The sequence below is a fragment of the Amborella trichopoda genome, chromosome 6, assembly GCF_054954075.1.
Source record: "Amborella trichopoda isolate Santa Cruz 75 chromosome 6, AtrichopodaSantaCruz75HAP2 v2.0, whole genome shotgun sequence".
Taxonomy (NCBI): Eukaryota; Viridiplantae; Streptophyta; class Magnoliopsida; order Amborellales; family Amborellaceae; genus Amborella; species Amborella trichopoda.
In genome coordinates, this window is record NC_142341.1 from 50,374,371 (window position 1) to 50,518,549 (window position 144,179).

The window sequence follows — 144,179 nt, forward strand, 5'->3', positions numbered from 1 at the left end:
GTTAGGTACTTGCCGTATACGTAATTAGTCTCATGCCAAAAAGATGTGCATGGTCATTTACTAGCTCCTCATTTCATCGAATTCTGTGATGTATAATTTCCTAGGCCTAATAACCATCCTCAAGGAAAAAATTTGAAACCTCTTTATGGTATCATATACTTGTATCATAATTGTAATTACCAATAGACTCAATTCTTAGATCACCTAAGCCTAGAACCCCGCTAAGGCCATAGGGTCTTTCGCTAAAAACATTCTCTTAGCTCTGTTTTCCTTTTTTAGGAAATCGGTAGGTGGAGAACGCCCCGTACCCGTTTTTTCATAAAAGGGTATTATTTTCATAAAAGAATAGTTCAAATTCTACGTGTATTATTTTCATAAATAGTTCAAATTCTACGTGTATTATTTTCATAAATAGTTCAAATTCTACGTGTATTATTTTCATAAAATAGTTCAAATTCTACGTGTATTATTTTCATAAAATAGGTCAAAACTATGGATGAAATGTTAAATAGTTCAAATTCTACTTGTATTATTTTCATAAAAATGAAGGAAAATTATCGTTAATATACTTTAATTTCAAGAAAATCACAAAAAAAAATCCCTAACTTTTTAAAACCTCGCCCACATTTTTTTCTTCAATTTTCTACATTTTTTGGATGAAAATACCATTTACGGTAGTGTTTTTACTATAATGCTTTGCGACCATTACGATAATTAAAATACCGTTATAAATAGATAAGGAATTACGGTACTTCTAGTACCGTAATAATGTGAACATCGATCACGGTACTTTAATTACCGTTATAACATAAAGTATTATGGTAATTAAAATAGCTTAATACGGTAAAAAAGTATTACAGTAATTTAATTACCGTAATATTGCCCAAGCCTCATAACAAAAGATTTTCTATTCTCTCGAATCTATTATCTATTTACTCCCTCGACAAAAATCCATGCTAGCTGTATTTTTCAAATCTCAAATTTTTAGGATACAATATCTACTTAATTTTTATACGGTTCTTAAAATTTTAGAACAAAAATACTGTTAAATAGACATTTTTGAGCAAGGGAGTAGATCCACATCGTGCTCCCATGAAAACATGATTTTTTGAAAAGAGAGATGGATAGCTGTAATATTAGCTTTGGTTTGAAGCTTTTAAAGTATTACGGTAATAAGAATACCGTAAAATAAAAAATATTACGATAATAAGAATACCGTAAAATCAAAAGTATTAGTATAATAAGAATATTGTAAAGTCTTTACGGTACTGTAAAAGCTTCAAACCAATGCTAATATCAGGACTACCCTTCTCTCTTTTCAAAAAATCCATGTTCCCATGTGAGCAAGATGTGGATTTACTCCCTCACTCAAAAACACCTATTTAAGAGTGTTTTTGTTCTAAAATTTTGACAACCATATAAAAACTAAATAGAGATTGCATCCTAAAAATTTGAAATTTAAAAATTACAACTAGCATGGATTTTTATCGAGGGAGTAAATAGATAGTAGACTCGAGAGAGTATAAAATCTTTTGTTTTGAGTTAGACAATATTACTATAATAAAATTACCGTAATACTACTTTTAAGGGATTATGGTATTTACGTAATACTCTATGTTATTACAGTAAAGTACCCTAATAGATGTTCACATTATTACGATACTAAAAGTACCGTAATTCTATCTCTATTTACAATGGTATTTAAATTACCTTAATGATAGCAATGCATTACTACATAAAGACTACGTAAAGGGTATTTTCATCCAGAAAATGCCAAAAATTGAGAAAACAAGAATGGACGCGATTTTGGGAAGTTAGGGCTTTCTTTTGTGATTTTCTTAAAATTAAGGTATATTAACAATAATTTCCCAAAAGAAAAAGATGCTATAAAGTTGAACCTGTAAAATTAAAATGCACCTCAAAAATCCATCATAAAATGTTGTTTTGATGTTAGAAAACCCTCTAATTGATCATCTCAATATCGAGATGTATGAATATGAAAAAAAAAAAAGATTTCGAATCCCAAAAATAGTATATCTCGCATAACATTATCTGGACCGTCTATTTTCAAGATTTTCATGTATTTATAGATCTACTTGATTTGAACCATTTTTTAAGTTTAAAGTTTTGTAATTAGATATCAAAATAAATTCTCAAGCCATCCTTAGAATTTTTAACGCCAAATTAAATTTATGATAAAATTTGAAAGCACGCCTTAATTTTGATTGCTTAAAGTTGTAACCTTATGCATACCGCACCCTTTCATAGAGTTCCCTAAAAGAAAAGAAAAAGTATACAATGAAACCATTTACTTTTTGTACAAGATGATCACAATTAATCTTGACCTTTGGATGTGAAAATGGGTCGTTGCATTATTCCATTGACCAAGCACAAAGTTAAAAATAAATTTTCTCAAATTTTATGACACTCAAACTATCAAATTCCACATCGAATGGTTATAAACAATTGTGACCTCCTTGTACAATAGATAAATGATCTCATTGTATACAATCCCATGAGAAAATACAAGCACACAGAATGCTAATAACCTGAAATTCTCAGTAATTTACAATCACAAAAAAGCAAAGCATTATACATCAATTAAATCTAATGTACAACATGCATTACCCCCTTTGTCATCGCTCATTAAGGTGCCTTTTTTTTTTGCGATTATAAAGACCACTTCGACTAAATTATGCAGCCAGTACACTGGTGGTACAATATGTAACTAACAGATCATTAAAAAAACAAAACTAAAAAAGGACAAAAAGAATAAAAAGTACTGTTAATATGGTTCAAAAAATCTAGAACTCCTTTGCCTTTCTCCTAAGCTCATTGAGCTCCTTCTCAATCTCCACGTCTCGAAAAGGAAAAGCTACACTTGAGCTGCTAACAGGTGTTCTACCGGCCGGGAGCTCCCCTTTCTGTTTCGATACAAAATAATACCAAAGGATGTAATTATTTTAAAATTATGAGACCTAGATGAAATGGTGAGCAGGAAAATATTTGACTTAAATGAAGTTTCTAGGAATAATTTAATTTTTTTTTTTCCTTTAATGAAATAGTGCAAGATTATGCTTCAGTTAAATTGGTTCTGAACATAAAAGTACTAACACAAAAAAAGAATAAAGAACGCTAAAAACATGGGTATAATGGAATTTAAACCATCATGGGGATCTCCCACCAAAGCACCAAGCCCAGAGGCAAATCCCCATAAGTGTTTTATACATTTCAAAGAAAAAAAAAATGAAATTATGCAATGTCATTTGAAAGAATAAAACAGTGAGAATTTCAAGATGACCGTTCCAACCAAAACATGGAACTAAAACAGAAGAGAAAGAACAGAAAAGAACGTAAATGGCTGCCTTAGGAAAGAACTGTGTAAAGTCTTACTGGGCTGCTCCCTGCCAATTCCTTTTTCAAGTTTGCAAGATCATCGTCGACAGATGAAGTCTCCAGCATTGCAAACTAACAAGAACGAAAACAAATAATGATTACCAAAAGATAACAGTAAAAATTAAAGAAAGAATCACTTGAATCATCATATTTTTAAATTTTAATGTAATATCCGAGATGGAATTAGAGAAATGACACCAAGGACAAGGGGCCCACCTTCCCTTCGAGATCATCAGTTGTCAACTGGTTAAGGGCTTCAGCTTGGGATTCCATGGCCATCACTGTACAGCAATGCTCAAGAGTATAGCAAAATCAGAGCAATAGAATCGAGTCATTTTGATTAATCACATGTTCTAATACAGGAAAAATATCAAAATTCTATAAATATTGCAGAAATTTACTGCCACACAATACCCGAAATTCTTGACCATAGTTACCAAAATGAACTGAAAAAGCTGATATTCTAGAGGGAATCAAAGAGCACATACCCTTTTCCTCCATCTTCTCAAATGCTGAAAGAGCACTGCTTGTGTTCACATTCCCTAACATCTCACTCACCTTTGTTGCAGTCCTAAGCAACACCAAGATGAGAATCCTCAGTATTTCCTTCCTTCCATTTTGATCTCTCTCTCTCTCTCTCTCTCTCTCTCTCTCTCTCTCTCACACACACACACACACACATCCCAATGTTACACCACATGGAACATGAAAATGGTAACGAGGACAAACTTTGCAGACTGTGCCCGCGCTTTGAGAGTGTCTTTTTTCGACCTGGCTTCCTGGATCTTGCTCTCCAAGAGCTGAAACACAAAGTTGCGTTCATACAGTAACAAGAAATTATGAATGAAGATGAAGTAGCCAACCTCATATATACGACATGAAGGAAACAATCAGGGAATGGTACTCCTGGAATCTGTTGTGACATAATTTTTATCATAATCCAGTAAAACAAACCCAGAAGTTCCAATAGTTTACAAAAATTAGCATTTAAAAGAAACAAGAGAAATTTAATTGAAGGCGAGGTAAGATGTGTGGGACCTTGGTATCTTCTCTACAAAAAACAAGACAAGAAGGTTTGCATGTTTGTTTTTGTGTGTGTGTGTGTGTGTGTGTGTGTGGGTGTGGGTGTGGGTGTGGGTGTGGGTGTGGGTGTGGGTGAGAGAGAGAGAGAGAGAGAGAATATGTCATGTTATTCCCTAGGTATGAGAATTGTTTTTCCTTTCCTGTATTTCCGGCAACATGAGGAAGAGTAGGATTCTATTCCTCAGCTAAGATAAGTGACTTTACTTTTTTTGTATTTGGAACTTGAGGAGGTTAATGACTAAGGCGGTGAAAGTCATCCATCTGCCACTGCATTTGCCACCATGGGCAGAACAGGGTATCAATTTCAAACCTTGGAGGTTAGCAGGTCTGGAACCTTTGCACACACCATAGTTAGCCTCAATGGAATTGTTCAGAGAGCAGGCAACATCCTCTTTTTTGTAAGGCTAACGGAAACTGTCCAAACATACAAATCTTCACACCCAAGATGCCATGCATTCCTCTCCAATATCGAAAGCAGTGTTTGAAAATGCTGATCCGAATCAGGAACCAGCACTTACCGTGCTGATCCATGGTCGGTACCAGCGACTCAATTTGTTTATAATATATTTTATAACGGAAAGTTTGAATGGCCCAGTTGGCTAGACTGCATGGCTATTCAGACATGGTCGGAGATTCGAGCCCCTCCCCGGCATCCCAGTTTTCTTTTATGTAATTCAAATTTCTTTTAGTAATTCTGTCCCTCTTAAAAATCCTTTTTTGAAAGGAAAATGTGTAGATAGGGCTGCAGTTCTATCCAAAAAAAGAAAACACTCACTTCAAAACTCACCGAAAACTGTAGTTTATGGCGCCAAAAACCTTCAAATCAATCATCTAAACCTTGACCATTATGGTTGTAAAAAAAATCAATTGAATTTCAAGCCCTAATAATAGTGTATATTGTAACACATTATCTAGACCGTGCAATTTGCCCTAAAAATAAGTGTTCACAGATCCGCAAGATCCATACCATTTTCTCAGCTTCAAATTTCATAGTCGGTTTTACAAATTGATTTTAGAGCCATCATGGAGATTTCCAATACCCAAAGTGCTCTCCGGACGAGGATTTGACATGAGGCTTTGCTTTGTTGTCATAAGGGCTAGGCCTTATAGAGACTGCATCCTTTTTGAAATGGGTTTGGGCCCTAATTTTTAAGGAGTGAATGTTCTCTAATATGGAGATTATTAATATGTAAACATAAATAAACTTTAAAAACTGAAAATAACAATTTCTTGAAGGAAATATTTGAACCATTGGTTTTAATCTTTTTTGGAGGGACCGCCATTTACATCCGTCTTTGGGATGGATGGTTTATGCCTCGGGGGACGCAAATGTAGAAATGTGTCCCTGACGCATATAAAATTTTACCTATGCTAAAACACCAGGAGATAATTAATCATGCTATTGTGCCAATTGGTTTGATCATTTAGATGGACCATCATTCTGGCATGTTTTTAATGGTCATTTGGAATAATGCTTCTAAATCCTAATTCTAACTCTACTACGGCTGGTCGTGCCGGTCCTAAACCCGGATAAAGGAGGAGGGTTGTGTTAGGTACGCAACCAGTATAAAACTTTGCCGCACCTTTTCATGAATCCTAAACCAATGTTATTTTCTAAATCCTATTTCTTAATTGTGACAATCTGTTCAGGAAAGCAATGCTGCTATCCCATGAGTGTGCCAAAACACGCATATGACGTTGCTAGAGCTTCCTACCCTCAAGAAGCATTTGGCACATTCAACTCCTTACTACCAAGAGAGAGAATAGATGCACGTTAAAATATACACGTTCATTGTCCATGCACATTAAAACATATCTTTTCAAGGAATATGAAGCATACAAATATATAAGATTACATAAATGAGCATCATTTACCTTTTAGAAAGACTGTAACATTTGAACTCATCATCATCATAGCCTTTTCCAATTAATTGGGGTCGGCTACACGAATCCTGGTATGTCATCTGCTCTATTTAAGGTTATACCCTCAATGAGGCCATAAGCCTCCATATATATTCGGACTACTTTCGACAACGTGCTTTTGGGCCCACCCCTTGCCTTTTCAATTCTTTGACTTGAACTAACTCGCATCTCCTAACAAATGTTGTACTGGGTCTGCACCACACATGACCATCCCACCTAAAATCTACTCTCTCCCATCTTATCACCTATTGGTGACACACCTAAATTTTCCTGAATGGTTCCATTATGAATTCTATCCCTTCTTGTCTTGCCACTCATTCATCTCAACATCCTCATCTCTGCTACACTCATACTATAGGTATATTGTTTTCTATCCACCCAACCATAGAGCAAAGCTGGCCTCCACAGTTGTCCTATAAAACTTACCCTTCAGCTTCATTGGTATACAACAATCACATAAATTTTCAGTTGCACACCTCCACATCGCCCACCCAACTCTAAGTCCGTGTACGACATCTTCCTCAATTTCTCCATTTTCTTGGATTATCGACCCAAGATATCGAAAGTGCGGTCTTTTTAGTACTTCTTAGCAGTCAATCATAATTACTTCCTCATCTCTACTCCTATTATTACTAAACTTGCATTCCACATACTCTGTCTTAGTCCGACAAATTTTAAAGCCTTTGGATTTGAGAGCATCCCTCCAAAGTTCTAACTTTGTGTTGACGTTGTTTCAAGTTTCATCGATCAAAACTATGTCATCTGCTAAAAACACCACGGTACCTCATCTTGTAGGTTCCTAATTAAGTCGTCCATAACTAAGACAACGAGGTACAAGCTCAATGCTGACCCTTGATGTAGACCTATTGTCACTGACAACTCACTCGTCTCTCCACTAGTTGTTCGTACACTAGTTAGCGCTCCATTGTACATATCTCTCACCAAATCGATGTAGTGTCTGGAGACTCCTTTCTTTTCTACAACCAGCTAAATCAAATCTCAAGGTACTCTATTATAAGCTTTCTCGAGATCAATAAAGACCATGTGGAGGTTTTTTTCCTTCGCCCTAAACTTCTCAATCAATTGCCTAAGTAGGAAAATAGCCTCGGTTGTTAACCTTCTTGGCAAAAACCAAATTGATTCAGATACTCTTGTTTCATGCCTGTGTCGTTGCTCAATCACGCTCTCCCATAGCTTCATAGTATGGCTCATGAGCTTGATCCCTTGATAGTTCGCATAACTCTGTATGTCTCATTTTTTCTTGTAAATAGGTACCACAGTACTTTTCCTCCATCCGTTTAGCATTTTCTTTGTCCTCAACACCTTGTTGAAGAGCTTCATCAGCCGGTCAATGCCAATCTCCCTCATGCACTTCCAAACCTCTATTAGGATACCATCTGGTCCTAAAGCCTTTCCTATCTTCATCCTTTGCGAAGCTTCTTTCACTTCCGATATCCTAATTTTACTAGTGTATCTATGACCTCTGCCCTCATTTATACCAACAATTCCTTCTATCACAAAAACTGAGAAGCAAAGCAATCCGCAAGGCAAAAACAAGAATGCAACTACATGATAAAGCCATGACTCAAGTTTATTTTGTTTAGACAAATACCCAATGAAGCATAATCACTATAAATAATGAAGAAAAAGAATTTGTTAACTGAAATATATGTAGCCAATGCTCTACCATGTTACAAATAATATAAAAAACTTCAAAAGCAACTCACCCGAGTATTTGAGACAAGATTTTCAACAACATTCTTTTGCTGATCAAGTTGACTCTTCAAAGTAGCTGCATTATCCTGGAAACAAGATAAAACTGTCATTTTCTAACAATAGCATTGTACCTTTCTGAAACCTAAAGGCAATATATTCCAAAACTAAAACATCAAGTTTGTGTAACAAATTGCAACAAATTTTTGTAATAGAGAAATCTATTCCTCTGATATTAAAAAAGGCTGCCAATTCATGTACAAGTCCAAAATTAGATAATGGCATCAAAATAAAAAGCTGTAAGGCGGTCAACATATAAACAACATTACATGTTGCATTAGAAATTCCAACGTTCTACACGATCAGCATTTACTTTTTAGGGCCTATTATTTCTAAACAATCATTTCATTTCATTTAATAGGTTCGATCATTTTCCCTTGGTTAAGATAACAACTCATTACAGCATAAGATTTACGCCTCTTTAGAGCTTCACGAGCAAGGTCCTCATCTCCTTTTGAAAGAGCAAGTTGTGCACGACGGTACCTGATTAGTTACACATTTATCACTTGCAAGCAAACTACTGATGCTAGCCATATGAAAGAAAAAACAAAAAAAAAAAATTGCAAAATCAACCTTTATGATGAATACCCACCAATCCTCAGAAGATTGTTGTGCAGCTTTATATTTGTTTTTCAATCGTTTTTGAGAGGCTAGAACCTTAACAGGAGAAACAAAAAAAATGGACAAGGAAACGAATGACAAAAGGAGAGTCAATTATGAGATAAACAAGACCAAAGAAAAATAACAACACAAGAGAAAACCACTACGGTAAGGAAAATGTTCACTTTATCTTAATCAATCGAATATGAAAATACAAAAGCTACCTGTGCTGTGGCCTGGCGCATTTTTGTCAAATCATCGTTCATTTCAAGAACAGCTTGGTCCAATATCTTTTCAGGGTCTTCTACAGTGCTTAGGATTGCATTGGCATATGACTACAATTAGAAACAGAACATTATTTGCAGGAAATGAATACATTGGCAACTAACCCAACAAAAAGAGGACCCTGTTTCATACCCTCCCAATAACGCACCTTTATAACTCGTGCAAGCCGATCGAATAAATTCATCTTTGCCCCAAGAGCGCCTCCACCAAATCTGGCTCCATTGGAGCTAACTAACTGTGTTGTTGCCAATTCCAGACCTCCCACTGCAATGAGAAAAAATGAAAAAAGAAAAACAAATCATCTAAACCTCACGCATTCCAATGAACCACATAAGTCAAGTAGGTGGTGTCATGTATCTCCGAAGAACAATAAACAATAATTGATATAATGCAAGACAAACAGCAGGGCCCAGATGGAATACTATGAATAGAGCAATGCCTAACCATCACATTTAAATTTCTCAACCACTGAGACATTTGGTGCACAATTTTAATGAACTTGCTACCCCCACATTATGAAGATCAAAGTAGAGTTATTTAATTGTTAAGCATTGGTTACCGCAGAGACTCATGCTACCAAAGAGGGTTGGAAGCTACACCTCTCCTTAGCACACTCATCTCTTGCGAAGAATAGGGTTTTTTATTCACTTACACATTAAATTGCATGAAATACAAAAACCAAATAGAAGTCGCATTAATCTGCTTTTGTGAGGACAAAAGCAACGCTTAAAATTTCAATTATGGCACCTGACACCCAAAACTTAAGTGGGGGAATCGACCAAATTGGGGGTGGGGACACCCTTTTCTGGCTTTCCTCCTAATACACTATAAGCATCTTTTTGGAGCATTGATAACAAATATGTGTGTGCATAGGCGAGTGATTTCATGTCACCATTTCATTATAAGACACTAAAACCCCTCCCTTGGAAAAACCAAGCTTGCAGCATTTGTATGATCCCAATTTTGCACTTGAATTCTCTTCATCCCAACAATCAATGCCAAAAAGAAAAAATTGGATATGCACCCCAAAAAGGGTCAAAACTACAATAATGCCATCTACAAATTTGAGATAGAAAAGTATCATTCATAGGGCATTGGTATAATCATCCCATCAAATGGATGGCCCATGTTCATTGAGTTAGAAAAAGCAACTTTTAGGATTTGTTTTCAACTATTCTTTTATTGAGATTGTTTATCATAGCGAATCGAATGTATGTTTCAATATTAGGGTCAAACAAGCGCTCTTAACATGGTATTTGTAAGTGCGTTTCATTACATTACTACAAAACATTTAGATATATATATATAAATATGATGTTCACTCCGCATATTTAATATATAGGCTAATATTGTACAAGTTCACCTCCCTCCCCAATACCCCTAGTATTAGGTGTATTCTTTTAGGGCCATTTTTTAGGGATAGTCTTGAAAACACTAGATGAACAATAAAAAAAAGAAAATGATTTTGAGCACATCTAGGAGTAGATCTAACATGCACAAAAGCGGACAACAGACAATACACCATATTCACTCTCTTCAAAAAACCATTTCAGGGGTTTTTTTTCCAATTTTTTCATTGGGACATTCACTACGTAAAGAGCATGTATGTGTAAGAATGGTCACAAAAATATGTATATATAGGAAAAATGATTTGGTCTGCCTAAGAAAAGACCACTACATTGTCCACCCTAGCTCAAAACATAGCTAGGGGGAACCTTTGGACCTCAAATTTTATGGATAAGCACCACTCATCCTAGTGCAAGCCCAAAAAAAACAGGCAGCTTAAAGGTTCCTTAATAAATCCACCCTAATAGTAAACATAGACCGTCCAATTTTTTTTTCCTTTAATTGTTTATCTGGTGATGAATGGGAATCTACAAAATTTGGGCGATCCAACACCCATTTTAGATCACATAAAATGGATAACCCATAGGGTGGCAATGGACACTTTTTACCTTCCTTTTTTTTTGTTTTCTTTTTTTTGCTTTGGGTCTATTAGGGCCCAGTTCGGCCCAGATAGGACCTACGCCTTTTCAGCTCAGTCCAGGATGGGCCAAGCTCAAGCTATCCTCATATGGCCCAAGTCCGTGCTAGTACCCGGGCTAGCCTGACATGTCCCCAACCCTAGAAATCATACTAAATGTATTCTCTTTCCTCTAAAAAACCATTTTCTAGTATTTTTTACCAAAATCTTTTTGCAATCTTATCATCAGATCCAAGAGAGTGTGTGCACAAAATTAAGGCCCAAACAAATGTCCCTAAGGGTGCCCCAAAATAATTTAGGTCAGACCAAATTCTCTCTCTCTCTCTCTCTCTCTCTCTCTCTCTCTCTCTCTCTCTCTCTCTCTCTCTCTCTCTCTCTCTCTCTCTCTCTCTCTCTCTTTATATATATATATATATCCCCACTTTTTTGTCGATAGCAATAAAATTCGCCTAGAGTTCCGCCTAGGTGGGCAGCCACTCCAAATGCCCAGACATGCCCTAGGTGGTCTTGCTCCTAGGAGCCCGCCTAGGCAGCACCTCAAGATGGGCGCCTGGATGCAACTTGGCCAAGGGTGGAAAAAGGCCCTCAGCCAAGGGCAAGAAAGTATTCCCTGCCCCCCCCCCCCAGAAAAGCGGGGAACAAGGTTTGGGGGGGGACATTCTAGCCTCCCAAACCCCTGTGTGCCTAGTGCTGCCAAAAAAAAGGAAAAAAAAAAAGGGCGTACATGGTCAGATTTACAATTTCACCCTTTGCTTATCTCATCCCCCAAAATCTCAGCTTCCCCTCACCTAAAATCTCCACATAGTTCAGCTCCCTTTGTCCAAAATCTCACCCCCACCTCCCACTCCTCTCCCCAAAATCTCTCTCTATAGCTCTCTACTCTCTCTAAAACTCATGGATCCACCCTCTATAGATCTTCAAATTCTCTCTAAAACTCCCTAAGTCTTGGCATAGTTCGATTCTTTTCTCTGCCATTAACGAGAGCAGAGACAATGGGTTTCTCTGATTTTTGCAGTCTTTCTGCTTTTCAATTATTGGGTTCTTCCCTATTAACCAAAGGAGCAAAATCCATATTGGAACCAGGTGTTTTTCGCTATAAAAGGATGGACCGGAGGCTCCTTCAACCAACATATCGAAGGTCACTGTGGACTGGACAGGATGCCCCTCCCAGTTTTAAGTCGAGATATTTTGTCACAATTGACCAACATATCAAACTTGGATCAATCTTATATGAGATCTCTTTGGAAATTGATTAACCTGGAATGTATACCCTCTTTTGTCTTTTCTTCATTGGCTGACCGAAACGCATAAAATTTTGATTTTCATCTCTTTAGGCAAGCCCTTTTACCACTCAGATATTTCAGATACGAATTTCAGGTCCAAAATTTTGGAACTTTGATTATTGTGCATGCTGGTTGTATTGGTCTTGGATGACGGACACCATAGCCATTCAAAGCACATAGAAAAGGGTTTCTCCTGATCTACACCCCCAAATTTTTGGCTCAATGAGTCAGAAAATAAGCTTAAGGTAAATCCATTTTCCTTGATTCTAAGACCATGCTCTAAAATAAATGTTTCTTTGCTAATCATGATTGAATATTTCATTCAATCATCCATTGCTTTCAGCTCCTTCTAAATTCCCAGTTTCCTATTTTATAATTCTTGTAGGGAAATGGTAATTTTCATCAATTTGATTTCATTTGAATTCCATGTTTTCTACACTGTAAATTTCTGTAGAATCTCGGGCTTTTGTTATGATTACTTCCAGCAAAACCCACTTTTTGTGTTCTACTGTTCTGTAATTACAGAAGGTAGAGAAGAGAGGGTGGGGACACAGAGAGAAAAAGGGATAGAGAGAGAGAAGACAGGGCCACAACCATCCTAAATATGTTAATCCCCCAATTTGGCTGTATAGCGGGGGGGTCTTTGGTCCCAAAGTAAAAAGGTCGGGTTTGAGGTGCTGGTTTCTGGTGCTTAAGTATGGAGGAGGGGGTATGGTGTCCACCCTACATTTTGAGGGCCTTAGATACATTCATTCAAACCCAAATTTTTACACGCAATCTATTGGGGTAAATGAGATTGTGAAAAGGATTTCCACAAAGAACTATAAAATAACTTTCCTTGGAGAAAAAGAATGCAGTTAATGTGGGTCTTCCATGTCAAGCATTCTATAATTGTGTCGGATCGAGGCCTTGTGAGGAATCTCTTGACCTCGATCTGATAGTCAGAAAAATGGGCAGTCAGTGTTCTTTGTTGAGGTAGAATACTTTTGAGGCACTTCTATGGTGTGCATCAAATTTTATTTTTGGGGCTGGGGCCCTAGGATGATTAGGGCTTATCCCCAAAATTTGGGGTCCAAAGGATCCCTCTCGCTATGCTTTTGAGCTACAGTGGACACTATAACTGTCTACCCTTGACAGACCACAAGTTTTTTCATATATACATGCATGGCACTAGCTATTAATACAGGTAATGAGGTACATAAGTATGCAACCGCTATAAAGTCATCAACAAAACTAAATTTCATAAACGATACTCTGAAACTTGTTCACACACAGTTCTAATACACTGACTTTGATGTAAGGATGAGGCTTCTATGAGTAGGCCAACTCGTATGTACATATGAGGACCCCCACAAAAATTCATTTTAGATCATTTTTTTTTTCAATTTTTTTTTTTTGTAGATTTATCATCTAGGCCAAGATGATCATAAATATGAAAAGAAAATAAACTTTAAAAATTAAAAATATAATTTTTAGTAATTTTTTATGCACCGTCCATACCTTATTTATGGACGATACACTTCAGATAATGCCCACCTTTAGGATGGACGTTTGTAAGTCAGCGGGCTCTTGCCCCCGCTGACTCATGAAACAATCTTCCTTGATGCAATCATGTTATTGACCAGTAATATTGACATGCAAACTAATCTCTAGCTCCATAAGTCTGTAGTTGCCACAATGCATCCTAACAACTTATTTCAAAAGAACAATTTGGTACATATCAATTGTGTTTTAATTAATGGGAAAATACCACTTTTCCATCCTTATTGCCTTCACCAGACAAGGTTGCCAAAGCTTTTGTGTAGTTTCTGAGAAAGATGACAAAGCCCAAGTACTTCCCATTGACATTCATGATAAATATAAACAGGATATGATCCCTTCACAGCGAAGCATCAGATATATATGTTAATCAGTAAAGCAATTGAGAAAGTTTTAGAGTTAAAACATGCAACTACCACTAACACAAATGCTATCCTGTAATCAAATAATATTAAGATATACTTAAGAGATATGAACTGCCATAGCAGAGCTCAGGTTACTGCAAATTGTTTTGAATATATGAGATAGTGATATTAGTTGAACTGCCATAGCAGAGCTCAGGTTCCTGCAAATTGTTTTGAATATATGAGACAGTAACATTAGTTATGACACTGGACCATCCTCAAATTTGAAAAGATAAAAGTTTCACTTATTTTCAAGTTCGAATTAGAGTCTCCCTTCAATAGCAATTGGCTGGCACTCTATCCTGGCACTCTATCCTAAAAAATTGCCATATCCAAAAGAAACTTCCATCACTATGAATCAGTACGACTTAGTCGAGACTAACTGGGACTCCCAGTAGAACTGAAACTCATTTACTTCAGCAAATTTTCAACAATTCGAAGATGAAAAATTGAAAAGATGATAACATGACGAAGTAGAAAACACTCTATGCTCTATGAATTGTTTGACAAAACAATAAAAGAACCAAGCATGCTGAAACCTTCAAACACTATTGCTCATTGCATATGAAATAAAGAAAGAAACCAGATAATGTACAAAAGAAGAAGGGGAGAACAAACTATAGACGTTCGCCCATTCACCCAAATTTCGGTAATTTTCAGACTGTCATTGCCAAAGAAAACAGTAATTAAATGGAACCAGTGAATTTGGAAGGAACAATAACAAATTTGAATATAGGATTGAGACAAAAATGAAGCAATAATTAGCACACCTCCTCCATTAAAGAAATTAGTCTTGATGGGTCTCTTCAAAACATGGCTAGAGAGAGAAACCCCCTTCTTTGAGAGAGAAAGGGCATTGACAACGGGATGTAGAAGCCTATGTGAAGAAGCATGCAATGATGGCGATGGTGACGATGTGAAGACCATTCCTTTGACGGAAGCTGCTCCAGCCATGGTGTTTCTCAATCCCAAACCTCGCTAAACCAGCAGTAAGAATTCCCAGAGAGAAAATTAGGGTTTTGTTATTGAATTATCAGATTGAATGGATTTCGTGACTTGGATGGGAGAGGTTTCTGTCTCCTGTATCCCTCCCCCTCTCTCTCTCTTCTCCCCTTTCTCTCTCTACCCGTTCTCCCCACTCTCAGTCTCACTCTCGGTCCTCTCTCTCTCTCTCTCTAAATCGTGTGGTTCAAAACTTCGTGCGTTGAGCTTTGTGGGTCATTTTGCGGGAGGATCATGAACGCTCCAAACAAGAAAGAGTGCGTATAGCATGATCCAGCGGGATTACAATGTAATTAACTCCCTCGGCTTCGTATTCTTCTTTTGGATCAGAATTATTATATGATTATTTTTGGATAAAAACTAATTTTCATGTTCTCCGAACTTGGCCCCTGAAATTGGATTTTTTTTTTAAAAAAAAATATCTTGTTATCTTTTATTTTTAATTTTTATATCTTATTAAGTTTATGAATTAAAAATATTATTTATAAGCAAAATGACATCTATCTTTTCTATCTTCCAACCCCTTGAATTCTTTTGACCATGTAGTATTTACTTCAACAACCTATAAAATGACTTTATATATCTCTCTCTAAAACTCCATCTCTCTCTTTGGCAAAACTCTATTTCTCTCTAAAACCCAAACTTTATCTCTCTCTCAACACTCTATTTTTCTCTTTAAAACTCAAACTCCATCTCTATCTAAAACTCAAACTCCATCTCTCTCTAAAACCCAATCTTCACCTCTCTCATGTATATAAGAAGGTGTACTCGTGTTCGAGCTCAAGCTAAACTATTTGGCTAGTAAACTCACTGAGAAACGAAGAGAGAAATAGAGTTTTAAAGAGAGAGAGATAGAGTTTGAATATGATGTTATTTTAGTGTTTGTTTTGATCAAAAAGATCAGGTCTTGTAAGATAGAAGAATTAGAGACTTTTACTTACAAATAATATGTTTAATTATTGACTCTCATAAGATATGGAAATATGTTTAATTATTGAGTCTCATGAGGTATGGAAGTTAAAAATAAAGTATAAAGAGATATTTTCCTTTTTCTTTTTTTTTTCAAGCCAATTTAACTGTATTTCCTTTTTTTCATTTGAAGTCGATTGCTGCACTCAATAGGTTACATTTGATGCTCCGTAAATACTTTTTACTTGAGACTTACCCAAGGGAGCAAATGAACAGCATGCTCCTACAGGACTTGCATATCTTTTTGCAATAACACACAAACATTATGGCAATGATTCTATAGTATTATCATTTAAATTAAGATTTAAATGAGAGGAAAATTTATCAAAATGTACTGAGAACTATTTAATGCCTTTATTTTTAATTAGTTACAAATAGTCGGTCGAAATCCGCATTATTCTCAAAATTAAATAACTAAGCTTCCCTATATGGATAATTTGTTCATGGATGAGCTTTTTACAATGTTGGGGCTTTACGAATGTAGAGGATAAAAACCAATGTTTAAAATAAATAAAGAAAAAAATAGTGTAAAAAATTTAAAAAATAATAATATCAAGATTTATGTTGCTCCACAGATGGCCTACGTTTATGAGACAACAAAACTCTCTTCCACTAATCATAAAACTACTATGCAAGCATAAAACATACAAAGGTTTTCAAGTTCTATAATGGGTTCAGCTACTAATCATCAGGTAACCACATGCACCTCGAAGACAAACCACTAAAAAATGAATGAAGGACATGCCCCTCTTGTTTGTCCATCCATCACAAATGATTGTTCACCCTGTGCAGGCTTGGATAGCACTTTTCGCACTCTAGCCAAGTATTGTCAAAGCCCAGCCAATAGTTAGACCTTGCTAGAGTGCTTTGCTTATTGGCTACACATGTAAACACTATTGGGATTGGGCAGCAGCAAAAAACCAGCAAGCATAGGCTTGAAAGCCAAGAAGTAAGGGCTAGTACGGCGCGTTAGCACATTCATTTTCTTGTTTGTCTTCGTTGACTCAAAAGCAAGAAGCAAGGTCTAGCACGGCGCTAACGCGTATCTATTTTCTTGCAAGAAACAGGGGCTAGCACAGTGCTAATGCGCACCTGTTTTTTTGCTTGTATTTGCGCCTATAAGCGCGTTAGCGCACTATGTTTTCTTCTCAGCTAGCGCACACTACGTTTCCTTTGCAGCTCCCAAGAAAGTCCTACACCAAGTGAACTTCTCATTCCCAATACGTTTAGTCAACAATTCCACTTGATTGCCATCCCTATGAGTTTTTTACAATAAATTTTTTCCATCTTCTATCACATTACAAATAAAGTGATACTAATACTAATAGGTCATGTCATGAAAACTAGACAAGGCATTGATTATCATAATAAATTGGTATCCCTTACACAACTCAGAAACTCATAAAGTGACATGTTAATCTAAATTGCTTCGTTAGATGCATAAATAAGTGATATACAATTTAACCTCCGTAGAAGACAAAGCTATCATAGACTGCAACCTAGATAACCAACTAACTACATCACCTCATAATAAAAAAAACAAATCCAGTAGTCGACATTCTTTAATCCAAATCACATGCAAAATCTGTATAATAGTGACAAGTGACTTTCAAGTCCATCCTATTGCAACAAGTACCAACATTACAAGTTCCTTTCAAATATCCAAGGATCTACTTCACAGCAGTCCAGTGATCACGACAATAAATTTGCAATATATTCGTTCACAACTTCTATTGTTTGTACTATATTAAGTCTTGTACTAACTATAGCATACCTGAGGCTCCCTGCTGCTGATGAATACATTACTCGAGACATTTGTGTCTTGTCTACTTCAATACTAGAACATTGTGTTGAAGATAACTTAATATTCACAAAAAATAGGGTGCAAATTGGTTTGACATTCTATAGATTGAAGCGCCGCAAAACCCTATCCACATAATTCTTCTAAGTTAACTAGATTTTTATGTTCTTCTTATCTTCAAGTATACTTATCCCAAGATATCAATTTTATAAAAAAAATTTACTATATTTGAATTTCAAAAACAAAGATCATCCTCTACCATTCTAGTAGTTTTTCATACTTTATTTGTCATTCGTTGTGCAAAACAAGCACAGTTTGTTCAAAACCCAATTGACAATTCATTTAGGAGGAGGAAGCAATAGCATGCTTCATTACTAAACGTATCATGGAAATGCCATCGTGCTATTGATTCAGATATCAACTGTTACTCATAAGTCATAACAAACCAAATTTGTAAGCAGATTTTCAAGTGTTTATATTTACTGACAATTTGCTTAAATCAAATATAGATTTGAGGGTAGATTTATATTCAGTCTCTTGGGCTTCAGCTTAGTTGTAGATATGTTAATTTATGCATTGGAGGTAAAAAGGTTTGGTTTTTGGAGTTTGTCTCCAAAAAGTATAAATAACCTATAATTTATTTTTTTTAAGAAAATTTTTTGTTTGGCTAATCCCAACCTCAACCATCATGGATACGTGCTAAAAAAATTAAGCCTAAAAATAGTCTATATTGTAAGGAAAAAGTTTATATAAGGATGCAACCTTATGGTGTACCTAAAAAATCCATTGGAAAAGGTAGTTTTAATGTTGAAAAACCATTTGATTGATGATCTCGACATCCAAATGTACGATCATAAAAAATAAAAAGATTTTCAGTCTCAGAAATAATGCATTTTACAACATATTATCTACACCCGTCCATTTTCAAGATTTTCATATGGTTATAGATCTACTTGATTTTAACTATTTTTAAAATTTAAAATTTTATAATTAGATATAAAAATAGATTTTGAGAAAATCTTTAGAACATTTTACATCAAAATTATATACCATGATAAAATTTGAAGGTGCAACTTACCTCTACTGCTACATATGCATCCGTATGCCAACTGCACTCCATCTTGTAATATGTATTATGCCCATCAAAGTCAATTTGCACCATTTCAGGAGCTTTAAATTTCATTCAGGGGCGAGAATTGGTTTTCAAGTCATCGCAACGAGTTTTGGTGTTGGAAGTGCATTTTCAAATGAATCCATAATGATAATTCCCCAAATGTTAAGTAGCTCGTCCCTTATTTTGATAATTTTCTCAAAAAAATAAAAAAGAAAAAGTATGTTTGCATCATAAAATGTCTATGGTATTACAGAATGCTCTATTTTTTAAAAAATTTACAAAAAGGTCCCACGTTTTTCCAGTTTTTATTTTTTCTACCGGATGTTGAAACGTCATACATATTTCTCATTTATTTTATTTTATTGAATTTAGGGCTGTCCTAGAGTTTAGAGGTTAATTAGGGGTTGGTGAATTTAGGGTTGTCCAATAGCTTAGAAGTCAATCAGGAGTTGGTGTCAAGTTTGATTGTTTGATATCCTAAACATTAGAAAGCGGCCTCTTGCTCTGTTTTGGTTCAGTTGATATTTCAATCATCGGACCAGCACATTGTTCTCGTTATGCCATTTATTTTGGTTGTACAAAAATGCAACAAGTGCATTTTGATGTAATGTTAGCTATTGGCTTCCAATTACTTTGGTCCGTAATCCATCGTTCCCTTTAGTTGGTGCCCAATTCCATTACCGAATCGTGCATATGATATCTCAAAAGCCTAAAAGCCACTTCAATATCTCAAATATCGGACAAACAACGCTAAAAAAAAGATAAAGTAGTCCGATATTTCAAAGAACAGATCACTACTAAATTGAATAACAAGAACAATGCATCCGTTTGATGTTTAGAACATCAGATCGGCTCAAAATAGGGGAAAGGCCTATAACGGGGTTGTCTAATGTTCGGGACATCGATCAACCCCAACTGTAAGGTTGTTCAATGTTTCAAATATTATATTGACCCCTAATTGACCTATAAGCTCTCAAATAAACTTATAATTTAAGAAAGCAAAAATAAACTATAAAATTAGTTTGATGTTGAAAACATCCAACTCGAGGCAAAACTAAAAAAATAAAAAAGAGGGATCTCCATGTCAATTTTGAGAAAAATTGGAGCATCTCATAATACCGAAAATAGTTCCAATAGAGACATAACATTTCTCAAAAGAGTACAATTGGCATGCGGATGCATCCGTAGCTATAGAGGTAAGGTGCACCGTCAAATTTTATCATGGTATATAATTTTGATGTAAAATATTATTAGGATTATCTCAAAATCGATTTTTATATCTAATTATAAAATTTTAAATTTAAAGAATGGTTAAAATCAAGTAGATCTATAAACATATCAAAATCTTGAAAATGAACAGTGTAGATAATATGTTGTAGAATGTACTATTTTTCAAACTTAAAATTTTTTTATTTTTTATGGCTATACAGGTCGATGTCGAGATGATCGATCAAAAGGTTTTTCAACATATAACCGATGGATTTTTTAGGTGCATCCGTAGTTGTACATTATACGGTTCCATCCCAATATAAACTTTTCCCATCTCAAAAACTAAGCATGAGAATGTTTTTGGCATTTACTTGAAAAACTTCCAATTTTATACTCGCCAAATTCCAGTATATAGCAATCCATTTCCAGTCTCTCTCTCGCAGCACAGCAGAAATGATCTCACTCGTCCGCTTCAATCCCCTCCCCTCAAAGCCCTACCTCCCTTCTCTCTCTCATCCCACTCCCTCAAGAAACTCTTCCCTTCTCTCTCTAAAAACCCCTCCATTTTCCCTCTCATGGCGTTCAAAACCAAGAAAGAACCCTAAAACCACTATATCCATGTCCTATGGTACGGTTCCTGCAATCGAGAGGCTCATCTCAGCAACCAGTTACCTCCTTCCCTTCTTCAATGGTTTGCATTACGGCCGCTACATCTTCATGAGATTTCCAAAGCTCGAATTGGTTTTCGAGCCGCTGTTTCCATTGATCTCAGCTTACAGATCAGTGCCCTATGCAAGTTTCGTGGCCTTCTTCGCTCTGTATCTCGCAGTGGTCAGAAACCCTAATTTTAGCAGGTATGTGAGGTTCAATGCCATGCAGGCTTTGTTCTTGGATGTCCTTCTGGTTGTTCCTTTGCTCTTGGAGAGAATTTTCAGCCCTAGCTCTGGATTAGGGTTCCGACTTGTGATTTTAGGTCACAATTTCATCTTCATGCTCCTCGTGTCTTGCTTTGCTTATTGTGTTGGGTACTGTGTTATTGGGAGGACGCCTGCTTTGCCCTTTGTTGCTAAAGCAGCAGGGGCTCAGATTTGATGGGGATTTGGTGGTGGTTTCTTGTAAGTTTAATGGCGATATAGGGTTTGGTTTAAGGGGATATAATGGGTTTTAGCTTTTGTAACTTTTTTGGGACTGTATGTGATAGTTGATGAATGCATACTTCTTTAGTGTTTATGTATGTTTCTTTGCGGTTTGTTAAAATCTTTGAAGCTCAAAAATTTTCTCTTTAATCATCTCTGTTTTTCTGTGTTTGTTTTAGAATGAACTCCTTCCATCTTTGCCTTTTATCTTACAAAATCCACTCCCAACCTCCTTTTTCTCTCTTAAAACCAGGCCTCCAATTCTGTTTTTCTCCCCCGATTAACTCTAGCAATACATCACCACCGCATCACTCGGTCCGTGAATGGACCCGAACCCGAAAATATAGTGTGGGACGGGACCGAAAAATTAAAATATCCATGTAGTTAACAATATTTAAATATATTTCATAAATTGGGACTTGAAAAATATTACCAAAACTTGATCGCGCCTGAACCTAGACCCAAATAGTATTCGGATCCAAAATTTGGATCCATGCCCTATCCGAAAGGTGAAATTTTAAGACCCAGACCGGGATTGGGTGAGCTTTCGTTCTCTGAACTTGGTACCAAGAGACTCAAATTGTGGGCATAGAGCTTTCTTTCTCTAAACTTAGCACTAAGAGACTCAAATTGTGCATGTAAGAGCTTTCTCCATCTGAAGTCTAAACTTGGCACTAGGGTTATGTTTGATTTTTGAAAGTCGCGGGTCTGGAAATCACATCTTCTAGTACTATAGTGTTTCTCTGTTTGATAACAGAGTCGAGGACATTTTAGTGTTTTTACATTAAAGTGGATATGGAGGTGGATATCGGAAGTTCCATGGGAGATCATGAAATTTGGGGTATCGACTTCCATGAGAAATGCAATTTCTAAAACGACATCAGAAATTAAACACGCCACGCCCCAGAGACTCAAATTGTGCACAAAGAGCTTTCTCTCTCTGAACTTCGTATTAAAGATACTCAAATTGTTGGAAGAGCTTTCTATCTCTCAAACAATTACGGGGTACTTTCATCATTAGGTTAGGGCTTCTTGGGGGACCAAACTATTGAATTGCCTATGATTATTTTTCATTCTTTTCAATTTTTTTTGAGAAATTATCTGAGTGAAATAAAATAAAAAAAAGTAACCCCTAAAATATCATTTGGGATCATTATGGGTCATAACGTACAAAGAAAAATGGTAGTGCTTGAGTGTCAATTAGAGGAACATGCACCAACTTTTTAAACAAAATAAAAAGAGAAATTTATCTCTCTCTCTCTCTCTCTCTCTCTCTCTATATATATATATATATATATATATATATTATTAATTACTTAAATTTTTATTAATTTTCAACTGTTACAACTCATGATGTGTTGAAATTAAATGAGAAAAAGAAGAAGTAAAAAGTCAAATAGATTATCTGTTTAGTAAAATTTGATAAATTTCCCAACTTTTAGTATTAATCATCTCATAATAAAGTTAATAAGAGATGTTTTTAGCAAACCCAGTTCGTGTAATTTCTATTTAAACACTCGTCGTATCCTGAAATCTCTATTTAAATGCTCTTGGTGTCCTCAATACTATTGAAGATGATTAGAACTCTGTTATAAGGAATCCTCTAAGAGAAAGAAAGAGATATGAATGTTTTAAAACTCCATAGTATCTTCTTTCAACTCCAAACATTGTAATCCATGTGGCTAATACTCTATGACGAATTTTGGCAATGAGTTTGTTCCTCTTGCCGAAAAATAGTTGATCATTGCTATCCATTTAGTTATTACTCTATCACGAGTTTTGGCCATGAGTTTGTTCCTTATTAGCAATGAGTTTCTTAGTCTTGCAGAAAAATGCTTTGAGGATTTTGATGGATGAAACTTGGTAGAGGGAAAAAGCAGTAGCTACTCAAATATTGGCAATGAGTTTGTTCATTTTGTTGAAAAATACTTAAGGATTTTGATGGATGAAATTTGATGGAGAAAAAAGAAGTAAGAGCTACTCCATAATCCTTAGTGCAAGAAATAAGCCCATCCTTAGTGCAGCAAAGAACGTGAGAAGAAAATATCATTTAAAAAATGGATAAGAAGCCATGACATTATTGAACTTGATAAGAACAATAGAATGATATGAGAGAATAGTAAAGAACAATAGAGTGATATGAGAAAATAGTAAAGATGTTACGAAATTCGACTTAAATGTGCAGAAAATAAGGTGAGAAGGAACTATCATTTTAGATATGGATAAGAAACCATGACATTATTGACCTTGATAAGAACAATAGAGTGATATGAAAGAATAGTAAAGAACATGATATGAGATAATAGTAAAGAAGTTAAGAAATTCGGCTTGAATAAGAACAATAGAGAGATATGAGAGAATAGTAAAGAACAATAGAGTGATATGAGACAATAGTAAAGAATTTACGAAATTTGGCTTGAATAGTAAAGAAGTTATGAAATTCGGTTTGAATAGTAAGGAAGTAATGAAATTCGGTAAGACAAGCCGAATTGCCAAACACTAACCGTAATTACTTTTTGCCATTTTTTATTATAGCTAGAGTGAAAGGTTTAAATTTGAGGTCTTGTTTGATATCTCAACTATATTTTGTCACATAGCATGAAATGATATATTTAGTTAAACAAAAGCTAAGTTCGATGGGTATTTATGCGCAACAAATATAGTGGTTCTTATCACATATCACACTAGAATCACCTGCCTGTCCAACCAAAAACAATATTCCAAAACCACTTTGACATGTTACAAGCCACTTTAGTCATCAATTTGAAACAATTCGCGTCCTCAAGCATAGTACAGTTTACATTGGTATGCTTAGATACCAACAATGGTAAAAGTTATCATAAATAGAAAAATTAAGCTGTCTAGGGAAACGTCTGATAATAGATGCGGAAAATGTTTTGACAGGGCTGAATGCCTGTTAAAATAAGTAAAGGTCTTTGGAAAACCTTGAAATCGATCATCTCCTCCTTAACTGTCATGGTTGTAAAAAAAAAAAAAAAACAAATTATCTGGACCATCCATTTCACCCTAAAAAAGAAGTGCTCACTGATGGACAAGATATATACCATATTTCAAGCTTCAAAATTTTTTGTCGGTGTTGGAAACTGATTTTAGAGTCATCATGGATATTTATTTATGCCCCAACTGCTTCTCAAATGTGGATTCGAAGAGAGGCTTTACTTTGTTTTCATAAAGCCTAGGCCTTATAAAAACTGCATCCATTTGAAATATCATCATAACTAGAAGATTAACCTAATTTGCCCATCCAGCATTAAAGCATATGTATGGTGCACAATCTAATGAGAATATTTCATATGTATATCTCATTGAAAGTAAATACATATTGCATTGGAGAGATTATGGCATCTTTTAAATCTCACTTTAAATTGCATATAGGAATTGAAATTTTGAAAAAGGGAAATTAACAAAAACTAAACCCATTTTATTTTTGAAATTTTAAAAATAGTCCCATATATGTGTTATGTTTTATACTTAAGTCCTACTTTTTATAGTGAATAGTATATTTGAACTTTTATTCTTTCCTTATATATCCGATTTAGTTCAAATTTGAGCAACTAATTCTCAACATAATACATGTTTAAAAGATATTTAAATATATAATTAAATTTAATAAATATAACCAAAATACCCCCATAAATTTCAAAACTTTTAAAGGGTATTTTGACTATATTTTAAAAGGGAAAGTATATAATGAGATGATTTACCTTTGGTTTAAAGTGGTTACAATTAATCTTGGCCATTGCATGTGAAATTGTGAGGCTACATTTATTTCATTGACCAAGCTCAAAGTTCAAAATAAATTTTCTTGAACTTTGTGGTATACCCAATACAATCCCATTTTAAAATGGGATTATATACAATGAGACCATTTACCTTTGGTACAAGGAGGTCACGATTATTTATAACCATCAGATGTGAAATTTGATAGTTTGGGTATGCCACAAAGTTCAAAAAAATTTCTTTTGAACTTTGAGCTTGATCAATTGAATAAATGCAGCCATCTAATTTCACATCCAATGGTCAAGAACAAATTTTAGTTTAATCCAATGTGTAGAAAATAAAATAAAATTAAAACACATGACACACTCTCAAAATGTAAGACTTCACGAAATTGGTGTTTTTTTCTTGCCTTTTTGCTTGAAAAAAAAAGAAAAGAAAAAAGCAGAGCTTATCATGGCCTATAGTAGATTATAAAAGCGAGGTGTATGTATACATGTCGCACCATTTAATCCAAGTCTTTGATCACTCTCTGTGTCTCTCAAATCCATCAAACTACCTAGAGTCTCCCATCAAAGTCACCTATGGATTGGATTACGCTTGTATTGCAGGAAGAAATGTGAGAGATATCAAAAAAAAAGAGTGTGGTTTGCTTAAGGTTGCAACCTTAAACAATCAAATTAAGGTGCACCTCCAAAATTTGTCATGAGATGCAATTTTGATTTCGAAAATTCTCAGGATGGTGCAAGAATCTATGTTTATCTTTAATTATAAAATTTTAAACTTCAAAAATAATTCAAATCAAGTAGATCTATAAACGTGTGAAAATCTTGAGAGTAGATGGTCTAAATTATGTGTTGCAAGATGTATTATTTTTAAGACTTGAAATCTCCATTTTTTTCCCATATCTGTACATCTTAATATCAATATGATCAATGAGATACCTTTCTAACATCAAAACAAGCTTTTTCAAAGGATTTTAGAGGTGTACCTTAGTTCTACATTTTAAGTTATCAACCTTATATATTTTTTTTTCCTATCAAAGAATAAATAATTTGATAATATGTTAGAGACTCCACTTATTTAACATTTGATTGGACCTAAATTCATTCCGAAGTCCTAGAAAATAATGTCAAAAAATTCAAGGTTTTTTTTGTTTTGTTTTGGGTAAGTCAATGGGGGAGAAGGTCCCCCTACCTATTTTTCATTAACTAAAAATAGAGAAGATGCATATCATAGTGTTACTGTTCTATTACAAGGTACTTGAGCCAAATCATGAGTTAAAGATAAAGAAATGAAATCCGGTAGTCTAGCACGCCAAATTGTAACAGCACGAAGAGCTATCTCCTTCTTGAAAAGTGTATTTGCAACTATGTTGGCCTCAGAGTAAATATGGAAAACACTCTCACCTACGGTCTGAAAGTTTGTGAAGGCAGTTGGCTGCTACCCTGTGAAGTACCATGGAATCCTACAGCACCATTGAATAGCATTTACGAACAATGAGAAATCACTTTCAATTTGAAAAGAAAAACATTGAAGTTTAAGGCCAGATCAATGCCTACTTCGACAACATAAAATTTCGTATAATTGAAACAGAGTATTAGAGTTGATATTATTTCTATAAATAAAAAGCGAAAAAAAATAGTTAAATTATAACAAAGAAATGAAATGAAAACAAAATTAGGATTAAAGGGACTAAACTATATAATTACATGTCTTGTAGATTACTTTGGAGGATTATAAGTTATTAGATCATTTTTTTTTTTTTAGGTAATTCAGTAGGGATGACGAGCCTCTACCTGTTTTTGAAATCGTTAGTGGTTTTTAAGGTTTTAGGTGAGAATGGAAGCCTAGACCTTAGCTGGGGCACATGTGATGTTACCACCACAACCCCAACCCCAACCCCATTATCAAAGATCATTTATCTACCGTACAAGAAAGTCACAATCACTTCTAACCATTAGAAGTAGAATCCGACAACTTGGGACTTGGAGCTTAAGAAAATTTCCTTTGGACTTGGAGCTTAGTCAATGAAAACCTTCAGCCACTCAAATTTACATTTAAAGACCAGAGGTGGATGTGACCTCCAAGTGCCAAAAATAAATGGTCTTATCGTATACTTTCTTTTTAAGTATTATATTTTTATTGAATTATATTAATTTTATATTTAGTGCGTGAAATTCAAAAGTACGTACGCTAAAAATTTGAGCTTAATCCAATGAAGTTTATAGAGAAATTTGGAAATGACAAAAAATAGGAAGTATTGTTCATGTAGAGATTTTTAGGGGGTATATGATAATACTCTAAAACATTTTCTGCCGACGATTGTTAAAAAGCGACATAGCCCTATCTGATTTTAAATCTCATAGAGTGGGGTGCTCATGACATTTGTTTATTAAAAGTATTGGTCTCACTATATATCATCATTGTCTTCCGAACTTTATCCCAATTATTTGAATTCACCTGTATGAATCATGTTCCGCCATTCTGCTCTATTAAGAGCTATATCTTCAGTTATGACAAATTTGATAATCAATTTCAACACGAATTTGAGAATGGGGCTGGGGTCATGATGGTAGAACTACTTATGCCCCAGCTAAAGTCTAGGTTTTCATTATCACCTAACGCCTTTAAAACCACTAATGATTTAAAAAACATGTAGGGACTCATCAACTCTATTGAAATACCCAAAAAAAAAAAGCATACCATACACCAATTCTGTATGGTACATGGTACGCCACTAGGGCAACCACCATCCACTATCATTATTATAACATTTTCTCACATATTTGGGGTCATCTGCATGTATCGTGGTCCATCATTTTGCTCTATTAAAGATCATATCTTCAATAAGGTTTTAGGTCCTCATATCTTTATTACTACTTCCAACTATATCCCTTAGGGCCTATTACTCGTGCTTTCGAATCATTTACTTGAACTAACTTGCATCCCCTAACAAGTGTTGTACTTGGTCTACACTACATATAATCAACCTACCTAAGTCTATTTCTCTCATTTGTAGTCCCTCACGACTAAGGTTATCTCCATTGTCCATCATCTCAAGGGAAGGGTGGATGTGTTGCTGGTGCCCCATACACCACTGGGCGATGTTTATGGCAGATAATAAAGGGTGTAGTTGGCATACGGATGCATCCGTAGTTGTAGAGGTAAGGTGCACCTTTAAATTTTATCATGGTATATAATTTTGATGTAAAATGTTCTTAGGATTATCTTAAAATCTATTTTTATATCTAATTATAAAATTTTAAAATTCAAAAATGGTTAAAATCAAGTAGATCTATAAACATTTGAAAATTTTGAAAATAGATGGTGTAGATAATATGTTGTAAAATGCACTATTTTTTAGACTTAAAATCTTTTTTATTTTTTATACTCATACATCTCGATGTCTAGATGATTAATCAAAGGGGTTTTCAACACTAAAACTACTATTTCCGGTGGATTTTTGAGAAGCATCCGTAGTTCTACATTAAAAGGTTGTATCCTTATATAAACTTTTTCCAATAATAAATTATTACCAAAATACCCCTCGCCAAGTCACCATTATCCAAATCTATTGCTATCGATCACAAACGTTTATCCGAGACACACACAAACACAGTTTCTCAGTTTAGAGAAAACAAAGCAGCACGTAGAGAGTGAAGCAATGGCTGCATCTCTTCTTTTTCCATTAGGTGAATACTCTCTCTCTCTAAGCTATTCTCGAATTGTGTCACCCCCAACTCTCTCTCTCTCTCTCTCTCTCTCTCTCCTGATTCTATAGAAATTTCCATGTGGGGTTTGAGCAACGAAAGATTGGGCCTGGGAAATTTTGAGGTTTTGTGAAATTAATACATGTTGGAAATTGTGATTTGGGCCAAAGCAAAAAGTGGGTCATTGTAATAATGTATTGTTTAATTGTTAAAATTTGCTGGCATAGATTTTTCTGGAATATTGCATTGTTCTAGGAGATTGGGTTAACAAATGCAAGAATCCTCATTTAAGTTTATCAAGAAAGGTTCTGGGTTAATGCATTGCAAAAGAACTTATATTCAATAAGTTTGTATTCTCTCTCTTGCTATCTGAGTTTAAGCCATTTAGTTGTTGTAAAATCTTTGAATTCTAGTTTCTCCCATAAAGATATTTTGCTTTTTAGTTATAAACTTATTTTACCCCTGTAAAGAGAAAATGTACAGCTTCTGCTTATTGTTATGGAAATCTGAAAATAAAATGACAATGTTTTTCTAGTATTCTTCTTTTTTTTGTCCTTTTGATTATTATTTTTTAATTGGTTTTCTGGTGTTATTCATTGTCTAGATGAACTTGCCGTTGACATTATCAATATAACTGACTTTTTCTCTAGGTCATTGCTGTACAAAAAGACCATCAATTGATCACCCTATGCAATCTAGAAACATTGCTAACCAAACAATGGAAATGCAATGCTCAACCATAGAGCCTGCACATAAAACCATAAGAATTGATGAGGATAGAAAGAACTCCATTTTGGTCAACCGAAGAAGTGCAATCAAGTTGTTTGTCGCAATGTCCGGTCTTCCACTTGAGCCCTTAGACACACTTGGCGCCAATGCTGCTTTGCCTCCAGAACAAAAGCCCAGACTTTGCGACGAAGCGTGTGAAAAGGAGCTTGAAAATGTATGGTGAGATGCCATAACTTTTTTCCTGTAATTCTGTCTCAAATATTAAAAGGATTCATTATATCTTATTATTAGATGGTTTCTTCTGATATATGCGAGGGGTGTGAGACTCTTTTACATGCTTACTAATAAACAACTAAAAAAATGGCATGGCGCTCAAAGCAATGCATAGAAACTTGGCTCGGGCTCGGGACTCGGCCCCTGCCCGAGCTAAGTAACTTGACTGAGTTGTATGCGTGCCCTATAAGGGCTCAAAATTGCCAAAAAGAAAGAAAAAAAAAAAAAAAAAAAAAAAAAAAGAAAGTAAAAAGCTAAAGAAGTAAATATAGCACATTAAAAGTATACAAAGAATAGAAAATTATATATGGAAGAGGGATTATTGAAAAAATTGATTTATAGCTTGAAACAATTCAGAAAAATCCAAAAAAGGGAAAATTAGAAAAATAGAGCATATTATAAGAAAAATTCACAAATAATCATTAGAAACATAAACAGTATTAGAAACCTATTTTTGCATCATTTATTAGTCATTTAGTAAAACAAAATTATTTTTTTAAGACCTTTATAGTAATTCTAAGTTTGCCAGTACAACTCGTCTCAATGGGTGTTGAAGCCGAGTTACTCGGTCGATTCCGAGTTGACTCGCCTGGGTTTTTTAACAATTGTTCAAAGAAATGTCATCGATTATCTTGAATACTGACAAGAGACACTTCAAATGCCCTATTATGGTGCTCAATGTAATTGTATATATAGCTTGGCTCATGCTACGATACCATATGCGTATCTCCCCAGAGCTCAAAAACTCACTCTAAGCATTATTTAGAAACTTAATGAAATGAGAAAAATTGTCAAAAACAACACCTTTTTTAATTAACTTGACATGTTATTAAATTTATCTTAGAAACACTGAGGCTAAATGTTGGTCTAAGAAGGGTGAGGACCTTAAACTTTCCATTGACCCGTTCCAAGCTTGGGTAAAAGGAGGTGGGTTGTCTTAAGTAGGCAGCTAATGTAAAACTTTGCCAAAACTTTTCATCAACAATGTGCTGTGTTAGAACCCGGGTATAGTGAGGGTTAGAAATATGGGGACTTATGGCCTAACTGACGGTATGGCCCTTGATAGAGCGAAATAGTTCGTGTAGCCAACCCCAAATACTTGGGAAAAGGTTCTAATGATGATGATGATAAACACTAAGGGTGTGTCTGAATTTTTATCTCATTTTTTATGCAATTTATTTAACACGTGGAAAAGAGCAGTTACATGGGTTTCATACCGTTCACGAGAAGTGCAACAGTTCAAAATCTTTCCTCCCTTGCATAGTATATGTGTCAAGGAAAAACAAAAAAGCAGAACTTCTAAGAGTCACTATAAGTTAGTAAGGCTAACTTATGAAGTTACCTTTACAAAAGCCCAACCAAAATGCCCCAATAAACATGATAGGTTCTACAATTGGAGGGTGAAAATCCATTACTTAACTTACTCTAGAATAATTATGTTATATTGTGATTGAGGTTTAGTTGTATCCCTAAGATATAGCATTTGCTGCGTGTTGGAATTTGAGTTGAGCCTAAGGTCTTCATTTCTGTCTTTAGTTGTAGTTTCATTTCCATATTTGCATGCACATTTCAAATGTCTCTTAGACAACCTCTTTTTTGCTATTTTGTTTTAAATTTTTCTATGCTTTTCTATAATAAGTTTCTGATTTGTCTTTTTTTGTCCAAAAAGGTGCCCATGGTAACTACCGAGTCTGGATTGCAGTATAAGGATATTAAGATTGGGAATGGGCCAAATCCACCTGTTGGTTTTCAGGTAAGTTATACTTATTTCATAATTAAATAAAATGATAGGTACTCCCAGAAGATTAAATAACGGTTGAAGTCTCTCTCATGGATCTTTGTATCTACATGTTACTCTTCAATAACTTTGTCGAAAGCTATAATAAGTGACTTCTACTAGCGCAGTATTCATTAATTTAGATGAACCTTCTAGCATCAGAGATGGCACTGTCTATTCTAACCGACAATAAGCAATCAAGCATCAGGCCTTCATCACTCTTTAGGTACAATTTTTGTACATATCAATTCCATCGTGATATATTTTGGACATCAGTTAGTGGACAATAGTGGGATTTCTTATGTAAGCATCATAACATGTAAATGGTAGTCTGTATAAAAAATATTGCCCTTCTACTTGTATCTTTTATTCTCTTGAGTTTCTTATTATGGCCTGATTCTTTTAAGTCCTCATTTCTGTTTCATGTACCGCTTATCAATATAATTTTTACTGGTGTTTCATATTTGCCAGGCGCAGACACTGATATTTGTAACCTTTATTCTTGATCATGTCTCCCATTTATCTGGTATTTCTTACCATATTTTTTTAATAGGCACAAAACTAGGAGTATCGTACTTCTGAATATTCTGACATGGTGAAAAATATTTTAACCTATAAAGGAAGCAATGAGTTTCCATCAAAATTTACATGTTATCTTAACTGACCTTGTTATATCTAGTGTGATAGTAATTGATACTGATGAATTTATGCTTATTTATGAGACACTAACATGTAAATAAATTTTCATTTTGAAATTTTATTCCTTTTGAAATTACTTGTAAAGATATGATGTTTTTATTCTTTTTTTTTTGTGCTTTATCGAAGCGAAAATATTGATGGATTTTTCTGTCAAAGTTATGATCTTGTTCTGTTTAATGCTTTTGTTAATATTCATATGAATATCTATTGATGGGACTGGATTTTTTTTTAATACATTTTTTCTTGTTTCAGGTGGCAGCAAATTATGTTGCAATGGTTTCCTCGGGACAGATATTTGATAGGTACGTGGCATCTCATAACATGTATTCATATGCTTAAATTTAAAATGTACCATGAATTTCATGGTCAATTAATGATTACAGTAAGAGGCCAACAAGAAAACAATCATTGACCTCTGAACACTCCAAAGACTTGTAGCTTATACATAGGGCCTTCTCTCTCGGGACCTATAGTTGCTATCTTGTCACATGGTTTGTTTGCCCCTCACAAAGCTGATGAACAATAAATTTACTTACATTCAGTGGATGCCTTGTAAACCACAATTGCTACCCCATGTGTGATTCTGTTTCAATGCTTACATTTGTCTTTTTTTTATTTTTTATTGTTGTTCTTTGCTCAACACTCCAAAGATCAGGACTTCTATTTTCTTGCATGTTTTTCTTTTCTTTCCTATAGTCATATTTCAAAGCTTCCTTATATGATAAATGTTTTTCTTAATCGATATAACAGAGGCTAGAAGAAAGACGACAACTAAAGAAATGGAAATTAATATATGTATATTGGGTGTATAGATTCCCTATGTATAGTTGATGGCAGTAGTGTTTTTTTTTTTTTATGAAGTGCATTTTGTATTAAAAAAGAGACAGAATACATCCAATGAGAGTGCCCACAAGCCGGGCCTCTCGGCAAAAAATGAGGTATCCTCAATGAAGAGGTCCTGTACAAAAATGAGGGTCTTATAACGCCCTTTACAACGATGTACAAAAAAGACAAAAACAGGGGTTGTAGAAAGATGTAAAACCAGAAGAGGGTGAACAGCCAAAAACAACCCTGATAGACAAAAAGAAAGTTTTGTCCTCTACTGATTTCTTTGTCATTGATAGGGGGTTTTCCTTTTAAGTTATTGATAGGACTTATACTTGCACAATTCAAATCTTTCCGTACAGTTAGGAATTTGCTTATGGTATACCTCTTGCCCAAAATTTTAAGAGCGACATTACTTTCTCACTATTTATTAGGAATTTATTTGGAATGCATTCAGTTTTGCAAGATTGAGGATGACTAGGATTCTGGAATGTAATTGAATATCTCATTTAAAATTTCAGTTCTTTGGAGAAAGGTCAGCCTTACATCTTTCGAGTTGGCTCTGGTCAGGTGATCCTCAACTTTAGCGTCATTTTTAAATAAACTGAAACACCTTTTGTGATCATATCATTGTTTTTTTGCCTTTATCATGAAAATGTATACATGTAATTCTCTTGGGAATTCGTCGAAACTGAAACAGAAGGGGGAAGAGGATTCTGTGTCAATTGGGAAACTAGACGGTGCATCCCAGTTGCTGTTCTTGATGTCCTTGCAAAATGATCTTCACTTGTACTTGTTGGTGTCTCATTTATGTTGGTTGTTTCTTTAGTAACAAATTTCTATCCATTCAGGTGTAATTAAGAGGCCGACAAATTCTCACTTCAGAATCTGTTGCAATTTTGAAAGAAAACATCTGTGAGTGTGTGTGTGAGAGAGAGAGAGAGAGAGGAAGAGAGAGAGTGTGTGTGTGTGTGAGAGAGAGAGAGTGTATGTGTGAGAGAGAGAGAAAGAGAGGATGATGATGATGATTATTATGATGACACGGACCAGAGACTGCCATGTCTAGATAGCCTAAATTAAGGGCTCTTGGTGAGTGAGCTGAAGGATTTGGAATTTTATTTAGGCAGTCTTCTAGAGGGCGCAGCCTCTATGAAGCAGGAGGGAGAGAGGGAAGTAAGGAAGTGGAACGGCCTTTGTCAATCTATCTTCTAGGAAAATAAACTCATTTCGGACAAGCCAAAAACTAGGAAATCAGATACAAAAGCCTATAGGATATGGATTTTGAGCTCTCTAGAACATCTTTAAAATGTAGTGATGCATTCCTATCATAGGAATTAATCTGGCAACCTATCTTATCTAGACTAGCTGATTGCTGCATTTGTTTGTCAGTGCCCAATCCATTAAGCAGTTTCTCGTAGTAATGATAATACTCACCAATCCATGAAGCCTCCAGCCTTGCCATTAGGAAAATGTGGTATAATTTGCATAAAAGACCATGTGGATATATTCTTGTTTTTCTCATGTAACATAGTGCAACTTACATTAACTTGTTTAATGACTATTTTTTTTATGCAATGCACTTCCGGTGATTTTTCCCCATCAATTGCTTATTTCAATGCATGTATAGGTGATAAAAGGACTTGATGAAGGCATTTTAGGCATGAAAACTGGAGGAAAGCGCCGTCTATATATTCCAGGATCCGTAAGATATCATTTCCTTCTTATATAGCACTAACACAAAAAAAAAGATCTTTCTGATATTATTCTATAAACTAAGATCCATACATGTACTTAGACAGGCAAACTTGATCTCTGAATGTACATATGAGCCTGGATGAGATATGCTTAATGGGTTTCTGGTTGCTTATGGAGTTTGATTCTCATTTTCTTTCTTTACTTCAAATCTTATGACCATCTTTATTTTATTGATTACCTTAGAACCTTGCTGAAGGTCTCAACTAAAGTAAAAGCTTATCTTTTTTCTTGATGTTGATGGGTAAAATGAAACTGTACCATGTCATGGTACCTCTTAACCATTGGTCAAATGGCAAAATTTGGTTGATTTCATTTGGGATTTAGAATTGCAGAATTATTGTATAACCGTAAAAAAGGTGGTATGTATACTAAGTTTCTATTGTTCTTTTTTTTTTCCTTTTTTCTTCTTTTTAAAGATTTAAGAAAATGCTCCTCACGTGATTTGAGCCCAATAATTTATAAAATGTTTAATATAATTGTTCTTATATTATTAAGCTTCCTTTTTCTGTTATTTACTAATTTATCTTTTTGGTAGTTGGCATTTCCAAAGGGCCTCAACTCAGCTCCAGGAAGGCCAAGAGTAGCTCCAAGTAGTCCAGTAATTTTTGATGTGAGCTTGGAATATATACCGGGGCTGGAGGTTGATGAAGAATAATGAAAATTATGTGACTCATTGTTTTATAGTTTTACATGTGATTTTTAATTTGTGCGCCTTGAAAACTGTTATTTGATTTATTATTGAATAATATTCTGGAATTTCTTTCTTTATAACTTTACATAAGGAGTTACTTTCTACAGGGTAGGTCTTTTGAATTGAGCATGAGTATTTCTTTTTCATTTTGTATTTTTTTTCAAATAGTAGTAGATATGTGCTTACTTATGAAAGAATATTCAAGGAATACTTAAAATACGCATGTCTTGTACTCCCGAGGGAGCAAAATTTACGTTTATTCCCTCAGGCAAAATAACCTACTCAAAGGGGATTTTCTTGATCTGAAAATTTTTAGATCATCTTTAATTTCACTTGACGAATATTTTCGAAAGAGAAAAAAAATTAGAGGATTTTGATTACTTATCTGTGAACTGATATAATGAAACATAACCCTTTTTGCATGCTAAACAAATTAGACCCTCTCATGAGCATCAAGTTCCCCAGATTCGGGGCTAATTTCATCATCTTCCTATCTTTCTTTTGCTTTTCCAATGGGGGATCATTTTCTTTGATGACCAAGAATGCCCCCCATAACCTCAAATTATTTAGATTAGTAAAAATAATTTTTAGAAATCAATAATTATGTTTTTGAACTTCGAAATAAATAAATCTAGAAAATCAAATTCCCTTTTTCACTAAAATAAAGTATCCAGAAATATCTAAAATTTCATTTTGATAATCTACAATACAAATAAAATATAATTAAACATATTAAAATAAATTTGATGGGAATTAGACCCGAAGAATTATGAATAACACAAATATATTGAGGACTCCATCTATTGTTAAATTGCATCTCACTGCCACCTTCTCAAACTAATAGAACAGTTCCCACGATCCATGCTTGAACTATCACAATCAAACAATAAATAAAGGGGACGCTTATAGATGCCTCCTTGAAGACAAGGTCCCATTTTAGCATAATACCTAATGAGTCCTTCCAATACAATCTAGTGTTGCAGGAAGATATCTCGTCGTCACATGTACATGAAACACTCTCTCCAAGAGGGCCACTCCCCAAATGATTGTCTAGTGTTCATACAGTACGATGGTAAGGATGTGGATTTGGCCCTTGTTCTCTCCAATAAACCATCACACATAGGGGTCATACCCTAACTCCTGGCTAACCACCCTGGGCATAACCCCAACCTCATCAAAGGATGACCCCGCAATGAAACTCTTATCAGTTATGAAAAAATTCCTAAGGCTATGGTATTTGGACATCATCCCAAGCCTAGCCAGTCAAAAATCAGGTGAGGCATGGCATCAATGATGCCACACAGCCCATCCGAACTATGCCACACAGTCTATGTGAACCATGTCATACAGTCCATCCGGACCATGCTCGCACTTGAGCTATCAAATAACTATATGTAGCTTTCCGTATATGCTCTCATAAGGCCTTTAAATGACAACATAACCTGAACATCTCCCCATTTGCCATGGAAGCTGATTCAATAAATCATCATTATCAAAGCCTTTTAGCAACTTATTTGAATAAATACTTTTCCAAATTTTGATTGAATCTAGAGCAATCAACTATTTATAAGAACTAGAAACCAACAGCAACATTCTGAGAGGGTACATAGAAATACGAAATTCAAATACGATATCTTTAGTTCAAGTCAATATAGAAGAATAACATCTTTGAGATGGACATACCCTACTGATCTTTATATCACGACTTATCAAAAGACATCTGACCTGAAATTTGTATTGCGCTAGTACATAAGTCTAGAAATTATCAGGGAAATTTTGAGAACACAAGAGTTTTGAAGTTAAGTTTTTCGGGCAATTACATATAAAATTCATACGATTGTGGGGATTTTTGCCAAATTTTCAAGACAATGTACCCCTCAAGAGTACTAAAGGGGTGACACCTTATATGAACTTGTTCTAATACAAATTTGTTCCCCAAAGATGATAAGTTCATGCGCATTGGTTATTGTAGACAACCGAAAAGTGGGGGCTCAAAATAAAGCATAAAAAAACTAATCAATACTTATACTGCAGAAGCAAATATTATATGTCACAAGTTCATGCACATTCCTTATTGTACACAACCCAAAAGAGGGGGCTCAAAATAAAACTAAGGAAAAAGTTTATATAAGGTGTCAAACTTGTACTATCCGAGGAACGTGCACCTAAAAAGCCCACTAGAAAAAAGTTATTCCTATGTCGCAAATCGATCATCTCAAGCTCTTTATAGATATGAAAAAATAATAATTTTTAATCCTAAAAATAGTTCATCTTCTAATACATTATCTGGACCATCCATTTTTAAGATTTTCAAGTGTATAAATCTGCTTGATAATCACCATTTTTGAATTTTTAAATTTTATAATTAGGGGCTATAATAAATTTTAATATCATCTCTAGGCTTTACAGCATCGAAACTGCATTTTCAGCATAATTTTGAGGCACCTTACTTCAACAGTATAAAATTATATTGTTGACACCTTATACAAAACCTCACCCAAAAACTATTCACCTGCATGTTGCGTAAACAAATAATAATAGATGTGGAAGAGCACAAACATGTATACTATTGCAATAGCATCATAAATACTATTATATTAGCATCATAAATCAAAGTTTTTAGTCCTATCCCGAGCTTTCGACGAAACTTTCACTCGACATGTACTATTTATAAAAAAATATAAAAAAGAATTTATTTTAAATAAATAAAAAATTTAATATCTTTATTCAATATATTGAATGATTTCATTTGATTACATCAAATCATCATAAAAAAAAAAATTCAATTAATTTAGATCAACTACATGAATTCACATCTGTCATTTTACTAAATTAAAAGTCATTCTCAATAAGGGCACAAATCATCTTATATTTTTTCTCTACTTTAAATTATATATTTTTTTATTTTTTTTAAATTTTTTATTTAAATTAATTTACATTTTTTAGTAAATTTTGTTTCAAATTAACTCGCACCTCCTAATAAATATCTTCCTAATCGATATAACCCACCCATCGTCAGCCCACCTTAATTGGAATCTCTTCCAACTCATCACCCGATCTCTTTCGATTTATGTGTAAGTCGCTGGTACAATCAAACCATTAATTTTCATTCGCGAGTGACAAAGGGTACGAGCCGTTTGATGTAAACTTCAACGGCTGGAACCCGATATTCCTTCGCGCGAAGTTCCAACCATGCCGGGAGGAATAGCGAGAAAATGGTCACAGAGAGAAACCAAACTTTTCATTCTCTGTAGAGAGAGATACACACCCTTTCATGCTCTGTAGAGAGAGGAACCCTTAATTCTCTACTATCTCATCTTCCTCGACAGAGAAGCTCTAATTCTCTACTATCTCATCCTCGTCCTTTAGAGAGAGAAACAGAGAAACTCTGTCGTTTTTCTAGAGAGAGAGGCTTTAACTCTCTCCTCTCTCATCCTCTAGTCATGGGGATATGGGCCTCAAAACATGTGGAAGAAACCCTAACCCACTCTCATGAATTCCACATGGCCTGCAACTCCATCTACGAAGACTCAGTGTCTCTCTGTCAACACTTGTTTCCAGGGATCCTCCCTTACCAGCTCTCCGATGCTTCAAACCGACTTCACCAGAAGCTCAAATCCTCTCTCTCTCTCATCCAAAAATGGGTTCCATTGCCACCATCTCAGGTCCAAATAGACAGGGCCCTGAAAAAAATCGAAATTGAGAAAGGAAATGGCTGTGAAACCCTGACCCTAACCCTAGATGAGTTCAAGGCCTTGGAGGTCGAGCTTTTCAGAGATGCTGTGGTTTTCAATGCTGGGAAAATGGTTTTGCAGAGAGTTCCTATTGGAATTGGGATAATTTGGGGTTTGGGAATAGGGACTGGAGTGAAAGGGGGTTTAATGAGGAAGGCCATGGCCGTTTATTCCGTAGGAGTTGCAGGGTCTGTGTATTTGAGCTTATCTGGTTAGGGTTTTGGGGGTTGTGAGGATGGATTTTGGGGTTTCTTTTTGTTTGGTAAGGTTTCTGTGGGAATTGTAAGCAAGGACTTTAGGGTTTTTCTGTATATGAACTGGTTGGGACTCTGAACTACAGGGTACAAAGGGCATCTGTTCTCGCTCTGGTCTTTCTCGTATTGTAAGAGGGAATTAAGGGCTTCCGTTCTCTCTCCCTGGTCTTTCTCAATGCAATGGTCTGAATCTAATTGTTTATGCTTTCTCTCTCTAGGCCTTCTCAATTCAATGGCCTCTCTCTCTAGGCTTTCTCAGTCCAATGATTGATTTCTCTCTCAAGTTAATGGCCACTCCCTCTCAAGTTTTTCTGTTCCCTCTCAAGGCTCTCTCAATTCAGTGATCTCTCTTCTCAAGGATTTGTAGGATCTCACTCTCCAGTCTCTCTCTCCTTGGATAAATGACCAGGGCAACTCCCTCTCTAAAAATGGACAGGAACAGGACAAGTGATAACCCTATCTCTCTCTCTCTCTCTCTCTCTCTTAAATGTAACACAACAAGCGCATTACATATAGGGGCAAAATGGTCATATGAAATTATAAATAGGGCTGAAGTCTCTGACCCACTTCTCTAAAACTAACCCCATGTCTCTTCTGCAACATGCTTCTTTCCAAAGCCTGTCAATCAAAAACCGCTCTTTGAATTTGAGCTTCCCAAACCCTAAGCCGTATTCACCAGACCCCATTGATTTCAGGACCCCGAAAACCCTGACCTTAATGGGTCTTCTCCAAAATGAGTCTTTCACCAGCCTGGTGATCAAAAACCACTCTTTGAGCTTCCAAAACCCTAGAAAACCCAGAATCCCTATACCAGAAACCAATTATTTCAGAACCCAATTAACAATTTCTTGCAGTTTGCGAGGGGGACCAAGAAAACCGTTATGGAGAGGAAAGGTCATGAGCACCGAAGCCATACAAGCAGTGCAGTCTCTAAAGTTGGCTAAGTCTACCTCCAATTTAGAGGCAGTTTTTGCCACTAAACTTGGCAGGCTAATAAAGGCTGATTTGCTAGCTACTTTGACTGAGCTCCAAAGGCAGAATGAATGGGAAATTGCCTTAAAGGTATTAGCAATACTCCCAAGTCCCTCTAATTCTCACTGTTCCATTTGTTTGATGGATTTGGGTTAAAGCTGAGTTCAAGTGAAATGACACTAGGACTTTCTGGATAGCAAAAAAGGGATTGGAGTTTATAGATTCAGAAACTCCTAATTCCTTCTTTATGGATTTGATTTGGATTGGATTTCGTCGACTTCTTATTCATGAATAAATGATTAGAATTTTCTTGGCTACATGTTTCCCAGTAATTTGGTTTTTCAAATACAATTAGGGTTTTAATTTACTTTCTCTTATTAGGTATGGTGGATTTTGTTAATTGTCCACTGCCTTAACTGAATCACAGGTTTCATTTGTTTCTTATCTATTTCTCAGAATTAGGTGTTTGAGTTTTGTACTTCTAGCTCTTTGCCCGATCTAGAATATGGTTTCTGATTCGGTCCATTATTTGGCTTTGAGCATGCGTCCCTATGGTCTACCTTTTGAGGTTACTTCTGTGAAAAAAAAAAAATTAACAGTCCAAAAAAAAATAAAGCTTTCAGTGATCATTCATTACATTTCCATTTAAAGTGGGTTTTGGGTTCTGCTTCTTCTCCATGTAATTAGTTCAACATGAGATTCTAAGGTCGTTTTTTACTTTTCACTGTGATTTAGATCACAATTACGTTCTCTATTATGTTAATCTTTTCATATATAAGAAAATATTACAACGAGACCACTTACTTTTAGCGCAAGGAGGTCAAAGTCATTCTTGTCCTTCATATTTTCGGGTGGTGGTATATTGACTAGACTCCAAGTTCCCAAAAAACATTTCTTGAACTTCACGTCCACCCCAATCCAATTTGACATCTAGTGGCTACGACTAATTTTGACCTCCTTGTATGAAAGACAAATAGTCTCATAGCATACAATCCCCTATGTGTATATGTGAATAAGCAAGTTTTGTATTGTTGTCCATTTGAAACTGAAACTAGAAGCTTGGATTTCTATTCAAATGCAAATATGACTTGGGATCTCCTCATTTGTTTAGTTTTATTTTCTTGTCAGCTTGCCTGAACTGGAACTTGCTGTTTGGGATCTGGTTCATTGTTCATGATTTAAATATTACCTTTGTTTTGGTTTTCTCCTTCATCCATTTATCTAAAATTGGATCAGGGTCTTAGGTTTTCGAATACCTGCGCAAGGAGGTGTGGTACAAACCAGATCTTTCATTGTATCGCGATATGATTTTTTTGTTTGGACGGAATAAAATGATTGGCATTGCAGAAGAACTTTTCTACCAAATGAAGAGTGAGGGCTTGCAACCTGATACGAGGGCATATACTGAAATGATAGGGGCCTTTTTACAAGTGGGTATGGTGGAAAAGGCCATGGAGACTTATGCTTCAATGAAGGATGCAGGGTGTGACCCTGATGAGTTAACGCTAACCATTTTGATTCGGAACCTTGAGAAAGCTGGAGAGGAAGAGCTTGCATCTTCAGTGAGAAGGGAGTGTCAAACGTACATGGATTTTCCAAGGCAGTTCCTGGAAAAAGTTTACAAAACATATGTAAGACTTCCATGCCCTCTGAATTTGGTTTTGGAAAAGTAGCTTAATGGAATATGGAAAACCTTTGGCCATTAGGGTCATCACCCTGTCAATGGAAGGATGATGGTGATGGGAGAGAGTGGGGGTCATGTTGTGTTCCGATCGGTCCTGCTATCCCTCCCTCACCATCCATCATTACATTGGATATCAGATTTTGATAAACTTTGCCTCTTTTTCAAAGTTTGTGCTTGTATGTGTTTTGAGGATATCTGCATAATACAAGGACCACGAGTTTATTAAAAATTGGTGCTTTCAAGAGTTCTGATGAATTACAAACTCTACCAGCAAAGTAGTTACCACACTTTGTGAAGTTGTCTTTCTTAAATAGGAATCTACAGCCGATTATGTATTTTAGATGATGGATTATGTAACTGTTTCTGGATTGCAATTCTAACAGGGTTGAACTTTGTTTGTTATTCTAACTAATTACAGACTTCTCATTTTTCGTGTTCTTTGCCTGTTTCTCGTGCATTACAAAATTTGGAAACGTTGAAAAGTTTTTTTGTGTGAGAAGATTGAAATGATGAGTAATCCTTCAGTTGTTTTTAACATACAGCTTCCTGAGTTTTCAACTCCTTGTTATTCTTGATTTTGCAGCCAAAGAGATCTTTGGATGTGGTGTGAGAAGCCAAATGAGGTCTTGTGTTTATTTCAGTAAAAGGTGTTCATATTCTGGCTCAAGGCAATTTGGGAACCTGGAGGTTGAATGTCATAAACCAAATTCTTGGTTCTTGCAAAATTACATGGAGAAGAGAAATAAAAAACAGATGTATGATCAGTTGCGATGTCCTTCAAATATAGTTTTTGTGTTTTTTGTTTTTTAGGTAATTCAATGAGGAAGACAGGCCCCTTTTTTTTTTATCGATTAGGGAGTTAGCTTTTTTTGAAGGTGTCAATGGGTGGTACCAAGAGCATTGGAAACCACAACGTGGTAAGTAGGTATGGCGGTGCTACTACTACGACTCAGCCTCTTTCAAATATAGTTGCATCTTTTTTTGAATCTCATGAAACATGTGGGGTTCTATTTGACACAAATTTGGTAAGAAGGAAACTTGGAGCGTGTTTGTTTTGGTAGAAGCTTCGGCTTCATTGTTTGATGGAAATTTCGATTTGGAGTTTTGAATTAATGGCATGGTGAAAAAACCAATTTATTAATGAAAACATCTATTTATATACCCAAATTGGCTGTCTTATAAGGGACTAGCATACAAGAGTGTAGTTTGCATAAGGTCGCTACCTTAAACAATTAAATTAAAGTGTACCTGCAAACTTTATCATGATTTGTGAGATAATTTTGGTGTCAAATTTTTTATAGGAAGGTATGAGAATATATTTTCATCTTTAATTATAAAATTTTAAACTCAAAAAATAGTTTAAATCAAACATTTATATAAACAAATGAAAATCTTGAAAATAGATAGTCCAGATTGTGTTGCAAGATGTATTATTTTTAAGACTTGAAATCTTTTTTTTTTTTATATATATATATTTAGATGTTGAGATGATCAAAATTATATGTTTTCTAACATCAAAACAATTGAAGGATTTTAGAGATTCACCTTGATTCTATAATTTAAGGTGTTGACCTGTAGACTTTTTCCTTTTATTACAATGCCATTACTGTGAAGGCTAACCCAAATGTGGGTGAACTTCCATTTATAGAGGACTACGGTGGACTATTGATAGAATCTTGAAAATAAACAAAAATAAATAGAAATAAGAATAAAGCTGCTTTTGCTAGAGTCAACAGTTTAAAAAAGACAGTCGGTTCCCCCGAGAGTAAATTGTACTCTTATAATCTACGAGATTGTATGGACCTTGAGCAATACCCTACCTAGAGTACCACAGATTTTGGAGATGTAAATACAAACTATGCATTGTTTAGGAATTTTCTTTTTTTGTTTTTAATGGACGGAGTCTTAAGAACTCAATATCATTTTTGTGTATTTTCAAAATCGTTCATCTAATCATGCTTGCAAAAAATTCAGACCAAACAAATCATCCTAAGTGAATATTCTTCCCATGGAAGCAAATACGCTTCCTTTCATGGGACTACAGTATATGCCTTGCAAAAATTTACAGGTATGGTTTACATAAGGTGGCAACCTCTACTTAAAGAATGGTTTACATAAGGTGGCAACCTCTACTTAAAGAAATAAGGTATATTTTGCAACATCTATTTCAATAGGATAATATAAATTTGGAGATTGTATACAATGAGGCCATTTTCCTTTGAAACAAGTAGATCATAATCACTTACAACTATCCAATGTAAAATTTGATTGTTCGAGTGTGTCATAAAATTCAAAAAAAATTTTTTTGAAGTTTGATAAGAGAATGAATGCGGTCATTTAATTTTACATCCAATAGTCATGATCAATTGTGACCACCTTGTTTTAAAGATAAATGGTCTCATTGTATGCTTCTCTAAAAATTTAACATATTTTTAATTTTACATCCAATGGTTATGATCAATTGTGACCACCTTATTTCAAAGATAACTAGTCTCATTGTATAGTTCTTTAAAAATTTGACTCATTTTTAAAATCCGTATCAAAAAGTGACGTGTCTCTTAAAATGATATCAAATTTACATCATGGATGATGCATATTTCTGCAACTTTACTTCTACAACTGAGGTCAAAATCTTATACGGACTTTTTCCATGTCATGTTCTTCAAAAGCTGCCCACATTCCAAGGGTTCTCCATATAGCAAGCATCCCCCAAATTCCCTATAAATGATACCACACCCAATTTAAGGAAAGGAACAAAATAAGAGCAAGTTATCCCCTATTATTCTTTCAATTTTTACACTTCAAAATTCAAAGAGATTAAACATGTTCTGGAGCATCATGGAGAAATCTGAAATCTTCAGCCACAATATGATGTCAATTTCATATGTATACGTTTAATGATACAAAAATCATTATTAGTGGTACAAAGCTCATTGAGGGCAATACATTTTTCAGTATCTTTTGAACTCAATTACAACAAACCAGTACTAGGGGCTCACAAAAGAACTCATCAATGAATACAAAGCTTTCAAACCACAAAAAAATTGGTTTCCTTTTCATCACAAGATAGAAAGAATATAAACCATCACGAGAGAGAGAGAGAGAAAGAGAGAGAGATGGAAATGAATGAAAGAGACCAATGTCCGCAAAGTGCAAGATCACCATCTTGCAAGGTAAATGGCATTATTTATCTAGCCAAGTGGCTTGGGGAGCTCTCAAACATGGTATGCCACATATAGGCCCTCGAGAGGACCATCTCGAGCTCCTGGTCGGTCCACTTGCCAGTAGGAAGACGTTGCAAGAACATAACCATCTCCTGAAAATCAAGCTTTTGAAGCTTCTCTGACCACTACATCCAGTAACCAGCAATTAAGCATTTGTTAGTAGTCTCATTTTTCCTTTGCCAGCTTAAAGCATTGTTAAAACACAATTCAAATGGGTCTTCTCTGGGCAAGCAATATCATATCTGATATGGTGTTTACTTTCACTTTTAAAACAAGACGTCGAATTCATTGCATTTGATTAAAAAGAGAAAAGAGCTAAGGAAAGATGCGCAACGAGACATGTGAAAGAAAAGGAAGAGGTGAAAAACAGCAAGTGAACGATAAGAATAACAACTCGAACGCGAAAAGATTGACAAAGGTTCTATCACAGATTCCATACAATCTGTGGGGAAGTATATCATACTGTAAACTTACCGTCAAAAGTAAACTGGTGCATATATACACAAGGAAATCTGGTAAAGCATCTCCTTCAGCAATATACGTATCCCATAATCGAGTAACTAGATGGAAGGGAACCTATCCGAGCATTAGATTAAGAATTGGGGTCAGCTCTTTAAAGAAAAGAATGATTTTACAAATCAGAAATCAGTTAATAAAGAGGAAAAGTGAACCTCTCGTATTAGGAGACAATTGAACCAGCGAAAAGCAAATTGAAGAAATTCCAGCCCTTGTTCCTCTATGTGTCTTGAAACAGGTTCTACAAACCAAGAAAAAACAAAGTCAACACAAAGCATAACAAAGAGTAATAATGGGTAAAATCAAGTAATGTACAGATAAAATTAAGAAATTGGAAACAAAAAAGAGATGTAAACTCTCAATTTAGTGTTCAGACAGCACAGAGACCAGTGACTTTGCATGTCATTTTCATAAAAACACTTAACATGAGACACTATGGAACAATGACCAGCTTCTCATAAATGTCACATTTCAAAAGAAATGTATTTGGAACCAAAAGTAGCTGAGGCTTCCCAATGATTTTACAATTAAACTTGTCAATGCATGCTATCAGGGAGGTTTATGCTCTATTTCTTTTAATAGTTATGCTACATATAATGCAATAAGGGGCAGCAAAAAAACATTTGAAAGCCCAGACGAATATTGGCACTAAGTCCTTCCATATTGGTGTTTGTGATTCTTCCACTGCCCACTATAATTCTAGTCTTCCCAAGCCGAGTACCAAGTTGGCAAGTTCATCATATATCAGTGCCTCTACTACTATATTCTTTGTGCATTAACAGATTGCAAACACAATACAAATCCTGAAAAGAAACTTCTTTTTCTTTGTCCATTAACAGATTGCAAACACAATACAAATCCGTGATAGGAATAGAACTCAAGATGTCACGTAGTGGCACTCTACTACCCTGACCACCTAGTCTTAAGCCCATTTATATCCCGAAAATAAACAGAAGAACAGAAGAACCCAATATAGCAATGAATTACTTCTCAAACAAAAACTTCTGGGAAAATATACTTTACTCCAATAAGTAACAGAAAAACAAAGGGCATCACTAGCCATGAAATGAGGGATGATGGAGAGAATGCAACCCACCATTTGGGACATTTCCTATTCTGGTAGGTCCACTCTCTCGCCATCATCATCCATCATTTCATTGGGTGGTGTTGACCCAATGAAGTATGGCATACCATTGCCCATCACATTAAACTAATTACGATTACAAATTCCACATATATATGGTAAAGCAAGATTACCATCTATTCGTCGAACCAATTCTTTGAATTTGAAAACAAGCCGCTGAATCCCTGGTTGAGCAAAAGTGTAATGATCATGCATACCATCAAGAAGCTTTGACAAGCACCAATAGCAATCAGCTTCCACATCTGAAATCTTTTGGGGCAAAAGATCCGAAAGCCTCCAGTTCTCCATGCTTCCTTCTAAATGTTCAGATAAGAAGACAAGTAAAAAGGGAGTAGCCAGGTCATTTATACCCTGTACATATCCACTGGCAGGATGACGAATGGCCCTGCACACAAACTGCAAAACTAAGGCACCTGTATATAACTGTATAGTTTTACTTTAGGACCCGTTTTCTATGCGGCCAAGCCCGCATATGTAGAAATGTGGGCCTCTTAATAAATGTATTTTTTAGATGGATTTTAAGACTTAATTTTTAAGGACATGTAATCTCTAACATGGAGATCATGAATATGAAAAAATAAATAAATTTTAAAAACTAGAAATAATAATTCTAGTAAAAAAACATTTGGACCGTTAGTTTCAATTGTTTTTAGATGGAACATCTACTTGCATCCATCTTTAAGATGGATGCTTTACACTTTCTGGACCGCATATGTAGAAATGTGGTCCAGCCCTCATGAAACAATTTTCCTTTACTTTATCCCTCAAAGAAAAAGGCACCCTTGTGGTTTTCAAAAAGCTGACTGGGAATATGGCACTGGCTAAGGAAAATTTTCAACATTTAATAGTACTATTAACATTATTTCTGACAAAGGACTTATGTGTCATTTTTTGGCTCGAAGGAGAAAAAGTTCAGCCTTCATCTTTTGAAAACATTGAACTAAGAAGCTTCCTCCACTGGGCAGATTTTTTTCTTATTCAATTTTATAGATGTTTTCTTTGTGAAAAAGGGTAAAAAGTCATCTTTTTAATAATTGGCTGTTCTATATCATGGCGATGCATTCTGTAGCTTTAGTGCCTAGTCCCCATTGGCTAACCTCCAAAGTTCAAATAAATGCCCAACAAAATTACTCAACCTTCTAGTCATCAAGACACCCCAACCTCCAGGACTCCATACATAAATCAAAGGTTAGCATTCTACATGCTCTGCAATTCGACCTCAAACCTCTAAAGCCCACAATGATGCACAATTGACGTCTCCATTATTGTCAATTTGTCATAGTATCTGAAAGGCAAAATCTATATGGATATCCGAACACCTCCTGACATCTAACCAAGTGGAAAGGCATATGACTCTTTTACAGTACTAAGGAAATCTCATTCAATCCTCCCCAACCTCTCTTCTACTGTTGTGATCATTGGAAATAACTGTAGGAAGTTCAGAGTCCTCTTGCACCAGTTCCTCAAGGACCTCCAACTATATGACAAACAAATATCAGCTGGAAAATATACTATGTTTACTTGTTGAAAAAAGATGGCAAAAAACTAGTTCAGCAATAGCTACTCCAACATCTATTTCCTCCACAATATTGGTTTTAGGCATGGTTTTTAGCTCAAATTTTAGCAACTGATACTTTCTCAAAGTTCTTTCTTTTCTTTTGTTTTTTAATTCTGTATAATCTTGAAATAAAACAGTTCATTCACAATTCACCCTACATCTAAATTTACTACAAATAATTTTTTAATACTCTGGGAAAACTGTCAGCTGAACAACTAGAGACAGCATGTCCCCATGTGTAATAGGGCCAGTAAACACCAATTCCTATGCAGTTATACCAGAGCAATATTTCTCTTTAGAATTAGGAGTAAATGATGGAATCCAAACATTTTAGTCTTAGTTCTTTAATGCCATCTATCACATATTAAACAATCAAACACTGATGTCATCAAGAGAGTGAAATTTCTAAAATCCGAAGGCTATCTTACGTTACGTTCAATTGGACAGGTGCCTGCTAACTATGCCATCTTCTACAATAAATGGGGGGAGTCACTACTACAGTTTTCCCTATGTAATATGGAAATTAGTAGCAAATAAATCTATAAGAGATATCTAACCATGTATACAGTATGCGCTCCAAGGATTTCTGAACTTCTGGCTGCTGAAAGAATGACACGTCTGGTACGGTCCTTGGACAGTCAACACCAATCTGTGTGTGTGTGTGTGTGTGTGTGTGTGTGAGAGAGAGAGAGAGAATACTGTAAATATGAATCATACTCGCTCAACCAATGTAAAGTCATAGAAATCTTTCAGGATACCTGTCGTAGCATATTGATCTCATCATCTGATCGTTCAGTGTCAGGAATGTCATAATACCTCGCAACACATTCAACATACTCGAGGCGCTTCCTTGTCAACACCGCATCCCTTCTATCTGAATTAGGTGGTGCATATCCCTGTTGTCAGTTCATATTTTAGAATTTCGCAATTAAAAAAAAAATTCAGATTGCTTGAGACATATATCAAGATTAAGTAAAACTTAATACACATGAAGAAGCTTCACAAAGAAAATCTCTGAGCAACAATACATATTGAAAACTATGAGATGCGAATAAAGGGACCTAAGATGATACACTCAAATGCCAAACCCAAACTAACTGCCTTTGACTTGTATTTCCCATCCAAAAACAACTATAAATACAATCATAGATAAAGGAACTCAAAGGAAGGGAAGAAGAGTCCTTTTTTTTCCTATTTGAGGGCCCAAAATATTGAGCTGTTCAAAACAAAATTAGATTCCTGAACAGTTCACAGAAAACCAAAGAGAGGGTCAACCTCAACTATTTATCATTAAAAATATTCATGAACACCGATATTGATAAAAATTTGAATTTGTAAATTAACCAAGAAAGGTATCCAAAACACTTAAAAGGTTCCTCCAGCATGACGAAGAACACAATTTTAAGTTAAATGACATAAATTCAAGCATCAACACAAATGGGAAACAAAATACTTTAACATAGTCATAGAGAACAAGTCAAAACAAGCAAATCTGAGTAATCATCATATGATGAGTAACCATCACATGAACAGATATTGTAACTAAAGTAACTAGTTTGAATGCATTTGAAAATTATTGACAACTAAAATGGTCAAAAGAATCACAGGGCATCATATATAACATGTGGAGAGTACATTAAGACCATTTACCTTTGGTATAAAAAGGTCACAAAAACCTCTAGCCATCAGATATGAAACTGAGCAGCCAGCAGGGTACCACTGACCGCGCTCGAAGTCCGAGGAAAATTTTCCTCACCTTGTGTGAAGAAATAATACCCTCCGGCCATGTGGTTCTCCATTAGATGGCCTGGGGTGCTCGTGACCTTTGTGAACAGAAGGTAACGGTCTCATTGCATACAATCCCTAACATAAGTACCCCAAATATAAGAAAGAGAAGCAATATAGATTATCACCCACCAGTAAAAGCCTCCAAACAGTCGGACGCATATAAGGCGGTACGCCACTCCAAGCCAGCTGACGTAATGAATCTAAAGGCCGGAAAGAACACTAACGAGTTCAAAAGTGAAATTTCCAATTAAAAATGTAACTACATCCATGATTCATATAGATGCAACATTCAAATTCAAGAGGATCACCTTCTTTGTGATACTTCAAAGCCCCAGAGGATTGAAAAAGAGCCAGAAAGGAATTAAAAAAAAAAAAGAGGATTGGAAAAGTTTGAAAATCAGTTATTTGCTTCCCAAAAAGCTCTAAAGTGAGAACTTAGAAAAGGGAACAAAAATAGAAGAGGAAATAAAATCAGGATCTAGCAGAGCATTGTCTTTCAGTCCCTAAAATATATCCTGAAGAGGATGCCAAGAGGAACCACAGGTTCTGCTTGGGAAAAGCATTAGCATACTTATGTGTTATGACAAATATTTTCTTTTGAGAAATAATAGTTTCATCAAGCTTGGTGCTTCTTTCAAGCATACCAAGTATGCCAAAATGTCCTGCAGTGCAGTCTCCTAATATCACAGAGCAGAAAGAAAATTGTCAAACTCAACAAAACCAAATGCATTCCATTTACCGAACTCAGCTTGTATAAGTTCTGCAGACAATCTTCAATAAAACTCACAAACCTTTTATCGATAGTAGAAAAAGACTATAAACATACAAGTACACTAACCATCTACCACAATTTTTTTTCTCAATGGCTGTTAATGTTTGGTTTTAAAGAAGTAAAAAGGTTATATAAAGTTGCAACTTTAAAATGTAGAATTAAAGATGCACCTCAAAAACCCATCGGAAAAGGTGGTTTTATTGTTGAAGAACCCTCTAATTGATCATCTCGACATTGAGATATATGAATATGAAAAAGAAATGATGTTGAGTCCCAAAATAATGCATCTTTCAACATATTATGTAGACCGTCCATTTTCAAAATTTTCATATGTTTATAGATCTACTTGATTTTAACCAATTTTGGATTTTTAAAATTTTATAATTAGATATGAAAATAGATTTTCAGATAATCCTAAGAATTATTTAAACCAAAATTATATGTTATGATAAAATTTGGAGGTGAACCTTATTTGGATTGTTTAAGGTTGCAACCTTATAGAAACTACACCCTTTAAAGAATAGTAAAGGGTTTTAAAATTTTATAATTAGATATGAAAATAGATTTTCAGATAATCCTAAAAAAAAATTAAACCAAAATTACATGTTATGATAAAATTTGGAGGTGCACCTTATTTGGATTGTTTAAGGTTGCAACCTTATAGAAACCACACCCTGTAAAGAATAGTAACCCTCGAGAATAGAAAAAACGGGAATCGAGTTTTCTGAACACAAAAAGCAAATCAGCAACCAAGGTTTAATAGATAATAAACTACAGCAAAGTATGGCCCTCTATGCATGGGGAACTAACTAAGACATTATCAGAATAACGTTACATAACAATAAGATCAAAACAGCACAATCTATTTTTTTTTAAAGTGAGAATCCTATAAACCATTGGACTTTCAAAAAATCCATGATTCATAGTGATCGTCACCATTTGGTGGGCAATTGGAGGTGATGGAGAGATAGTGGAGACCCTCAATTGGTATTATACAAATCCATCAACATCAATCATTTCACTAAATGGTGATACCCTCAATGAACTATGGGTTTCTACTGTCGATCAGATTATATCTCACATTCCCAAAATAGAGAAACCGAAATAGACATACCCAATACTACAGTCTGTGCGGATAGCTCTTTCTTAAACTTCGCAATTCTTGCAGAATCTGTAGCTCTTGCCCCAGAAACAGACTTCTGGGGCTCTGCATCTGCATTATCACTCTTTGCAGACGAGGGGTTTGCTTTTTTAACTTTCGCATCGCTCGCAACATTTCCAGAACTTTGTACTTTTCCCTAAACAAATAGAACTATAGTTTTAACGTGAAAACCTCGGTGTAGTTCCTGAAAGGTATTAGGAAAGAAATGCAACTACTGCAAGCTCTCTCTATGAAGGGATAAAGGTATCAAAATGGCAAATGCCATATAGAAACCACCTCATGGACATCTATGCTTTCATTAGGACCAATGTCAGTTTCTGAGTGACTCCTTTCAATATCTGGGGATCGTTCAGCAACACTAGATTCAATTGCGGGCTCTGATTTCCTTGTCAATAAAACTTTACCAGGAAAACTACGACCTTTAAGCAATCTGCATAAAAATATAGCAAAAAAGTCTTCATGAATGCCCAATATAGCTCAATCCATGCAGGACAATCAAGACTACAAAGAGAATAATTTTTATCCTTTCTATTATTAATTTCTCAAGAAAAATAAAAGATACAATGAAAAATGAAAGTACATAAGATGCCAAAAATTCGATCAGATAAGAAATTCAAGCGGAACAGACTAAATAAACTATTAGGACTCATTAGAAGACACATCCATGTATCAAGCAATCTCTTTTGAAAAACTAATAATATATATGACAGTAGTGACTCAAAAAATCCATTTTGGTGCACACCTCGGACACTGCCAAAACCAAGTTGACTTGCTAGCCAAATGGTTAAATCCGAAAATCACTACGAGGTCATAATTGTTTTTGTGAAGATAATTCAAAAAAAAAAATTGACCACAATATTAAATGCAATCAAGCCCAACTCATCCAAAAGTCATACCAAAATGCAAACAAGTAAGAAGAAACCACTTTGTTAGCGAAATTAAAATAGAGAATTATAGAAGAGGTAGTCATTTGTAAAACTCACAGACTTGACCAGTCGATTTGACTCAGGGGAGATTTTCTAATCTACCTCGAGACAAGTTTTTATAGAAGAAACGAGAGACAAAATGCCCAAACTCGAACTATGAAGAAATCTCATGGATCAATTATAGGTTGACCAATTAATTTCAAACCCCCCACAAATATAAGTATGTAACCACCTATATATCCTGAAAAACATGCAAAAATAAAGAAACATAAATAATTGGCAGAGTGGATGAAACCCACTGAACACGACAGTATCTTGGTCATCACCAAGATTTAGTTTAAGTTTAATATCAATCATAATAACTGTATAGGAAAAGAGACTGCTCTTTTTTCTACAATTGTATCATGATCTCAATCTCAATGACCAGTACTGTAGAAAATATCTCTAACAACCTAAGATAATCTAGAATAGATAAAATTAATATGGATTAGCAGCTGATAACTTGATATACAACTGAATTTTGTTTCTCAGATAAAGGATATACGACTAAATTGTGTGCACAGATCGCTGAACAAATAATAGTGATCCCAATCAAAAGTAAAACAACTAATGATCAGAAATTTTCTTTCCTTCTTTTCATTTTCTGATTCAATTCAACAAGGGAATCCAATGAAAACCAAATCTAAGGCCCATGGGAAACGATAATTTGAAATCAGATCAAAATCACTACCGGTCCACATGAAGGTGACCAGGAACTATGAGAGAGAGATAAAATGCAAACAATTGGGTGCTGAGAAAATTTGCAACAATTAATGAGGAACCAAATCCAATTCATTTGGATCAATGAGATCAATTGAATTAGGAAACCCAGCAAGATGTAGAGAGAGAGTGTGTGTTTGGTCCTTTAACAGTGCAAATAAAACAATAATGAAAACTCTCTGAACATGGGCAACCAGAACCAGATCAAATGCATAATCATAACATGGGTTACCCCTTTCTGCTGATTTAACAAAACAAGGCAATGAATTAAAAAATAATCAACAGAAAAAAAACAATCATTCCTAGCACTTAAGAGGAAAAGAGAAATGTGGGTTCGAATGTTTAGACTTTAGAGAGAGAGAGAGACAGAGACAGAGACAGAGGTTTGGAGAGAAATAAGACAGAGGGGGGTGAAGGGTTTATAGAGAGAGAAGGGGGCATACCCCTGGACATTTCTGAGGGTCTGGTTGAAACGCCAGTCAAGATTGAGGCTACTGCTGCTGCCGCCGCTGCTCTCTCTCTTGCTTACTTCTTCTCCACTGTTGCCCTTCATTGTTTGCCTCTGCCTGCCCCCGCCCTTCTCATTCTCTCTCTACTGACTTCTTGCTACAAGGCCCTGTCTCTCTCTCTCTCTTCATAGGGGACACTTGCAGTAATTATTAAAGAACTAAAACATGGGTGCGATTTGTATAGAGCCTGTGCTCTAGAGTCTAAACAATCAAATTAAAGCTTACCTCTTTCACTTTGAAACGCATTTTTATCTTTATTTATAAAGTTTAAAGCTTAAAAAACAATCTAGATCAATAGATCTATGAAAATTTTAAAGTCTTGAAAATTGACAATCCAAAATTATGTTACAAAATATATTATTTTAAAAAATTTAAATTTTATTTTGAAAAAATATCATATTATATATAAGAATTGATAACTCTATCTTTTCTATCTTCCAACCTCCTAAACCATTTTGATCATGTATTATTGACTTCAATAACTTATGAAATGACTCTATCTCTCTCTTTAAAACTCAATCTCTCTCTCAAAACTCCATCTCTCTCTCACATCATCGTCTATCTCTCTCTCAAAACTCCATTTTTCTCTCACATCATTGTCTATCTCTTTCTCCCATCATCGTCTATCTCTCTCTCAAAACTCTCTCTTTATTTAAAACTCAAACTCTATATTTCTCTCTCTAAAACTAATCAAATGGATCCAAATGCGATAGGATAGAAAAGATTGAGTCATGTTGCTTCTAACTAATATTTTTAATTCTTAAATCTCATGAGATATATAAGTTAAAAATAGATAGAGAGATATTTTTTTGTTTTTTTTTTTGTCATGTCTATGCATTTTTATGTTGAGATGATAAGATATTTCAACATTAAAGCAACCTCTAATGAAATTATTGAGGTAGATTGTTTAGAGCCCCTATTCTATATAAACTTTTCCCTTAAAACATTAAAAACCATCACGTAGCCAGTTCCCTCTCTCCTCAAAAGAGTGTTAACACTCTCTCTCTCTCTCTAAGTACGCATTTGTTCAGTTCAATATAAAGAAAACTCAATCTCTCTCACATTGAAGGAAAAAGTTTATATAAGGATGCTACCTTATAACGTAGAACTACGGATGTCCATCAAAAACCCATCGGAAAAGGTAGTTTTAATATTGAATTGATCATCTTGAAACCGAGATGTCTAAGTTTTAATATTGAATTGATCATCTTGACATCGAGATGTCTAACTATAAAAAATAAAAATATTTTAAGTCTAAAAAATAAATCATTTTACAACATAATATCTACACCGTCCATTTTCAAAACTTTCGTATGTTTATAGATCTACTTGATTTTAATTATTTTAAAATTTTAAATTTTATAATTACATATAAAAATAGATTTTTCAGATGTTCAAATTATACACTTGTATCTCTCCCTAACTTCCCATTTGTTCAATTCAATGTAAAAAAACTCTCCCTCTCCCTAAATTCGCATTTGTTCAATTCGATGTAAATAAAACTCTTTCTCGAAACCCTTCATTCCCACTATCTTATTTAGTTAAGAGACAGGTTTCTATACTTCCCCCGCGTAGAAGATCTATGCTTCTTCTACCATCTAGCCGTCCAAATTTGATCAAGAGAGCCACTCACTGTTTGATTTTAGATCTGACGTCTCAAAGTATTTTATTTTCAGTTTTTTTTTATACAAATTGTATGAATATGAAATTTGGTATGTGTCATCTTCTCATTGGGGTGCACCTATAAAAAAACATTAAAAGTATATTTTTGATAAAATATAATGACCAAAATACCCCTTGAAAATTTCAAGGGTATTTTGGTCATTTTATTTTTTTGAAAATATTTTTCGTTAGTACGAATTCAATAGAAGTTTGGACGTCCAAAATTTGGTGTCTAAATAGTTTATAGAAAAAAAATTTAAAATAAAATAGTGTAGAGACGTGACATTGTGATTTGGGCAATCTCAGCCCTCTATTCAGAATAGACGGTTGGATAAGGGGAAGTATATAAGTTTTATATTGTAAGGAAAACATAGAAAGATTGTCATTTAGTTATTTCTCTCTCCATTCAAACCCACGTTTACCAGTTATATTTAATTACTAGGAATTGTTGGGTTTTTCATTGATTGTATTTGAATTCATTACGCTCCTCGCGCAATATTACATTGGTTTTGCTAATAAAACACACTATCTCTAAATAGTTTACATTTGTTTCAGGAAAATGATTTGATAGGGTTGCAACCCTCTCCAAATAAGTAAAGCCTATAACTCATAAAAGACTGTAATTTAAGCATTGGAAAACCTTTACATCAATCATCTCGACTTGAATATTATGGTTGTGAAACAAATTAGGATTTAGAGCTCTAAAATAATTTATCTTTTAATGGCAACATAACTATAACAAATACTTTCATCTCTAATATACAATTGGAAATCTTATTCTTAAAGGTAGGCCTCCCTTTAATAAATTACATCTTTATGCAAACTTCAAAGTAAATATTTTGGGGCATCTACATATAAAAATTAGGAAATGTGTTCGATGAGACTAATTACTTTTGGTATAAGGAAGTCACAACTATTATTTAATTGTTAGATGTGAAATCGGGTGGTTAGGAACGCGTCATTGACAGGGCACAATATCAAAAACAAATTTTATCGAATGTTGTGACACATTTCAATCCATTAAATATCACATCCAATGGCTATGAATGATCGTGACCTTCTTATACTAAAAATAAATGCCCTAAAAATAAAGTTTATCCTATTTTAAGAATTATTTATTTAATAAAAAAAAATCTAAAGATGTGGGTTCTATAAAGGTTAGGCATTATGAAATCACTTAAAGCCTCACCCTAAAACCCCATCTCGAAAACACTTCGAGCATAAGGAACCTTATGATGGTTCTAAAATCTATTTGCATCATATACTATACAAATTTTTTGCCTAAAAAGTGGTTTAGATCTTGTAAATCCTTAAACACTTAAAAATGATCAGTCTAGATACTATGTTATAATATGCACTACTGTTAGTACTTGAAATCTTTATTTTTTCATAGCCATAATGGTCAAGGTCCAGATAATCGACTTTAAGGTTTTCCAATTGTATGACCGCAAATTTTTATGATATTTGGAATAAAACTTTGTTTTATCCACTAGGCCTTGACTTTATTTTAGCCTCTTCCAAAATCTAATCCCGATACCTAACGTATAAGGATATTTTATTAGAAAATACTCAAAATAGTATTTTAATAGGTCCATCAACGCTATTTCCGCTCCTGTCATTCTAATGTCTTTGACATTGTATACCTCCCCTCTTTTGAAATTTATTGGGAAATTAATCAAAATAAAATTAGCTTTTTTAACTATTTAACATTTAACATAGTTATTTTAGTGGATTTTTTGAATTAAATTAAGATAAATTATATACTGCATGTATACTACGTTACCTTGGGAGCATATTATAAGTTTATTCCCTCGGGCAAAATACTTACTTGGGATGGTTTTCTTTTTATTTAGAAATTCGATATCTATCTAATTATACCTAGAATGTTATTTTTAAGGAAAACAAAATTGGGTTTTGAGTTCTTGAACATCTAGGTCATTCCTTTCAAAATTGGACAGTTACAGTGCAATCTTGAGATGCTATTTTTCGCAGGCACATAGAGAGTGAGAATTTTTTTTTCTTCGAGGTTAGTTGCCAGGTTCTAGAGATTACATCAGCAAATTTTGGGATCTACATGATATTCTTAAGTGCAAGTTTTGCCCGAGGGAGTAGACAGAAGTATACTCCCATGAGAGTAGAAAATGTTTTTGCTTTAATAATTCCCCTTCCCTTTAAATATTTGTAACATTGAATAAGTGCCCTCTCTCTTATAAAATTTCACGGTTCCTTGCCATTATTGGCCCAAATTAATTCACAATATTTAGAAGATGCCTAAAAAGAAATGAATGATTATTTTCCCCATTTTATTACATGCCAATATTCTCTCTCTTTGTGCTTATTGGTTGTATACCATGTAAACAGACTCTCTCACACTGTATGCATGTGTGAAAGTATAATTATGTGTGTTGAATAACATCATTTGAAGCCTGGTAGAATGTCGTGGTCCAATGTTTGTGTACGAGACAAAGAGATTATGATGAGAGAGAGACAGAGATTGTGATGCCGATCGCAGGAAGTATAACAGGAAGGAAATGCTTTTATTTTTCTTTTATTTTATTTTTTGCATGTTTTCACATTTTTTATGAGTACGATGAGAGAGAGACGATTTTCATGCGTATAATAATTAGTAAGAGGGAGTAGAGAGAGAAGGGGTATGAGCACACTATGGAAGGAATATATATATATATATAGAGAGAGAGACCACTCAACTTAGGTTATGAGAGAGTAATATAATGACAGAGAGAGAGAGGGCCACTCAAAACAAGTTTAGAGAGAGAAAAGGCCACTCAATACTATAGATGGCAATGGATCGGACGTGAGGGGTAGATCTGATTTGGGTCTTGGTATGTGTTAAAAAATTGGACTTGACGGGTCAGGTTCAATTCAAATTTTGGAATTGGACAGATCGGTTCCAATAATATTTTTTGAATCCCAATATACAAAATATATTTGAACATAATTAAATATATAGATATTTTAATTTTTTAGTCGAATCCATGTTCCATATTATCTTTTTAGGTTACCAAACCCGTTGCCACCCCTACTCGCGGCACGCAAAAGCCTAGGGCTAGCGGGAGACAATCACAATACACAAAAGGCTAGGAAGATAGATAGGGGTTGGTGGGTGGTACCATCAAAAAATTGAGAGTGGGGGAGAAAGAGCAATATTAAGAGAGGCGAGAAAGATATCAATACTGAGTACAATGTATATTTACTCCCTCAAACAAAACCATAATGTTAATTTTAGGACTCTAAAATTTAGGGATGCAATATTTGCAGCTCACATAAGGAACATTTATAAAACTTACCATCTATGTGCTTCAAATAAATAATGTGTCAAAATTCAATAGCATCTAACTTTTACAGGGAGAGATCGAAGTGTTACAAAACTCAATTTTTTCTTTTGAAAATAATCATTTAACGATTCTTAGATTGTTCTCAAAGGAGTTTCAGATCAAAAATTATCATAAATATTCTGACCAAGGGAATAAACATATGCAGGAGTACAATTTACATAGGGCTACTCACAAAATAAGCTTAAGAGAGAGAGAGAGCCTCTCATAATACACAAAAGTTTAGGGCCATAAAAGCAATGATCAATTGAAGAGAAAGAAAAAAAAAATGGAGAGTGAAAGAGTACTAGTCATTTGATAAAGGGCGAGAGATAAAGAGAGAGAGAGAGTAAAATCTTAGAAATGTTTAGGTGTAATTAGTCAACATCCATTGCTTTTTATTGCTTTTTTGAAGCATTGGTCATTCTAAGGAATATTTTTTTGGAGCATAGGTCAATTAAGGGTATTTCAGGAAATATTTTAACTTCTCTCTCCTAATTTATTTTATCTAAAATAGGAATAAGTCTGGTGAGATCCTGGGATGTTCACTCCTTCCCCACTTTTATCAAAGAGCGGATAATCGGAATACCCACTCCATAAAAGCCCTTTATTATTGAAAATAATTTCTAAAATACCCTTATCCTTTAAAAAAGGATAACCCTACTCTTAAAAAAACAAAAAACAAAAAAAATTGATTTTGAACCAAAAAAATAACATACTTCATTATCTAAAAAGTGAGGTTTTTAAAAAGATGCAACCTTAAACAATCCAATTATAACTCGGGGACCGCAAGTGTAGAAATTTAATCCCCGTTGTATGAAACAATTTTCTTAGTTTGAAATCAAATCAAACAATATAGGTATAATACTTTCCCATAACTTAATTATCTATTTTTTATTGATTTACAGTAATAGTTATACTGAATTTTGGTGTAAACAATGCAGTTTATGAGCTGAAGCTGAACAATCAAGGAGTTTATAAATTATATACAAAAAAGAAATATAGGAGAGTATTGTCAAGACAGCCTATAGGGGTAATTTAGAAATTAATTGGATAAGTAGAGGCCTTTGTTTCATCTTTCATGGACAATGATTCAGAGAAGCGAAATGAAATCCTGTTTGGAATCCGAGACTATAAAAAAGCTGAGGTTACAGAGAAAGGTGGTACAGAGCAAATAATGGTGGTGAGAAAAAGCGAGAAAAGCCATTAAAAAAGAGGAAAGAAAGGGGAAGAAAGAAATGAGGAAAGAAACCCAAAAAGTTGGTTTATTTTTATTTTATTATTCCCTGTAATAACCAGCAGATTCACCATGAAATACTTCTTCCTGCCTCCATTCATTCCCAGGTACTTATACAGCTGTTTCTCTCTCTTAAAAGGTGTTGATTTTATCTCTAAAACCCATGTTTTGTTTATCTCATACAGTTCTTTTCCTCTCTCTGAAATAACTTATGCATTAAGTGTTCTTAGTCCAGTATCTGTTCACTAATTGGGATAGGATCTTATCCATTCATCAGAACAATGGTTGGGTTCAGCATTATGAGATGGTTTATTAAATTTTCTCATTGCATTTATAGTCAAATTTTCCAGAAAGTTTGACATGGGTAATGGAGTATATAAATGTTTATGGAAGCACACCATGTAATTATAACCTGTATTATGATGTTTCTTTTTCAACTCTATATGAGCATGAGCCATATATTCCTTTCATGAATGTGCAAATGTGGCGTAAAGCGTTTTTTTTTTTCTTTCAATTGTTGGGTTTTTTAATTTTTTTCTAAATCTGTTTGTTAGGAAGTATTTGATATATTGGAGAGTATAGAGGAGCTATGGGGGCTTTAACTTGTTGGAAAGGTAAGTTGTCGAATCTGGACTATTATTCGAGGACATTGACAGTTATTTTTTCTCTGTGATTTTTGTTTTGCTGCCATTGATAAACTCATTTAGGTTTTTATAGGGATCTAACCTCATGGCTATGTTTTCGTTAAGTACTAGCTTGTTCTGCAGATATTCTGATTTGAATACATGACTGTATCTTGTTAACGGACTCTAAAAAAAAAGAATACATGGCTCTATCATTAATGAGTAGATGAATGATTGACCTTGTTAAAACTATACGGCACATGTCTTTATTAATATTTTTTATCATAGATTATTTTCCTTTTTGCTTGATACGATGCAGATAACATGTCCATGACTATGTTTCTTGAGAACTAATCCCTGCTATTGGGAAGAATGTTGTGTAGGCTTACTGAGTTTTTCCTCTTCCTCTCTCTTTCTCTCTCACTATTTCCCTTTTCTTTTTTACTTACTTCTCCCTGTCCATCTTGGAGCTGTAAATCTGGTGGTGCATTTATTTTAACAGTTTTCTGTAGAGGATTCTTTTTATAAAAAAATCAAAATAGTGTTCATGGCAATCTGATATAGTTTTTGTATCGAGATGATTTTTATCGTTTCCCATTATATCTTTTCGTTTTCATGTTCAATTACTCAAGCTTAATGATATCAGCATAACAGTGAATTCATAAAGTTTCTCATTTACATTTGAATGCTGTGGATGATTTAGTGATTTTTCTCGTAAGTCTGACCTGGTGATTTCTATGGTGTTTTATGGAATTGTTTTTTAAACAGGTTATGGGTATCATTGGTTTCTCCTCTTTGTTTTCTGGTTATCTGGATTTCGAGATGGAAGGGCTCTTAAGGCAGCCAATGAGCCTGAATTGTCTGGTGGGTCTGCTTTTGTTCTTTCAGATCCACCGATTGGTCTCTTTGGACCCATTGAGATATCACCTGCTGTTGTTCCACGCTACCCTTATCCCCTTGAACCCCTGGCGCCCATGTACCCATCCTTTCCAGCCACTTACCAGCCTGTCTTAACAGGTAGTGCCAAAAAAATGTTCATTTCCTCATTATATATATATATATATAAAAAAAAATTAGTTGGGAGATTTCAAGTTGGATCTTCTTAATTTTCATTCTATCTTTGCAAAATGAGCGCACCTCTACCACATTTCTCAGATGAAATATGACCCACCTTTTGTCCCTCTCTCTCTTGCTTTAGTTGTCTCTCTTGAAATGAACTGTTGAATTGGTGAAGAAATTTCAACATGGGTTTCTTGTTTTTCATTTTGTTTTGACTTGTATGGTGAACTCTTCTCTTATGCAGGGAGATGCCCAGTTAGTTTTTCTTTAATTGATGGTATCCTTGACAAAACTGCATCAGATTGCATTGCACCTCTAGCCTCATTGGTGGGCAATGTGATATGCTGTCCCCAAGTTTATAGTTTGCTTCATATTTTCCAAGGGGTCTACAGCATGGAATCTGGTTCATTGGTCCTGAACAATGCTACTGCAAATGATTGCTTCTCAGATATTATGAGTATTTTAAGCAGTAGAGGTGCAAATAACACTCTCCCGTTGCTTTGCTCTGTGAGTTCATCAAATCTCACCGGTGGGTCTTGTCCTGTCAAGGATGCCCATGCATTTGAGAAAATGGTAAGCTGATATCACTATTAGTATAAGGAAGACAAGTATATATAATTTAATGAACTATGGAAAATACTAGTGGTGTCACACCATCCAATAAAATGAGTGGATGATGATATTAACTGAGTGGGACCCACCATTAGGGTTATGTCATGTTCTGTGGGTCCCAGACTCCCTCCAAAACTGCATCTTATCATTTAACTGAATGGTGATGACCCCATTGGATATATCTCTAGTCCATAGTCACAATTGTTGTTGTTGGTATTATTCTAATTTTTATTCATTATGAATAGGAAGCCAAATTTGAGTAGGGACATTCTAGTTCTAAGGTCTGTGAGTTGATTGAGTCACCAGGTAAACACAAGCAAATTGCTTGACGCTTGTGGAACCATTGATCCCCTCAAAGAGTGCTGTAGACCTCTTTGTCAGCCTGCCATCCTTGATGCTGCAGTGCGCCTTGCTTCAACTGCATCGAGCATGTTGGAGAATGGTGGTCTGATAGGGAGATCTTCAGGGGTTGATGTTCTTGGTGATTGCAAAAGGGTTGTGTATGCATGGCTTTCTAAAAAGCTCTCTCCTGATGCTGCCAACACTGCTTATCGGATGTTATCAGGCTGCAAGGTCAATAGAGGTACATCTCTACTCGGTTTTGGGTTTATTAAAGACGTATGTGATATCAAGATATCACTTGTTTCGCAGCTATGCATTTTTTGGGCTAATGTCTCTCAAAAAATGCCTTTTCCGAACCTTTATTCTCAATTAATGTTAAATGTGGATTATAATTGTGTAATTTTTGTTAGTTGATCTGAATGATACGTTGTCTGTCCATAGAGGATTTCTAGCTTATTTTGTGGGTTGAAATAATCGTTATGTGTTGTTTGGTTTGCACTGGTATAAGTGCATATGTTACATCAAGTTTTCATGGAAGGGCTAAAGCGGCTGTTCATCACAGTCCAAGAGTAGGTCACCATTTGTCACATATAAGTAGCTACGATCTATATGTTACAGTGGGAAGTTGAATCATAATACAATATGAGTGGGTTTATTACCCTATTGTGCACTGCAAGTGTCACAATCTATGTAGTTTAAAATCGGGCTGACTAAGAAACTTCTACATACAATTTACTCAATCTACAACATAAGAAAGTTGTCGCTAAATTTGTAAAATACCTCCTTCAGTGTTTTCCTATGGTCCTTTGTTCCTATGCCTTGCTACTGCATTTCATTTTTTCTACATTAGTCCCTCGTTCCTACACATTTCTGGATTAGTTGCAGATGCATGAATGGACATAATATATTATGTAGTAGTCTAAGGCCCTGCTTGGATCACGTATAAGTAGCCATAGTTGGCTTTATACACACACACCTCATTACGAGATGTTTGTGCACTTGTGTATGTGAACAAGTCAACTTTGCAGATTAAGTGGGACTTGCCGACCATGGGTTAAAGCTTTAGAAAGTTGCTTACACTCGGAAATATGGCATCCTCGTTGGTGACTTGTATGCACCATCCAAAGTAGCCCTAAAGTAATTGACAAGTGGGGATTTCTTGGCGTCCTTCTAGAAACTTGTGCACCTGTGTATGGAAAAACTCAAACCTATTGGTATGGGTTATTTCTTCCTACTTAAGTTGGGGTAAATCCCTTTCATGGATCCAAGATGATTAAATAAAAAGCAATTGAGATAGCAGTTTGAGAAAGTGAAGCCCAAATCAGTTGTTCGTCAAATAACAGTTTTACTCCCTGACCAATTCTTTTCTCGCATCGCATTTTGTTTATATACGCTCGTAAGACAAAACTTTTGTATCATCCAACTCATGCGCGCATATTTGTACATTTTTCTCACAATCAATACAATACAGATATTCTCAAAAAAAAATAATCAATACAAATACAGATAGTTATACAAAAAAACGGGAGGGAAGTGGAGCCCAGATCCTATTTGCAGGTTTTAAACTGCAATGAAACTTTTGACTGGTGTGAGGGGAGCCTTCAAGACTGTTAGGTCTTCCCAAAGTGTCTTATGATCATTTCTAGTGTATGGAATACTCTGATTGTTATAAGTAATATAGTGTGATTAAAAGTGTTATTCCTAAAGTATTATTGATACTATTTCTATACAATATTTTCACTTAAGTAGTTCCTTTAAGCCCTTTGGTTCCTTTTAAAAAAGAAAAATATTTTGATAGGGTCACCTCAAAATGAGTAAAGCCTCGCCTCGAAACTCATCGAAATTGCAGTTCTAGCATCGGAAAACCTTCAAATTGATAATCTCGGCACCTTGACCATTATGGTTATAAAAAAAAAAAGATTTCAAGCCCTAAAATTAGTGTATATTATAACATATTTTCTAGACTGTCCATTTTACCCTAAAAATAAGTGTTCATGGATCCGCAAGATCTGTACCATTTTGTGAGCTTCAGATTTTTGTTGTCTGTGTTGAAAATTGATTTTAGATCCGTCATGGAGCCCAAAATACTTGCCGGATGAGGATTCGAGGTGAGGCTTTACTTTGTTTTCATATAGCCTAGGCCTTATAGAAATTGCATCCTTAAAAAAAACTGTCGATTGGTACTTTCATGTTGAACTTTCATGGTTGCTCACGAGGTAATGCGGAACCAGCAGGCATAGGTGCAGGTATGTGGAAAGATACGAGAGGCATTGTGATGTTATATTTGGGCCCTATGGGTGTTTGGGACTCTACTATAGTCGAGGGAAATGTGATTCTCGAGGGACTTGAAAATTTGATTATCATTATTTGGTGCCCTAATAGTTTAAGCAATTTGTTCAAAATGTGATTCAATGAGATGGCAAGGTGATTGGTTCCCTTTGGAGCATTAGCCGCTTCATTCTAGAGGTCATTGATTTGTATGATAGTCAACCCTTTCACTTTAGCCATGTCCCTTGTGGCTGATGTGTTTACTAAGGAAGAAGTGAGGTGTCTCCATTGTCATGGGGAGCGCCTTCCTCGGGGGACGATCCCGCTCTGGCAAGATGGTTCCATCTTCCTAGGGCTGATTGTCCTTGGGAGCTTGCTTCTGATTATATGGGACTTCAATCCCATTTAGCATGGGATCTTGACCCCATTTAACATTAGACAATGATCCATAATGATTAAAAGCATGATGAGATGATTTTTCTCGTAATTGATCTCTGATTGGATGAATTGTCAACTATAAAGATGACCATAGTTGCTAACCCACTGATCTATGGGAGGGTATGTGTGCGTGTGTCTTTTTAAATTTGTTGATTACTTGATTATGTGCCTTATGCTGATGCGAGATTGGAGAGAGATCACAGTTGTGGGAGATAGATCATGTTGTTGGGACTTGGTCAGGAGAGGGATAGAAATGAGGAGCCGAGGGATCGTGAATGGCTGCAAGATCCATATGTTTGGGAGTGGTGTCCGTACAATGCATATGGCGATCCCTAAATATTAGGGATCTTGACCCCAACCTTTCGGGGATCTTGATCCTGACCTTTGGGATCTCGATCCAATCTTTTGGGGATCTTGCTCCGAACCTTGAAGAGTGTATATGGTCTAAGACTCTACATACTCTTTAAAATATGGATCCCTTTGTTTATAGCTAGTAAGCAATTCAAGTATATTAAAAGTATAGCTGCATTCTAGCAAGCGTGGAAATCATTTTGGTTGTTATCTTGGTCTTTAAAGTGTGATCGAGATCCCGTATAGTGGGGATCGAGATCCTGAACAGATGCCATCAAGATCCCAAAATTTAAAAATCAAGGCACTTTGTAGATCCCTTTCTAGAAATGCAGTAACGAGATTCTGGAGCGGGATCGCCACCTAGGTTGGGAGATCCCAACAACTATGAGAGATATCAGGTTTTCTTGGACATTATTACAAGACCACAATGGTCTATGATAAATCTTGTCATGGCCATACAATCTTAATTTTTTCAATTATGGGATTCTCTCGCAGCAAAATTAGTGTGTGTATGACGTTAAAAAATGAATCATTTGATTTTTAAGTTTTTATAATTTCACGCCATTTTACCCAATGTGCTCCCATGTACAATCACTTGTTTTTTTAAGTTTTTTCAAGTTCTCTATCCTGACATGCATTCCCGGGAGCACACACACACACATACATATATATACATGTACATGCATACATATATCTTGGCAGCGCTCCAGTGACGCTCCCATACAAGCAATCCTGTGTGCTCTTGATGTAGGGAACTTTAGGCAAGAGATGATCCCCAGCTCCCACTCCCTACACAATGGGTGTCCCTCCTCTGTTTCTTGTTTTGCTATTTAGTTATGGGATACCTTCATTCCAGCTGTCGCCATAGTTGTAAATTATGTTTTCTTTAATTAGTAAAGTTACCATTACCTTTTTTTTTTTTAATGCAATCATTACTTACATGTAACACTATATTAGATTAATTCTTTGTATCTAACATAATATATAATTCTCTTTCTATCCAAAAAAAAAACATAATAAATAATTCTTGTTACTATCTGATATATAATTTTAATCTTTTCTAGACAAGTTTAAGGTGTTGACAATTATGGCACTATGTTGCTAGTCCAAGACCTACCGCTGAACTATCCAAGTTAAAAAAAAAAAAAGTAAAAAAAAAAAAAAATGGAATTTTTTTTGTTTTGGGAAAGAATATCATATATCCTACTAAATGTGAGGGGGTATGACTTTTAATAGAGTGGAATGGTGGACCAGGATTTGTGTAGCCGACCCCAATTAATTGGAAAAAGGCTATGATGATGATGATATCATACTAAATGCAGTATACAAGCATGTAGTCCAAACCATTCATGCTCAACAATGGATGATTGGGATGTAATGTGCTTCTGCCTTTAGCAGACAATTTCAGACTTGAGCTGTTGAAAGCTTCATTTCAAATGTCTATTTGCAAGATCTAGAGTCCATATTACCCTTGAATGCTCTATATTCTTAGATGACAAGCTTGCTTATTTGGGGACTGGAAGGCTGTTGCCCTCTTAAAACAAAAAAGGTGTTTTAGAGGGACATGCATAATGAAGGGTGGGGGAAGAAAATTGGCATGCTTTGCAAGTTAGATATCTAAAGGTGCCCCTCTTTTTTTTCTGCTTAGTATGGGGCTGATTGGCGGCAGAATGGACATGACCTGGCTTTAGAAGCCCTGTTCTTTATGTTGAAAACTTTTCTATTAGATGTTTGGTAACTGGAACCAACACTTTATATGATGCACCCTATTCGAAGCGTGGCCACTGTATTCTAGTTTCCATGTGGTCATCAGGAGGGATTTCCATGTCCATTTCGTACGAAGATTCATTTAGTTGTGCAGACCAAACCTTCACTGCTTTGGCTCTATGGGATAATATTCAATGGGATCCACCTTGAGGAGTGGCATTCATTGTGGATTACTTTTGATCTCAAACTTCTTGGGGGATAATATCTCATGTTAAGTGTGTGGTTACTGATCACGCATCTTCCATGGCATCACCCTTTATGGTTTGAGTTGGGGGTGATAACATGAATAACATCCTTTAGGACTTAGGTTAAAGTTTGAGTTAATCCTTTGAGGAATAGCATCTCTATAAACCTGTTTGAGGACCATAACACAGGATCTCAGGAATTGGAATTAGCCATGATGGGACAAATCGAGGCATGTTGGTTGTATTTTTGAAGTGCATTTTGGTATATGAATTTTTTGGTTTTTGACAATAACTAACACGTAGGCAAGTGGAAATAACTTGAGGGGTGGCATTCATTGTGGATTACTTTTGATCTCTAACTTCTTTGGGGATAATATCTCATGTTAAGTGTGTGGTTACTGATCAGGCATCTTCCATGACATCACCCTTTATGGTTTGAGTGGGGGGAGATAACATGAATACCATCCTTTAGGACTTAGGTTAAAGTTTGAGTTAATCCTTTGAGGAAGAGCATCTCTATAAACCTGTTTGAGGACCATAACAGGACCTCAGGAATTGGAATTAGCCATGATGGGACAAATCGAGGCACGCTGGTTGTTTTTTTGAAGTGCATTTTGGTATATGAATTTTTTGGTTTTTGATAAGAACTAACACCGAGGCAAGTGGAAATGTGCATAATACCTTGAGGGGTGGCATTCATTGTGGATTACTTTTGATCTCTAACTTCTTTTGGGATAATATCTCATGTTAAGTGTGGGGTTACTGATCAGGCATCTTCCATGACATCACTCTTTATGGTTTGAGTTGGGAGAGATAACATGACTAACATCCTTTAGGACTTAGGTTAAAGTTTGAGTTAATCCTTTGAGGAATAGCATCTCTATAAACCTATTTGAGGACCATAACAGGACCTCAGGAATTGGAATTAGCCATGATGGGACAAATCGAGGCATGTTGGTTGTATTTTTGAATTGCATTTTGGATATGAATTTTTTGGTTTTTGACAATAACTAACACCTAGACAACTGGAAATGTGCATAATACTTGGCAAAATGAGAAAAAAATGAGAAAAGGAAAACAAGTGTAAAAGGAGATGGACGATATGGAGAATAAGGGAAAGGTAGGAGATGTAAAAAAATGAATGTGCAACCGGAAGCATTCTACATAGCCTGGGTTGTTAGTGAATTTTGAGGAGAGTAATATTTGGCTGAATTGATTGTTTTCTACTGAACCAAGAATTGAAACTGCTCTTCTGAAGAAGCCGCACTTTGGAAGTGCACTTTTTGAGACGGTGTGCTTTGCGACTGCATTTCTAGTGAAGCTGCAGTTTGGTTTAGTACGAAGGGCTATGGCTCTATGATTTGACATCTTTTACTTTTAGTATTTTTTAGAGAATGTTATGGATATTGGTTACTGGGGAGAAAGTGCTCTTTGGTTGAAAAATAAGGCAACTTTGACAGTTTGACCTTTGCTTCAACCTGACTCACCTCATGTTGCTTCAAGTGTTTTTGATATGAGTGTAAACAACATACCTGGTTGTTTCCTTTTTTCTGTTCTCCTTGAAACGGTGTGAATTGATTCTATGATTGGATCCGGACTTATGTAGACTTGTGATTTAGGTAACACTTAATTTAAAATTACGATGAGGTTGAGTCTTGGTATGAAACTATGACAAGGGGTAGTGCTAGTCAAAACTACATCAAAATTTGGGCCTCTTGGAGTCCTTAATTTGAGGAGATCAGGGCCCTTTGTGTTGGCTTCAAAAGTTATTTGAGATTGGCCTCTTGCACTAACAATAATGCCTTCCAAGGTAAATTGACTCCGACCACAGGTAAAATAAACCAAAAAGAGGGACCCCTTAAAGCCTAAACCCTAAAATTTCGAAATCTGATGTCTTTTAAATCCTAAGAAAACCCTAAAAATAAGAGAGGGTTCACTTCATCTTTCCTAATGTAGTTTATTTTATTTTTATCTCTGGTTGCTTCTGGGGATTCAGGTTCGCCCTCAAACCTGAAAGAAGACTGGATCCCTTACTTAGCCACGTAGTGGTACCCCGTACCGTTTCGCTCCACTGCAGGAGTTACAGGCTTACCCACACCTCAAGCTAGGAAGGAGCTGCAAAAATATGGCGAGACTGAAATGTGGAACGTACACTTATATGCAGAGAAATCATTGGGAGATAAGTTTAAGAGAATGGTATTACTTCTGGTACATAGAAGATGGATGGGCTGACAAAGATTAGAGGTAGCAGACCCTAGCTTCAGGTGGATGCTAAGAGGGAAGACACTAGAGAAATCAAGCACACCAGCCTGAGACGTTAGCTCATTCAAGACTTACACTGGAGGTTTTCACACAGAGTCGAGGATGTCCTTTTCCTTTCTCTACCCTTTGTATGCATAATAAGGCCAGGCAATCTTATCAAAAAAATAATAAAGGCAAGGCACAATTATTAGAGTGGTACATTATTATTACAAATCCCATGGACCTTGTATGTATGGGCCCGTAACATATCACATGGGCGTTGGTATCACCTGGGTCCTGACAATATTGGTACATCTTTTAATTAAATGGCCTTCAGCGGAGTATTGCAAATTATCAGTGGAATAATATGGTCAGTGGAGCGGTATGATAGAGTGTCGTTGGGGGTGCAATTGCGAATAATCCCTGCTCTCTCAATCTTTTTGAAAATGCTATCTGTTGTAATGAATGAAAAGAGGTATATAGGTATACTGTATCAAAAAATGGGCTACCCACAGATTGGGAGCTTTATAGAATGCCACTCAGGAGGTGGCTGACGACAAAAAATGCCACACAGCCAAAACACAATGGGGTAGATAGGCTGGGACTAAGTGCGCATAAAAGTTCACAGCGTTGCTGTGCTGTCAGAGTGAGTTGCGCCCTCCTTAGTGAGTGAGTTGGCCTCCAATTTGCCTCCTGCAAAACTTGATTCTAAGAGATTTGGATGGGTCTGTAGATTTCGGCGATCTCGTCAAAAACATGCGAAAGTCTCCAAGGGGGGGCTGTGGAACCAGAGGTCCAAGAGAGGACATTTTTTGGCGTCCCCCTCCACCATAAACGTGGGGTTCCAGTTGGGGTTGAAGTCCCTACGACCCTCAAGGAGCGCTAGGGCCTCCGCGTGTGAGAATCCGCTAGGCCTATGTGCTTGGAGAAGAGGAAGATAGTGAGGTCTTTTTGGTTTCTGAAGATTCTGCCTATTCCAGTAGGGCAAGGGTTGCCAAGTGAGCAACCATCGAAGTTAAATTTGGTGATGCCTGGTTTCGGGGGACACCAGAGGGAGCCTCTAGGGATGCGAGGAGACCGAGAGGTGAATAAAGATAACCAGTTGAGGTGGACGTCTGCGAGAGACATTTTTGAAGCGACTGTGGTTTGTGGCCCAAAGATGACCATCGTCTGATGTGTTCCTTGAGGACCTGTCAGTGTGCCGATTGGCCTTGGAAGATTCTGTGGTTTTCTCAATCCATAGCGCCCACAGGGTGGCTGGTACTGATGCTTTCCCGAGTAGAATACCGGCATGGGCGGGATGGAAGGGAGGTAAAATGTATGGGACTGACCTCAGAGTAACCCAAGACCAATTGAACAGTTGGAGAAGAAAACCCCATAGATCACTTTCAACTTCGCAATAGATGAAGAGGTGTGCATTAGGTTCCTCTTCTTTCAAGCACATCACACATTGTTTTGGGGTTGCGATTCCCCTTCTTTGGAGTCGGTCCATGGTCTGAGCTCTTTCAGCGAAAGCTAACCAGGTGAAGACCTGTATCTTTGGTGGGATAAAGGTAAACCAGGCTCTAGCGATGGGGATGGGGTTGCTGGGGTTGGACTGTGGTTGTGTTAGAAGAGATTGGAGAGTGGTAGAAAGAGGAGACAGAAAAGGAGCCCGAGTTGACAGGGGACCAAAGGAAGTCATCTATTTCATGATCCAAGAGGGATCTCCTGAAGTTTGAAACTCAAACTCTGGTCAAGCCCTGGGGTACTGAGAGGTCAGCCACCGTGGACTCACAATTTCTTGCCAGAAGGTAGAGTTTGGGGAAGTGTTCCCTGAGGGTAGTGTGGCCTAATCATAGGTCGGTCCAAAGTTTGACTCTGTTACCGGTCCTGGGGTGGAAATGAATGTTTGCCTTGAAGTAGCTATAGGCTTTGAGTCCCCAAAACCTACTGTTTGCACGGCAATCAGGTAACCAGGTGGGGAGTTTTGAGCGCTATTTGTGGCTAAGAACTTGTTGCCACAGGTGACCCTCTTGGGTGGCTAGTCGCCACTACCACTTACTGATATAGGGTCTGGGAGTGCTATTGCTGCGATCAATATGGTAATTATGGAAGATGTGGGGTTAGTTTTGCAGAAAAGGGGAGAGATTTTTTTATTGTTAAGGTTGGTGCGCATGATGGAATTTAGAGTGCTAACTTGGATATCCTTCTTTCCTTCCTGAATCTGGGTTAGTAAAACAAATATTGAAAAGACAACATTCCAAGGTGATATTGACTTAATTTGGAATTATAAGGGAAGGAATTTTAATCATTAGGCGTCGTTTACTTAGTGGAGTTTAAAAAGCTTGATATTCGGTATCTGTTTTCTCAGGGCACATATATGATTGAAATGGTGATCTGTTGTATCAGCTCTCTAAGGCATAATAAAAATATTTATCATCAAAGAAATGCGAAAAGGTTGATATGTAAAACTAAACTATGTTGTTACTTCTTACTTGATCTACTTGTTCTTTGAGAAGATTCTGTTTGATATCAAATCCAATTAATGTAGGATTTCATCGCCTGCAGCTTGCCCATTGCAGTTCAAGCAACCGACATCAGTAATAGAAGCATGCAAGGACTTGGCTTCTATGAACCCTTCCTGTTGTAGCTCATTAAATGCTTACATCACATCAATACAGAAGCAGATGCTGATTACCAATAGGCAGGCCTTAAACTGTGCAACCATGTTTGGATCCATGTTAAAGAAGGGTGGTGTCAAGGAAAATATTTATGAGCTTTGTGGTATTGACCTGAAAGACTTCAGCCTTCAAGGTACTTGTGGATTCTTCTCATGGTTACATTGGCATTATTAGAATTTTGTTGCCTTAATCTTTTGCTTCCTATAACTTGAGATACTTGTTTAAACAATCAAGAAAAAAGCTGCAGCTGCTGGTTTATGATAGATATCACACATCCTTTATCCTGACTTGGGTCTTTTGTGTTTATGGTTTGTTGATTTTGGCATGTGGGACAGCAAATGGGCTACAAGGTTTGTGTCTCGTTGCTTGCTACTTTACATACTGTTTATCTTGTTATTCTATGGTCATACCTTTTTCACACTTGCGCTTACTCGTGCAGAGAGAGAGAGAGAGAGAGAGAGAGAGAGAGAGAGAGAGAGAGAGAGAGAGAGTACATGAACTGGACCTATTATTAATTGCATATTAATATTAGCCATCTGATGGACATTGTTGTTTCGATGTATGTTGAACTGGACCTGTTATTACTTGCGTATATTAATATGAGCCATCTGATGGACAGCATTGTTTGAATGTAGGTTGCCTGCTCCGAAGCTTGCCTACAGATGTTGTAATTGACAATTCTACAGGTGTTAGCTTTACATGTGACTTGAGTGATAATATTGCCGCTCCATGGCCTTTGTCATCCTCACTCTCCACGTTGTCCCTCTGTGCTCCAGGTGGGTCAAATATATTTTAAGGTGAAACAGAAAGTAGGTGACAATTCTTTGCTTAGATGATTTGAATTATTGAATTATTGCATTCCAATGCTTATGCTGGCATTGGAAATTTCCTTACAGAGATGTCATTGCCTGCATTGCCCTCATCTGACAAATCTGGTTTTCTTGGTGAGTATTTTTTGTATGTTCTCATGATTATATTTGTTGCAGACTTTATTGTCCATAATATGGTCATAAGGTTTTGATTTAAGTGGCATGCCACTCTTTGTTTCGAGAATGTTCAGAAAGTCTTTTTCTGGTGTTCCCAAACTGACAAATCAATACCGATCCTTTGATAGCTGATGGCCAAATACCATCTTTGATTTGCATGCTCAAATATTAGAGAATGGAAAATATTTTTAAAAATAGGAAATGAAGAATGGTTTGAGGGGAAGTTTTGAATACAACACAGCATAGGAAATAACAATACAGTCATCTGCTGTGATTGGCTACTGCTAGTATATGATAGCATTATTGGAGAGAAAGAGAGAGATTCTTTATGTACTGATCCCTTTCCGTCGGAGAGGGAGAGAGAGAGAGAGATTCTTTATGTACTGATCCATTTCCGTCGTCGGATGCAGATAACTGTTACCGGAGAGTGGACATTCGAGCACTAGTCATCTTGATCTGTATACATAGTATGCTGTTTATCAAGGGCATTTAAACACCTCCATTGAATTGGCCCACAGATTGTGGCCATCGAGTCTCCCTTAGTGGGTGCTTTGTATATCAAAATGTGGGTAGAGAGAGAGAGAGAGAGAGGGGGGCTAGGGTATCTTTTCTTTCCCTTCCCCTATTTCTGTATTTTTAGAACTTATGACTGCATCATCTTTTTCCATGTATATTAGCTGGGCTTTATTTTGTGATTCATTGGTTTTTTGAATGGAATGAACCATCTTTATGTATAATAAATACTCTATGGTCTCTTGGCTCACTGTTTCATGTAACTTGCCTTTTTCGATTTTCTAAGGAATTCACCGGATTAGATTGGGAATCTCTCATTTGGGAACCGCTGCCCTTTTAAATGCAGTTTGGGAGTATTGACTTTTGTTATGGTCAAAAGATTCATGGTCCTGCCAGAGCATTTCGAAGGTTCACTCTCACGGCACCTGTATTGGAATCATCATAATCATCCGAGTTTTATCTCAATTATCTGGGGTTGACCCCTATATACCCAAAATTTGGGATATGATCTCCTCGATCAAGTTATCAAGTTTCGGAATTCTGAAAATGAAATTGTAATATGTGCTTGAAACACGAGTCCTAGTCCCATTTTTGGATGATTGGATCTAGGTTCTTAAAAGCTGTGTAATTCTAAACTTGTACAGTTGGGAACACCCATTTGGGAGTGTAATGTAGATTCCAAAATTTCACTTTGAAAACAAAAAAAAAAAATCTTCGCTAGTGAAGTCTTTAAAGTATGATGTGAATTTGTTGTCAATATTTAACCTAGTAAAATTTCCTTCATGAAAAGGGTGGGTAAGTGTAATTATGTTCAAATGCTATGAGAAATAGTTATTTTAAAATTTCAGAGAGGAAATAAATAGGGAAATTATTGTATATATACCTTAATTTAAGCTTAATTAAAAGAAAACCTTAAGCCTTTGTTCATCTTGTCTACATCAATTTTTTTCATTTTTGGGTGTTTTTTGGAGCAAAATGACCTTCATGATGGTCTTACCACACTGTAATACATATCATTTTATATGATATTTAAAATACCGTAGCAACGTCAAATAATATTAGTAACGTCAAATAATATTACAGTATTTTAAGTACCGTAAAACTCTGGCCATACTGTGAAGCCAATTAAGGTACTTTAAGTACATTAAAAACTAAATCCCAATATCCGGCATTTGAAGTACTATAAAAATTAACCTTATTTTATACGACATTTAAAATGTTGTAAATCATTTTCTCATCCTGTTTATATTTATCTCTTTCATCTATAATTATTTCTTCTTTCTCTTTAATATTTTTTAATATTTATCTTTTCTTTCTCTCTATTTTTTTTTTATCTCTTCTTTCTCTCTCTATAATTTCATTGTCGTTTCTTTAGATTATGTCCTCTGTTTTGCATAGCCAAAGTCAGTGGTTGATTACTCTCTTTAAGGAAACGATGATGGGATTGTAGAGAGAGAAAGAAGAGATACAAAAGAATTAGAGATGAAAGAGATAAACATGAGTTTATGGCATTTTAAGTACCGTATAACATGGTTAGTATTTATAGTACTTAAAATGCCGTATAAGGGTTAGTGTAAATTTACGGTACTTAAAGTACCGTATAAAATGCCTTTAGTATTACGGTACTAAATGTACCTTATAAAATACTCTAAGCATTATGGTACTTAAAGTACCGTATAACATGCACTAAATATTGCGGTAATGCGACTACTGTAAAAGTCATTTTTGGTAAAAAAAAAAACTGAAAAATGAAAAAAAAAATTCAGACTAGATAAACAAAAGTTTGGGATTTTTTTTTTCCAATTAAGCTAAATTATAGTATATTTGCGATAATTTTCCAAATAAATATTAATTTCAATGGCCAAATGATTACATGTGCATTATAACATACCTTGACTTGGACCCAAATTCATCAAACCCTAACTGGAATTGGAAAGTGTGGGACTCAGGCTCGGAGCAGACCAGATCTGAATAAAAAATTAAAATATCTATGTATTTAAATATATTTTATATATTGGGACAATAAAATATTACCCGGATCTAGATAAAATATTACCCGGATCTGGACTTGAATAATGTCCGGGTTCAAGATTTGGACGTGGACCCGACTTACTGGGTCCAATTTTTGAACCCATATCTGGACCCGAATCGTGTATCGGGTCGGGTCTAGGTCCATTGCCACTATTTTCTTTTTTTGGGTGAATCAGCGGGGAGAGGGTCCCTACCTTGATAGGAATTCAGCCTAGGCCGTAAGAGTATTAAAGTCAGTGGGGATTTGGGCCCTTACCCTTTGGTGGGGCTCATCAATACTACCACCAAAGCCCCATGCCATTTTCAAAGTGGTGAGAATGGAGTTAGAAAGATGTCATCATGGGGCTCAGCAACACTATCGCCAAAACCCCATGCTATTCATAAAGTGGTAAATCAATAGGGATTTGAGCCCCTACACTTTGGTCAGAATAGAATCAAAGACTTCATCATAGGGCTTGGCAATACTATTGCCGAGGCCCCTTGGCACTCCCTTGCCACCCCTGCTAGGGAGTAAGTGTATAACATGTAAGAATACATAATATATGCCCATTACAGTACCATTAACCTTTATAAAATTATTAATTAAAAAAAATCGATATGTAATGCATATCGTATGCCCTTGATTCCAGGTTATAACGTAAAATATCGAATCTCTCTACCCCTCTCTGAGGACCTCCATGCGCTCTCTCTCCTTCTCCTGTTAATGCATAATCTTTCCTCAATAAGGATCTCTCAGTAGGTTATGCTAATTCAGTATAAAAGTAAAAATGCAATTGGCCATGTAATGCAATAAAAATCCAATGTTTGAGTGACTTTGAAAGAACAATTACCACTGCATCACAATTGTATGGGACAATGTCCAATCGAACATCAATTGCCCATCCCATCATATTTGGGGCAATCTTCATTCTACTTTCTCATTGTGAGGGAAAATTTCAAAACACAAGCGACAGCAGCATCTAGTCAAAATCCACTCCAAGCTGCAAAGCCAATCAATTCTCACAATAAGCACTCAAAACACAAAACTATGAGAGAGAGAGAGAGAGCTTGGAATGGCCTCTGGATCTAAGGTCATCAAGGTGATAGGGTGCTACAATATGACGTTTAGAATTATACTTCATTAAAGTGTAATATTGTTTTGAAAAAAAAAAGAGAAAAAAGGAAAGAAAAAAAAAAGAAAAAAAAAAGTAAAGAAGAAAAAGAAAAGAAAAAAAAGAGAGACAGATATATCTTTTTGCGAATCGGTGTCTAAAGGTCTGTCAGGATGGACTGCTAAACATGAATTATAATATTTTGTTTTGCTTGTGCAAAAATGCTACCACTAAACAAGAATAGTGCCATTTTTCTCTTATATGTGGAAGAATACTACGGCAACTCATTTGTATGAATTGGAAATGAGGTTGGGGCATTGGTGGTAGGGGAGTTGATACATTAACATAACATCCCACCCTCCATTCCTACCATTAACATAGCACCAAAAAAACTACTCTCATTTGTATAGAACACGTGTACAAATTGCCAAAAAATAAGCACTGTATGATAATCACAAGAGGAAGAAAACCATCTTTCTCCCTAATTCTACAATAGTAATAAGAAGAATGGCCTTAGGGATCCATCTAAACTCCCCCTAAAATTTGTGAAATCAAAACTGAAATCTCCTTTAAATAGAATAACACTCCCTTTTCATGCACATGAAGTACATTTGATTGCTTAAATATTTTGGGTTCAGATCCAGGGTTAAATAAAAGTTTTTAAAAACAAAAATGAATTATCAAACAAACAAGGAAGATGATCCTATGAGCCGACCGACTTTTCTACAAATTGCAGGTCAGATGGTCAAGATTGAAAAAATGAGATGATCTCGACAACTGAGAATAATTGACACTTTCCCTACATTTTTATTTTTTTATTTGGAGTGTCTAGATGAAAGCTGTATGTGTAAAGAAAATTCAAGATCTACGGATCTCTACCATTTTTATAAAAAAAAACGCATCAATATATAAGTCTGGCGATTTGTTGCTTTTTTTCTCCATCGTGGGCTGCTCGGCCTATATTGTTCCGTAGGCCGCTTGGCTCTTATGATCTTTTCCCAATAAAAACATCATCGTTAACATGCAGGTGGCACCCAGATGCATCCATGGGTGTAGAGGTAAGGTGCACCTTTAAATTTTATCATGGTATATAATTTTGATGTAAAATGTTTTTAGGATTATCTCAAAATCTATTTTTATATCTAATTATAAAATTTTAAATTTTAAAAATGGTTAAAATCAAGTAGATATATAAACATATGAAAATCTTAAAAATAGACGGTATAGATTATATGTTGTAAAATACACTATTTTTAAGACTTAAAATCTTTTTATTTTTTATAGTCATTAATCTCGATGTCGAGATGATCAATCAAAGGGTTTTTCAACATTAAAACTACCTTTTCCAATGGGTTTTGAAGGGCATCAGTAATTCTATATCATAAGGTAACATCGTTATATAAACTTTTGTCTTCATTAAAAGGATCATTTCCACACCTGATCTTTTCATTAAATGATGTTCCCCAAGGACATGTTTGGGTACATGAATTTTAAGGTATGGATTCCTAATATCTTGGATTTTGACAAAAGTCCACCATTTAGATTGCTTAATGACTAGGATTTTTAAAAACAGGAAAATCAAAATTATGGGAATAAGACCTACTTTCCATTGTTTCATTTACACACAAAAACTTGTTTTTTTGCATTTTCAAGGCTAATGAATTTCACTCATTAGCTCCCTCGACTCGAAACATAGGGAGCATTTGGTAGGTATGACAATTTTAAATAGAGAAAGTACTTAATATTTTAAAGAGTAATGATCCTATTGGACCCTCCCCTACCCATGTGTGTAGGACTCTAAAGGATCACCATTAAATTTGCTACGGATTTCTAAAAAAGTTATTACATAGGTGTGAGATTTGACTTTTCTATAGATCCGTACCAAATTTAATAGTGATCATTTGAGGTCCTACACACATTGGGTGGAAGAGGGTCATATAGAGATCGGTTTTTATTTTTTTAAAGAGAGAAATTATCTCAAAATTTTTAGAGAGAGAAACTATCTCAATTTTTCACTTTTAGAGAGCGAAAGTATGTTAAGCTTTTAGAGAGAGAAAACATGTCAAAATTTTAGAGAGAGAAACTATCTCAAATTTAAACTTTTAAAGTGAGAAAGTATGCTAAAATTTTAGGGAAATAAAATATGTTAAAATTTATAGAGAGAAAGTGCCAAATTTTATTAGAGAGATGAACTATCTCAAAATTTTAGAGAGAGAACTATCTCAAATTTTAACTTTTAGAGAGAGAAAGTATGTTAAAATTTTAGAGAGAGAAAGTACCCATTTTTTTACGAGAGATAAACTATCTCAAAATTTTAAAAAGAAAAACTATCTCAAAATTTTAGAGAGTATCTCAAAATTTAAGTTTTAGAGAGAAACTATCATATTTTAGAGAGGGAAATTACATGCAAATTTTTAGAGAGAGAAATTATCTTAATTTTTTAGTGAATGAAACTTTTCAAAAACTTTTAGAAAGAGAAACATTAACATATTTTAAGTTTTAGAGAGAAAAATTATATCAAATTTTAAGTTTTAGAGAGAAAGTATTATAAATTGTAGAAAGAGAAATTGTCAAAAAAAATTAGAGATATAAATATCTCGTTTTTTAGATAGAGAAACTATTTCAAATTTTGAGCTTTAGAGAGAAACTATATCGAATTTGAATTTTAGAGAGAGAAAATATATTAAAATTTTGAAGATAAAAATTATATCAAATTTTAGAGAGAAAAACTACCTAAAAAATTTTAGAGATAGAAACTATCTCAAAATTTTTGGAGAAAGAAACTATCGCAAAATTTATGTTTTAGAGAGAGAAAGTATTTTAAAATTTTGGAGAGATAAACTATATCCAATTTTAGATAGAGAAAGTACATAAAATAAAAAATTTAGATAGAAATTATCTCAAAATTTAAGCATTAGAGAGAGAAAGTATCTCAAATTTTAAACTTTAGAGAGAGAAAGAATATTAAATTTTAGAGACACTATATCAAATTTTAAAGCCCATTATTTCAAAATTTTCGAGAGATAAACTATCTCAAACTTGAAGTTTTAGAGAGAGAAAACATCTTAAAATTTAAGAGAGTAACTATATCAAATTTTAGAGAGAAAAAATACATAAAACATTTTAGAAAAAAAAGACGATCGCTAATTTTTTTAGAGAAAAATTGTTTTAAATTTTAGCTTTTAGAAAGAGAAAGTATCTTAAAATTTGAGAGAACAACAATATCATATTTTAGAGAGTGAAACTACTTAAAATTGTTTAGAGAAAGAAACTATCACAAAATTATTGAAGAGGGGAACTATCTCAAGTTTTAAGTTTTAGAGAGAGAATCTTAAAATTTTAGAAAGAGAAACTATATTAATTTTTAAAGAGAGTAAACCACCTAAAAATTTTATTGAGAGAAATTATCTCGAAATTTTTAGATAGACAATTTCAAATTTTAAATTTTGGATAGAAATTATATTAAATTTTAGAAAGAGAAATTATCTCAAAATTTTTATAGATACACTATCCCAAATATTAAGTTTTAGAAAGAGAAAGCATATAAAAATTTTAGGGAGACATGGAAGTGATTGCAAGGAAACCATGAATTTTGTATAGTTTATCCAAATAGCAGATTTCAAGAATCCATGACAAAAATCGTTTGATATTGAAAATTCTTAGATTTCTTTAGGATTTCAAATATGTAAGATTCCTAATTTTCTCCTATCCAAACCGACCTAAAGTTAAAAAAGAACGTCATTTAAGCTCCATTAACAGTGAGTTATTTATTTTCACTTCAAAATAGGTTTATACTTCACGTTAAAATAAAGACATTTATAAGACAATTTACTTTTGGTACTAGTGAGTCATAATTATCATTAGTTGTTTGATGTCAAATCCAATAGCTTGGGGTGTCATAAAGTTTGAAAAATTTTATTTTCAACTTGAAATCTAACGAATGATACCTTAGAGCCACTTGATTTGAAATGTAACAATAAAAAATAATTATAACTTCCTTAAACCAAAAGTATGTCATCTTAACCTATATACGTTTCCTAAAATAAAACCCTCATTTAATATTTAGGACAAACATAATTTGTTTAATGGATTGTTTAAGGTTGCAACCTTAAACAATCAAATTAAGCCTCCAAATTTTATCATAAATGTATCTTTGGTGTCAAAAGGATGGCTTGAAAATCTTTTTTTATTTCTAGTTATAAAATTTTAAACTTAAAAAACGGTTTACTTCAAATAGATCTATAAACACATAAAAACCTTAAAAATGGATGGTTCAAATAATGTATTACAAGATGCATTATTTTTTGAACTCAAAATCCTTTTTTTCTTTTCATATTCATACATCTCAGTGCTGAGTGATCAATTAGAGGGTTTTTAGACATCAAAACAACCTTTTATGATCGATTTTTGAGATGTGCGTTTATCCTATTTTTTAAGATTGCAACTTTATATAAACTTTTATGGTTTCTACAAGGTTGCAACTTTAGGACAAGCTTTCTATACATTCTCTACAACATAGAGGTTCTATCCTCCCCCTTATCCAGCCATCCATTCTGAATGGAGGGCTAAGATTGCCCTAATCACATTGTCATGTCTCTACACTATTTTATTTTTAATTTTTTTTCTATAAACTATTTTGACACCAAATTTTGGATATCCATTCCTCTATTAAACTTGCACTAGCGAAAAATATATATAAAAAATATATTCAATATATTCACTGAATATTTCAAGGGATATTTTGGTCATTATATTTTATCGAATAATTATTTTTAATATTTTTTTTATAGGTGCACCTAAATGAGAAGATGACACATACCAATTTTCATATTCATACAATTTGTATAAAAAAAAACTAAAAATAAAATACTTTGAGACGTCGAATCTAAGATAAAACGGTGCGTGACTCTCTTGATCAAAATTGGATGGCTGGATGGTAGGGGGAAGATAGAACTTCTATATTGTAGGGGAAGCATATAAACCTTTCAGGCAACTTTAAACAATCCTATTAAGGCGCACCTCCCAATTTTATCATAATATGTAATTTTGCTATAAAAAATTCTTAAGATTATTTAAAACTCTATTTTCATATCTAATTAGAAAATTTGAAACACTACAAATGGTTAAAATAAAGTAGATCTATAAACATATGAAAATCTTGAAAATGGATGGCCTAGATAATGTGGTGCAAGATGCATTATTTATGGGACTCAAAAGACTTTGTTTTTTTACACATTCATACATCTTGATATCAATATGATCAATCAGAGCGTTAAAACAACCTTTTCAATAGATTTTTGAGGTGCATCTGTAATCCTACATTTTAAGGTTGCAACTTTATATAAACTTTTTCCTTAGTTAAATAGTGCGACTAAACATCGGAATATTCAATATTTCATATAGAGATAATTGGTTGCTTAACTGTTAAGAGCAAATAACGAAATATTCATGGATTTTGGAACATTTTCTTGGTTGCAATGCCAAAGAAAATGAAGTAACAGGGGAGAACTGATCAACAGTCTTGGTTTTCAACTTAGTTGAGGGCATAAATTTAGAACTTAATAACCCTTGTGTCTCAAATAAAACATGGATTTCAATGACCGTCATCCAATTTTTGGCTTTTAATTTGTAAGATAGTTGCTTTTATCACAATTTTAATTCATATTTATTGTTGATTCCGACTTAAATTTTGAAATAAGTGATCACCAAACTCAAATTTCAGTCCATTATCCCCAATTCACTCTTCTTCTCTAGTAGCCCTAGAAGAACCAAATTTAAAAAAGGACCAAAGCATCCGCATTTCCCTTACCAGTTCCAAAAACAAGAGTTTGGTGCAGTGGAGGAATCTGTCAATCTGTCCAAAGAAAAAGTAGAAGACTGTGGCGGTTGCGCTAAGGATCCACGGGGAAGAAGGGCAAGAGATTCCGGTACGCGGGAATCGGATTCTGATGAGAGAGGGCCAGAAGTTGGTGAGAAGGGTGGCGAAGGCGAGGGCGAGGACGAGAAAATGTACTTCTCATGGTTGGGGCCTACACTGATAGGTAAAGGGGAAGGTGGGGTGGGAGGAGAGGAGGATGGAGATCCTGAGCCAGAGCTCATGATCCCCACATTTTAAAAAGAAGGGCAAAAGAAAAATGAAAAAGTGAGGTTTTGATAGCAAGAAAAAATGGGAAAAGAAAGCTAAAAAGAAAACAAGGAAGCCTTTTGCAGCTTTGAAATGGGACTATGAAGAATGGGTGGTTTGAGGTTTGAGGTTTGAAATACAGTTAGGGGTGACTTCCTTTTGGGCGCCACCTACTGGTCACCCCCAACGGTCAAACGAACTTTCAAACTTCTGATCCACCTTGAGTGGGGGGTTGGCATTCATTGTGGATTACTTTTGATCTCTAACTTCTTTGGGGATAATATCTCGTGGTTACTAATGAGTCATCTTCCATGACATCATCCATCCTTTATGGTTTGAGTTGGGGGAGATAACATGAATAGCATCCTTCCTTTAGGGGTTAGGTCGAAGTTTCCTTTGAGGAATAGCAACTCTATAAACCTGTTTGAGAACCATAACAGGACCTCAGGAATTAAAATTAGCCATGATGGGGCAAATCAAGGCATGTTGGTTGTGTTTTTGAAGTGCATTTGGTTATATGAATTTTTTTGTTTTTGACAATAACTAACAAGTGGAAATGTGCATAATGCTTGGCAAAATGAGAAATGGAAAACAAGTGTAAAAAGAGAGGGACGATATGTAGAATAAAGGAAAGGCAGGAGATGTAAAAAAATGGATGTGCGCATTCTTCACGGTCTGGGTTGTTAGTGAATTTTGAGGAGAGTAATGTTTGCTTGAATTGATTGTTTTCTATCGAACCAAGAAGTGAAACTGCTCTTCCGAAGAATCCACTTTGGAAATGCACTGCACTGCACTGCACTTTTTTAGACGGTGCGCTTTGCGACTGCATTTCTAGTGAAGCCGCAGTTTGGTTTTGTAGGAAGGGCTATGGCTTGACATATTTCACTTTTAGTATTCTTTAGAGAATGCTATCGATATTTGGTTATTGGGGAGGGTGTGGTCTTTGGTTGAAAAATAAGGCAACTTTGCTTCAACCTGACTCACCTCACAGTGTTTTTAGTATGAGTGTAAACAACATAACCTTTTTTCTTTTCTCCTTGAAACAGTGTGAATTGAATCTATGATTGGATCCGGACTTATTTAGACTTGTGACTTAGGTAACACTTCAACTTAAAAATTAGGAGGAGGCTGAGTCTTGGTATGAAACCATGACAAGGGGTAGGTAGTGCTAGTCAAAACTACATCAAAATTTGGGCTTCTTGGGGTCCTAAATTTGAGGAGATCAGGGTTCAAAAGTTATTTGAGATTGGCCGCTTGCGCTAACAATAATGGCTTCCCGACCACGGGTAAAATAAACCAAAAAGAGGGAGGGACCCCTAAACCCTAAAATTTTGAGATCTGATGTCTTTTATATCATAAGAAAACCCTAAAACAAAGAGAGGGGTTCACTTCATATTTCCTAATGTAGTTTATCTCTGGTTGCTTCTGGGGATTCAGGTTTTCCCTCAAAGAAGACAGGATCCCTTACTTAGCCACGTAGTGGTACCCCGTACCCTTTCACTCCACTGCAGGAGTTGCAGGCTTACGCACACCTCAGGCTAGGAAGGAGCTGCAAGAATATTGCAGGAGTTACAGGCTTACCCACACCTCAGGCTAGGAAGGAGCTGCAAGAATGTGGCGAGACTCATGCACTTATATATGCAGAGAAATCATTGGGAGATAAGTTTAAGAGAATTTATTACTCCTGGTACATAGAAGATGGATGGGCTGACGAAGCTTAGAGGTAGCAGACCCTAGATTCAGGTGGATGCTAAGAGGGAAGACACGCACACCAGCCTGAGAGGTTTACTCATTCGAGACTTAGACTGGAGGTTTTCACTCCCGCAACGCAAAAGATGATTCTAAGAGATTTGGATGGGTCTGCAGATTTCGGGCGTTCTCGTCAAAAACATGGGAAAGTCTCCAAGAGAGGACATTTTTGGAGTCCCCCTCCACCATAAACGCGGGGCTGGCTCCAGTTGGGGTCAAGGAGCGCTAGGGCCTCCACTTGTGAGAATCCGCTAGGCCTATGTGCTTGGAGAAGAGGGAGGTCTTTGAAGACTCCGCCTATTCCAGCAGAGTAGGGCGAGGCGAGGGTTGCCAAGTGAGCAACCATCAAAGTTAAGTTTGGTGATGCCTGGTTCAGGGCGAACACCAGAGGGATGCGAGGAGACCGAGAGAGGTGAGTAAAGATTATGTTCGGAAACTCGGTGTTTCCAAACTGACAAATCAATACCGATCCTTTCATAGCTGATTACCAAATACCATCTTTGATCAGCATGCTCAAATATGAGAGACTGAAACATATCTTTAAAAATAGGAAATGAAGAATGGTTTGAGGAGAAGTTTGAATACAACACAGCATAGGAAATAACAATACAGGCATCTGCTGTGCTGTTATTGGCTGCTGCTGGTATACGATAGCATTATTGGAGGGAGAGAAAGAGAGAGATTCTTTATGTACTGATCCCTTTCTGTCGGATGCAGATACCGTTACCGGAGAGTAGACATTCGAGCACTAGTCATCTTGATCTGTATACATAGTATGCTGTTTATCAAGGGCATTTAAACACCTCCATGGAATTGGCCCACAGATTGTGGCCATCAAGTCTCCCTTAGTGGGTACTTTGTATATCAAAATGTGGGTAGAGAGAGAGAGGGGGACTAGGGTATCTTTTCTTCCCCTTCCCCTATTTCTGTATTTTTAGAACTTACGACTGCATCATCTGTTTCCATGTATAGTAGCTGGGTTTTATTTTGTGATTCATTGGTTTTTTTGAATGGAATGAACCATCTTTATCTTTATGTATGATAATACTCTGTGGTCTCTTTGCTCAATGTTTCATGTAAGTTGCCTTTTTCGATTTTCTAAGGAATTCATCGGATTAGTTGGGAATTTCTCATTTGGGAGCCACTGCCATTTAAATGCACTTTGGGAGCATGACTTTTGTTATGGTTAAAAGGTTCATGCTCCTGCCAGAGCATTTGGAAGGTTCACTCTGTCGGCACCTGTATTGGAATCATCATAATCATCCAAGTCTTATCTTAATTATCTGCGGTTGGCACCTATATATTCAAACTTTGGGGATATGATCTCCTCGATCAAGTTATCAAGTTTCTGAATTCTAAATTTGAAATTGTAGTATGCGCCTAAAACACAAGTCCCAGTCCAAATTTTGGATGATTGGAACTAGTTTTTTAAAAGCTGTGTAATTCTAAACTTGTATAGTTGGGAGCACCCATTTGGGAGTGTAATGTAGATCCAAAAATTTCACTTAAAAAAAAAAAAATCTTCGCAAGTGAAGTCTTTTAAGTGTGATTTGAATTTGTTGTCAATATTTGGATTTTGTTAATCAACCTAGTAAAATTTCCTTCATAAAAAGGCAGGGCAAGTATAATTATGTTCAAATGCTATAAGAAATAATTATTTTAAAAATTTGAGAGAGGAAATAAATAGGGAAATTATTGCAAATATATCTTGATTTAAGGTTAATTGGAAAAAAAACCCCAAACTTTCGTTTATCGCGTCTATATTTTTTTTTTTTCATTTTTGATTTTTTTTGACCAAAATGACCTTCACGGTAGTAAATACATATCAATTTATACGGTATTTAAAATACCGTAGTAACTTCAAATAATATTACGGTTTACCGTAAAACTTTGGCCATACTGTAAAGCTAATTATGGTACTTTAAGTACCATAAAAACTAAAACCCATTATCCGGCATTTTAAGTACAGTAAAAACTATTCTATCTTATACGACACTTAAAATGTCGTAAATTATTTTCTCATCCTGTTTATATTTATCTCTTTCATCTCTAATTATCTTCTCTTTCTCTCCAATTCTTTTTAATATTTATCTCTTTTTTCTCTCTCTAATTATTTTTTATCTCTTCTTTCTCTCTCTATAGTTTCATCATCGTTTCCTTAGATCATGTCCTCTGTTTTACATAGCCGAAGTTAGTGGTTGATTACTCTCTCTAAGGAAATGATGATGAGATTGTGTAGAGAGATAGGAGATAAAAAAGAATTGGTGAGAGAAAGAAGAGATAAATATTAAAAAGAACTAAAAAGAAAGAATAGATAAACATAAAAAGAATTCGAGATGAAAGAGAAACATAATGAGAAAAGGTTTACTACATTTTAAGTGCCGTATAACATGGTTAGTATTTATAGTACTTAAAATGCCGTATAAGGGTTAGTGTGAGTTTACGGTACTTAAAGTACCGTATAAAATGCCCTCAGTATTAGGGTACTAGAAGTACCGTATAAAGTTCCTTAAGCATTATGGTACTTAAAGTACCGTATAACATGCACTAACTATTACGGTAATGTGACTACTATCAAGGTCATTTTGGTAAAAAAAAAATCGAAAATGAAGAAAAAAGATGCAGACGAGATAAACAAAAGTTTGGGGTTTTTTTTTTTTTTCTAATTAAACTTAAATTTAGGTATATTTGCGATAATTTTCCAAATAAATATTAATTTCAATAGCCAAATGATTACATGCTCATGTTACAACAAACCTTGACTTGGACCCAAATTCATCAGACCCTGACTGGAATCGAAAAGTTTGGGACTTAGACTCGAAGCAGACCAGATCTGACCAAAAAATTAAAATATCTATGTACTTAAAATATATTTTATATATTGGGACAATAAAATATAATCCGGATCCGGACTTGAATAAGATTTGGACGTGGACCCGACTTGCTGGGTCCAATTTTTGAACCCACATTTGGATCCAAATAGTGTCTCGGGTCGGGTCTAGGTCCATTGCCACTATTTTCTTTTTTTGGGTGAATCAATGGGGAGAGGGTCCCTACCTTGATAGGAATTCAGCCTAGGCCGTAAGAGTGTTAAAGTCAATGGGGATTTGGGCCCTTACCCTTTGGTGGGGCTCATCAATACTACCACCAAAGCCCCATGCCATTTTCAAAGTGGTGAGAATGGAGTTAGAAAGATGTCATCATGGGGCTCAGCAATACTATCGTCAAAACCCCATGCTATTCATAAAGTGGTAAATCAATAGGGATTTGAGCCCCTACACTTTGGTCAGAATAGAATCAAAGACTTCATGATAGGGCTTAGCAATACTATTGCCAAAGCCCCATGGCACTCCCTTGCCACCCCTACCGGGGAGTAAGTGTATAACATGTAAGAATATATAATATATGCTCATTACAATATCATTAACCTTTATAAAATTATTAATTAAAAAAAATCGATATGTAATGCATATTGTAAGCCCTTGATTCCAGGTTATAACGTAAAATATCGAATCTCTCTACCCCTCTCTAAGGACCTCCATGCGCACTCTCTCTCCTCCTGTTAATGCATAATCTTTCCTCAATAAGGATCTCTCAGTAGGTTATGCTAATTCAGTACAAAAGTAAAAATGCAATTGGCCATGTAATGCAATAAAAATCCAATGTTTGAGTGACTTTGAAACAACAATTACCGCTGCATCACAAATGTATGGGACGATGCCCAATCGAACATCAATTGCCCATCCCATCATATTTGGGGCAATCTTCATTCTACTTTCTCATTGTGAGAGGAAATTTCAAAACACAAGCCGCAGCAGCATCTAGTCAAAATCCACTCCAAGCTGCAAAGCCAATCAATTCTCACAATAAGCACTCAAAACACATAACTGAGAGAGAGAGAGAGCATGGAATGGCCTCTGGTTCTAAGGTCATCAAGGTGATAGGGTGCCATAATATGACGTTTAGAGTTATATCTCGTCAAAGTTTAACATTCTTTGAAAAAAAAAAAAAAAAAGAGTAGAGAGGAAAGAAAGAAAGAAAAAAAAAAGAAAAAAAAGAGAGACAGATATATCTTTTTGCGAATCGGTGTCTAAGGGCCTGCCAGGATAGACTACTAAACATGAATTGTAATATTTTGTTTTGCTTGTGCAAAAACGGTACCACTAAACAAGAATAGTGCCATTTTTCTCGTTTGTGTGGAAGAATACTACTGCGACTCATTTGTATGAAGTGAGAATGAGGTTGGGGCATTGGTGGTAGGGGAGTTGATACATTAACATAACATCCCACCCTCCATTCCCACCATTAACATAGCACCAAGAAATCCCACCCTCCATTCCCACCATTAACATAACACCAAGAAAACTGGACTCTCATTTGTATAAACCCCCTTTTGAACACGTGTACAAAATGCCCCAAAATAAACACTATATGATAATAACAAGAGGAAGAAAGCTATCTTTCTCCCTAATTCCATCCAAACTCCCCCTAAAAGATAATAACAAGAGGAAGAAAACCATTTTTCTCCCTAATTCCATCCAAACTCCCCCTCAAATTTGTGAAATTAAAACTGAAATCTCTTTTAAATAGAATAACACTTCCTTTTCATGCACATGAAGTACATTTGATTGCTTAAATTTTTTGGGTTCAGATCCAGGGTTAAATAAAAAATTTTAAAAACAAAAATGAATTATCAAACAAACAAGGAAGATGATCCTATGAACCGACCGACTTTTCTACAAATTGTTGGCCCGATGGTCAAGATTGAAAAAATGAGATGATCTCGACAACTGAGAATAATTGACATTTGTTACGCATATTTTTTTATTTGGAGTGCGTAGATGAGAGCTATATGTGTAAACAAAATTTAAGATCTATCGAACTCTACTATTTTTAGAAAAAAAAAGTATCAATATATAAATTTGGCCATTTGTTCATTTTTTTTCTCCATCATGGGCTGCTCGTCCTATACTGTGCCAAAAGGCGCTTGATTCTTACGATCTTTTCCCAATAAAAGGATCATCGTTAACATTAATTAAAAGGATCTTACTCACACTTGCTCATTTCCACACTTGATCTTTTCATTAAATGAAGTTTCCCTAAATTTAAAGGGAAGATCATTTAAGTTTCATTAAAATAGAAGTCAATTATTTATTTTCACTTCAAAATAGGTTTATACTTCACCTTAAAATAAAGGGATTGTATATTACAAGACTATTTACTTTCGGTACTAGTAGGTTATAACCACCATTAGCTGTCTAATGTCAAATTCAATAGATTGAAGTATCATAAAATTTGAAAAAAAAAAAAATTCAACTTGGAGTCTAGCCAATGATACACCCTGAGCCAACTGATTTGAAATGTAACAATCAAAAGTAATTATAACTCTCTTAAACCAAAAGTAAGTCGTCTTGACCTATAGTTTTCCTAAAATAAAGCCCTCATTTAATATTTAGGAAGGTTACAGCCTTAAACAATCAAATTAAGCCTCCAAATTTTATAATAAATATCTGTGGTCTCAAAAAAATCTTAAGATGGCTTGAGAAGCTATTTTTATTTCTAGTTATAAAATTTTAAACTCCAAAAATCGTTTAAATCAAGTAGATCTATAAACACACGAAAACCTTAAAAATGGACGGTCCAAATAATGAGTTACAAAATACATTATTTTTAGAACTCAAAATCTTTTTTTTCTTTTCATATTCATACATCTCGGTGTTGAATGATCAACTAGAGGGTTTTTTCGATATCAAAACAACCTTTTATGATGGATTTTTGAGATGCACGTTTATCCTACATTTTAAGATTGCAACCTTATATAAACTTTTATGGTAAACAATCCAATTAAGGCGCACATCCAAATTTTATCATAGCATGTAATTTTATTGTAAAAAATTCTTAGGATTATCTTAAAATCTATGCTCATATCTAATTAGAAAATTTGAAACTCTGGAAATGGTTAAAATCAAGTAGATCTATAAACATATGAAAATATTGAAAATGGACGGTCTAGATAATGTGTTACAATATGCACTCTTTTTTGGACTCATAGACTTTTTTTTTTACATATTCATACATCGCGATGTCAAGATGATCAATCAGACAGTTTTTCAACGTTAAAACAACCTTTTCGATAGATTTTTGAAGTGCATCTGTAATTCTACATTTTAAGGTTGAAAACCTATATAAACTTTTTCCTCAGTTAAATAGTCAAACTAAACATCGGAATATGCAATATTTTATGTAGAAATAATTGGTTGATTAACTGTTAAGATCAAATAACGAAATATTCATAGATTTTGGAACATTTTCTTGGTTGCAATGCCAAAGGAAATGAAGTAACAAGGGAGAACTGATCAATTGTGTTGGTTTGGAACTTAGTTGAGGGCATAAATTTAGAACCTAGTAGGTGAGAAAAACTGTCTTAAATAAAACGTGGATTCCAATGGCTGTTAATTCATTTTTTTGGCTTTTAATCCGTAAGATAGTTGCTTTTATCACAATTTTAATTCATACTTATTGTTGATTCTGACTTAAAATTTGAAATAAGTGATCAACAAACTCAAATTTCAGTCCATTATCCCCAATTCACTCTTCTTCTCTAGTATCCCTGGAAGAATCAAATTTTGAAAGTGACCAAAGTACCGGCATTTCCCTTACCAGTTCCAAAAACAAGAGTTTGGTGCAGTTGAGAAATCTGTCAATCTGTCCAAAGAAAAAGTAGACGAACGTGGCGGCGGCGGCGCTAAAGATCCGCGGGGAAGAAGGACACGATATTCCGGTACACGGGAATCGGATTCTGATGAGAGGGGACCAGAAGTTGGTGAGAAGGGTGGCGAAGGCGAGGACCAGGGCGAGAGTGAGAAAATGTACTTCTCATGGTTGGGGCCTACACTGATAGGTAAAGGGGAAGGTGGGGTGGGAGGAGAGGAGGATGGAGATCCTGAGCCAGAATTCATGATCCCCACATTTTAAAAAGAATGGCAAAAGAAAAATGAAAAAGTGAGGTTTTGATAGCAAGAAAAAATGGGAAAATAAGGCAAAAAAGAAAACATTTTGCAGCTTTTAAATGGGACCATGAAGAAGGGATGGTTTGAGCTTTGAAATACAATAGAGGATGACTTCCTTTTGGGCGCCACCTAATGGTCACCCCCCAACCGTCAAACGAAAAGTTTAAAGCCCATAATTTAGAGCTTAAAAAATGATTCTTTAGGGCTTCAAAAATTTAGAGCTTCAAAATTTTAATTATAAAATTAAAGCTTCAAAAATAGTAAAGATCCAGCGGATCTATGAATACTTTAAAATTTTGAATATTGACGGTTTGGAAAATGAATCATAAGATGCACCATTTCCAAGACTGTAAATCTATTTTTTCTCATGTCCATACATCTTGAGATCGAGATGATCGATTTGAAGATTTTTGGGCATCAAACCAACATTTTCTAGTGATTTTTCGAGATGCGCCTTAAAATGATTGTTTAGGGGCTCACCCTTATATAAATTTTTTTCTAAAAATTTTAAGAAAAATATATAATGCAATCATTTATCTTTGGTACAAGATGGTCACAATTGAGCTTGACCACTAGATGTAATATTGGATGATTGAAGATGTTTTATTGACCAAGCTTAAAGTCCAAAAGAAAATTTCTCAAACTTTATGACACATCCAAGCTGTCAGATTTCGCATCATATAGTTATAAGTAATTGTGATATCGACGTATAAAAAATAAATGGTCTCATTGTATATAATCCCTAAATTTTAGCCTCACTTTTTATTGTCAACATAAACATAAATTATAGGCTCATAAAGTATCACATATTTTTCTTGGGTTTTGTGATTTCAATTTTCTAGCGAAAGCACTTTGATTCAATTTTCTCGCCGCTTTACAGCCAATTTCAGGTGAACATACCTCAGATTACTATGAATTTTCTCATATCTTAGGGCTATACTGTCTGAAATTCCTCTCAAATGGCCCCCTCTCTCTCTCTCTTCAGATTCCTCTCTTTCCCCACTCTCTTTGAGTTTTTCCTGAAAGTCTTGTACAAATTCTTCAACCTCTCTATTGAAGTTCCTGGGTCTTGTGCAAGTGCCTCTCTCTCTTGTACAAGTGCCTTTTAAAAGGGCACCTTTCTTTTCTCTCTCTCTCTCTCTCTCTAGGATGAAGTTTGGGAAGAGCTTGAGCAAACCAGAATGAAGAGACAAGTTCCTCTCTTATAAGGAATTGAGTAAGCAGCTCAAATTCATCGAGCCAAAGGCTAACCATGAGAAAAAGGGGGTCACTGCCTCTATGACCAAGGAAGATGGTAAAAAGAGAGAGGAGAGCCTTAACAAGTTTTTTCAAAAATTGTTTAGCGTTTGTTTTGAGTTAAAAAACCTTTTAAAATACACAAGTTTAAGTTAGAAGGGGTTGTGATTGGTGTATATATAAAAAAGATGATTATTTTTTATTTAAAAAAATTATTTTAATAGATAACTTAGCTGTTAAATAAGAATAAATTTAAATTTTTTACAAAACTACAATGGTATTTTGGAAGTTAGTGTCTTGAAATTTTATTTTTAGAGTGCATTTGTTTTTTAGTAAAAATTTCAATTTTATTTTTTATAGAAATGACAAAAGTACCCCTTGTCTTGTAGTAATATTTACGAAATTTCTTTTACTTAATGATGAAGATATCACAAAAAGTAATTTTTTTAAAGAAATATATACTACAAAATTAATAAATCCACCATTCACAACTCTATTTGAAGGGTTTTGAAGTTTAGATTCTCCCATCATAAAATTGGAGCAAATGGGTTTAAGGGGTTAGAAGATAGTTTTTTGAAAAATTAATACCCCCATATACTTTTCAAATTTATAGATCTATTAGGAAATGGTATACCAAATTAAGACGAATGCCAAAATTTTCTAATTGTTTTTTAAAAAAATTAATATAGCTGCATACTTTTCAAATTTGTGGGTCTACTAATAGATGATACACCAAATTAGGGTGTATGGATAAATTTTCCCTTGTATTTACTAATTCTAGTGAGAAGCTGAGTCATTTTGTTAAGAGGTATATATAGGGCACAATTTTTGATATAGTGTTCCATTATTTTCACAAAAAATTGAACAATCATTTGATAGATATTATCCATGAGTCACTCTTTAGAATTTAATTTTTCCATCAACTTGATTTTTAACTTATGTGTTATAAATATTAAAAAATTCAAAATATCCAACTTTATATCTTAGCAGTTAAACATTGGCATTGCAAACGTAACAAAATTATTAATTTCATGTATATCACTGTACACAAGCCTTAATAACTAAGAAATCCTTTCTGGTTATTTTGGCATTTACGCGTGCTTTACATTTCTCTTAGAAAATTCACCATATTGAGATATCAACCTTGACTTAATCATAGATTTAATTGAAGCATAATATAAATGGAAAAGTTTTAAACGATCAAGTTGGAGCCTACCTTAAAAAATTCAGTAGAAGAGGTTGTTTTGATGCCTAAATATCATCAAGTTGATCATTTCGATATCAAGATGCACGGACATGAGCAAAAAATGGATTTCAAGTTTTGGAAATAGTGCATCTTGTAATACATTCTTGGACCGACAATTTTTAAGATTTTCAAGTTTTTATAGATGTACTCGATCTACACTATTTTTTAAGCTTTAAATTTTACAGTTAAAGATGAAAATCTAATTTAAGGCTATCACAAAGATTTTTGGAATTAAAACCACATTTCTCGATACCATTTAAAAGTAGGCTCTAATTTGATTGTTTTGAGCGTCGGTTCTATACAAACCGTACCATAATATAAATTTATAAATCTAGCATGCCTCATAATTACAAACTCTCGCAATAAAAGCATAATAATTAGCATCCTTGATCAAATCGAGTTTGAAAACTTGTACTTTTCATTTTCTTAATAAAATCTTATTAATGTTAAAAAACAAAAAAAAATTGAGCACCCCAATGCAAGAGTATCATTTACAAACAAATACAACATTCTTGGTCAACATGATTTTATTTGATCCAATTAGCACTAACGCAATAGTGAATAGGCTGAGAGTGCCTCATGCTCTTAAGTATACATGTAAATTTATGCTTCACATATTCCAGCCTTCTCTTTCATTTTTTCCATGATTACAGTGATAAAAATTTCTTTATACATTATTTTCTCTCATTCCAATCTATCACGTGTGGGACTAAGACTTTTTGGCTCTAAAATAAGAAAAAACCGACCTTTTTCAGAACCGTAGCCTATGAAATATTATTATTTTAAAAAATCATCATCATCTTCAAAGCTTTTTTTTCAACTATTATTTTAAAAATATTATACTTTTATATATAAATAGTGATAGATCCCATTTGCTTTTTTTAAAAGAAAAAAGTGTATATAAGGTTGGAATCTTAAAATGTAAAATTATCGATGCCCTTCAAAAATCCATTGCAAAAAGTTGTTTTAATATTGAAAAGCCTTATAATTGATGATCTCGACATCGAGATATATGAATATGAAAAAAATGATTTTGCGTCTCATAAATAGTGAATCTTGCAACATAATATCTAGAAATAGTCCATTTTCAAGATTTTCATATGTTTATAGTTTTACTTGATTTTAACCAAATTTGGAATTTAAAATTTTATAGTTAGATACGAAAATAGATTCTAAAATAATCCTACTAATTTTTTACACCAAAAAGACATATTATGATAAAATTTGCGGGTGAACTTTAATTGGATTATTTAAAGTTGCAACCTTATAAAAATCACACCTTTTAAAAAATATCACGTTGAAAATGCTATATACATTGGAAGTGTTATTAGCATTGATGTATGGTGATGGACATAGAGCGAAACCTAATACTCAGGTCACGTAGCGTTCTCATGTGTGCTATTTTCCTTCCATCATCATCCATCAAATTATTAGATGGTGATAATTACTCTGGGAGCGTTGCAACCCAACGATTGCATACTAATTTGTGATAAAATATAAGGGTATATAGGTCAAACTTCTTGATTCTGAATGGAAGGCTAAGATTGCCTCAATCACAATGTCACGTTTCTGTACTATTTTTTAATTTGTTTTCTACAAACCATTTTGATATCAAATTTTGAACGTCAAATTCTCTATTAAACTCGCACTATCGAAAAATATAAAAAAAAAATATTTTCAATAAAATAAAATGACCAAAATGCTCCTGTAAAGACTCAAGGGGTATTTTGGTTATTATATTTTATCGAAAATTTATTTTTAATATTTTTTATAGGTGCGCCCCAATGAGAAGATGTCACATACCAAATTTCATATTCATACAATTTGTATAAAAAAAACTAAAAATAAAATGCTTTGAGACGTCGGATCTAAGACCAAACCGTGAGTGACTCTCTTGATCAAAATTGAACGGTTAGATGGTAGGGGAAGCATAGATCTTCTATGCCGTAGGGGAAGTATAGAAACATTTCCCCACAAAACTTTTATTCTATTAGGGTGTCTATATTGTTCCCGCTCAAGTGCACTATACAATTTCTCCCTCATGAAAAATACCCATTTTAGAGATATGTTTTCGCCATAAAATTTTGGGATCTATTTTAGAATGTATCATCATCATCATCAAAACTTTTTTTCAACTAATTGGGGTCGACTATATGAATCCTAGTCTGTCATTTTGCACTTTAATGGCCATACTCTTATTGAAGCTATAGATCCCCCTATATTTTTTCACTACTTCCAACTACGTATTTTTAAGCCTAGGCTTTTTTTAGCCTTCCATTTTAGAATGTATAGTTAGAAATATAAATTCAAATGTGTTAAACATTTAGATCTGACAATCCAAAAATTGGATCCTCTGCTCAGTTTTATTTTTCAAGCACAAACATGGCGTTTTTCTATTTTCTAAGTCGGCAATTAAGCTGAGAAAGTTACGTCTCTTCCTAAATTTGGGATCCTAAAAATACTCCTAGATGGTCCCGGGGATCATACTTGAGAGAGCATATAATCTCTTGACTTATTAAAATCCTACTCAAATTTTGGTGAAGTTCAGGTAAAATTTGGCTGCCCAGAGTTTTTAAAATTTTTTGTTGTAGATCTATTCTAAGGCTACAAAAAAAAAAAAAAAAAAAATCAAAATTTGCAGTTCAAAATTGACCATTAGAAACTTTAGCATTAAGAAGAAGTCCAAAGAAGTAATATTTATCAGACATAGGGTGGTAGTTAGTTGAACCATTCATAACTGACGACAGTTAAATATTGTCTAATGTTCAGCGTTGAAGACTGAGTTCAAGTAAGTTGAGATTGAGAGGGGTATCCACTGCACGTATGATGTTATCCCGCGGGAGCATATTGTACACTCTTTCTTCGGTGGAAAATCGAAGGGCATGTTTGATTAGTGGGGCTTTTTGAGAGCGGGCAGACCAAGTTCCATCAATCAACCCTTCCATGTTTGTTGCTAGGGCGTGGAAGCCGAAAAAACATGGGGCCCGGCCTTTCCACACCCCTCTTAAAAGTGCATCATTTGTGGTAGACCCCGCGACCACAACAAAAGCACACAGGGGTGCCTCCTTTAATTGTACTCCCTGCATGTAATTTTTGCTCATGTTTAATGAATCTCGTGTTATCATTATATATATATATATATATATATATATATATATAAATAAAAGAGGGTCTCTTTGACACCCCTATATATATATATATATAAAAGAGGGTCTCTTTGACACCCCTCTTTCACTATTTTCAAGCACCCCCTAACAGTATATTTTAAATTTTAAATTTTTGGAATTTTATTACTAAAAAAGCATATATGGATGGCTATTCTGTCATTGTACACTTACTTCCTTGAATTAAAGATTCAAAAAATATTTTCTTGGTAGAAATTTTCAAGATTAACTTTATTATCACCAAGGACTATTTTAAAAAAGGAAAAGAGTTGGTAAACAAACATTCGGATTTGAACCTCTAAAAATTGGACATCAGGACTTTATTTTTTCATGCATATATGAATGCACGTGGTTTTTTTTTTTTTTTTTTGGCTTTTTTGGGTGGTTGGACCTAGTCCATATTTTTTTATTTTTTGGCCTATATGGGTGGTTGGACCTAGTCCATAGAGGGGCCCTGGCCCTAACCCCCATTGGCTAGGCCGGGCTACATAAAAAAAAAAGAAAAATAAAAAAGAAAAAGTCAAGAAAAAGGAGGGCCATGTTGGGCTGGCACCGTAATATCTTTGGCCCGGCTGCCCCTGGTGGCCTCAATCTCAGGCCCTAGTTTTAGGGCTAGGTCAGACCACCTGACCCATTGCCACCTCTCAAGGCCTAGTTTTAGGGCTGGGCCAGACCACCTGGGCCATTGCGGCCTCTAGTTGTCATCGAAGTTGAGGAGAGTTGGTCCCTGAGATTTGGAACCCTAAAAATGATGGCTATCATATGAGGGAACAAGTACCCGCAGGAGCTTTTGGCTTATTTTTTTAGGATGAGGTTTTTATATGGCCTAGGCTTTACGAAAACAAAGTAAAGCTCACTTCAAATCTCTGTCCAAAAAGTACTTTCTCACGCAAAAATCTCTGGCTCTAAAATCAATTTTTAACATGGACAATAAATTTTGTAACTAAAAGAGTGATACATATGTGAACACTTATTTTTAAAGCAAAATATTTAGTCTGGATGATTTATTACAACATATATTATTATTATAATTTGAAAATTTTTCACAGATAACGTTTAAGTCGAGATGATTAATGTAAAGACTTTTCAATGCTTAACTTACAATTTTCAATGAATGATGAAGTGAGGATTTACTTAATCGGGCTTTTTCTTACACATGTACACAGCGAAGGAGGAGAGAGACAGATTCATGTACACAGCGAAGGGAGGAGAGAGAGAGAGAATCTCAGTTACGCCTTGAAATCACAGATAACATCACACCTCAAATGAGACAAAGACCACTCAAGAAACATAGGAAAAGTATAGAAATTTAATTGAATAAGCGCCCAAAACGTGGAGTTCTATTAAGAAAAACAATGGCAAAGGAAAAGAGAGAGATTCTTCCAGCTGACCAGTCGTTTGCAAACTCACACACTCAACCATTAAAATACATTGGAAAGCATGGCTAAAAATTTTGGTACTACTTATAAATATGGAGTTGGGTCTAGTTTAGGTGAGGGTCAACTGCTCCATAGTATAATATCTCTCTTCTCTCACCTGCTCCTCCCTTTTTCTTTCTCTCTCTTCAGAGATTCTCAGAAAACCAGGTACCATTTAATTTTGGAGTTCTCAAGAAGAAGGGAGAAGAGAGAGAAACAGAGAGAGGGATAGTTAGAGAGAGAGAGAGATGAAGGTTTTGTGCATAGCTTTGATATTGGTGGTTTGCCTGTTTGATGTGAGAGTGAATTCACAAACGGATTCATGCAGTTCCAATCTTGATCTTGGTGCTTCGGTCTCCTTCAACACAAGCTCTCTCATTTGCCTCTCTGTTTGGAGCTCTCACAATTATATCCTCCGGGTAATCATTTGTGTTATTTTTCTAGTGATAATCTTAATAGTTTTGCACCTAGATTTCATCTTCTTTTCACTTTCTTTTTCTTCATGAACCTTTTGTTTCAGTTCAGTTCCTCTCTCTCTGTTTTGATTCTGAAAAGCTTTTCAGTTCAGTTCCTCTCTCTCTCTTGAAAATCAAGAACTTTTGAGACCAGGTCTATTGAGGGAAGAGGGTTTTCATGATTGAATCTGAAAAGCAATCTGCAACCTGTCTCTCACTGCTCAATATATATCCGGTTTCTAGAGAGAGAGCCATGGTTTTTCCTGTCTCTCACTACTTAGTATGTATCCTGTTGGCCAGCTCTCAGGGGAATATGGTTAGGCCTAGGCTAGGGTTTGCCCAGACCATTGCTAGCTCTACATCTTGGTCAGTAGACGAATGAGCCTGGTTCATCGGCATTTAGACAAACCTGATTCTTGAGGTTGTTATAGATAAGTAGATGGTAGGGTTGAGAATGGGTTGGATTCGGTCCGGATCAACTGGGATCCAGTTTTTTATCTAAAAAGTACACATGGGATTCGGTTTGGATCCGGACCTGATCGGATTTAGAATATTTTGATTCGGATCAAGATCCAAAACGTATACACGGGATCCGGTTTCGATTTGATCCACAAAAATTATTTAACGTACTATTTTATATCTATAAAATAATATATAATAAAAAATATTATATATATATATAATATTTTAATTACGGTCTGGACAACTAAAATGAAATTCACATCTATTTTATATACGCGTGGTGCCCCGTGTAAAGGCTTTTAAAACTAACAGGAGAACTTATTTATACCTCACGCAAACATCAAAAGAATTATCCATTTAAATTTCCATGTCACTTCACCAGAGAAAAAAAGTCAAAATAAAAACTCACATGCATTTTTTTTTTTTTGGGTATTTCAACGGGGAGACAGGCCCTACCCAATTTGTTAGATAGATTAAAGAGTTAGCTTCTTTTGACGGTGTGAGTAGGTGGTGCTGGGCTTAGAAACCACATGGTAAATAGGTATAGGGGTGCTACCATTACGACCTAGCTGCTTTTCTAATAAAATAAATAAATTTTTTTTTTTTAAGATAATTCAATAGAGAACACAAACCTCTACCCGTTTTTTAAGATAGTTCAAGAGGTAGTTTTTTTATAAGTCGTTAGTAAAGTGGTGTAAGTATGAATGAAAACCACAACATGGTACTATTGTGTGTGGGTGCGGCCACCACGACCCCACCCCTTTCAAAAAAAAAACACTCCCTTCCTTTATAAGAAGGCTCATTTTCTTAAAAAGTGGCGTACCTCATTCGGTCACCATAGGAAGAATCTGCATTCATTCTCTTTTCTTTTCTTTCATAGTCACTTTCTTTTTCTTTTGGATCAAAGTTTGAAGAAAAATATAAATTTTCTCATCTCACAGTATGGGCAAACCAGTCAGAACACATGGAGCTTCGTGCTTTCAGCCCCCAACAACAATACATGGGTCGGAATCGGCTTCTCACCCAGTGGATCAATGGTGGGTTCGAGTGCAGTTGTGGGATGGTTGCCTACAAATGGCAATGGAGTAATCAAGCAATATTACTTAGGGGGTAAGAGCACCCCTCAGGTGAACCCAGACCAAGGTGACTTGCCCCTTGATAACTCGAGCCTTGTGCTGGTCTCGCAGTCTTCGCGCCTCTACTTAGCTTTCCAGCTCCAAACTGGCATGCCCCGAACCCGGCTCCTCTATGCCCTAGGCTCCCCAAATGACATCCCTTCTTCCAATGCCAGGATTTCCCAACACCAGGACATGATCTCTACATCCATCGAATACTCAACAGGTACGGTAATATCTATCTCTCTCTTACTCTTACACACGCACACACATGAACCTAAACTGAACCCGACCCAATTAGGTTTGGACTGGACATGGACCTAGACACTTTGTCAGGTCTAGTTCAATTGAGCTTAGATTGAACAATTGGGTCCTGTATAGGGCTTGACCTTTTTTTATGGTAATTCAGACGAGCTCCTACCCGTTTTTTTTTTCAAATCGTTAGTGGTTTTTTTAATTTATAAGGTGAGAATGGAGGTCTATACTTTAGCTAGGGCACAAGTGGTGCTACCACCACGATTCCAACCCCATTCTCATAGGGCTTGACCTTTATCACCACTGTTCTCTTTATGCTCTCTGATATGATTTCAGGTCTAAGCTCAATTAACCACCAAAATTGAGTTGAGCCCTATAGTTACAATTAGAGCTATCAATGCGGCCGGATCGACTTGGCTAAGGACTGGGTTCAGGTCTAGCTTTTGGACCAAGTGGTCTGGTCCTAGTCCAGAAGTATGGACCTGAGAGTCGGGTTTGGCTAGGCCACGCTCCATCATAGACCTAATTAGGTCACGAGAGTTTATAAAGCGACCATTTATATTACAAGGAAGTCACAATTATTCTCGCCTATTAGATGTCGAATTGGATGGCTTGGGATGACTCATGAAGTCAGAGAATTTTTTTTTATGAAATTTGTTTCTATTCACTGACACTCTTACAACCACCCATTTTGAAATTTAAATGACAATAATGATTGCGACCTCCTTGTACAAAATATAAATAGTCTCTTTGTAGACAATCTCAATATACATAGACTCTGACCCAGACCCTACCCGACTATTTCCACCGTAAACACAATTCATTAACATTGATCGATCAAGGCATTATTTTTACTAATTTTCTTACTGTTTCTCAGGAACAAGCTCAACTACAGGCACCCCTTACACTACTCTAAGAAGAACTCATGGGTTGCTGAATCTGGTGGGATGGGGCATTCTCTTGCCAATAGGAGCCATAGCTGCTCGTTTCTTGAGGCAATGGGATCCCTTGTGGTTTTACCTTCACCTAGGCTTCCAAACCACTGGGTTTGCCCTTGGATTAGCTGGGGTAATTTCAGGGTTTAGGCTCTATGACAAGCTCGCTGCTGATGTCCCCAAACATCGTGCCATTGGGATCTCCATCCTTGTAATTGGGTGCCTTCAGGTCAGTTTTGTTGGTTGCCTTCCACTTCCCCTTAGATCCAATTTTTCCTTTTTGGAAATTTGTCAAAATAGATCTAATTTACCAATTGTGTAGTATTTTACTTGTTTTTAACTATCCCAATTCATGATCATATGTGTTTTGATGGGATTTTAGGATTTGAATCCCATCCACGTCATGTGGACGTAGAGGTGGCAATGGACCCAGACCTGACCTGGGACCCGAGCAGTAGACCCAATGCGGTTTTGGGTATGGGTCCAACAATTGGATTTGGCGGGTTGGCTCCGGCTCCAAATCTTGGATCCAAACACTAGTCCGGTACGGGTCTGGTAGTATGTTTCGGGACCCAATGTATGAAATATATTTAAATATAGTTAAATAAATATATATTTTAATTTTTGGGTCAGGTCCGATCGGGTCTCGGTCTTGGTCTAGGTCCGGATCCCACATTATATTTTGGGGTCCAACCAGACCTGGACCCAACCCGACCCGTTGCCACCCCTATGTGGACCGGTGCACAAGCACCCTTCCCACAATGAGATTTCACAGGGGCATATCTCGGGGTTAAAAATGAATCTTCTATTTTATTTTTTATTTTAATATAAATAATATTTTCATCTAAATTTTGGGGTGTAGGTTCATTCCTATAAATAACTAAATAAAAATGACTAATAATATTTTAAACAATAAAATCAGGTTGGTTCAATCTAAACTATTAAAAAATGCTTGTGCACGTTTTAAGCGTCCACAACATGTTGGACGCAATACCAACCCTAAATCAAAAGGCGTAGAAAAAATGTTAAAAGATGTGTTTTTAGGTGAATTTTCCTTTCCTCATGACTTCATCATTTTTAAATCCCGAAATAAGATTATTAGTGTATCATCTAATGAGTGGGAATGATTGTGACCTCTACACACAAGAAATAAATAGACAATCCCATAAGTCTAGTTAGAGATTGTAGACCAAATAATCATTTCATTTTAAGTTGAAGTCCTAAGTCAAACTGAAATGGCTTCAATTCAATTAGGAGTAGATGTAACAAACTGTTCACTTCTAAGTTTAGAACCAAAGATTATACATGTCCATGGGGCAAATTTTAGTGGTTTTTAACCTTGTTTTGGTTGTGGTTTTAGGTCATGGCAATATTGGCTAGGCCAGACAAGGCCTCAAAGGTTAGGAAGTATTGGAATTGGTACCACCATTGGATGGGGAGGGGCCTTGTCATACTTGCAGCTGCAAATATTTTCTATGGCATTCATCTTGGTGAGGATAAACCCAAGGCATGGAATGTTGGGTATGGGGCTTCTCTTGGTGTATTGGCCACCATTGCTTTTGTACTCCAGTTGAGGATGTGGATGGCTAAATAGTGGGGATGAAAGATAGAAGATTGTACTCTTTTTCTTTCTTTCTTTTTTTTCTTGTTTGTTTGCATATTTTTGGTAGGACTTGGCATTTTTTATCCTCACTTTTGACTTGGTGATAGTTTATTTTTTCATTTTTTTTTTCTTCATAGCTATGATTTTGTGTATTCTTCTTTTTATTATTGATGTAACTATCACTTGGACCGTTATATACATAGTTTCCTAAGGTTTGAAGTTTCATGTATTGTACACAAATAGTTTTTTTTTTTAATTCATTTTTTCTTGGGGGTTTTTGTCGTTTATTTTGAGTACGAAGAGGGGAAAAAATGAAAAAAAAAAATGAAAAAAAGTTTATCTTGAGTGTCATATGCTTGGCAGTGGGTGTTCTTTCAGAGGTGCAAAACTCTAACTAGGTTTTGTTGTTTGTTAGTTCAGTAGTAGAAAGCAAACTTGAGATGTAGCACTGCTAAACATTTATTGCTAACTACTTAAGCCCAAGCCCATTCGTAACGAAATTCTGACTGCTAGTAGCATGCACATGCTTCGCATGTGACAAAGAAATTAAGTTATTTGAAAGGTTTAATTATTGTAGAAGTAGGCACCAATTTAATTGTGGATTGCCAACAACATTTATTAATTTTTTTATAATTGTGAATTTATCTCTTTTAATGCATTCTAAAATCTATTACCTTACTGCCAATTATTATGTTCATCTTTTTAAATACTTGTTTAAAATTAGATAACTATGTATTGATTGCTTCTTAGTTCATATTGATAGATGGGCATTTCATATGGAAAGGAAAATATGAAAAATATTAAACTTTCTGAAGAATAAGTAAATCTGCATCTCAAATCTTTCTGAAAATTGTAGTTCTGGCATCAAAGAGCCTACAAATCGGTCATCTCGACCTTGGCTATTATAGATGTCGAATAAAGTAAAGATTTCAAGACCTAAAAATAGCTTATCTTGTAACATATTATCTAGACCCTCCATTTTCAAGTGTTTATGGATCTGCGAGATCTATACTATTATTTGAAATATAAATTTTATCCATAATAGGGTTTTCCATACTCGATATATTTTCCAGAAGAGAATTTGAGGTGGACTTTTTCTTTTCTTTTTCACAAGGCCTAGGCTTTATAGAAATCACTCGCATTTGAAAATCATATCTTGCACTAATGTAAATCCATAAGAATTGTCTTAAATAATTGTGATCACCTAAAATTGGTGTGAGATCCAACTGATGCAGCCAAAACTACTACACTTTGAAATAGAGCTTGTACATACAACACTCATCACCAAAGCAAATTTGTATTATAACATAAATTTGATCTCCTAAAAATGGTCTGAAATGACCATGGTAAGAATTTTAATGCTGTTTTTAGGGAGTCTGGAAGCTTCCGCTTCCAAATAGTGGCTTCCCCGCTCACGTAACAAACATGGGATTGTTACAGTTTGTGAAAGCAGCGCCTTCTCGAAACCCCAACTCCCGTGAAACAAACACGCCCTTGTAGTTTAAAACTGGTTAGAATTTCTCTTCAATCAATACAAAGGCAAAGTATATGCTGAAATAAAAAATCTGTGCTATAGTAATTCAATAGGGAGCCAATTACTTACTCCTCTACTTTCATAATTTGGAGGGGGTATGTTTGATAACTAGAATTTTTAGCTTCAAAAGCTAGGGCTTCTAGTTCAGCGTAGCACTTCCTAGTTTATTGACATGAAGTGCCCTTGGGAACTAGCTTTCGGAAGTTTTGGGCTATCGCAATATGAGAACTTGCATCGTCCAATCCTTTCATGGAAGTTTGCCGATCCTATTTCTTAAGAATTTGCCTCTTGCCTTTTTTTAGCTTCATGTATCATTTTCTCTCAAATTGTATCCTTTCTCTCGCTAAATTGTTTCTTTCTAACCATGTCCTTTATCTCAATAACTTATTTCTATCACTCTCCTTTCTCTCGATAGCTCCTCACTCTCTCTAGATGTCATACTCTTTAACTCCTCTCTCTAATCATGTCTTTAATCGCGCGTTATGTCTCTCTCTAAGTTCATTCTTTCTTTAATTGTGTCATTTCTCACCACGTGCTTTCTTACTATAAATCTTCTCTCTCTCTCCTCTTTTTGTCTATGAAGTTTGAAGCCTAACCTCTGCTTTTTTTTAGATCATTGTGAAGTACAAACTCTGTATGCAAGAACTTCTAGACATGTCATCAAACAAGTATTTCTAAACTTCTATATGTCAAATGGCTTCCGCTTAATAAATTTTCCAGAGACTAATTTAAAGAGATGTATAAACAAAACGGGAAATTTATAGAAAACATATTGTTTTATCTCTGGAATTAAAATATAGTTCAATATACTTTACGTTTTATACTCAAGTCATACTTTTTTCAAAGCATATATTGTTCTTTAATTTTATTTCTTATTTTATATATCAAATAAAACTCACCGTCACATAACTATATAATGTATCTAAAAATATTCAAATTAAATAAAATTACTAGTTTGCTCCTGAATGTTGCCAGGGTGTTTTGATTATTTAATATTTTAATATTTTTCTGAATGTGTGATGGTTAGAAGTGTAGACCTACCAATTTTGAACTCAACCTAATATATAAAAACAGATGAAATTAAAGGTAAAAGTTTATATAAGGTGGCAACCTGCCAATGTAGAATTAAAGATGCATCTCAAAAATCAATCGGAAACGATTGTTTTAATGTTAAAAGTTAATTGATCATCTCGACATCGAGATGTATGATATGAGAAAAAACAAAAAAGATTTTAAATCCCAAAAATAGTGCATCTTGCAATACATTATATAGACCGGCCATTTTCAAGATTCTCATAAGTTTATAGGTCTACTTGATTTTAACCATTTTTGAAATTTAAAATTTTATAATTAGATATGAAAATAGATTTTGAACTAATCCTAATAATTATTTACACCAAAATTATATATCATGATAAAATTTGGAGGTGCATCTGAATTGGATTGTTTAAGGTTGCAACCTCATAGAAACCACACCCAAACTTAAAATACACTTTATGCTATCGGTTAAACTTGAATATTAAATATGAAATATATGAGACTCTTTTTAAATTATGAAGGAAAAGTATACAATGAGACCATTTACCTTTTGTATAAGGTGATCACAATTAATCTTGACATTTGGATATCAAATTGGGTGGTTGCATTTATTTCATTGACCATTCACAAAGCTCAAAAGAAATTTTCTTAAACTTCGTGACACACTCAAGCTATCAAATTTCACGTCGGACGGTTGTAGACAATTGTAGCCTTCTTGTACAATAGATAGATGGACTCTTTTTAAATTATGAAGGAAAAGTATACAAGAAGACCATTTACCTTTTGTACATGGTGATCACAATTAATATTGACCTTTGGATGTGAAATTGGGTGGTAGCATTTATTTCATGGACTATGCACAAAGTTCAAATGAAATTTAAATTTTTTTGAGCTTTGTGACACACTCAAGCTATCAAATTTCACATCGGATAGTTGTAAGTAATTGTAACCTCCTTGTACAACAGATAGATGGTTTCATTGTATTTAACATTTTACACTCAAATCCACTTTTGAGAATAGGTAATATATTTTTATTTTATCTTTTATACATTAGATAAAGTTCAAATTTTAGATATTTACACTTCTAGACATTACTCATCCATAAAAAATATAAAAATAATTTAAAAAATGCAAACTATCAAAACACCCGTGCAAGATTTAAGGGTAATTCGATGATTAAATTTATTTTCAATTATTATTTTTTGTAATCGTCGTAGCAGTAAGTATGAAAGCCTAAAATGTGATTTGAATACAATAGAAAGGAAATAAAACCGAAAACCTATATTACATACTTAAAATTTAATACTATGTAAAATATGAAATACATGTTTTAAAACCTGGCAATTTTTGATGCGGATCGCCAATTCCAATGGGACTTGGTTGGGATGAGCCGGTTTTGGGATTGTATGGGTCTTGACCTTCTTCCACTTGAAGTACCATTCTTATTTTTATTTTTTCCCCTTTTTAAACTTGTTTAATATTTTTTTAGGTCCCCTTAAATCCCCACCGAAAAAATCTTTATTTTTTATTTTTATTTTATTTTACTTTTTTAAAATATTTTTACGATAACCAATTGGAATAATTTAGATTGCCAATTCAGTGATTTGACATGGGTTTGTGGGTGAACTATCCGCTCATGCGAGCTTTTTTAAATGATGGAGTTTTTATAAGGTCTAGTCTTTATGAACTCAAAGTAACGCCTCACCTTGAATCCTAATCTAAAAAATCTCCATAATCACTATAAAATTAATTTCCAACACTGACTACAAAATTTGAAGCTCAAAAAATGGTACAAATATTGCAGATTTGTAGACACTTGTTTTTAGGGCGGAATAGACAGTTTAGATAATGTTTTACAATATATAGTATTTGTAGGGTTTGAAATCCTTTTTTTTTTTTTCCACAACCTTAATAGTTAATATTGAGGTGATCGATTTGAAGGTTTTCTAATGCTAGAACTGCAATTTTCGATGAGGTTGTACTTTTTTTATAAGTCTACGGCCTTATCAAACCATTTTCCATTTTTAAATGGATGCATTTTCTATAAAGCTTAGGCCTTATAAAAAAATTTAATTAAAGCCTCACTTGAAACCTCGTCCAAACAATGTTTTAGGCAAAAGAAATTGCTATGACGGCTCTAAAATCAATTTTTAAGAATATGAAATTTGTAGCTCAAGAAATGTTGCAAATCTTGCATATCCGTAAACATATGAAAATGTATAGTACGGATAATATACTACAATATACACTGCTTTTAAGTTCTTAAAATCCTAATTCTTTTCACAACCGTAACATACAAGGTTGCGATGATCGATTTGAAGGCTTTTCAACACTGGAACAACAATTTTTAATGAGTTTTGAGGTGATGATTTATTTTTTTCTATAAGGCCTAGGCATTAGTTTAACATTTTCTTTTAAATTCCAAAATACTAAGGATCAACGTGTCAATTCTCTTAGGGCGTGTATGATAAGAGGAAGTTAGAGAAGAAGAAGGACCTTCTCCATTACTATACAAGTTTCGTGTTTGATGCACGGAACTTATACAATAAAAGAAGTTCCACCTAAAACTTCTATATTCTCTCGTGTTTAAGAAAAAAATTTCATATGAAATGACGGAACTTAAAATAGGAACTTGGTTCCTCAAACCCTATTACACTTTCCTCCTTATATATATATATATATATATATATATATATATATATATTTATGTGATATAACATATTTTATTATATTATATAATAAAATGAATATAAAGTACATTAGTATGTTATATATATATATATATATATATATATATATATATATATATATATATATATATATAAAATTATATTATGTTACATATATTATATATATTTATATATAATATATATATTTATATGTTATATATTTATGTAATATAAGATACTTTATTATATATTAAAATAAATATAAAATATACTATATTATATATTATAGTATTTTATAAATATCATATATTTATATCTAAATTATTACCATATATATTTATGTATTATACGATATTTAATTATATAAAAATAAATATGAAATACACTATATTATATATTATAGGATGTTATAAATATCATATATTTTTATCTAAATTATTACCATATATATATTTATGTATTATAAGATATTTTATTATATATATTAAAAATAAATATGAAATACACTATATTATATATTATAGGGTGTTATAAATATCATATATTTATATTTAAATTATTACCATATATTTGTTTTATATTTTTTGGGAAATTATCGAAATATATCTTAGTTTTTGTCTATTTGGAAAAAAAGCCCCCAACTTTTATAAACTTCATCCACACCATTTTTCTTCAATTTTGAGTATTTTGTGACGAAAATAACATTTACAGTAGTCATATTACCGTAAAGAACAATTATAATATTTTAAGTACCGTAATGAATACTGCATATTATACGGTACTTAAAATACCGTGAGAAAACCTTTCGGTATTACAGTACTCGAATTACCGTAATACTAATTAGGCACTATAAACCCTAACTGAAACTTTTTTTTCATTTACGGTTTCCTTTTCTCATTTACGGTTTTGTTTATACCATTTTAGGGATCTCCTCATCCTCCAACTTCTGGGCATTCAATTTCTCACGAGGTCTCCCTCATTTCCCTCATCTCATCAGATTCTCCTAATTTGGTAAGAAAACTCTTACTTTGTAGTATTTCATTCAAAGTAGCGTAAGTACGGCGTAAATTGGGGTTTTTTGTTTTTTCTCTAAATTGGGTAAGTTTTTCATTGTTTTTTAGCTGGTTTTGGAATGGGATTTTGGTGTTGGCATTGTTGAAATGAGTTCTCTTTATTGTTTTGGAGTTCAATTTGATTTCTATTGTTGTGATAGTGGTTATCAACTTGGTCTTAGGTGGATGTTTTGAATCTAGTTGATGATTGTTATGCAATGGTGAGTGGATGTTTTGAATCTAGTTGATGATTGTTATGCAATGGTGATAATGATCATTTTCATTATATGGCTACAAGACGCAAAGACCTAAAGATACCTCGAGATCATTATCAAATTTTTTGGTATACATTTATCGGTAGTTTTCTTTGATTGCATAGATCAAGACTTTGTTTGTGGTTTGATATTGCAATCTATCAAGTTTGTTCTTGTAAATAGGGTTTATTTTTTATTATTATTACATTGGGTAAAACCAGCGTTTTAAAAAACGCCGAGTAGAACCGGACTCGCCCGGTTCGACTCGGAATTCGCGAAAAGGGACCGGATCGGTTGAAAAATCGGAAATCATCCGGTTCTAGAGAGAACCGGATGATTCCGCACAGTGACTAGCCGATTCACTGTACGGAATCGGCGAGTCCGAACAGTAAACCGACGAGTCGTACGGTTTTTTTTTTTTTTTTTTTTTTTTTGTAATCCATGATAGATTTTTTTGTAATATTTGATCGCTTTTTTTGTAATCCATGATCGAATTGTTTTTGTTTTTTTGTAATCCATGATCGAATTTTTTGGTTTTTTGTAACCCATAATAGAATTTTTTGTAATCCATGATCGAAATGTTTGTTTTCTTTTCTTGTAATCCATGATCGCTTTTTTTGTTTTTTTGTAACCCATGATAGAATTTTTTGTAATCCATGATCGAATGTTTTGTAATACATGATTGAAATGTTTGTTTTTTTTTTGTAATCCATGATCGAAATGTTTGTTTTTTTTTTTGTAATCCATGATTGAATTTTTTGTTTTTTGCTTTTTTTGTAACCCATGATAGAGTTTTTTGTAATCCATGATTGAATTTTTTGTAATCCATGATCGAACTGTTTTTTTCTTTTTTTTGTAATCCACGATTGAATTTTTTGTTTTTTTTTGTAATCCATGATCGAATTTTATGTAATCCATGATCGAATTTTATGCAATCCGTGATTGAATTTTTTGAAAATTTGTGATTTTTTTTTTTTAATCCATGATCGAATTTTTTTTTGTAATCCATGATAGAATTTTTTGAAAATTTGTGATTTTTTTTTTAATCCATGATCGATTTTTTTGAAAATTTGTTTTTTTTTTTTTTTAATCCATATTATTCAAAGAGAAAATGAGAGAGATGATGATTCTGATGCCACCCTATCCCAGCCATATTATTCACATATCGAGTCCCAACAGCAACAGTGTAGGGATGAGCATGAAATACTGTAAATTAAATGCTGAATGGCGGTTCATGCAGGGAAAGAACATATCAATATTCGCATATTCATTCAAAAACATGAAAATTCTTAATGGAGCACCCTCATTTTTTATTGAATTCATAAAAAACAATATTTATAATGAATTTTAATAATTTTTTCGAATTTTTTTTAAGCTTTATTCTGACCGATTCACCCGATTCCCGATTCGGATCGCCGATTCGCCGATCCGGATCGGTTTTTCGGAAGCCCGATCCGGGTCACCGATCCGTTTTTTAAACCATTAGGTAAAACGTAATCTCTTCTCTCTCTATTTTTTTTCTTGTGCTCTGAATCTTCATTTTTCTCTTCTCGGCATGAAGCATTTATCACAGTGGTTTATGTGATTTCTCCTTCATTTTCTAGGATACACGCATCGAGTATTCTAATTATCTGCTCATGCTTTTCTAGTGATCTATGCATATTTTTTTGCTTCTTATCCATGGTCATTTCTTTCTCTATAAGCATTTTTTAGCTTCTTATCCATGGTCCATTCTCATGCTATATATTATTTCAGTTTCTTTTTACACCAACTTGACCATATACTTCTAAGTTGTGTTTCGATTGAAAATGGATGTTGATAAATTTTTGAACAGAGATCATGGCCGAAGGTGCACTGCCCTGGAGGTCATGAAATTCCTACATTGCTCAATAGACAAAGACAATATATATTGCAAAATATCTAAGAAGGAGAAGTAGGTACACATGTTTCAAATTATATTCTTTGTTTATCATGTTGGTTAATCAATTTATTTATTTTAATTTTTGAAATCACAAATTCCATTTCAGGATCGGGAAAATCCCTTCAAGATTGATGAGAAGGCTAATGTAGTTTCTTTATGGCCTTTAACAAACAATGATCAAATCGATTTCGTCAAAAGATCAGGATTGTATCCTCTGACCATAGTTCCGATGACTCACCATGACCATGACACATTGTCTACTATGATTGAGAGATGGCGCGCAGAGGCGAACACCAGGCACTTCAATGTAGACGTCGAAGAGACGTTGCCTACTCTTGAAGATACATAGAAAATTCTACGGTTAAGGGTGACTGGTGTAGCTGTAATTCTTAGGAGAGTATAGAAGTACGATGATTTTATAGGCTGTATGCTAGGACAATGCCAGCAAGTTCTAACCATTTTATTATTCGGCTAACATGGTTGGAGAACACATTTAAACGGTTGCCACAGAACTATAACCGCAACACCCTGTTACGGCACACCTGTGCCTACCTCCTATACCTAGTCGGCTGCACAATCTTTGTGGATTCCACAGATGGTACGGTGCCTACCATATATTTACAGCTTTTTCAAGATGTGGATGTAGCTGGTCAATATGTATGGGTACAATTGCCTTAGCTTTTTCGTTTTGAGCCTTGTCAAAGGTTGCTCGTCGTAATCACCAACACCTAAGTGGATCAACCGATCTATTGCTAATAATGCTAGTATGTTAATGTTTTGATAGTTTTTTTAAAGTTTTAGTATATATTTGGTTGTAATACTTTTTTTTTTACATACACTTTAGTGTTGGGCATACGAGCATTTCAAATTATTGCACCCACCTTACATGTGGGCACATTTCAGTTTGCTTTGTGTCGCACATAGCTTACATGTGGACACATTTGTGAGAGGTACATGTCAAATCGTGTGCTCCGACAATTTGGACTTCACCAAGGGATACCGGTTGATCCCTTACAGTGGGAGAGGAGGGAGAGAAGGGGGAAGAGGCTTGAGCACTGGGCAAATGAGTTTGGAAATGAAATAGATATGTTAATGAGCAGGTTAAATTATATGTGTTAAACAACTAAAGATATGTTCAATGGGAAGCCGATACAATAATATATAGAATGGTACAGGCTAAGGACTAGGCCCTTAATTCATAATCTATTTAGGAAACGTCCCTCCAGATACACACATCAAGGTTATAATGATGAAGATAAAATGATAAGAATATTATAGAACCATTTCCACTTTATTCACGACTCTTTAATTTTAGAAGCCTCAATAATCTATTTTCATCTGACTTGATGCAGCCTAGGGACATTGGTCATGCAGCTCAACTTATACGTTAAAGTTACAATTCAAGAAATTGGGACCTAATTGGGCAAGCATTAGAATCGCTGAAAATTTACGGCCCAGAAGCTACAGGGGATGAGGATGCATATTAGGAATTGGAGTTGAATGACGAGATGGAAGATAACGTACCACCAATATGACTCCCTTCTCGACCAGATGAGGGGCCAAATAATACACAACCCATCCCCCACACCGGTTCAACTAGATGAGCCTAGAGGGCAGTTACATCCTCGCGTGAAAAGACGAGAGGAGAGCTGCTCACAACAGGAAAGCAGTTCAAATACACAATTGCAATTGCCACAGTGGGGTCAGAATTTGCCAGTACAATGAAAGTGTTCATGATAATAGTGCTTATATTGTGTAAAGATGTCAATAATGCTTATACTGTTTTTTTTGTGAAAAGTGTGATATTTATGAAAAGTTAAAATATCAATATTTTTGATATTTGTATATTTGTGTAAAGAGACCAGTACATCGATGGCGCTCGATTTCTAAATCATTATCATCTTCATTCTGAACTACTTGCTCTGATTGTGTATCGATGTCGAAAAAACATTAGCAGAATGAGTGAGATTATTCCAACCCATAACATCTGCACTAAAAATATTATCAAATAATAAAATAAATTTCATTACAAACTTCTTACATAACGAATCTTGATGGACCATTATCAGGTATTGTTGGTAGTCGAGATTCGGTAGAGTCCGACTCAATATGTCTGTTTTATACATATATAGCAATGGGAGAAAACCCTTCCATCATATTTGCAATGTCGTCATCATTGTCAATGCATATCATATTCCTGTTATTTGGTAACCCTAGGTCACTATACTTAATAGACATGGTACTTGGGGCATAATTTGTTATTTTTGATAAGTGAGCTTTTATTTGGTCGAAGGATAGGATCCCCCTAAAAAATTTAACCCCGAGGTCCCCACCATCATAGAAAACATGTCTATCATTAGAATTCCTCTTGAAAGAACCACCAAAGTATAAAGTGATTTTCACCATGTCGTCACTCATTATTGGTGCGTGCAAGCCCAATCACTACTGGATCTCCAATTTAAGATGAAAACAAATATGAAATGAAATTTTTGGAATCAATAACGAAAGAAAGCTTTCAAAATATTCATATATAATGAGGAGGTTGCATTACAAAAGGATATTAGATTGTAATACATATGCAATAATATAAATACATATCTAAAACTTATTTATGAATTACAATGGCCAACCCAACTACATCAAGTACTGTAGAAAAAACAACATAATATTTATTAAAAAATAGTGTTTGCACATCCAAAGAAATATAGTAAAAAACTTGACCATTTTGATGACATACTTATAAAATGGTGTTGGTGTGTATATTTGATGTTCACGGGTTGAGAAATAGCTCTAGAGACCTCATTCAGAGATTGAGAAATACAAGAAGATAATAGAAAATAGATGAAAGATTAGAGAGGGAGGAGGATAAGGAAGAGAGAGAGAGAGAGAGAGAGAGAGAGAGAGAGAGAGAGAGAGAGAAGAATAGACTAAGGAAGAGAGATACTGGGTTAAACAGAGGGATGGGAAATAGGGTTTTTATGAGGGGTTAGAGAGAGTGGGATGGGGAAATATGGTTTTTAAGATAAAATAAATCGTTTTAGGATGAAAGAAATTGTGAAAAAATGCGGGAAATTTTAGAAACAATCACAGTTGCGTATAAAATATCAATATGGTATGATACTTTAAGTACCGCAATACTTTTAAACATATTCACGGTATTTAAAGTTCTGTAATGCAACCCTGCTGCCTATGTAGTATTATAGTAATTCGAATATCGTAATACCAAAATGTTTTCTTACAGTATTTTAAGTACCGTATAACATTAGGTATTCATTACGGTAATTAAAGTGCCATAATTGTTATTTATGATAATACAACTATTGTGAAGGTTATTTTGGTTACAAAACACCAAAAATTGAAGAATAAGGGTGTGGACGATAATACGACTATTGCGAAGGTTATTTTGATCACAAAACGCCCAAAATTGAAGAAAAAGGGTGTGGACGAGGTCTATGAAAGTTGTAGTTTTTTTTTTCTTTCTAAATAAACCGCAATACTTTTAAACATATTCACGGTATTTAAAGTTCTGTAATGCAACCCTGCTGCCTATGTAGTATTATAGTAATTCGAATATCGTAATACCAAAATGTTTTCTTACAGTATTTTAAGTACCGTATAACATTAGGTATTCATTACGGTAATTAAAGTGCCATAATTGTTATTTATGATAATACAACTATTGTGAAGGTTATTTTGGTTACAAAACACCAAAAATTGAAGAATAAGGGTGTGGACGATAATACGACTATTGCGAAGGTTATTTTGATCACAAAACGCCCAAAATTGAAGAAAAAGGGTGTGGACGAGGTCTATGAAAGTTGTAGTTTTTTTTTTCTTTCTAAATAAACCGCAATACTTTTAAACATATTCACGGTATTTAAAGTTCTGTAATGCAACCCTGCTGCCTATGTAGTATTATAGTAATTCGAATATCGTAATACCAAAATGTTTTCTTACAGTATTTTAAGTACCGTATAACATTAGGTATTCATTACGGTAATTAAAGTGCCATAATTGTTATTTATGATAATACAACTATTGTGAAGGTTATTTTGGTTACAAAACACCAAAAATTGAAGAATAAGGGTGTGGACGATAATACGACTATTGCGAAGGTTATTTTGATCACAAAACGCCCAAAATTGAAGAAAAAGGGTGTGGACGAGGTCTATGAAAGTTGTAGCTTTTTTTTTCTTTCTAAATAAACGAAAATTAAGGTATATTTGTGATAATTTATCTATATTATTAAATATAATATATGAATTTATTTAATATAATATAATATATTATAGAATATAAAATATACTATATTTTATACATGTAATAGATATGGGAAAAGTTTATATATAGCCGAGGCTCTAAACAATCAATTTGAGCCTTCCTCAAAACATTTACTAGAAGAGGTTGTTTTGATGCTCAAATAACTTTAAATTGATCATCTCGACATCAAGATGCATAGACATGAGAAAAAAATGGATTTTAAGTTTTGGAAATAGTGTATTTTGTAATGCATTTTTGGACCGTTAATTTTCAAGATTTTCAAGTTTTCATAGATTTGTTTGCACTATTTTTGAAGCTTTAAACTTTATAAATAAATATGAAAAAATATTTTAAGGCTATCACAAACTTTATTGAAACCATATTTCTCGATACTATTTGAAGGTAGGCTCTAATTTGATTGTTTAGAGCCTAGGCTCTATACAAACCATACCCAATAGATATTTACAATACAATGTATCTTATATATTGTTTTATGTCTAATATAAAATAATATTTAATATATAATATTTTAATAATATTTAAATAAGGGTATCGTTTCTATAAGGTTGCAACCTCAAACAATCCAATTAAAATGCACCTCCAAATTTTATCATAGAATTTTGTTATAATAAATTCTTAGGATTATTTTAAAATCTATTTTCATGCCTAATTAGAAAATTTTAAACTCAAAAAATGGTTAAAATCAAATAGATTTATAAACATATGAAAATATTGAAAATGAACGGTCTAGATAATGTGTTGAAAATGAACGGTCTAGATAATGTGTTGTAAGATGCATTATTTCGAGGACTCAAAAACTATATATATTTTTAATATTCATACATCTTGATATCGAGGTTTTTCAATATTGAAACAACATTTCTGATAGAGCTTTTGAGGTGCATGTCTAACTCTCCATTTTAAACTAGCAACCTAATGTAAACTTTTTCCTTTAAATAAACATTACTTCAAATTTAAATAGGCAAGCATATACGCTCCGAACTTCTTTTAATAACTTATTTCTTCAAACAGGCGCGTATTGTCTGTGGTCGCATCTGCTCAAATTAAAAGCACTCGGCACTTTTTGTTTTGCCGCGTATACTCTGCTCGAGCGAACAGAAGCGGGCAGGGTTTTGTAGATTTTAGAGAGATAGGGTTTATGAGAAGGATTGTAGAGAGAGAGAGATAGTTATTTGGTTTCTTTTCTGGTGATAGAGCGATAAATTATTTGATATTTTGCAGTGAGAGAGTCTTTTTCCCTGAGAGAAGAGCAAGTTTGGCTCAATCCCTGAAAGTTTTGAAGTTGGTTATGGAATATATGGATATTGGAGCCGATAACTCTCGAGCTATTTGTTTCCCCTTTGAAGCCGTTGAATCTGGAGGTATTTGTTGCCCCTTTTGATCGATGGATTAATCGGGCTTTTTCATTTCTTTTCTTCTTTCAATTTGTATTTGAAAATTTTCAGAGTTAATTTTCTTTTTTAATACTAATTCATGAACTTGAATTTAAGCTTTGTATTTTTAGTTTTTGCTTTGGTTTACTGTTCATTGTGTTTGAGATGCAATAAGTAGTTTTAATGAACTGGGTTTTTGTTTAATATTTTGATGAATAATTATTTATGTGATTTTAGTTTATTTATTTAAGTATTTGGGTTAAGTTTCTGATACAATTCATGTGTAACTCAGAATTTTTTATCCGATTGTTATTCTCTATCCGATTGTTATTCTCTAACAGGTGAATTTCTTTGCTCTATCAGCTTGTTTGATCTCTCATTGTTCATGATTATTAGAACACTATGAATAGATAATGTGAAGTTTTTTGTTGATTAAAATATTATAGTCTAATCTAAAAAATGAGTGCATTGTAAATTTGCGAGGCTTTTACTGAATGTAAATTCATCACGATGAGCAAAAAGTGAAAAATTTGAATAAGCTGTAGTTTTGATATCCATGATGTGTTCCTTCTTTATGGTTCACGCTATTGAAACTTCCCTCACATTTTTTTATTGGAAATGATGCTGGGTTAGACAATGAGAGTATTTGCTTTGAGAATATGTTATAGTTTTGGGCCCCTGAAATATTTTCATCAATTGATGTGGTTGTCTCTGAAATATATGAATTTTGGAGCTTGGAAATATTTTATGCACTAAATCATCCAAAACAATAACTTAAGATCATTCTTAGTTGTAGATTCTTTCATACTGATTTTCTGTTTGTTGATTGATCCATACCTAAACTTTGAAGGATTTCTGCTAATTTATTTGTCTGTAAGTAAAATCTATAGTGAACCTCTTGGGATATTTTTGTACTGAATTAGCTGCTTTATCTTTTGTACCTTCTATTAAGAGGTGTTATCCTCTACTTAAAATTCCCTTTCGTATAAATGCGCTATGGGTTTTGATATCACAAATTTGTACGTGGTGTTTCCAGAATTTCCGTATTATTCGATGGATGCTTTGTCACTTATGATGCACATTCGGCACGAAGAAAAGGTTCTTGGCATGAAAAGGAGGTAAATGGATTATTTTCTTCTTCTTCTTCTTCTTCTCGTTCTTCTTTTGTGACAAGGAATGTTTGTTTGCATGAGCAATTGTATGCCTCAACCAGTATCTAAGTTGCATGGACAGCAAGTATAGAATGAGCTGTTGTTTCTTCTTTGGATAATTATTTAGTTTGATATCCATCATTTCCTTTCGTATTTTTCTTTCCATTTGAGTACAACTACAAGCTCATTCAGAATTTAATTCCTTCACTTTTATGGTGGTTAGTTATTTTTATCTTTTTTTTTTTTGGGTAAATCGGTGGTGGAGAAGGCCCCCTACTTGTTTTTCATTAATAAAGATAAAGAAATAGAACCGATAATTTTACAACCCTGTGATAGGGCATATTTGCCAAATCATGAAGAAAAGGATGGAGATAAAATCGTAGTGTGCCAAACCATAGCTTCAGATAAAGACACAGCCTTTTTGGCTAGTGAATCCGCCACCATGTTGGCCTCGCGATAGATAGGGGAAATGAACCACACACGATTCGAAAGACTATGTCTGCAATTGACTGCTACCATATGGAGTGCCCCCCCATGCGGCATTACATTGGCTTTGAATTACATTGACAAGTAGAGAAGAGTCACTTTTAATTTGCAATGGGAAGCAATCCCACTGAATGGCCAGATTAATCCCCTCTATGAGAGTGTAATATTCCACATAGTTGTTGGATACAATACAAAAAGCAGTGGCGAAAGCAGCAATAAAGGTACCATCATCTCCTCTGATTAATCTGGCACCCCCTGCTGATCCTGGATTTTGTAAAGAGGCCCCATCAATATTCAACTTAAAATGATGTGGACAAGGGAAATACCATGCGATTAGAATAAGTGATTTGGGTTGTTGTTGGCGCCATGTGATCTGTAGATTTTCAATAATAGCTTTTTTTGATATATGGAACACCCATGCTTTGGCATCTGCTAGCTCACGAACATGTGAGGTGATCCTCCTTAGCAATTGCTCTCTCCTTGATGCCTTCCTTTGAAAAATTCTGTGGTTACGCTCCTCCCATAAGAACCAAACTGTAGTGAAAAAAAAAGAATTCCAGACACCAAGGAGACCATCTGATTTGAATCTAAAAGCAATCCAATTTTTAAGCATGGTTGCAATAGATGGGCCTGGGGTAAAACGTTTACCACATCTCCATGCAACTGATCTCCAAATACCCTGCGAGTAAGCAAATTGAAATAAAAGATGGCATATGTTATCATTGTGATTCACGCAAAAAGGACATATGGAGTTAAGGGTGAACCCATGTTCTAAAGAAGGAAGAAAAATAGTAGGAAGTCGTTGGTGAATAGCCAGCCAAGAGAACCACTTAGCTTTAGGATGACATTTCGAGGACCATAATGCTTTGAATATAGGCTGAGAACATCCCTTTTGTCGCATAAAATCCCACGCTTCTTTAACCGAGAAAATACCATTTGAAAAGTGAACCCACACCAGGAAATCTCTCTGTGGCTGCAACGGGATAGTGAAAGCCTCCAACTCTTTCTAAATTTCAATCAAATTCTCTGATGTAGGAGATGGAAGATCCCAAGTCTGCGAAGGGCCTTGTATTTAATCTGAGACCTTAGTTTTAGTAAAGACACTAGGATCTTCATGAACATTTGCATCATAAGACTCCCATATAAATCTCTTGGATAGCCATATGTACGCCAAAAAATCCACAGATCGTCCATCCCCAATAATCCATCTAACATTGATCCTCAGGTAAGATAACCCTTACTGGATACCCTTCCAAGCATAAGATCAACTCCATTTTTTGGTCTCCCTTATAGAAGAATTTTTGAAATACATGTGCTTGAAAAAGCATGTTAGCAGAGATGATGGATTCGCTAGAACCCTCAATGCCAATTTCATCATATCGGCAATATTAAAATCAACAATATCACGAACTCCAAGACCTCCCTCCGCTAGAGTCAAACATGCAGTTTTCCAGTTAATAAGGTGATGACCCTTCTTTTCAGTTGTGCCTGCCCATAAGAAATTCCTTTGTGGTCTTTCAACTGTATTACATGTACGTTTGGGTAAAATAAAAGTTAGAATCCAGAAGATAGCCGATGAGCAAAGTACCGACTTTAATAGTTGTAATTTGCTTGAATAAGATAGAGTTAAGGCCTGCCATGCTCTTATCTTGCCAATGATCTTTCCAACCAAGCTGTGATCATGCGAATGCTTTAAAGTACCATGAAATAGTGGAAGCCCCAGGTATCTAACTGGCAAGTTTCCTTCACCAAAACCAACCTCTTTCACAGTCATGTGTTTAGTACCCTAAGCTGTACCAAAGAAAAAAGCTTTGCTTTTGGCAATATTGAGTTTCTGGCGAGTGGTTTTTTCAAAACTCAAGAGGATAGATTTCAAAACACCTATAGCAAAAACAAAAGCTTCACTAAATATAACCACATCATCAGTATAAAAAAGGTGAGAAATCCCATAGTCACAACTTGAAGGGAAAGCCATGGGTAGCATACCTTGCAAAACTGCGTAATCCATTTGTCTACTGAGGAAATCCATGACTAATAAAAATAGATAAGGAGATAAAGGATTATCTTGCCTTAGGCTCTTTTCCCTCTGAAATAGTCTTTTGGTTATCCATTCTACAACACTAAAAAAGACGACGTGCAAATACATAGACGAACTGTTAGCTTTTTGCTAAAATTTGTGTTTCAAAACATCTTTTTTGGTTGCTATTTCATATGTCTTTTTGTGGTCATGTCGGACCACTACCCACTTTACACCTCTTTTACACTTCTGTTGTGCATTTAATTCCTTTAATGCACCCTATTTCATGTTGACATCACCCTCACCACAAGCCTCTCCTTTTGAGCCTCGTAACTTCCTACTTGGCCCCTCTCTGTTTCCAAATGCTTCTCTTTCTCTCTCTCCTCTTGCTACATCACATGCATGATATTAAAATATTCCTTTCCCCATATATAAGGGTTTTTGAGGAGAAAGAGTGTAGAGAGTGGTACGAGTTAAGGTGAGGCCTTAAGCTTGAAGAGGAAACAATGAGGTAAGAGGAAGAACTAAAGCGATAGGACTACCACATGGGTGAGGTACCAAGCTATTTTGGGTGTACTCTCTCTCTAGTGAGAGAAAGGATTGTCTTTAAAGCTCTGTTCTCTCATTTTTCAGGTAACATTTATTGATAAAATGTCTTTTAATTTCTGTGTGAGAAATTTTTAGGCTTTTTTTTCCCAATTGATGTGTGTGTTATACTGATTGGATGATGTTTTTGTTATGAGAGAAGTTCTGTTCCAATTGATGTTTGTTGTATCATACCAATTGGAAAGACGTATTGGATTTATATAATGTGGTTTTGTACAGGTCTTCTGAGTGTGCAACTCAGGGACTTAGGAATTAATTTTTTCGATCTGGCTATATCTTGGGAGTGTATTTGCTGGGACCCGTTTGCACCTCGGAATTTTATCGAGACGGAGGCGTTTAACACTTCGAAGACAACGAGAACATCTTGTGCCTCCACCGCGATGTTTGGTAAACTGCGGTGAGACCCCAAATAACTAACACTAACAACTCTAGAAAACCCAAGGCTTGCAATCTTGCAAGAATGAAATCCCAGGACACTTGATCATATGCACTACTTAGGTCGAGCTGTAAACACATTTTAGCCTTAGAAGAGTTCTTATGACATAATGATATGAGTTCATTTGCCATCAGGATATTATCTATGATAAGTCTTCCCTTTAAAAAGGCTGCTTGTCTAGGATCAATCAAAGCATCCAAAACCTTCCTCAGATGGTTAGAAATAATTTTGCTCATAAGCTTATACAAAACATTGCATAGACCAATTGGTCTAAAATCTTTCATAGCACTTTCACCTTAGGAATGTGACAAATGAAAGCAGAATTGATTTATTTGAGGATCTTACCTTTCTTGAAGAAATCGTTCAAAGCTACAAAAGAGATCCTTCTTAATCACCTCCAAACTGAACTTGTAGAATTCAATAGAGAAACCATCTGGTCCCGGGGCGCTTTCACCTTTCATATCCCAATTTTATCTCCTCCAAAATGCCTTCCTCAATTAGATGCATTTGCTGATTTGAGTTCAGCAAAATAGGGGGTAAAAGGCGATTTGTCAGGTGAGGGTCAACATCACTGTCCTATGCAAGAAGGTCCTCAAAAGAGTCATATGCTTCTCAATGTCTGTCTCATTAGCAAGAGTAGCCTCATTATGGTCTTTAAGGAACATAATTCTATCATTCATTCTTCTGATAACAGTTGAAAGATGAAAAAATTTTGTGTTAGAGTCCCCATCTTTTAACCAGACCTGGCACGATTTTTGTCTCCATATACTCTCCTCATGAGCCAATAACTGCTGCAATTGTTTGGTACATTCCTCCTTTTCCAACATAAGATTCTCATTGGAGGGGTCACGAGCCAAACTATAATGTAGAGTAGATAATTCTCGGTGGATTGTTGAAATAGTCTCTCCCGTATGCTCAAAAACTGTTTTATTCCACTTGCGTAAATCCATCCTCAACCTCTTCAGTTTTGTGAGAAATCTAAACATGGGTGTCCCCCTCTAGGCCTCTACCTTGCCAAAGAATCAGAAATAATGTCAAGAAAACCAGGAGCTTTCTGCCAAGTCGTGAAATATTTAAAAGGTTTTGGTCCAACAGAGGACAGGTTGGACATGGAAACCAAAAGCGGGTAATGGTCAGAGTTTTCCTTGATCAAAAGCTCTACTCTAGACTCCATGTAAGAAAGAACCCAATCCAAGCTCGCAAGAGCACGATCAAAGCTCTCCCTTATACATCGTCTATTAGCTTGACAGTTTGACTAGGAGAACCAATCTCTCGCAGATACAAGATCCGTAAGATCACAGTCGACATAACATGAGCAAAATTAGCTTAGTCCTGCGAGATGGAACTACTACGCCCCATCTTCTCAGAACAATCCAAAATGGTGTTAAAATCACCCATCACCAACCAAGGACCAACAGTAACAGCACACATATTTCTCATATGGTCCCAAAGTGAGGCCCTCTGAGACCTGGAGTTAAAAGCATACACACAGAAATTGTTAAAGAACATGCATTACATAGGTGAGTAGCCTGAACGGTAATCATTTGTTCATTCACATTAACAATGTTGACTTCGTATATATTCTTCTCCAAAAAAAATGGTTGACTGCATATATATTAGGATTCCAGACAGGCCTGATATGGGATTTTCCCTCAACCTCATTTGCAATAACATTGCTATAAAGCCCCTATTTTCTCTCCCGTCTATCCCTTAAATCAGATGGCAACTTTGTTTTTAACGAAAAAAGAATACCAATGTTGTGTTGATTCACCAATTCTCGAATATCTAAAACACGACCATGGCCACATAGACCACGTACATTCCATGAGATAATTGACATTATAAAGGTCAGTGACTGGATTGTTTACCTGCTGAACTGAGCTTACTACTGCTACCCGGCAATGCATCCTTGAGAGATCGACAGACCCTTCGTAGATGCCTCCGTGCTGAAATAAAGAGGATACTGCATTGGTTATAGATTTGCCCAAACAACCAGCATAAATATGTCCGACTAGAAGAGATCCATCAGCACTTGAATCACACTGTGGAACATCTGTAACTCCATCTGATAACTGTGTTTCCATGTTATTCAAAGCCTTGGCGAAGCGAGGATAGGAACAATATCATAACTGTTTGAAATTGAAACTTGTTCGTACTGCCCCTTTGTAGTTATTGCCTCACACATGAGACCCCCCTGTGGATCATATGGAATAAATGAGATTTTGTCGTTGTCCCCCATATCCACTCCCACCTCCTTCTAATTTCCAGCAGAAAGTTTCCCTTTGTTAAAAAATTTTCCGGATGCAGGAATGGTAGGAGTAAAACTTTCCTGTTTTGCCTTCATTGCATGAATAGAAGGTGATGGGCTCCCTTTGTGCGAAAGCCCATCCGATGCAGTTGAGGTTTCAATATTCTCCACAATACCCTCTTGCTTCTCATCGTTAGCCAATCCCAATGCTGCCATGTCAACGGTGGTCTCTTGCTGCTTACTTGCGGATGGTAATACACTAATAGAATCACCTTCGCCATTCTTCAAGTTTCTCTAAGGCCTTGAAACCATTAGAGTTTCTATCAACCTGTTTTTTTCAATAAATGAACTGCTGTCTGCTCTTGGCCACACGCCATCCCTCTTCACCAGTTGATAGTATAATAGCAGCCTCTTTAGGCTTCGATTGAGCCTTAGAGGATGTAGAAATCCTGCAAATATCAGAAGAGTGGGCCATCCTGTTACAAGATGAACAAGAGATTGGAATGAACTCACAAACAATCTTCTGTTGGAACCTTTTTCCTTTCATCTCAAAGGGAATCTCATTCAAACATGGTTTTTCTAGATCCAAAGCCATGAAAATCCGTGGCTGTGGTCTGGTTCTCATTTTGGTTGGCCTATCCATGAATAAAGGCTTCCCCACCGGCGATGACAGTTGAAATAGAATCTCTGGTTCCCAGAAAACCAATGGTAGATCAGGAAGTTTAATCCACACTGGAACATGCTGCCGTATCTTCCTCGAGGGTGTTGCAGTTGGATCCCATTCTTGCAAAACTAAACACTTCTTATTTACGAACCAAGGACCCCCGGTTCTGGTTACCTCCATTTCCTCTTTACTCTGAAATCGGAAAACCAGAAAACCATCATTTAAGGAAAATATCTCAAGATCGTTCGCCTATTTCGACATCTTTTTCAACATATCTTTCATGTAAAACCATTCTGGCTTTCTCCCTAAGAAATATCCAATGAGACAATGTTCCCATCTACTCAAACAAGAGTGCACAACATCATCTTCGATTGTCACATGACATTTGCCATCAATAGCAGTACCAGTAGGTGCCTCAACTTCATCAAAGTATAATACCCCAGATTGATACCTTTCTCGTCGAATAGAAGATCTGCAGCTTGCCCACTACCCCAGCAACTTGTGGCTTTAGTTTCCTTCAATGTACCGTTGGTGTTTAATGGTGCTGGACTTTTAACATCAACGACTCCAATTGGCTGCATAGAGCTCTGAATATATTTCACACCAGGAACCATATCATAAGAAACAATATTCAATGGACCATGAGCAGATCTATGGTCACCATCTTTATCATTAACAGTTGCATAATGAATCGCAGGCACTCCATGAATACCAGAAGTAACGTCAATACCATCTAATGAAGGAGATCCTTGTGTGGCCTTGACAATTGCATCAGTACAGACATGAACATTTACACTACGACTAGCATCTTTCCCATTTCCACCCTCCAAAATGGGACAGATTCATGAATAAAAGGTCTTTTAAGATCATCTTGATGACTAGATCTAGGATCTTGCACACCGCTATCATTAACAGCAGGTTTCCGAGATCCATTGCCATATACACCATAAGCAATATCATCAATAACGTCCTTAACATCATTCTCATCAAGCCCACAATCATCCAAAGTATTATTAACTATTGAACCAGATGTAAAATCTTTCACAGGATCGCCACCATTAACAGGCAAATCAACGTCTAATAAAGAACTTGGGTCAAGGTGCTTCCTCACCATGGAAGAATACTCATCACCAATATCTTCAAGATTTGTCTCCAACCTCAACAATAAGGAATGTACATCAGGATGTTCGCCATTGCAACATCATCTCTAACAACACTATACCATTAACATTCAAGAAAGAACCAAGATCAGGCTGCACCTTCCCGGACAAGTCTGCCATGGGAGAACATCTTTCATCTTTGAATTTGCGAACTTTGGGTTGGGCTTACAGAGACGCAAAGATCTTCGTATTTGCATGCTCTCATGGCTCCTTCTCTCAGCCTCCTAGGTTTTTCTCTCTCTAGATCGAGAGATCCACAAGTTCTATAACTAGGTTTTCTTTAGGTTATTTAGGCTTTGCTCAAGTTAGTTATGTTTATCTTTTTCTCTGAAAGTATTCCTTGTTGTTTTTGTGATGTGCTTTTTCGTTTAGGATAGTAAGTTCATTTAATATTCTGTAAATCATATAAATTTCAAAAAAAAAAAAATTGTTTAGTTAATGTTAACTAAAAAGATTTTTTATCAAAATATCCCTTTTTTGTATGGAATATATTGAGGTCTAATTCTTCCCCTTTATATGGCAATCTTTGCGTAATCTTTTTGTAATCTTTTGATTTGGTTTTGCAATTATTTTCAGCTTTATTCAGTTTGCACTTGGGCACTGCACTTGCAATCATAGATGATTTAAGCCTGCGTGATTGGGGTAATTTTTGTAAATATTGAATAGCTCTTATCTTTCTATGTATGAGGGAAATGGTATGTATACCATTGATTATTGTAGAAACAAATGGCTTGCAATGTGTTGACTACTCAAGCCACTCAAGCAAATTGTATTATTGGTGTACATATGCATAAGCTAAATATCAAGAGTTTGCTCTGCTAGAATGAAGCTGAATTACCTCTTTATTGGGATATCTTGTTGGCTTAGCTATATCGCAACAAGCTTTGGCCCTTAATAGTGATGCGATTTTCTTGAAAAGCCAGTGGTGGCTTGTGTTTGCAGCCCATGCTGCACACCCGATGGCTTCACGAGTTTATTGTTTTTGTCCATTTATTTCAATATTTAATCATCTGCTTTTGTTTCTAGTATTTCTTGTAATATACATTCAGTTAGCTTGTGCATTCGTGGATTGTCATCAACTTTTCAGGAAAAAAAAAAAAGCTGTTAAGAAAGTGGCATGAAAAAGCATGAAAATAACAATAGATTGAGTTAACATCTTTCGAAAGACCACTTAGAGTTTTATGGCTCACCCCTTTTGAGAAATTTAAGCTCCTTGATACACGTTCATAGCTATTTGGGGGTTTTGATATGTTGCACAAGAGCAAGCTCAGGTCAACGGATCAGCTAATCAAAGTCACTGAATATTCTTAATGTTGGATAAGATTGCCTTCTCATAGCCTACTAACAATTATGTTCTATTTATCTGTTTGCAATATTCAATGTACTTACAAATGTATGATATGCAGGTGGTTAATGGGATTGCCTACAGGCTCCATCTCTTCTCGGATAGGTTTAAAGCGGCGTAAAGTTCCCGATTTTTTGGACAATAAGTATGCCTATGCTCTTATCTTTTAACTCTACTATCCTTCTATGACTTAGTTTGCACAGAAGCATGTTCTCATGTTGGGTGTATAATATTCTGTGTCTTATAAGTTTTTTTTATCCTTAATAGAAGCAAATGCATGAAAATGTTAAACCTTTTTAATTTTTATTGGTCAGTTTGAGTTATGGTCTTATGGAAACTTTTATAATTTATTAATTAACCTCAAATGATGATTTTCCGTAAGGTCAATTGCCTCTTCATCAACTTTGTCTTTTATTTTTTATCCTGGTATTATATGTATTCTAGTCATTTGATATTTGATAAACATTATGGGGGACACTTCTATGGATATGTAAAAAATTAACAATTTGGATACTTGTCAAGTTGATGGTTATTAGTTCCTCAAGATTGATTCCTGTTCCATGACTGCATAACGTGAGTGTTCCAGCATTTCCTCTTGCTATCTTGTTCAAGCTTCTTTCTTAGTCTTTTTTATCATAATATCTTGAATCTTGAAGAAAATAGTAAATCCCAATGATTTATTCACTCTCCAGTGTCTATAAAAGCATCAAGTGGCACCCAGGTGACCGGGGGATACCGGGCACCTATTTGCAGACTGTAGTTCGAGACTGCCTAGGTTAGAAAATTTCAAACAAAACTACAAAGATTGCAAATCTATTGCTTTTGTTTTCAAAACATAAAATTAGTTTGCCTATACAAGCATCCCTTAAAGCATAATTGCTTGTTTTGTGCTTAGAAGAGTGTGTGTGTTTGTTTTTGTGTGTTTGTGAGGCAGACTTTGTTACTCTTTTTCCTTTTTTTCTTTTTTCTGTTTTTGTCTTTTGGGGGTGTTTTTGGGGTTGTGCGGTGCAGTAGGGGGCTCTGCCCTTGATCTGAGGGCTTTTTCCGCCCTCAGGTTAGCAGTGTAGGCAGGCCAGGTTGCATCAACAAGAGAGACTGCATAATGGTATTTGAGAAATGAGCCTGTGTACTGTGCTCCCGTGAGAGCATCTACTATACACTTACTCCCTCGGGCTGACGACCTACTTGGGAGGAGTTTTTCACTTGAAATCTTGGGAATCAACTAAGAATCTCTAGATGTTTATTTTCAAAAGAAAAAGAATTTGGGTTTTGAGTTCTCCAACATTTAGATCTCACCCTCCAAAAATTGGACGGTCTCTATTCAATTTTAGGGCATTATTTTTTTCAAGCCCATAGTGAGTCATCATCATCATCATTGGAGCCTTTTCCCATAGCGAGTGAGATTTGGAAATCTTTTCGCATCCCCAAAATCTGGAAAGATACTCCTAGATTGGGTTTTACCTGAGCAAGTAAATGGATAGTATGCTCCAACAGGAGCATAAAATCTTTTGGTTTGAGAAACTGAGTTTTCACAATCTCAGAACTGCTACTCAGACAGTTCCCTGTTGGCATTGCCGTGAATAGTAATTCCAAAAGTTTAACAAAAAGGGGCTAGTTTGGCCACCCGTGTTTTCAATAATCCACCGATTGTTTGCATATGGACTGCTCAAAACGTAGTTGTTTTTACTAAGTGTGTTTTGAACTTGTCACCAACTGTTTTTAGTGGATTGTTAAAAACATGTGTGGATTACCAAAAACATAGAAAGAGAAACTAATCCCCTAAAATATGTGTTTTCTCAGTTGATATGCTGTTATGATCTCTGATTCACCTCCCTGAGATGCTGCTGGAGTTTGATTTGTCGCTTTGCCGGGCCAGTAACTACATAGCATTTTGGAAGTTTATTGGAATGTCGTGATTTTCTTCATCCACCTCCCTTCAACTACTGATGGAAATTGGAAATCTTGAGACTTCCTTTTGCATCTAAGAAAAAATAAAAATAGGGTAGCGCATGCCTTTCCAAAGCTCCATTACTGCTTCCTGAGATTAGCAGCCATACTATATTTAGCAATACATATATTCTTTTCATATACATCTTTATAGGTCTCTCATATGCAATAAAGTCCCTCTTGCAAGGGCAGTTCATTTCCTTAGTCCACCTTACTGATATTAACTCCTTTTTGTTGGAATGTAATCGTAAATTAGGTTTGTTGTCAGTGTCAGTGATATGCATTGCGTTTCTTAATACATATAGTTGGCATTACACATTCTTGAGACCTCTATGGCTCTGACTGTAGGGCACTAACTTTTATAATTCTTCATTTATGTTGGTACAATTGGTCAATCATATTTGCTTGGAGTGAAGTGTTATGGGTGGTCACTAATGAATTGCTTAAATTCTGAGTCTTTTAGGTCACAGCCAGAATCCTTTTTGAGGGATGACGATGTGAGTATGCTTATCCTCTTCCTCAAGCAAATTGGGTAATTTATCAGACAATTGTTTTTCAATCTTATGCCATGCATTCATCAACCCCTGTAGCAAGTTTTCATAGTTATAAAACATTTTCAACGATGATATACGGACTATTACAATGATGTGTTTATTTCGTAGAATATTCATAGACAATTGTTCTAATTTGTTACATTGCAGATAAAATTATTCTAATTTATCCATACTATCAATTGTTAATGAGTAATGCGCCCCAATCAATCAATTATGTGTAATGAATGGCCAGAGGACCCTCTCCTCACTGGTTTACTCAAAAAATGCATAATCAATCAAATATACTAAATTGGATATTATAGGATCACTGTGGTTCTGTTGTGGCCCAGTGTCCATGGATAGGGCAGTCATGACCCCAATGGAGATCGGTTTTCTAAAATCTATCGAGACCCTACTGCATTTTCCCTCCCTTTGATGCTTTTATGTATCAATTTAGCATGCACTATTATCTTTTTGACGCTGGCAGACCAATCTAATCCAGCTGTTCGTGACATGGAGCTGAAAACTGCATCTTTAAATGCACGCTTTGGTTTCACATTGTCCAGTTTTTGCTTACCCTGTTGTGTTGTTTAGTCCTTCCTGGATACAGTTAGGGCTTCTGTCCAGAAAAGCTTTGAAGCTTTTAATGCTCAAGGGAAGCATCTTTTTGTAGACCATTGGAAACTCTTCAACGTCGACGTGGAGGGGCCTTCATCTGCCCAAATCTCTATGATTGCAAAGGCCTTCCCTTCCATTCTCGATGATTTAAACAATAGAGGCCTACTTCGCTTAGGAAATATCATCAGGGGAGACTCTCTTAAGCATGAGAAAACCCGCCCCAGAATTATCAGCATTATCAACAGATATCTTCTATCAACAATTAGAAACCCTGAGTCTCTGAGCCAGATAAGGAATTTGCTCAAAGACCCAGATAATTTTCAAGAGAAATGCATAGAGGTTGGGAACCGGCCCTTTCGTTCGTGCATCTTGGCAGCTGAACAAATTCTTGAAGAACTTGATGGCTTCCCTTCCCAAACGCTAGAGGCAATGCGAAGAAAACTCAAGGGACTCCCGAGTGCACTCACTGTTGACTGCAAGCGCCTGAACGGCAAAAGTAAGGGTCCTCTGATTAATAGAATACAGAAAGCATGTAAAGACATCCTTTCAGAAATCCATGAAGGGGAGGAGCTTCCTGATAAGTTGCGTAAAGCCTTTGTTATTGCAGGCTTGTCAGCCAAACAAACTCGAGGGTATGACTACGGCCTTGTCACTTCTTTGGGAAAGTTTCCCCGTGATATAGAGGCTCTGCATAATGATATAATTAGGGCTATTTCGACAGTCCAGATTGTCCCAATAGAATTGCTAAAGGATGTGTACCCTTTGCTTTGCCCAAATGCCAAATGTTCAAGTCATTCAATCCGGGCAAGTGTGAAGAATTTGTTGATCGAGCATCTTTTCGAATGTACCGAAATGAGCTACTCAGAGTCACTGGTGAGAGTTCTCTCTCTCATCAATAAGAACGCTTCAGTTGAGCCAACAAAGGAAGAAATGGAAGAGGAGGTGGAGTGTGTATTGACACTGAGTAGTCATCTCAGGCAGATTGTTTGGGATTGGTCGGACTATCCCAAGATTGATGAAGAGTTTGCTGATGCATATATGGATGAGGAGGATAATTATGAGGAGGAAGAGGAAGAGGAATCTGTATTTGGTGATAATTATTCCTTGGAGTATAGATACACCGGCTCCCCATTTAGGGAATCAGCTTTTGAAGAGAATGGTTACCTTCACATTCAAGATGCATGTGATGAAGCAAGTCTACTTGCTTATCAGTTAGTTGGTCGTTTACTTGAGGGACTTGCAGATAGTAACGGTGTTGAGTTGGATGCAAGTACAAGGTCATATTTTAGAGGCGGAACATCTGTTCCTCCTGCTAAATCTTCAGGTAATTTTGTTTCTTGATGATTTTGTGTGTGTGTGATAGAGAGAGAGAGAGAGATGAATATTTTGCACTTGTATTCAACCTTTGACTATGCATATTGTTTACCACATGTTTAGCTGTGCGATGGAGTTTCTCAAATGTTGATGTGGGGGCATCAAAACTGATTAAAATTGTCAAAGAACTAATCCCTTCTTTTCCAGAGAGGTATTGAGTTCCTGATCTTTACACTTGGTTTTTAGTTTAAGCGTCTTTAGGATCCTTAGACCTTTTGTTCGGAGCTCCTATTGAACCTTCTGTATCCTATGGGTAAATTTATCTCTTTTTTGCTTTCACAGTGCACTGCAGAGAGTGAAGGAGTCAATTGGAAAACTCCAATAACATACTTCAGCTGAATATGTTTCTTTTGTTGCATGAATAGATGTAAGCCAATCTAACCCTGAGTTGTGTGTGTGTGTGTGTGTGAGAGAGAGAGAGAGAGAGAGATGCTGACACATGTTCATGAAGAATATAGATGTCTTTCCATAATTTACGTCATTTCTGGATGCTGCCCCCCAACCATGGTTTGCAGGCATTTTGACAATGACTTTATTTGTAAAAAGTGATTTGTGACGTGTTTGGATGCCCATGTCACATGAAATTTGACTTGTAAATCCAAAGCCAAGCTGCAAATTAGGTAAACAAGAGGTCCTATCCCTGTCTTTTTCTCATCTTCAGAAGTCACTCATTGTTGTGAAACATACCTAAACGTTTTCCTGCATTCTCCCCCTCTCTCGGATTCTGCACCTATGGTGACCCATGAAACCGAGAGAGAGCAAAAACCCCTATCAGTCTCTCTCTACAGCTCTGCATGGGGATCCATGAGAGAGAGATGAACAATGTGAGCAACCGGATTTCTTGCTCCTTCCATCTCTCCTTACCTAATTTTATGGGCATTCGAAGCAGATCCTGAGTATCGTGGTTGATGATACATTGAGATTACAAAAGAGAAAATCCAATATATTTGGTGTTTTTTCTATTGCTGCTTCAATCAATTTTCTATAACTATAATGGGATCTTCGTTTCTAAAGAAGTAGAACTGGTTTGTCGCATTTATCCTTGAAGAGAGCAATTTAGGTTTTGCTTTTAATCTTGAAGAATGAAGTACCTTTCCTTTTTTTTTTATTATCTTTCATTGAACGTTATTAGTGATCATGTTTAGAACAATATCACAGATGAGTAAAAGGCGAGTTTCTTTTTGTCAGAAAAGAGAGTTTCTTCGGGTCTTCGTCTTCCTATTTGTCAGTGTGTTGAAGATTGTTGTCTTGATATTCAAAAAAAAAAAAAAAAAGGAGGATTGTTTACTGAAATTTTAAGGAATTCTAGTATATTTTATTCCCCTTTTCTATGTTTCACTCCTTCGTGCTTAGATTTTTTTTAATAATAAAATATGATGGGTATAGGTCTTGCAGATATATGACTTTCTTCTTTCTACCTTTGAATAGACTGTCTTTTTTTGTAATTTATTATTTCTTCATGTTATATAATAGTTTCATCATCATCATAGTTTTTTTTCAATTAATTAGAGTCGGCTACATGAATCCTGGTTTGCTATTTTGCTTTATTTAAAGTCATACCCTCAGTGCGCCCATAAGTCTCGTAAGTCCATTTTTCACCACAATCGGGTGGCACTGCGACGCCTTGCTTCTGGGAACGTTCTAGCTAACTCTTGCACATTTCTCACTGTACCCGAGGTCTGATATAGCGCTTCACTTCTAGGGAACATCCTAGCCACCCCTTGCTCATTTCTCACTGTACTTGGGTTCCGGTACAACATGTTGCTATGGGGGAATGCCCTAGCATAAGCAAATACTATAGTTTCAAAATTTAGAATGAGTTTTGACAAAATTTTACATTGGCTGCCTACCTAATTCAATCCAGTCTTTTTACCTGGGTATGAGATGGGTTAAGAGAAAGTTTAAGGTCATCACCCTTCTTAGACCATGTTATATGATAGCTTGTTGGAGTTAAATAATGACTACGGACTAATAACTACTTTGCACTTAATCTTTGAGGATATTGATGGAAGTGGTGAAATTATTATCCAAAGTTATTGTAGAGATTAATGTTGTAATCTTTCATGTGCAATTTTGTATCTTGTTTGTTGTTGTTGCTATTATTCATCCTGTTTGTTTTTTTTTGGGGTGTGGTTTGCATAAGGTTGCAACCTTGAACAATCCAATTAAGACGCACCCCTAAATTTTATCATAAATGTAATTCTGATATAAAACATTCTTAAATTGGCTTGAGAATCTACTTTCATCTTTAATTATAAAATTTTAAACTCTAAAAATGGTTCAAATCAAGTAGATCTCTATAAAGATATGAAAATGTTGAAAATGGACGGTCTAGGTAACTGCTGCAAGATGCATTATTTTGTACACTCGAAATTTTTTTTTTCCTTTTTATATTCATACGTATTAGAGGGTCTTCCAACCTCCAAGATTTATGAGGTGCACCTTTGATTCTACATTTTTAAGGTTTGTATCAGTATTGTAAACCATGGTCCTCATCAAATTTTCTTTACTCGTTAAAGCGATTGATAATTTGATTAATGGCAAAGCTTTAATGATCTTATGCTTTCATAAAAAAGAAAGCACGCACGAGGTTAATGATCTAATGCATAGAGTGCATGCACCAGGTTGGGCCATTGATCTCCATTAGATCGCCATTGTATGGACAATTGCCGAGGGGTGGAAGTGTTGGAGAAAAATAGGAGGGTTTTAAGGGACTGTACATGATCTCCATGAGATCGCCATTGCATGGACAATTGCCGAGGGGTGAAACTGTTGGAGAAAAAGAGGAGGGTTTTAAGGGACTGTACATCTTTTATCTTTAGTAGAAGGAGGTTACAATTAATTCTAGCCATTAGATGTCCAATTGAATGGCTTGGGATACGTTATAAAGTTCAAAAAAAAATTTGTTGGGCTTTGAGTTTATTCATAAGTAAACTTACAACCATTTAATTTGAAATTTCATGGATAAGAATGGTTAAAAGTAAATGGTATTTTTGTATAGAGAGAAGTACAAAAAGGTAAAAAAAAAAAATGTATACGAAATAATGGTTTACTTTTAGTACAAGGAGGTTATAAGTCTTGTCCTTCAGATTTTAAATCGGCTGTTTGTGACTAAACTCAAAGTCTAAACAAAAAAAAAATTGAACTTTTTTTGGCCTATCTTATGCCATCAAATTTGGTAGCTAACAATTATGAGGGATTGTGACCTCTTTATAATAATGATAAATGGTCCTACAGTATAAAATCGCATACCATGAAAACCATTCACGGGCTTGCCTAGGAAATCGGTTTTAAGATTTTAGGCTCATTAGATTGGACGGTCCAAAACACAAATTGCTCCCTGTCGTCATCTTTCTAAAATAATGGTGCAGTTTGCATACGGATGCATCCGTAGGGTTAGAGATAAGGTGCACTTTCAAATTTTATCATGGTATGTAATTTTGATGTAGAATGTTTTTAGGATTATCTCAAAATCTTTTCTTATATTTAATTATAAAATTTTAAATTTAAAAAATGGTTAAAATCAAGTCGTCTTGAAAATGGACGGTGTAGATAATATGTTGTAAAATGTACTATTTTTTAGACTTGAAATTTTTTTATTTTTCATAATCATACATATCGATGTCGAGATGATCAATCAAAAGGTTTTTCAATATTAAAACTATCTTTTCCGGACTTTTGAGAGGCATCGTAGTTCTACATTATAAGGTAGCATCCTTATATAAACTTTTTCCCTAAAATAAATACCATCATACCCCTGAAAATATTCATGTAGAAGTTGCTTGTAAATGTGATCGTTTTAGAGCCAACTTGACATCTTAGAAAACTTTCTCTATTCTTTAAAATATATATATATATATATATATATATATATATATATATATATAAAATTATCAAAAGACAGAAGAACTCTCTCTCTAGAAATACATGGTAGTGTTTGATATGGGAATGAGTAAAAAAAATGCTACTTTCAAAATTGACCACTTGGATTAGGCGTGGTAACGACTCGGGTCAGGCTAGACCCGGGTCTAGGTTTTGGACTCGGACCCGACCTTTTGGATCCAAAATTTGGACCCATATCCGAACCTGAAGTCGGGTTGATCCGTTAGGTCCTGGGATTGGTTGGGTCTATTTCCACCTTATTATGAGTGTTTTTTTTTTGGCCCATATTATTGGCAACATGTGCACAACATTTATGAATACCCACATATACATTTATTGGCAACATTTATAAACATTTAAATATATTATTCGGGTCAGGTTTGGATGGACCTAGACCCGAATAGTATTTGGGTCCAAGTTTTGAAGTCGGATCCTTGCGGGTCCAGAATTTCGACCTATACTTGGACCCGAGGTCAAGTCTACCTGTAGGGTCCCAAGTCTGGTCGGGTCCGTTGCTACCCCTAACTTGGATCGGACAAGAAGATACCCGTGTTATCAAATTCGCTTCGCTTCGACTGAAGAGGCTAAAGCCTTAGGATTTTAGGCATAAACCGAAGCGAAGCGAAGCCTGGTGCAGCCGCTTCGGTCAGAATAGGGCTACTTCGGTCAGATTCAGGCCGCTTCGAGTTTGCTTCGGGTATGCTTCAGGTCTTCTTTGAGTCTGCTTCGGCTAGCAAAGAAATAGCTTTATAGAAGTAATTTTTAATTTTTTTACTTTTAATTTGTTATATTAGTTGTATATTTTATTTTTCTATTATTTGTATGTATTTTATGTATAAATAAATTAGATATTTATAATATATTAATAAAAAAAAATCTGAAGTCTTCCCCCGAATCGGTCGAAGTACCGAATTGTTTCATTTTTCTCATCAAACCGAAAAAACTTGGAAGCGAATTTGACAACATTGGATGGTATACCTTTGGAAAAAGTGGATGGTTGGGAGTTTTGGTTATATTTTATACTTTTGCACCATTCCTTCAAAAAATAATTAAAAACCAAATTGTTTTTTGTATTAGCATTTTTTATATCTTTTGAAAATTGGGTGAAAAACTAAATTGTTTTTTGTTTTAGCATTTTTTATATTTTTTGAAAGTTAGGCCCAAAACCAAATTGATTGGATTATTGTCTTTGCTAATTATATTTTAAGATGTGAAGCTTTACGTGTCTTTTTCTGCATGATGAACTTTTACTTTAGCTTAATGTTAATGAAATTGAAATGTAGAATGAAAGAGCCCTAATAAACTCCTATAGTTTATGAGAACAATGGAACAAAGAAATTCATCAAAGTGTATCAGTTTAAGAAAACTAATCTGATTTATTGATTGGTGACTTTATTTTTGCAAATAATAACAATAGTATTTCTTTTCTAATATGATGAATGGATTTTATTTCATTTTTAAAGCACAACCATAAATAAAACAGTCCGATAACAAATTGTATGTAATTGTTTGTTTTTCAGAGGCCATTTGGAAATATTAATCATTCTAAAATAAAGAGTAATGATCCTATGATCCTCCTACACCCATGTGTGTAGAACTTCAAATGATCACCATTTAATTTGACACAGATCTCTAGAAAAGTTATCACATGGGTGTGAGAATTGATTTTTTTTAAAATCTATGCTAAATTTAATGGTGATCATTTGGAGTCCATACATGGATGTGAAAAGATCTCATAAGATCATTACTCTAAACTAAATTATATGTATTGTTTCCTTAATTTGGAATCAACCCTTAAAAGTTATAGAAATATAAAACTCCAACCTATGCATGAGTTACAACAGGAGGCTTAACACAGTTTTATTTTTTTTCTTTTATTGTAAACCATCTTGACATAAAACTCGGGACAAGCCCACTCCGCACACCCAATCAAAAACGAAGGGAAAAAAATTAATTTCAAAAAAACAAAATGACCAAATCATTCTTGCATGCTGCAGGGGTATTTTGGTTTTCATATTATAAAAAAAAAAAAAAAAAATCTTATTTTTATCAAGTGGGAACAAAAAAAAAAATCTTATTTTTATCAGGTGGGAACATGTGATCATGGTGGATGACCGAAATTTTATATCAAAATGATTTGTTGAAGAATTAAAGCCAAATACTTTGTGCTGTCTAGTCAATGCTCATGTTAAGAAAGGGTGGAGATTCTCTTTTTTCTAGTCTTCCCAAACAAATTTTAAGAAGGGGATGACTAAAAAAATTTCTTCTATTTCTCAATAAGATATAAAAACAATTTCTCTCTCCTTAAAATCTTTGCTATGTCTCTTCCTAAAATCTCTACTCTTCACGTACATAATATTAGATTCTCTTTTTTTTTCTACTCAGTGTCATTCTACACCTAAAGTGAGGAATATGTCCTACAATATTTATAGACGGAACTATAGAGTTAGGGCCTTTCTTATTTTTGTAATATGTGTCCACCCTTTAATTATGGCTTAATAATGTAGTATAGATACTATATCAAGCAAATTTTAATCAGGCCAAGCTGGGCTCAGTAAAGAATCGGGCTAAGCGGTCATATTAACTTTTGACACAAGGTGGTCACATTAATCTTGACCATTGGATGTGAAATTGGGTGGCTACAGTTATTCTATTCACCAAGCTCAAACTTCAAAAGAAACTTTCTCGAACTTAGTCACACATCTAAGCTATTAAAATCCGCATCAAATGATTGTAAAGAACTGTGACCACATTGTATCAAAGGTAAACGATCTCATTATATACAATTCTTATATATATATATATATATATATATATATATATATATATATATATATAGATGGGTGTGGTTTCTATAAGGTTGCACATTTAAACAATCCAATTAAGGCGCACCTTCAAAGTTTATCATAACATGTAATTTTAGTAAAAACGATTCTTAGGATTATCTCAAAAACTATTTTCATATCTAATTATAAAATTTTAAACTCCAAAAATAGGTTAAATCAAGTAGATATATAAATGTATGAAAATATTGAAAATGGACGGTCTAGATAATGTATTGCAATAATCACTATTCTGGGACCAAATTATTTTTTTATTTTCATAGTCCTACATCTCGATGCCGAGATGATCAATTAGAGGTTTTTTCAACATTAAAAAGAACATTTTCCTATGGAGTTTTGAGGTGCATATGTATTTCTACATTTTAAGGCTCTAAACAATCAAATTTGAGTCTACATCAAAAATTCCCCCGGAAGAGGTTGTTTTGATGCCCAAATATCCTCAAATTGATTATCTTGACATCAAGATGTATGGACATGAGAAAAAATAGATTTCAACTTTTCGAAATAATGTATTTTGTAACGCATTTTTGGATTGTCAATGTTCAAGATTTTCAAGTTTTCATAGATCTGCCGATCTACACTATTTTTAAGGCTTTAAACTTTATAAATAAAGATTAAAATGTATTTAAGGCTATCATAAAGATTTTCAGTATTGAAACCACATTTCTATACACTATTTGAAGGTAGGCTCTAATTTGATTGTTTAGAGCTTAGGCTCTATACAAACCGCACCCTATATATAGGAAAAAGCTCATGTCACTTTTATATATATATACATATATATATAACAGCTGGCCAACTATAATGAATAGTATATAAGTGGAATGGGAGCCGTTAGATCTTCATCATGCAATTTAAAATGCACATCATTATTTTAATTTTAATTTTTTATATATAAATCTAATTAATATGAAATTTTGGTTGTATATACCCAACACTATTGCGCACCATATAAAAATATACAAAAATATATTTTTTCAATAATTTAAAATGACCAAAATACCCTTATCATTTTTCAGGGGTATTTCGATTATTTTATATTTTAGAAAATATTTTATATATGTTTTTTTATTTGTGCACCCTATTTTTTAGTACATATGTCTAAAATTTCATTATGATTTGATTTATAGAAAAATAATTAAAATTAAAACAGTGATATGCATTCGAAACCGCATGCTGGAGATCTGACGGCTCTCATTCCACCTACATTACTATTATTACCGTCCATGCTCATCAGTGTCCAAAGTTCATCGCAAGGTCACAATTGTCTGATAGTGTTTCATTTTTTATTTTTTTTCTACAAATCAGAATGATCCGAAATTTAAAAAGTGTGTTCATCAAAAATATAATAATCTAATATGAAAAAAAATATATTTTTAAAATATAAATTGACCAAAATACCCCCATAAATTTATGGGGGTATTTTGATAAATTTATATTTTACGAAATATTTTTTTTATATTTTTATTAAGTGCACCTTACTAAGATGTACACACGCTCCAAATTTTAAATCATTAAAATTTATAATAAAAAAATAAAAATTGAAGCACTATCGAACAATCGTGACCGTGCGATGAACTTTGGACGGTGATGAGCATAGACAAAATCACTATTCATTTTCGTCTATAGGTGTTGGGAAGACTTTTCTTATATATATATATATGTATATATATATATATAGGGAGTGGATTCCATACGCTCATGGGCTGACTGCTACAGTAAATGCCCATGGCCCAGATTGAATCTGAGCCGATCTGACGGTCACAACCTCATTTCGTATTGAATTTTAATTTTTTTCTACAAATCTAAATCATTTGAAATTTGGAGCGTTCATTCTTCTCATCAATGTGCACCTAATAAAAATATAAAAAAAAATAATATACAAAATATAAATTGACCAAAATACCCCCAAAACATTTTTGGGGTATTTTGATGAATTTATATTTTGTGAATTATTATTTTTTATATATTTTTATTAGATTCTAATATTTTTGAAGAATAGACATCCCAAATTTTAAGTGATTTGGATTTATAGAAAAAAAAATGAAAATTCAAATACGAAATGAAATCGTGATCGTCAGTTCGGCTATAGGTGTTTACTGTAACAGTCAGCCCATGGGCTGACAATATCTTTTTCTATATATATATAGTAATGATTCTATAGGACCGTCCCCCACCAATGTATATAGAATTTTAAAGGATCACCATTAAAGTTAACACAGATCTCTAGAAAAGTTATCATATGGGTGTGTGGAACTTGATTTTTCTATAGATCCATACCAACTTTAATGGTAATCTTTTGGAGTTCTACACACATAGATAGGGAATAGTCCTAAATGATCATTTCTTATATATATATATATATATATATATATATATATATATATATATATATATATATATATATATAATGATTTTCATGCCGTTAGACCTTAAGATGTAGCCCAAAGTGGCACAGCCCTCAGGCCCGCCCACCTCGTTGACTACCCTAAATATAGTAAGCAAAGAGATGGCTTCTTTCAAGAGAAAAATAAAACACGTACAATGTGGCACTTTCATCAGTTTTATGGCCTACATTTTCTGCAAGTTTTTGGGCCGCATTGGTGGTTATCTTTCTTCATGGCCTCATTTTCTTATTCACGTTGCATTTTGTTCTTTCAATGCTCTTGGTTATTTGTTTAGGTCCAGCCGATGGCTGAAATATGTTGCTTTTATTGGAGGAAAAGTATATAATAAGGCCATTTACGTTTGTTACTAGTATGTCACAATTACTTTTTACCGTTGGATGTTAAATTGGGCAGTTGCGTTTGTTCCAATGACGATGCTCAAAGTTCAAACAAAAACTTTCAAACAATGTGGCATAGCCAAGCCGTCAGATTTTATTTCAGATGGTCATAAATAAGGGATTGTCTATAAAGAGATCACTTATCTTTTGTACATGAAAATCACAATCATTCTCACTCATTAGATATCAAATTTGAAGTCCAATAATATTTTTTAGAGCTAGGTAGGTAAAGTGAAGGTGTGCAACTGAAGTTTTATGTAATCACCGCATACCAATGAAGCTGAAGGGCAAGTTCTATAGGACAGCGGTAAGACCACAGCTGTGCTCTATGAAGCGGAATATTAGGCGGACAAAAAACAATATATCCATAGAATAAGTATAGAGGGTATGAGGATGTTGTAATGGATGAGTGGCAAGACAAAAAGGGAGAGAATTCGCAATGAATCCATTCGTGAGAATTTAAGCGTGATTCCAATAGGCGATAAAATGAAAGAGAGTAGACTTAAGTAGGCTGGCCATGCGTGGTGTCGACCAAGTAGGAGGTGCGTATTAGTTCAAGTATAAAAACTGAAAAAGGCAAGAGATAGGCCCAAAATTACATGATTGGAAGTAGTCCGAAAATATATGAGGACTTATGACTTCACTAAGAATATCTTTAATATAGCAAAATGGAAACCATGATTCATGTAGCCAATTCCAATTAATTGGAAAAAGACTAAAATGATAATTATGATGATTTATTCAATAACACTCTTAGAACCATTTTGAAATTTAAGAGACAAGAATAATTGTGAGATCTATATACAAAAGATGAATCATCTCTTTGTAGACGATCTTTACACACAATTGTCACCGCCTTATGTCAAAGGTAAATAGCCTCATATTATTTGATATTTTTTATAAAAAAGAAGGCTAAGTATTATTCTATATTTTTATTAAAACAAACTCTACCTTCTCTATTTTCATTAAAACCCCGCAACTTCTCATTTCCTTTATATATTTGGTGCTGTTAAAATTCTCTGAATAACCATGGCAATCACAAGTTGCTCTTAATTCATAGAAACCTCGATCTTAGAAAGTTCAAAA

The 144,179-nt window shown here is 34.9% G+C and overlaps 9 protein-coding genes, 1 long non-coding RNA gene and 2 other non-coding genes across 34 annotated transcripts; 8 read left to right on the plus strand and 4 right to left on the minus strand.

The window, feature by feature from the left end:
- Nucleotides 1-2,565: 2,565 nt before the first annotated feature.
- Nucleotides 2,566-15,419, minus strand: PTAC4 (plastid transcriptionally active 4). Its single transcript, XM_011630448.3, has 11 exons — nucleotides 15,041-15,419; nucleotides 9,209-9,324; nucleotides 9,000-9,110; nucleotides 8,768-8,832; nucleotides 8,577-8,658; nucleotides 8,130-8,204; nucleotides 4,126-4,196; nucleotides 3,885-3,967; nucleotides 3,613-3,677; nucleotides 3,394-3,468; nucleotides 2,566-2,924 (listed from the first exon to the last, which is right to left on the minus strand). Exons 1-11 carry the CDS (start codon nucleotides 15,222-15,224, stop codon nucleotides 2,805-2,807), a joined length of 1,047 nt encoding a protein of 348 aa, XP_011628750.1. The 5' UTR covers nucleotides 15,225-15,419; the 3' UTR covers nucleotides 2,566-2,804.
- A 5,385-nt stretch (nucleotides 15,420-20,804) lies between these two features.
- On the plus strand, nucleotides 20,805-21,593 carry TIC20-II (chloroplast import component Tic20-II). Its single transcript, XM_006858818.4, has one exon. It carries the CDS (start codon nucleotides 20,819-20,821, stop codon nucleotides 21,455-21,457), a length of 639 nt encoding a protein of 212 aa, XP_006858880.2. The 5' UTR covers nucleotides 20,805-20,818; the 3' UTR covers nucleotides 21,458-21,593.
- A 7,243-nt stretch (nucleotides 21,594-28,836) lies between these two features.
- Nucleotides 28,837-35,807, plus strand: LOC18448756 (FKBP-like peptidyl-prolyl cis-trans isomerase family protein). Of its 3 annotated transcripts, none has more exons than XM_088869118.1 (6): nucleotides 29,671-29,900; nucleotides 31,624-31,707; nucleotides 32,683-32,732; nucleotides 33,777-33,825; nucleotides 34,883-34,957; nucleotides 35,546-35,807. In XM_088869118.1, exons 1-6 carry the CDS (start codon nucleotides 29,898-29,900, stop codon nucleotides 35,663-35,665), a joined length of 381 nt encoding a protein of 126 aa, XP_088725244.1. In that variant the 5' UTR covers nucleotides 29,671-29,897; the 3' UTR covers nucleotides 35,666-35,807. The 3 variants fall into 3 exon arrangements, with proteins under 3 accessions (XP_088725243.1, XP_088725244.1, XP_006858879.2); XM_006858817.4 differs by having other exon boundaries at nucleotides 29,671-29,895; XM_088869117.1 differs by lacking the exons at nucleotides 32,683-32,732; nucleotides 33,777-33,825; nucleotides 34,883-34,957; nucleotides 35,546-35,807 and adding exons at nucleotides 28,837-28,934; nucleotides 31,860-31,952 and having other exon boundaries at nucleotides 29,603-29,895.
- Nucleotides 35,808-38,732: 2,925 nt separating this feature from the next.
- On the plus strand, nucleotides 38,733-43,458 carry LOC18448754 (uncharacterized). The gene is made up of 3 exons (XM_006858815.4): nucleotides 38,733-40,751; nucleotides 41,906-42,292; nucleotides 42,929-43,458. Exons 1-3 carry the CDS (start codon nucleotides 40,275-40,277, stop codon nucleotides 42,953-42,955), a joined length of 891 nt encoding a protein of 296 aa, XP_006858877.1. The 5' UTR covers nucleotides 38,733-40,274; the 3' UTR covers nucleotides 42,956-43,458.
- On the plus strand, nucleotides 39,145-39,889 carry LOC18448755 (uncharacterized). The gene has a single exon (XM_011630447.3). The coding sequence runs from the start codon at nucleotides 39,145-39,147 to the stop codon at nucleotides 39,649-39,651; it is 507 nt and encodes a 168-aa protein (XP_011628749.1). The 3' UTR covers nucleotides 39,652-39,889.
- A 1,743-nt stretch (nucleotides 43,459-45,201) lies between the features above and the next one.
- On the minus strand, nucleotides 45,202-54,827 carry LOC18448753 (Ypt/Rab-GAP domain of gyp1p superfamily protein). 9 transcript variants are annotated; one of them, XR_016057224.1, is made up of 11 exons: nucleotides 54,638-54,827; nucleotides 52,786-52,939; nucleotides 52,462-52,645; nucleotides 50,705-50,775; nucleotides 50,438-50,610; nucleotides 49,546-49,683; nucleotides 49,345-49,436; nucleotides 47,343-47,625; nucleotides 46,241-46,326; nucleotides 46,044-46,145; nucleotides 45,202-45,694 (listed from the first exon to the last, which is right to left on the minus strand). XR_016057224.1 is itself a non-coding variant. In XM_088869120.1 (11 exons), exons 5-11 carry the CDS (start codon nucleotides 50,471-50,473, stop codon nucleotides 45,533-45,535), a joined length of 888 nt encoding a protein of 295 aa, XP_088725246.1. In that variant the 5' UTR covers nucleotides 50,474-50,610; nucleotides 50,705-50,775; nucleotides 52,462-52,645; nucleotides 52,786-52,939; nucleotides 54,638-54,827; the 3' UTR covers nucleotides 45,202-45,532. The 9 variants fall into 9 exon arrangements, 4 of the variants coding, with proteins under 4 accessions (XP_088725246.1, XP_006858876.1, XP_088725247.1 ...); XM_088869120.1 differs by having other exon boundaries at nucleotides 47,343-47,614; XR_016057222.1 differs by lacking the exon at nucleotides 50,438-50,610.
- Nucleotides 54,828-60,859: 6,032 nt separating this feature from the next.
- On the plus strand, nucleotides 60,860-75,232 carry LOC18448752 (GPI-anchored protein). Of its 10 annotated transcripts, none has more exons than XR_016057227.1 (10): nucleotides 60,860-61,041; nucleotides 61,489-61,548; nucleotides 62,326-62,574; nucleotides 62,861-63,189; nucleotides 63,535-63,811; nucleotides 73,354-73,616; nucleotides 73,819-73,833; nucleotides 74,119-74,259; nucleotides 74,380-74,427; nucleotides 74,880-75,232. XR_016057227.1 is itself a non-coding variant. In XM_011630445.3 (10 exons), the coding sequence occupies exons 2-10, from the start codon at nucleotides 61,524-61,526 to the stop codon at nucleotides 74,960-74,962; spliced, it is 1,413 nt and encodes a 470-aa protein (XP_011628747.1). In that variant the 5' UTR covers nucleotides 60,860-61,041; nucleotides 61,489-61,523; the 3' UTR covers nucleotides 74,963-75,232. The 10 variants fall into 10 exon arrangements, 7 of the variants coding, with proteins under 7 accessions (XP_011628747.1, XP_088725248.1, XP_088725251.1 ...); XR_016057229.1 differs by having other exon boundaries at nucleotides 61,493-61,548; XM_011630445.3 differs by having other exon boundaries at nucleotides 73,371-73,616.
- Nucleotides 75,233-76,815: 1,583 nt separating this feature from the next.
- Nucleotides 76,816-84,340, minus strand: LOC18448751 (uncharacterized). The gene is made up of 3 exons (XR_002283453.2): nucleotides 83,914-84,340; nucleotides 77,844-77,993; nucleotides 76,816-77,710 (listed from the first exon to the last, which is right to left on the minus strand). It is a non-coding gene; the product is annotated as an uncharacterized LOC18448751 (transcript).
- A 1,239-nt stretch (nucleotides 84,341-85,579) lies between these two features.
- LOC148781847 (uncharacterized) lies at nucleotides 85,580-87,045 on the plus strand. The gene is made up of 2 exons (XR_016057230.1): nucleotides 85,580-86,389; nucleotides 86,695-87,045. It is a non-coding gene; the product is annotated as an uncharacterized LOC148781847 (long non-coding RNA).
- A 2,507-nt stretch (nucleotides 87,046-89,552) lies between these two features.
- Nucleotides 89,553-93,073, minus strand: LOC110008518 (uncharacterized). Its single transcript, XR_016057231.1, has 2 exons — nucleotides 92,638-93,073; nucleotides 89,553-89,819 (listed from the first exon to the last, which is right to left on the minus strand). It is a non-coding gene; the product is annotated as an uncharacterized LOC110008518 (transcript).
- Nucleotides 93,074-99,968: 6,895 nt separating this feature from the next.
- LOC18448749 (cytochrome b561 and DOMON domain-containing protein At3g07570) lies at nucleotides 99,969-105,099 on the plus strand. Its single transcript, XM_006858810.4, has 4 exons — nucleotides 99,969-100,470; nucleotides 101,910-102,309; nucleotides 103,216-103,502; nucleotides 104,634-105,099. The coding sequence occupies exons 1-4, from the start codon at nucleotides 100,300-100,302 to the stop codon at nucleotides 104,865-104,867; spliced, it is 1,092 nt and encodes a 363-aa protein (XP_006858872.2). The 5' UTR covers nucleotides 99,969-100,299; the 3' UTR covers nucleotides 104,868-105,099.
- A 13,484-nt stretch (nucleotides 105,100-118,583) lies between these two features.
- On the plus strand, nucleotides 118,584-136,568 carry LOC18448746 (DNA double-strand break repair protein). Of its 4 annotated transcripts, XM_006858807.4 has the most exons (8): nucleotides 118,585-118,986; nucleotides 120,035-120,116; nucleotides 129,173-129,256; nucleotides 131,522-131,555; nucleotides 132,186-133,533; nucleotides 133,647-133,734; nucleotides 133,866-133,950; nucleotides 136,208-136,568. In XM_006858807.4, the coding sequence occupies exons 1-7, from the start codon at nucleotides 118,914-118,916 to the stop codon at nucleotides 133,906-133,908; spliced, it is 1,752 nt and encodes a 583-aa protein (XP_006858869.2). In that variant the 5' UTR covers nucleotides 118,585-118,913; the 3' UTR covers nucleotides 133,909-133,950; nucleotides 136,208-136,568. The 4 variants fall into 4 exon arrangements, with proteins under 4 accessions (XP_020531999.1, XP_006858869.2, XP_088725255.1 ...); XM_020676340.2 differs by lacking the exon at nucleotides 136,208-136,568 and having other exon boundaries at nucleotides 118,584-118,986; nucleotides 133,866-134,237; XM_088869129.1 differs by lacking the exon at nucleotides 136,208-136,568 and having other exon boundaries at nucleotides 118,639-118,986; nucleotides 130,912-131,555; nucleotides 133,866-134,237.
- The last annotated feature ends 7,611 nt before the right edge of the window (nucleotides 136,569-144,179 follow it).

Coding starts and splice junctions, on each gene's coding strand:
- LOC18448746 (XM_020676340.2), top strand. CDS start 118,914: ATGGAATATATGGATATTGGAGCCGATAACTCTCGAGCTATTTGTTTC. Junction 131,556..132,185: donor CCTTTTTGAGGGATGACGAT/GTGAGTATGCTT, acceptor TGTGTTGTTTAG/TCCTTCCTGGATACAGTTAG. Junction 133,534..133,646: donor TCCTCCTGCTAAATCTTCAG/GTAATTTTGTTT, acceptor CCACATGTTTAG/CTGTGCGATGGAGTTTCTCA.
- PTAC4 (XM_011630448.3), bottom strand. CDS start 15,224: ATGGCTGGAGCAGCTTCCGTCAAAGGAATGGTCTTCACATCGTCACCA. Junction 3,469..3,612: donor CTGATGATCTCGAAGGGAAG/GTGGGCCCCTTG, acceptor CGTTCTTGTTAG/TTTGCAATGCTGGAGACTTC. Junction 2,925..3,393: donor AATTGGCAGGGAGCAGCCCA/GTAAGACTTTAC, acceptor GTATCGAAACAG/AAAGGGGAGCTCCCGGCCGG.
- LOC18448752 (XM_011630445.3), top strand. CDS start 61,524: ATGGGGGCTTTAACTTGTTGGAAAG. Junction 63,812..73,370: donor AGGCTGCAAGGTCAATAGAG/GTACATCTCTAC, acceptor CATCGCCTGCAG/CTTGCCCATTGCAGTTCAAG. Junction 74,260..74,379: donor GTTGTCCCTCTGTGCTCCAG/GTGGGTCAAATA, acceptor ATTTCCTTACAG/AGATGTCATTGCCTGCATTG.
- LOC18448749 (XM_006858810.4), top strand. CDS start 100,300: ATGAAGGTTTTGTGCATAGCTTTGATATTGGTGGTTTGCCTGTTTGAT. Junction 100,471..101,909: donor CTCACAATTATATCCTCCGG/GTAATCATTTGT, acceptor CTCATCTCACAG/TATGGGCAAACCAGTCAGAA. Junction 102,310..103,215: donor ATCCATCGAATACTCAACAG/GTACGGTAATAT, acceptor ACTGTTTCTCAG/GAACAAGCTCAACTACAGGC.
- LOC18448753 (XM_006858814.4), bottom strand. CDS start 54,747: ATGAAGGGCAACAGTGGAGAAGAAGTAAGCAAGAGAGAGAGCAGCGGC. Junction 52,646..52,785: donor AAAGCATAGATGTCCATGAG/GTGGTTTCTATA, acceptor CTATTTGTTTAG/GGAAAAGTACAAAGTTCTGG. Junction 45,695..46,043: donor GCACCAGTTTACTTTTGACG/GTAAGTTTACAG, acceptor TACTGGATGTAG/TGGTCAGAGAAGCTTCAAAA.
- LOC18448755 (XM_011630447.3), top strand. CDS start 39,145: ATGGGGATATGGGCCTCAAAACATGTGGAAGAAACCCTAACCCACTCT.
- TIC20-II (XM_006858818.4), top strand. CDS start 20,819: ATGATCTCACTCGTCCGCTTCAATCCCCTCCCCTCAAAGCCCTACCTC.
- LOC18448756 (XM_006858817.4), top strand. CDS start 29,671: ATGGAAATGCAATGCTCAACCATAGAGCCTGCACATAAAACCATAAGA. Junction 33,826..34,882: donor TTCGAGTTGGCTCTGGTCAG/GTGATCCTCAAC, acceptor ATGCATGTATAG/GTGATAAAAGGACTTGATGA. Junction 34,958..35,545: donor GTCTATATATTCCAGGATCC/GTAAGATATCAT, acceptor TCTTTTTGGTAG/TTGGCATTTCCAAAGGGCCT.
- LOC18448754 (XM_006858815.4), top strand. CDS start 40,275: ATGTCTCTTCTGCAACATGCTTCTTTCCAAAGCCTGTCAATCAAAAAC. Junction 40,752..41,905: donor AATGGGAAATTGCCTTAAAG/GTATTAGCAATA, acceptor TCAGGGTCTTAG/GTTTTCGAATACCTGCGCAA. Junction 42,293..42,928: donor AAAAAGTTTACAAAACATAT/GTAAGACTTCCA, acceptor TTGATTTTGCAG/CCAAAGAGATCTTTGGATGT.